The sequence below is a fragment of the Nyctereutes procyonoides genome, unplaced genomic scaffold, assembly GCF_905146905.1.
Source record: "Nyctereutes procyonoides isolate TBG_1078 unplaced genomic scaffold, NYPRO_anot_genome, whole genome shotgun sequence".
NCBI classification, from domain to species: Eukaryota; Metazoa; Chordata; class Mammalia; order Carnivora; family Canidae; genus Nyctereutes; species Nyctereutes procyonoides.
Window position 1 is genome coordinate 33,085,982 of NW_026575122.1, and position 144,179 is coordinate 33,230,160.

Consider the following 144,179-nt stretch of genomic DNA (forward strand, 5'->3'; position numbering starts at 1 on the left):
CTTTTGTTTCTTTTCTTGGAAGCTGGGAAAATTTCTTTTGTTTAAAAATATCTTTTCTGTTGATTGCTAACACAGTCCATGATACTTTCCCAGCCTTGACTCTCCTCCAGCATCCTGGGTCGGCTGGCTCAGATTTTGCTCTAAAAGCACTAGGGGTGGGGAGGAAGAAAGGCTTGTGAATGCAAAGGGAGTGCACAAACCAGCTGAGGCAAATCCTGAGCGAGGAGATGTCTATCATTTTACACTTCCAATGCCACCCAGGAGGTATTCGCTGGATATCCCAGGAGGAAGTGACATTGGCCTCCTCTGAACTCTAACGCATGCATTTGATAATGAAATATAACTGCCTGGTTTGGGAAATACTGGACTTCAAGTCTTATTTTTCCTTTCATATGACCCACAGTGCCTAGAATAGGGCCTAACTTAACAGACTTTGTGTCATGACTAAGTAAATATACTCTAAGCCATCCTTATTGAAGGATAGACAGGGAAGACTTCTGAGTTTACTCACCAAGGAAACATATCCCCAGCACCTCACCTCATCCCTCGTGGTAGGCACGCTACAGAATAACAGGTGATAACGCCATTAACACTGAAAATACTTTGATGCTTTTGTGCACCATCTGGCTCTGAGCACTTTATAGGTCTAACCCATTTGATTTTCACAAGAGGAAGTAGCTAGTGTTATTATTCCCATTTTACAGATGAGAAGATTAAGGCCCAAAAGGGTTTAACTTCTTTAGGATCTTACAACTTGTAAACAGGGACTTTGTGATGTGAACTTGTGTGATCTAACTCGAAGCCTGAGTTGCTTTCTTTTTTTAAGATTTTATTTACTGGGGTGCCTGGGTGGCTCAGTCGGTTAAGCATCTCCCTTTGGCTCAGGTCATGATCCCAGCCCCATGTTGGGCTCCCTGTTCAGGGGGGAGTCTGCTTCTCCCTCTGCCCTACTCATGCTCTCTCCCGCTCTCTCTCAAATACATAAACTTTTTTTTTTTTTAAAAGACTTTATTTATATATTTATTTGAGAGAAAAAGGAGAGTACAAGTGGGGAAGGCTAGAGGGAGAGGAAGAAGGAGGGAAAGAATCTCCAGCAGACTCCCGGCTGAGCTTAGGGCCCAACATGATGCTCCAGGTGGGGTTCCATCCCACAACTCTGAGACCATGACCTGAGGTGAAAAAAAGAGTCCAAAGTTCAACTGAATGAGCCACCCAAGCACCCCTCAAAGCCCAAGTTCTTAAGCATGACACATAACTTCTTCTGGATGGTAGTCCTCAGTGTTGACAAGGGGCACAAATACTGTAACTGCAGTATCTTTAAGACTTTGTGTATGATGCCATAGAGGCAGCAAACATTTTAATTATCTACTCTCCTTCATGGCATTCACATTGAACACATATTAGGGATTTGAAGAAGCCCAGGCAGTCACTTCCTTCTCTCTTCTCTTCATTAATTCATACGCATACTCCTACTCTACATTTGTTCACTCCCTTCCTCCTCCTCCAAACAAGGCAGAAGCAAAGACATATGAAATATTAATGCTGCAAGAGACATTAGCAAAGATCCACACAATTCTTTCCTGTGTGGAAGGTTCTATCATTACCTGATTCACCCAGCAACACAGTTCAACATTTACCCAAACATGGTCTCACTGGAGTGTTTCCTTACCCGTGGGTGGCCTGGGTCCCTCTCAGGGCTTTGTTTATAACTACATCGTAGTGATTATCATTTTAGAAGAGTGTCATTTATTTACATCTAGAGCTCCCCTTCGGGCAGTAAATTTCTTGAGAACAAAAACCAGGTCTTATTTATCTAATATCCCTGGTTCTGTGCGTTATACTGGGCACTTGAAGAGGATGTTCTGAATGAATTAATGAATCCAATGCAAAGCCTTCATTTTATAGCAGAGGAAGCTGCAGTGGAGGTGGAAATGTAAAGTGACTGCTCATGATCACACACCTAGGCTTTGGAAAAGCTGACCTCAAGTCGGCTGCACTTTCCATTACAGATGCCAAGTTGTCCTCCCTAGCCTAAATCAAACCTGACCTCCTTAATACCTTAATGCCTTTGCAACTTATAATGCTTATTATCTGTAACACCCACTTAACTCTTATGTTACTGCTCTGTATTTAACATAGGTGTGCTTGTATATATTTTATTTCTTCCTAGATTATACTTATTTTAAAGTTAGGAATGCACTTATTTTTGCTTTTGCTTTCACAGTGTCTTGACTGAATGTTTGAGCTTGGAACAGTGAGGACTTGGTCGTTGTATCCACTCTAACCACTTCCACTGTGAGCCATGATACTTGAAATATATTGACTTATACTTCCTCTTTTTTAAACAATTCTTAATTTTAGCTCTGTATAAACTTGAGTAAGTTTCTTGTCTTCTCTGTCTTCTGTTTCCTCATATGCAAAATAAAAAAAAGAATAATCTCTACCTTTGGAAACTGTTACAAGGATTAGTAAGATAATTATATAAAATATTTAACAAAATCTCTCATATTCCACAAGTTGCTCAATAAATGGAGATTATTGGTACCCCCCTCTAGGCTTTCATGGATGACCAGTTTCTCTTTTAATTAACATATGTCTTTAGATGTGTCAAGTTAAACCTCAGTCCTATTGATCATGGAATTCATTGTTCATATTTCTAGTCTGCTACATTATGTGTAGATTTAATCATTTAAATCTTGGAGGCTCTTGTTATTTATAGCCCAGATTTCACAAGGCTCATCTACTTGTTGTCAGCAAAAAAAGTCACATTAATAATAATAATTTACAATTCCTAGTTTCTGTCCACATCCACTAATGAAAGATCTCCAGCTCCCAAGAGAGCTCCTTCCCATACTCCTAACCACACATACTCCTGAGAGTCCCTAGGGTTAGTCTCACATGGGCTGAGTCAGTATTTCAGATGTAATGAAGGTTTTTCTTCTCTGTCTCCTCTTTTTATGTCTCCTTACTCATTGGCATGGCTTGCCCTCTCTCTGTCAGTAATAAATTCAGTCCCAGTGGCAAGACCAATGAGGACACTCCACCATGTCCTCCATTTCCCTCCCTCAAAAGCCCACGTGCTTATTGGACCTCGAGGAGGCAGAGAGTAGGGTCCGTGGCCTCACAACCCCTGCTTAGATTCAGCCAGAACATCCCACGGACTTATTTGTATTATTTTTAAGTTGTTGGGTCCCACAGCAATGTAGTTCCTATCTAGCTATGAATTCTCCTCAAAACATTCCTCATTCTGTGGTCCGTATTTCTGGTAATGACCCCAGGCTCAAAAATCTCCAAGTAGTCTCATGTTCTCTTTTTTGTTTCTTACAATCAATTCTATTTTACCTCCATGATCTCTCATTTCTATCTTCTTCTTTCTCAAATTTCACAACTGACAACCAAAATGAGTCCCGAATACTCTTACTTGGATTGCTGAAAAGTATTCTCAATTTATCTTTTTGCTTCTCCCCTTATCTTCCATCTACATAACTGTGTTCTGATCTACAAAGTTTGAACACTGGACTAAATCTTGCAGATCTTATTTTTTATGATTTTGTTTATTTATTCATGAGAGACACAGAGAGAGAAGCAGAGACATAGGCAGAGGGAGAAGCAGGCTCCCCACGGGGAGCCGAATGCAGGACTTGGTCCCAGGACCCTGGGATCATGACCTGAGTCAAAGGCAAGCAAGCACTCAACCACTGAGCCACCCAGGAGCTCCTAAATCTTGCAGATCTAAATGCAATTGAATCCATGAAAATCTAGTTGAACTGGCCAGACATTTGCCTACCAATTTACATCACTGTTCCCTTCCATTTTAGGTAAATCTGATGAACTAGGTCATTTTTTTTCTAGTTCAGGTTGAAAACAAGTTGTTGGAAGCCAAGCTATATACTCCTTTTTGAAAAACAGAAGTAAATGTCCTAGATTTCAGATGTAGAAGTTGCAGAGCTATACACCAAAGAGGCTGCTATAAGACTGCTTTTATCTTAAATAGAAAAAAGTTAAGTCTGAGAAATAGTTGGAATTATTGATAGCCAGTTATGGGTAGATGCCCTAGTATAGGAGCAAAAGTAATATCCATGTCATCTTCCCTAAAGTATAAGCTCCATGAGAGCAGGGTGGTATCTGCCTTGTGTCCTTGTGCTTAGACACAGGACTAAACACATAGTTGACACCAGATAATTATTTATTGAATAGATAAATGAATGGATGTCTTTCCAATCACAATTTCAATATTCTCTATTACTTATAAATGGAAAGCTTCTTGAAAGCAGATGCCCCTGCTTATTTTCCTGTGCCAAATAGGGCTTTATATAGTACTCTGTACAGGTAAGATACTCAAAAAGATTGAAGTCCTCAATTTTTTTTAAATTTATAAGTGTATTCATGTATATCACCAAAGGGAGTGATATTCTCAGCATGGCAATGTACAAGAGGATCTAGAAATGGAATAAGAAACCATAGAAGTAGCTGGAAAGCCTCTAAGGCAAGGACTTCTCAAAAAATTCCTTCACAACCTGCCTAGAAAATTGGAAAATATATGAGTCACTCAAGGGAGAAGGAAACAATCCTTCTACATAGGAATTCCCATTAAAAGGCGAGGGAGTGATAACTCCTTCCAAGTTTTGTCCACACCATCTTTAAACTCTTTACCATTCCATTATTAGACTTTGGAACAACGACAACAAAAAAAGTAGCTCTTTCTTCTCTCAAATAGAATACAAAGATTAGTGATGAAAAGATATTTGCTGCAAGAGTTAGAATCAGATGACAAGACACTCACTGAGTACTTTGGGAAAGCTCATATATACTTCAAAACTCAAATGTCACATCTACCAAATGGGTGATGATACTAGCCCTGTCTTTCAAACACCATTGTTCAGGGAATAAAATAAGATAATGTATGTTAAAGTGTTTTTTAAAACATGAAGTGAGATACATGCTAGGTATTATTACTGTTGCTATTGCTTTTGTTATTGTTTTATGCCTTGAGAACCCTGGTTTGAATGATGAAGTTATCTGAATATTCAATAATCACCTAAACGTACATCGTTAAGGTATAGCTTCTCAATATGGTTACAGTCGATGCTATAAAAATAGAATTCCCTAAATAAATGTTCAGTGTGGGACGCACTACATCCACATAATTCCAGATACAAATTCAAAAGCATCTCAAGGGAGCAAAGGTAGTTAAAACTATTTTGATGAAGAAAGGAAAAAATATCAAAGACAATTGGTTTTCACAGACGGAAAAAAAAATAGAAAGAAATGAGTTGCACATCAAGGATACTGGATAACCCCAACTATATTTAATAGAAAAAATGATAATCTTATACTCCCTTGATTATCCTAAAAAAATTAAAAATAAATATAATGTGCTACTCTGAAAAAAATCTCAAATCTTCTACACCAAGACTAATCTCTTAGTCCATCCACTTTCTTTTATCAGCCATTCTTGCTTCATCTTCTTTAGTGTTTTTTCCTCTGTCCTTTTATGTTTGGTGGTTTCACAGTTTCACAAAGAGTTCGAAGTTTTATTGCCTTCTATTTCTTGCTTTAAAAAAATTTTCTTTTTTCATGCTGGTTATCTTTGTATCAACTTTTTTTTCCATTTTCTCTTACTACCAATCATTTTTAATTAGCACTGCTTTTGATCTTGCTTTTACTTTTCTCCATCTTATTTGCATGAGTGTTCTGGTGTGTCTGCCTTATATTGATGTTTCCCCTGCTGTTTTCCCTCCTCTCTTTCCCAATCCTACACAGCTGTCTTCCTTTCTCCTCTTATTATTTTTTAATCATGGGTGGGTGGCCTTAAAAATGTTACAGGAACAATTTGTCACTAGGATATCTGGGGGTGGGCGCGGGGAAGCCACAGCAAACATTTATTCTGATGAACGCTCCTGGGAGTATGTGGGGGCAGATGGTTGTCTCAGATCACTAGGTGGCAGTAATCCAGATCTGATTCTAATCAGATGGCCGTGCCCCTCCCCCTCCCCCTTAATGTTTATGTCCTATAAATTTTTTTTTTTACTAAAAAATTCATTCGGTGGTGCTTGTCTTCCCTCTGTGTCAACAATCTAGCCCTTTAAAAGGAGAAAGGATGAAAGTAGTTTCCTCATGATGCAGAAGATTTCTAGCCCCTCCCCCATCCCCTATCCAAAAGCTCTTGTACACAATCTCAGCAGAAAACATAGTGATCCTAAGGACCAATAAAAATAATATAAAGGAAAAGAATTCCTTCGGTCTTCCGCAGCATCTACTTCTGAAATCTAGGACATGTCACATCAGTCTCAAAAAATAACATAACTTAACACTAAAGGATTTATGCCTGCTGATTTTGAGCTTGAACTGGAGAGGAAATGGTTTGGTGTATCTGCTTTTCCTGCATGAAAAAAAATAAATTTAAAGGAATACATATATTTATATGTGTGTGTGTGTGTGTGTATTAAATGCATAAAATTCCAAATACCAGTCCAAATATCCAGTTTGTGAAATAGAATGTATTAATGAGCTTTTCATATAAACATGCCTTTCAGGATCTCCAAATATTAGTAGATAATTTGAATAATCCATAGTGCATTTGTATGTAGTGACACCTGCTACTTTTGCCTACCCTATGCCCTCTCCTTTGGAGTCCTGACCGTAATCCACCATTTATTAGCTTGGAGACTTTGCAAACATTATGAAGCCTCACTGTACCTAAGTTTTCCCCATTTGTAAAATGTGAATATTAATGGTGAATAACTCATGGAGTTATTGTAACATTTAAATGAGCTAATATGTGTAAAATATTTAGAGCAACATCTGGCATATACTGATTTCTCAATGATATTTATTATTTGTTCAAGATTTCCTTAGACCACCTACTATGTTTAAGCATTAGCTTAGGGAATGAAGATTAAATGGGAACAGTTCCCTCGTTATTTATAAATATAGATGCAGATAAGTAATTAGATAATTACAGTGCAGTATGGTAAATGTGATAGGGAAGGAAGGGCACAGAATTTTATAAGATGAAATAGGATCGATTGATGTGCTATTAGAGTATGGGAAGGAGAGAAGGAGATCTTTACAGGGAAAGTTATATCTCAGTTGAAACCCAAGGATGAAAATGTTAGACTGAATGAACGGGGAGGAGAGAAGGTTGGAAAGTGTTTCTAGAAAAGGAATAAGCATACGCTCTTTCTGCAGGTATGACTAAGGAGGTAACACTAGCTTTATTCAAGAATCAGGCCATTATTTCTTAATGCCCACAGGTATCCGTGAATAATTCATTCCGATTCTCTATAAAGCCGAAGCAAAGGAATCATTTTAAAGGCCAAGAAGAAGCTATTATAGACTGACCTACTGAAGTGTGGCTGTGAAATAATGAAACAGATTTTTAAACAAAATGGGCATGAATCTTTTCTCAGATAATATGCTTATCTCCTGCCTATAAAATGCTACTAAATTTGAATAAGGAATGTGTTTATGAATTATATCTTCCAGGAGTGGTGATGGGTTTATACTGAGTCATCAGTGATTCTCTCTTTCTGGCCAATTGTGTAAATTTGCAAATCAGCTTGATGTGGGCTGGGAGAAGGGCACAATCTGGAACAGTCACAATATAAAACCACTGAACACCAGAGCAGTAAAAGCCTGGACTGAGCATTTTGATTGTTTGTTTGTTTGTTTGTTTGTTTGTTTTTAATAATCAACCGACCTCGGGCTTTATTCACTGGAGTGAGATCCCCAAGGGTGGGAGTTGGAGGGAATGGTTTCCCCTTAACTTCTAGCCCTATAAAGATGCAGTCTTGATTTTCCAAATGGAAAATCTTAGAGTATGCAAAACCTGAGCTAGCCTTGCCCTTTTTTCTTAAGGAAACAGCAGAAATATGAAACAATGGGTTTATCTGATGAGAAAATAAGTCAGAAAATCATCTACAAATCCTTGCAGGAAATATCTGTTTCAGCAAGGCAGAGAACTGTGGACACTTTATGTGATGAAATATGTAAGTGAAGCCCTGTGGGTCTGTGTATGGATGCAAAGTGATTAAATTGAGTACTTACTGTAATTGGTTTCTACCATTTAGTCAAGTAGTGATTAAAATGGCAGCCATGTGGGCCGCAAAAGGGTCAAGTGTATTTGTAGCTCTTGGTACGTCCTTCCAGTCTTCAACTCCTCTTTTTATGCTCCTCTTCATATATATCTCCCTTTCTTTAAGCTATCAGACTTAAAAGTACCAGAATTCCCGTCGCTCTCTCTCTCTCTCTCTCTCTCTCTCTCTCTCTCTCTCAGCATCAGGACCCAGTTTTAGGAATTCAGTATAGTCAGGACAGGAACCCTATATAACTCTTCCCTGACCTAGAGCAATGAAAAACTTCAGGTAAGTAAGAGTGGGTTCAGATGAAATTGAGATCAATATTGCCCCAAGCCCTGCCTGCCAGCCAGTATATAGTTCCCACAAAGCACTTCATATCTTGAAGGTTAGCTATCAGCAGCCACTTAAGAATTTTCCCTATAAAAAGTCACCAATGAACTGTTCTCCTCCTTAAGGAGAGCCTCCTTTCTCAGTGATCTTTATTCAGTAATTACTCCCACACTTCCCCTTATTCCTCCTGTTTGGATTATGAAAAACCCTTTCACCTCTTCTGAACAATTTGTGCCACCTGGTTTTTCAGGAATTTTCTAGAATAGAGAGCAAGTAATTAATGATGCTACCTTTTTGTTTTTAAAGATTTCTCATCATACGTTAAGAAATCACAAGCCTCTAGATAGGTAGCACAGATGCTGTCTTTCATTTCATGAACATGATCATAATATCTCTACTTCAAAAAGAAACTTGTCAACAACAATCATTATTCCCTTTTTCTTTTTAACTTCCAATTGCTTACAATACCACACACTTTTAGTGTAACATCCCATAAAGCTCATATGGCATTAAATATTCAATAATGCCCACCTAGAACATATTTATACATATAACATATGATCCTATTCATTTTTCCACCCTTATCCATTCTATCATTATTATTTAATTATATCTTACTATTTAAAATAAATCCATTCAACTATTTCTGGTCTTCTTCCCACTTGGGTTACTGACTTCAAGGTACATGAGCGTGGCTCCTTTTCCAACAGGGTTCCACTCAGCTTTTTTTTTTTTTTTTTTCTTTTTTTTCCTTTTCCTCCAGACCTGTACTTGATCCCCTGCCCTCTTTTTTCCTATCTTCCTTGGCTAACTGGATAGTCCCATCAATGATTTCCCTTCTTCTTTTGCATCTGCTCAGTCCAGTCCCTTACTTAGTAGCTAACATCACTTTAGCATTTTCCTATCCACTGCAGCACCACACAAAAAGCCTTTGAAAAGTTTGTCCACTTTGGAAAGGAATCAAAGGAAGCTCCAAACCAGTAGAGGACATTATAGGAAAACTAAATATATATCAAGGAAGGACATCATCTTATGATGTAATCAAAACATTTCTAAAACATCAGATCCTGGAGTTGAGACATGCTAATTCAAAGATAAATGGCTAAGGATAATGTGCATTTGCTGTGTATCTGTGTGTGTATGTGTGTGTGTGTGTGTGTTGCTATATATTAGGCACTAAAGGCTACACCTAATACGTTGGAAGAATGTCTCAATAGTAGACAATCCACTGTCTACAACTGACTTCTCTCCCTGGGAAAATCAAAATCCAACCCCAAGCAATCTGCTGCCCTGCAGAAGTTCTCCTCCAAAGGAGCCTTGAACTTAGATTCTTGACCTTTTTGTCTTCCTCTAGGTTTTCAGAAACAGTGCATTTTGTGATCATGATTTTTACCTTGATCCCCGTTCATCATGCCATTTAAGAAATGAGGCTTTTAGTATGACTAGTTGAATAGTAAATATAGCATTGTAGTGAATTGCAGTTTGTCCTAATGAGAACATAAACCTGCCCTATAACATCAACCTGAGACAGGACCAAGACAATGAAAATGGCCACCAAGTCACCCCAGTCTCTGAAGGAAAGGTGTCATTGTAGTTATTGAAAATTATACCACACTCCCTTAATATTTTCAGTATTATCAGACAAATTATTTTAAAACAGTGCAGTTTCTTTCCCGGATTCTAAATGAATGGAAATAAAAATTATCTTAAGTTCCAAACCACCAAAGTCCATTTCAAGTAGAAACTTTAAGACAGATATAATTCTTCAACTGGTCTCCATATTTCCTGGTAGAAAATGGTACATAAGAAGAGTACCCAAGCATCAGAGAGGGCTTCCAGGAAGTCAACAGTGTTTCAGAGAGACCTAAACTGGGCAGTTATTCTGGGATTGAATTTTAAGAGCCATTCCGGTCAACTTTCTTTTTGCCTGGCCTCTTCCTTGTCCTCTCAATCAGTCCCAAGGATTCTAAAACCTGACCAAGCAGTTCCAGTCAGAGCTAGCTCACCCTTTGGCTATGAGAGGAGAAGCTAGCTTTGCCCTATGGCATTTGCCTGGCAGCAGGGTTTCCAAGAATAGCTATTTTCTGTGGTTTTCTCAATCCCCACTCCCTAGGGAAACCAGGGAGTGTAAACTTTTTTTGGTCCTAAGGTTCGAGCATCAGCAAAATGTTTGCCTTGAGTTTTAGCCAGCATCTCATTTCACCCAAATGAATTCCCAAATCTCAACTTACACAAACTAAAATGCCCACCAGAAAGATCAGTAAATTTCTATTCTGTAACACAAATGGAAACAGAAATAATTAAAGAAGGCTGAGTGACCTTCAAAAAGAGTATTCTAATTGAATGGCAGGTAGGGCAAGTTAAAACTTAATCCCAGTGCCTCAGTCTCAGATTAAAGTACTATTCTGAGTCAAAATTGATGTTAATTGCTAGCGAAGGGAGCTTTTTCAATACACTTCTTTGACTGACCTACAGAGAAATTGAAGAAGGAAAGCAGAGTATCTCTAAAAATTCATTTGTAATGGAAAATGAAAAGCAGGGCAGAGAACCAAGCAAAAAATTCATAGTGTCATTCAACCCCCAACACATAAATAATCTTTTTGAGGGAATTGTTTTTGCCACTTAAGTCAAAATTAGAATTACAAATGGGACACTTATGGATGTCTCCATAAACTTGGAGTGCAAATAAGCCATGTATCTTTAGTTCTTAATTTACCAATCTAAACTTTCACCTGTCACGTTGGCAAGAAGCTCACTGGAGAGCCATCAGAGTGTAATAGGAAAAAGCACAGATTCTGAAGCAGATTTTCCTGGTCTGGGAAAGCATAGAAAGATTATGATATTTCTCCAATATCATACAATTACAGTTGAGATAGGATGATAGGTTGTTACCATACTCAAGTAGTCAGGACGCGGGGTCTGATTGATTTCCTTCTGTTCACCCTTCTTTGCCACATAGTTCAGGTAGGACAAGTAGCCCCATACACTGGACAGGTGAGGCTACTGGCAAATAATCCTATCAGTCTGACAGATAAGACGAACTCCTCCGGACACAGGTCCCTAAACAGGCCACCATGGATGCCCTGGGAAAATGACTCCTCTCCCTCCCAGGCTACCCCTTTGATAGATGTGGTATATTTCATTTCCTGTGGTTCCTGTAACAAATTACTACAAACTTGGTGGCCTAAAACAACTGAACCTTATTCTCTCAGTTCCGGGGCCAGAAATCTAAAGCCAAGGTGTCTGTTGGCAAGACCATGCTCCCTCCATAGTTCTAAGGGAGAATCCATTCTTTGCTTTTTCCAGCTGTGGCTCCAGCACTTTTGCTTATGGCAACTTCACTCCAATATCTGCCTTTGTGGTCACATCACCTGTTGCCCACACACACGTCTGTGTGTGTGTGAGAGAGAGAGAGAGAGAGAAATCTCTGTCTGCCTTAGAAGAATACATGTGATAGTATTTATGGCCAACATAGGTAATGCAGGGGGGAATCTCTCTATCTCAAGATGCCCTCAATATTTAGAAGTCAAAATATCACTATTTATTTACTTTCCCAACAGGAGACCTACCTGCCTGTTTTTCTAATTGTAAACACGATACTTACATCCTAGGGAAAATCTAGGGCATCCTGTACTTCTGTCTTAGGAAAATGGGAAGATCTTCTAGTGCCTCAAAAATTATTAACCCATCTGAAGACATCCAAGGTGGCTTTCCAGCCATTTTCTCACTAAACCAAAGTAAGTTCAAACCAACCCAAACTAAACCAAACAAACAAACAAACAAAAAACCAGTTTTGTCCTTGCAATGCCAAAACAAATAAATTCCATCTGTACCGGCAAGCATTGTGAAAACCAGACAATGAACTAAGGAGATTGTTCCTCCTTTCACTCTAAGATGTTTTAAGGTAATTATCCTTTTGCTCTCCACTGTAATCTACAGAAGTTTGGTCCCCTATCTTCATGGCCAGTATTCTTCCTTTGAGGCTTGTCCATTCGGTTTGTCATATGGTTGGTATCCACAGTTGTTGAAGATGCAGACTCAGGGACCAGAAGGCTGGAGTTCAAAGGCCCAGTCAACCTTTTCTTAGCTGTGTAGTCATGCACAAGTTAGTTACTAAATTTTCCCCCAATACCTGTTTCTGATCCCTAAAATAAAAAATCTGCTCATTGTCTCTTATGAAGACTAAATAAATTAAGTGCTTAGAAGCTTGCCTGCCACATATTGAGCACACAATAGATATTCACTATGACTGTCTTCTTGCTCTTCCATGATCTTTCTATGTAGATAATTCTCATTCATTCATCCCCCTGAGTCACTGAAGGCTTTGACACGTGGTTCCCAGGCTGCCTTTCTACTTCAAGGATGGAATCATGACAGAAACTTTGGCACCCTCATTGGTGACTCATTTCCAAGCTCTTAAAATCTCCAGAATTGAACTTACCTTGAAACTAATAAGGCTGAAGCTTCAGGGTCCCCCCTTTATTTGCATATGCCCTGTCCAAGGCCCTGGGAGTTACTTTGTCATTTGTATTATTTTTTAAAGATCTTCCCCTAGTGGTGTAAGCTCCAGGCCCTACAAGACCATCTCTGCTCTTTTCCAGTGATTGTCTGCACCTCAACCATATTCTCCAGTGGTCGCTCTGGAAATTGGAAGCAGCTTAGCCTACCCCTGCATTGACATCACCTTACCCTGACCACAATGCCCCACTTCTTCTAGTTTTCTCTCCACGCTTCCAAAAAAATATCCATTTTTGATTCCATAATCATTTTGATCTCTGTAAGTTAACTTTTCTTGGAAATTACAGAAATTATGTGATTCTGTATTTTTTAACCCACTTAAGTAATTTAATTTAAATACTCAATTATTTAAAACTCGATTATTATCATATGTGCAGTAAGATATTTTGGTCATGAAAAAAGAGTCCTTATGCTTAAAACATTGGGAAATCTTGCACTGGACTTACTAGTTAAGTCAACATTCAAACCAAACAGTTGTTTTGAATTATGGATTATCAATTTCCAATGTTCTTATTTATACAGCAGGAATTTTCCTTGCCACATTGATGTAGTCACAGTGTAATGATGTTCAAAGGCCTCTCCATCCACAAAAACATACCCAGTGCCACACATCACAAGGAGCTTTGCTTCAGGAATTTAAAGAGGTAACATGTTTTTATCCATATTCTTGTCTTAGGCCCAAACCTAATATTTCAGTATCCTAACCCTCAAATCTTGAAATTCAAATGCTAATAAAGGAAATCAAAGTTGACCAATATTTAATGAGCATGAAAGGTTTGCCTGGGTTTCTTTGATTGTTCTAATATAATGTAATAATAAGGGGGCAGTACACTATTTAATACACCAGCATTCACGGTGTGAGATTTTAATTCCTGACCTGCCAGTCACTAGCTGTGGAACCACAGTCAAATTAACAAACCATTTCTTACTTCAGCGTCCTCATTTGTAAAGTAAGGCTATTATAATGTCTATGTAATGAGAATGATTGGGGGATTAAATAAATTAAAATGTGGAATAGTGACTAATAGGCAACAGTACGTGCATATTAGCTATTATACGTCACCCTCATTTCATATAAGGAAGCCATTTATTGGAGTATAGAAATATTTCTAATCATAATGAAATTTTGTGTAGGTTTGTTTTATGATCATATTTTTTATCGTCGATTTTACCTTCAATCTAGACTAAGACTTTCTCTTGAAATAAAAAGAAAATTATATGAGGGAGGGGAAACTTATGATCTTGATGTCTAAACTTTAGTAATATAACTGAAGGAATAGAATTCCTGATGAATTGTCAGGGATATAAGCCAGAAACTCCAAAGACCAAGGATACATCCAACATTGTATCTTGCCTTGGAAGAGTATTTTTTTAGATATTGAGGATAGCACAGTGATAATAATTAGCATAAAAATATTAATAGAATTTATACCCTCCTGAGTTTATAATCTAGTAAGAGATAGAGGTAACTAAACATCTTTATAGCACCGTGAAAAGTGAGATGATTGAATGTATAGGGTTTTGGAGCATTTAAGCTTAAAACTTCTTTTAATTACAAATAAGCCAAGTTACCCAAATTGAACAGTCTGGCCACTTGCTCTCATGATTATCTTGTTTTAGACTCTTTGTTTACTAATGAATTTACCTTTCTGCTGTCACTACCTGAGGCCACACAAATGTGCTCTGTTCTATTCCCTTGATGAAGTTTTAGTGTCAAAAAAGGTTAATAAACTGGTTAATTTGCTCCTTTAAGGAAATTAAATACAGAATAATTCAAAATTACTCAAAATAGGTTCATAGCTCAGAGTCCCCATAGCCAGGCCATCATTAAACCCACTTGTCCTCCTTACCAAATCAGTGTCCAGGAAAAGAAGAAATCCTAGCAGAGGGTTAGTGTAAATTTAGATCAGATATACAGCAACTTCTGCCCCCAAGATAGGGCTTTCCTTTCAGTCAAAGCTCAGTGCCTTGCATTTTGCAACCAAAAAGAGAACGCCGGAGAACCACAGTTAGGCGTTTGAAAGCTGCTGAGAAAGTGGTAGTGTCTCATGTGAGTCATTCCACTGTGGTGTGCCGAGCAATTTGCAGACATTTCTCAAGGTGCTAAAGGATATGGAAATCATTCTCCCACCCACTAGGTGTGGATGCAATACCTGCATAGCTGATGCATCACTGGGTGCGGCTAGGTTATAGTACAGCATAAGCAAAGTCCCAGCAGTGCAATTGCTTGGGATGAACCAAATTCAACCCCACTTAGGCATCCCAGTATGCAATAGGGGCTCTCTCTACTTCCCAAGGGCAGAAATCAAAGAGACCAGTAGAATGCAAGGTTGTGGGTGGGGATGTGGAGGATGGAACTTCCTCCCCTTTATATTCAAGGGGGGGGGGGGTCTAGAGGAGAAATGTATGTGAAATGAATTATACATCTCAACCTCCTTCACTCTTATCTGGAGTGAATAGACTGCTTTGTCATACAGCTGCCTAAGGCTAATCCTCCACACTCCCACAGGCTTCTCAGTCTACTGCCTGAGTACCTTTGAAGCCAGGATTTAAAACCCTAAAAATAGAAGCAGGATTACTGGTTGCAGCCTGCTGAAGAAGTGGGAACAATGTACAGAGGCATGAGGAAGGATGAGTGAGGAGAGGAGAAGGCCTACTTTAAAGAGAAATGGTAAACTCCAATCTAGCACATCTTTCAAGAAATCTGATGTATCTTTTCCTGGTGGTCAGGGTTTTTGTGGATTTTCACAATTAGAAATTACATCCAACTTGAGTCCTTATAAAATATCCTATTCTCTTCTACCAATTGAAATTCATCTTTTCTATAATCTCTGCAGCACTGTTAAGGCTGGTTTAAGATACCATCCACCAATTCTGCTGGCTCATCTTGCCTGGGTTTTCTGGTTGATAGCCCTAGTCTGTCTACACTTCTGTGATTGCCCCATAGATAGGGGTAATCACTGCCCTAGAGACAGAGCCTGGCAAGATGCCACCTGGTGGTTGAATAGGCCAGCGTTATATATACTTCTTATAAATCCAGGCCTTCTTGGTTAACATAGAGTAAAGGCTAATAAATATATTTTAATAATTATTTATGATACTAAATTTGCAACCAACAGTGAATGAGACTCTTGTGGGTGACTGAAGTCTCAGGGCTATTCACAAATGTTTCTTTCTACACTTCTATCAGTTACTATCAGAAGAGCACCACCTCATCCTGATGAACTCAAGTGTGGCCATGTGATTTTCCTTCAGCCAATGAAAGGATGTTATGAATGTCATTTCCAAGCAGAGGCTTGAAGAGACATTGTGCACGTCAACACATGCTCTTTTGCTGCTCCCACAGTAAATGGCAATGTTCCAGAGGAGAGGCTGAATCACTAAGAAAGGACAACAACAATGTGGGAACAGTGACCACAGTGAACCCTCAGCGGATAGAAGTAAACCTTTGTTTTAAGGGAGTGATATTTGAGGGTTGTTTGTTACTGTGGTGCAACCTATCCTGTCCCAACTAATACAAAGCATACAATGCTCCTGGGTGCACTAAGGTGAATATCATGGTCTTCCACTCCTAAATAAGTCTTTTAAAAAGCCTTATTTTCATTGAAAGTCTTCAAAGTAATTTTATACATCTTAAAAGCAGTCAAGGGAAATGAAAGTTAAGTCTAAACCTAATGAAATCCTGGCAAAGTAAAAAGAGAACTCAAATCCCCAGCTGTCCTCTAACTTCTGTTGTACGAATATTTTCATAAGAGAAAGGTTTTGCAGACAAAATTAAGGACATGCCTCCCTCCAGTTCCTCACCAGGGCAAAAGTAAATTCATTACCATCAAGTGTTGGAAAATAGTTTATTTTTAGTTCACCAATAGTAGCCTAAAGAATATTATTTGCTTTTGAAAATAGGAAAGGTAAATACAAGAGCTCTTCAGCTCTGCCTTAATGAGACTATGCAACACACAGCCCAGTGCTCCAAAGCATTCTAATATAGCAATATTTTATTAATATATAACAACTTTTCTTTTAATCCCAGTGGGACTATTACTATCATCATTTCCCTTGTCATCAATTGAAATATTTTTACCTCTTTGCAGTTTTTTTTCTTGGGCCTATTTTATTTTAAAATGAATCATATTGCAATTTCCTTCTCAAAGTTTGAATAAAGTAAAACAAAATGTCATCTGTTCATTTGCCACAGATGCATTAGAACTTGAGATTGATAAGCAGCAAATGTGTCTCTCCAGAAACAAAAAATTAATTTCAAAAGCCTTTTAAAAGTCATATGACTTAATTCCAAAGCATTTGGACTTCATTTACTTTAGTAAGTTAAGAATAATAACAACTCTAACTAATCAAGGTCCTCTAGCAATAGGGCCAAGAATGATCTTCTATATTACCTTCAGCATAGCATTACTTTCTACCTGTTGCTTAGGGTAGAGATTCTCTTAAAGATACACAGAGAAAGTTAAAGACTGGAGATTCCTTAATGACATGGACTAGAGCCAACTATTTTGTAATAGTAACAACAAAATTGTAGTCTGTGTTACTCTATATGTCTCCTACACACCAGTTACCTAGGATCTGTGGAACATATTAACCAAATATTTTCACAAGATGAAGATTTTCCTATTTCTGGACCCAAAGGCAACTTACAAGATTTTCTACTTATTTTTCTCCAGTTAAGATTGCCACCAAAAACCAAAACAAAAAGAAAGCAACCACAATTCTTCGCAACTTTGTCCCACAATTTTCAAATATTTATCATCTCTTATGTGATAGACATTGTACTAATCCTCAAGCTTGGATGAGGAGTGCCTGGGTGGCCCAGTAGGTTGAGCATCTGACTCTTGTTTTTGGCTCAGATCATTACTTTGAGGTCATGGGATCAAGCCCTACATCAGGCTCTGCACTCAGTGAGGAGTCTGCTTAGGACTCTCTGTCCCTCTCTTCCTCCCCCTGCCTTCTCTTTCTCTATCTCTCAAATAAATAAATAAATCTTAAAAAAAGAAAAGAAAAGAAAAATCTAATGGTGGGTAAAATCCATATTGGCCTGTCTTGGGAGAATATACACTATAGTGAAAAGGACAGATAATAATCAAATCAACAACAATAAAAAGGATGGCAATAGAGGATATTCCAGAGTGACAAGAACACGCAGCGTTAGTACCTTCTCTAGTCCAAGCATGTGAGCAGAGGGAAATGTGAGAGGACTTCTAACGTATCACCACTAGAAAGGAAATTAGTCATGTATACATATGCAAGCATATTTCAGGGTGTTGGAAGCAAGAGAAAGTACCTCTGAGCACAAGATTCTGACCAGAATCTTAAGAAAACGAAGTTGGGCTTACACTGTGCATAAATGGAAAATCTAGTAACATTTTTGGCTCCATGGCTCTAAAAGCACAGGAAACGAAGCCAAGGATTGGAGAGAAGGAAGCAGATGACCATTAGGTCAGAAAGGAAAGAATCAGAAGGAATTGTGGAAGTAACACAACAGTACCCTAAGCTAGGAGTCAGGTGAACCACACACTGGGTATCATAACTGTAAACTATAGTACTAGCCATATGCCAGCCCCTGTGATTAGCCCTCTGGGTGCATTATATGATTCAACTATTATTGGAAAGCTATAGGGTAGCTATCATATTACCTCATCTTAAAGATAAGTAAAATGAAGCTTACATATGATCAGTAAATTAGCTCTTTCTGCCTTCCAATCCTGAGCTCTGAACGACTAGGCTACTGCCCATTAGAATTAGATTTATGTACAAAGATTTTTTTTTTAATTTCAATGTCCAGGCCAAGTAAATAAAAGTCTCCAAGGTAGAGGCACATGGGTGGCTCAGTCGGTTAAGTGTTCATCTCTTGAAATCCGCTCAGATCATGATCTCAGGGTCATGAGATTGAGTCCTGCGTCAGACTCCATGCTAAGCATGAAGTCTCTCTCACCCTTTCCCTCTGCCTCTCTCTGCTGCTCACATGCATGCTCACTCTCTTTCTCACTATATTAACTAACTTATTAATTAATTAATTTGAACTAATTCTCCAAGGCAGGGCACAAGCATGAGCTTTTTAAAGCTTCCCAGGTGACTCTAATGTGTAGCCAAAATTGAGACTCACTGTGGTTCTGCTACTAAGCCACTGGATGACTTTAAAATATATATATATATCCACACAGGATCTTATCAATAAAGCAAAGAACTAAGAGTAGGTTATTTTTTGAGGCCCCTTCCAAGTCAAATATATTTCAGTTCTATACAAGAAATTTCTATTAAAATGAACGCTTCCAAAAGATTTGAAAATGGACAAGAGAATTTATGGGCTAAGTAGGTCATTAATTACACAGATCTCATCTTGTCAATTGTTAGGTTCTTGATGTATATTTATGAATCATCCAAGTCCAAAATCTTCTAATATTATAACAAGTTCACTATTGGAATCCAGTAAGTGAACGAGTTAATCACTCCAGCACTACCTCATGTGATGAATTAGAGGAGACAGGAAGAACTGAAAGTCAATTACAGTTAGTGATCTTAGATAACACAGAAGCCATTGCAGTAAAAATTATGTAAAATTATAATGCTTGTTATTTTTAGAATTAGTATGTAGCCTATATGCTTTTTCTTTCCAGAAGATCCTTCTAACATAGAGTGCCACAGAGCTGCTAAATTGATGCAGCTATGAAATGGAGTTGGGTGTTTAAGGAGAGAGAAATAGAAGCTGGGACTCAGTAATAAGAAAGGGTGTGCTAAGATGAACATCTTTCATATTTGGTGGAGCAGTCCAAAGAAAATAGAAAAATAGCCCTTTAAGCCCCTTGAGGTTGGCCAATACATATATGGACATTCAGATATTCAACTGACAAACTATTTTTTGAGTAAATACCATGTACCAGGCACTCTTCTAGGGGTTAGCATGCAAAAATCAATGTTATAAGTGCTGGGCTAGCAGTAAAAATTAAATACTTTGGGAACACAGAGACGAGTGACGACTTCTTTGATGAGGTCATAGAAGACCTAAAAACAGAGCAGATAAACTGAAGACAAGTGAGACAAAAATGCATGTGGATTTATAATTTGAAAACAATAAATTAATGCCTTTAGGTAAACTAACTGAGAGCCCAAGGGAGTGTGAAAGGAAAAAATACCAATTCTGGTTTTAAGCACTGAAGAAGCCAGACAAGCCAAGAGAAGCAGAGCACTTAAGCATTTTTTTTTTCCAGATTCACTTCAAGTTTGAGAGCCATGCCATGGCACTATATTCAATTTCATAATGATTGGGGAAAACTGTTCACTTAAAAATTCAGGCTCCTTTAGTCCCAATAAAGCAATAATTGGGCATTCGGGCATAATCAAGTACAATCTCACTAGTTAAAAAATAGCCACGACTGTCCATGGTGCCTATTCATACAAAATGGGTTTGAAGGCGACCTGGAGTTTGGTATGCTTGTACCTTTGTCATGAACATTAATGTCGAATCACTAATAAACAGCATCTGGTGTTTTGAATGCTCCCCGTGAATGTTGCCTTCTCAGCCAAGAATTAAAAATTGAGGGCATTAAGGACTCAACCATCATCTTCCTCACTTCAGCCCAAGGTTGTAAACAAGATGCCCCTTGCCTCCTAAACAACACTATGCATACACAGAATGGGTGTGTCTGGCATAAAACTTGCCTTACCTCACTTCATAGCAACTTTATAACTTGCTACACTGAGATTTGTCTATGGGCATTTTCAGCAACCCCTCAGGATAACAAGCAAATAGAAGAGCTGATGGGGAAAATATGTACATATGTCATTAAAATGAGAGGATCGAAGAAAGCAAAGGAAGATAAAGAGAGGAGACATGGAAGAAAGGGGAACTAGAAAAGGCATTGAAATAAAAGGAAGGTTTTGAAAAGGCATGATAAGATCCCAGCAACCCTGAACTTGTTTGGTAAGAACCTAGTTCAGTGCAACAAATATTTGTTGAGTACCATCTATGTATCAGGCACTGTTTGAAGACCTAGAAATAATAATATGTAAGATCCAGCCCATTCTTTACGCCCCTTGGGGTCAGCAGATACGTATATGGACATTCAGATATTCAATTGACAAACTATTTTTTGAGTAAGTACCATATACCAGGTACCCTCCTAGGGCTTAGCATGCAAAAATCAATGTTATAAGTGCTGGGCTAGCAGTAAAAATTAAAGACTTTGGGAATACAGGACGAGTGATGACTTCTTTGATGAGGTCATAGAAGACTTCAGAAAGTGTCGATATCAGAGATCTGGGGGACCGGCTCTGTGTCTTACACTTAGCAGCTGTGTGACTTTGAAAATTTCAAAGTTTCAACATCATCATTACCCACTATAATATTGTTAGAAAAACGCAGATTTTTTTTTTTAAATTCTATGACAGTTCTACTGGTAGTGCCTGCACATCCAAATTCACAGATTAAGACCATTGGAAGAACAATCCTCACTCCACTACCCACAGGGTGACTCAGTCAGATTCTCCAAATTTAAGACAGTAGGCAATTAAGACAGTCCATGCTGACCACATTTCTAGATAACCAGGGTTGAAAACCAAATGAATGTGTTAAAAAAAGTTGAATATCTGCTTTTTACCCAGGAGATACAGTGATGACAGGCCAAGGGGCATATTATGTTGGACACAGTACGTCAATGAGCAGTCTCCTAGCTGTCCACTCCCACATTGCTTATAGCACATTAAAATGAGTTTAATGAATTTAAAATTCACCGTTTTGCACAGGCAGAGAGTGCAGAAACTGTTTATATGTTATCTAATCTTCTCCTGTCAACAAACAAGAAAACCAAGGGAAAGAAGTTGAATGATATTCCTAAATTATAGAACGGGGTAATGAAACATCTAACATAAATGGTTATTCAATTCAAGCAAGAGAATGATCAGATTTTGAGGATGAAAAAATGGTAAGGGTTTATAGGTCTATGTTTTTTCTATTCCAGGAAAAGTAATGTGGAGATGCTGAAATGGGAGTGAGGAGAGGGTTTCTGAGAAAAAAAGGAAGACATGATGGGAAAACTAATTACACACACACTGACCCACACACATACACACAATTAGTTTTTAACATGGATAACCCACCCGTTTCTTGCTATTTTAAAGGAAATAGTCCAAGAGAAATAGCTCTCATACCTTTGAATTGAACAGAGAATTTGCTTTCCTAAATAGGAAAGCAACTCCATTTCTTCTACATGCCTGACATGTTACCAGTTCATGACTAAGTAACTAACGAATAGCTGCAGACAGGTAAACCTCAAGGGGCCTCCAAGGTACAGCTTGGATGTTTGTGTTAATGAGTCTAGTCTCAAAGTAGAACTGGCAATCTCAAAAGGAAATTGTTCTGAGCAATTCACATCTCCACTCATTGCAGCAGGCGTCCCTCCACAAGTGTTTTGCTAATCCTAAACCACCACCTTATAATTCAAAATGGGATATGGGTATGCCAATCTGTATTTGTCGAATGTTTGAAAGAATGGCTAAAGATGGCGCAGAGCGTTGTATTTTACCTACAAGAGTTCAGTCTCATCATTGCCACTAATCAACTCAACTCTTTAACCAAACTAACAGAAAATTCTCCCTCCCTCCTGTTTTGCCACATATTGGCAACTCCTTGCCAAGAGATCTTAGCTTATTCTGTATGTGGTGGCAAAACAGAGAATCAAAGGGAAATTGAGGAATCTCTGATTCCCATTGGGATTCAACATAAAAGTTGCAGTAACTCACCTATAAGTTCATAAAGTTGTTCATTTCCATCAGCATGTCATGTTCAAATGTGGGGTATATGTGTATGTGTGTATGTGTGAATAAGTATGTGTGTGTGCCTGCCTCTCTGTTGAGAACTGAAGGTAGAGGGAAGAAAATAGACAGGTGGTAATAGTAGAACTCCAAAGTAGTATCTTGAAAGGTATATCTAAAGCCATAAAAGTGATAAAACTTGTCCACCTCTCATCCATTTATAAATAGGTCAAACAAAGTCCGGAACCCACAGTGGGTTTCCTTAGCACAAAATGGACAAATGGACTGGTAAGAGTTAATGCTTATTACCTCTGAGATTATCAACCTCCTTTACACCTAATGCTTTATCAATGTGCACTTAACCAGTTGCTTCGGAAATGTTCTTGATTTACTTTGTCAAATGTTTTATTATCCCAACTAAATAATAAACTCCTCCAAGTCGCAGTCTGTATCTGCTCTGCGCTTGCTACTCCTACACTTCTTATTAACACTGTGTCTCTTGCCCCTACCACCACCACCCCTCATAGAACACCACAGACATGGGCAAACCCAATAAACATTCATGACATGAACACAAATTGTAGCATCTTTTCCAGACTACCACTTATATAGTTTAATCTTCCTAAACTTTCATGACTACCACCACTCTTCCTATTTTTATATTCACATTTTTTGTGACTTCATGTCTTATAGTCTCAGAACTTTTTGTCCAAATTAAGCTTTCTCAACAAATAGCTGTTCTGATTGACTCCTAGCTTAATAGAATATGCTTTTCTAAAAGAAAATTTTTCTTTTTTTATTCCTAATTAAATTCTTTTAAAAATTCTAAATTTCTTCTTCTTTCCCACCTTTAGAAAATTTTTATTATTGAGAATGCAGTAAAAACAAAAAAGCATTAGATAGGGAGTGAAAACGTGTCGATTAAGTCCGACTTCTATCCTTGAAGCTGTAACAATCTCAGCAAGCATGTGCTATATTCATGGACTGATGGGTCAATCAGTAACTGAGTGAATGAATGTCACAATTTATCAATATACTTTTGCCAGATCACATAGTCTTCTGAAAAATTGGTTCTCATATCTGTAAGAGTGTTATAATCTATAATCTTTAAAATTAAGATAAATAATCCAGAAGAAACAAAACCACTATCTCAAAGAGAAATCTGTATTCCCAAATTCACTGCAGCATTATTCACAATAGCCAAGGTATGGAAACAAGCGAAGTGTCCATCAACACATGAATAGATAAAGAAAATGTGGTGCATATACACAATGGAATATTATTTGTCCTTAAAAAAGGATTTCCTACCATTTGCAGCAACATGGATGAATCTGGAGGGCATTATGCTAAGTGAAATAAGCCAGACAGAAAAACAAATACTGCAAAGTATCACTTATATGAAGGATCTTTTTAAAAAGAAAAAAAATCAAACTTCTAGAAAGTAGAAAAATGGTTGTGAGGGTCTGAAGGTGGGAGAAATAAGGAGAGGCTGTAAAGGGTACAGATTTTGACTTGTAAGATGAGTAAGGTCAAAGGATCTAATGTACAAGGTGATGGTGACTGACTATACACTGTACAATTGTTATTTGCTAAAACAGTGGAACTTCAATACTCTCTCCAAAAATTATATATATATAATATATAATGTGACTATTCTAATATATGAATAACATGAATATATTATATATGAATATTATATATATACATATATATATTATAAAGGGGTGGATGTGTTAAGAAGCTCCATGGGGGGAATCTTTCCACAAAGCACATGTATATCAAATCATCACACTGTACACTTTAAATATCTTGCAATTTTATTTACCTCAATTTAAGAAGAACACATACAAAAATAAATTAAGAGAAATATTGGGCACGTCTACTATCCCAGTGATTTTAAAACAGAGCTGCAAATATACAGATAATAATATAGATAAAATTTAGTCATTACAACAACTTCCATTAACCCCATTTTATGTAGAAAGAAAACTATAATTCACCAAAACTATGCAACTGGCCCAAGGTCACACAGTGAGAAAGTGGCAAAGCTGATTTTTAATCTCAGGTCTGTTTCCAACATCAATCCTCTGACCCCTCTGACACGCTATTTCTCTTTATCCTTCTAGTGTTTTTTTTTTTTTAATTTCTGTATAAACTCCATATTTCCAATCTGCACTTGATTTAGGTAAAGAATATCCTAAATCTTAGTATCTTCAAATGCTTTTCCGTGTTCTTAAATAAAGCATGCCATCAGAGGAGATACGGCTGTTTCGTACAATTAATAGACCAAAGGAATGATTGAATGATTCTGTTACAGGTGACACAGATAGGTATCTCGATTTAAAGAAAAAATTACAGCTGGTCTCATTGTTCATTTGTGGCAAATCCTTTTAGATTCCTTGCTGACTGGCATTTCAAACTCCACACAGAGTTATAGGCCATGCTTCAAGAGATACAAACAGAACCTTCCCTTTTTTCTCTCCCTCATTCACTGAAAGTTTAATTATTCTAATAATCTGACATATATCTGGATTTACAAGTAATCTCTTAAGAGTGCCCTGCATCTATTTTGCTTTTCCCTCAAACTACCCATTTCTATCTGCAAAAAAAAGAGCATAATTCAGCAGCTCTGTTTATTTTAATGCTTCTTTCAACCTACAAACCACAGGTTAATGACAAGAGGGTAACTCAGACTGCAGATTCCTTAATCTTTTCTGCCATCACCCAACAAAATGTGGCTTTAAAAAATGGTGACATTTTCTACTTTTAGGAAATTGCTGCATATGCCCCAGCTATAACACTAAGATGATTTCATAATCATTTTCTAGACTCTTTTCACCTAGTATATACACATTTTCTTTTTATCAAAATGAAGTTGGGAACAGAAGAGAGTTTATTTTACTTCCTTTTAAAGAGGTGATCTCACACATAACTAAGATAAATTCTTTAGGGTTTTCTATTAAAATCCCGCTTACATGATAACAGGGTACATTATTGAATGCTTTGTGACCAGTTATCAGAAAATTACCCTGAAATATAGTCCCAGTTAACTAAAACTGTTTCCTGCCATGTCATATCATCCAATTTGCCTCAATCCTACCCTTCAACAACTAGTTCTAGCCTCCTTCTGCATTTATGCTAGTATTTTTAGGTTACTGTAAATGATGATTTAGGTTTGTAATGATGATCCAAGACATTGTAAGATTAAAACCTTCAAGAAGATTCAAGTAGCATTCAATTACCATACCTCCAATGACAAGAACGCTAATATATTTCAGAGTGCCTATTCAGTAACAAAGATTAAAATACAATATACTCCTAGAACTCACTCTTAAATAACCAGAAATCCAACTAAATAGAACAACCCATTTACTAAGAAGTCCGGTTAATCATATATTCTAGTGCATTTTGAATTCACAAGGTCAGAAGTATCCTGCTGTCCCCAAAGTTAATTTTGGGCTGATTCATGTATAAACAGGTATTACAGGGAAACCAGGCCAAGTGTTTCTACAGAAAGCCAGTGGATTTTTATGGTTGTTCTTCCCCCATGGTGGGAGGCAGGAGGGGATAGAGGATAAAAAGAGGCATAAAGGCCTCTGAGGTCAAATGCCAAGTTCTATCGAGGTTCAGTTCACACTGCTCCACTTATTCAACCTGACTTCATCACAGCAGAGAGCACGATGCCATGAGCCAGATGTAAATATTCCCGTTTGGAGCTGTCAGACATTTTTGGTGGTTCACCAGCCTGACCTTCAAAATCATGTTCATGACATTTATCTCAAGCCTAAAAGTTCCATGCGAGAGAATTTAAACTGTGTGAGCATAGAAATAGCAGGCTTTTACATCAAAGTTCAAATCTCTATTTAAAAAAAAAAAGAAAAAAGAAAAAGAAAGAAAAGAAAAAAATCAACTTTGTCCTACCACTTAATTTTCAAATCCTGGGGGGAAAAAATTAAAAAACAAAAACAGAAACAGAAAATATAGCATTGTTTTGCTTTGTTATTTCATGACAACAAATTATAACAATTGAAATTAAAAATTGAAGCTAGGGCACCAAATATCTTTTTGTTTTAAAGATTTTATTTATTTATTTGAAAGAGAGAGAGAAAGTGAGAGATCATGAGCAGAGGGAAGGACAGAGGGAGAAGTAGACTCCCTACTGAGCAGGGAGCCTGATGCGAGACTTTGGGATCATGCCGGGAACCAAAGTAGACACTTAACTGACTGAGCCACCCAGGCACCATTTTTTATATATAAATAAATTTTCAAGAAAAAAATCATGTAAGATTTAGTTTTTCAACATTGACCATTCTACATGAAGCAGGGTTGTTTTTTTTTTTTCTGTATATGTTTTCTATTTATTGTGTTCTTAAAAGCATCTGAAAAACTCAGTCATAAAAGTAAAGTGTATAGTGGATTTTTTTTCTAAATACCTCAACTATTTTTATAGCCAAGGCTGTCTGCTGCCTTTCCTTTGTAGAACCATGAACTCTGTGTTACCCTCTAAATAAGACCAACAGCTCTCTTCAGCGGTACCATCCTGGGATAACAGGCTGCATTTGTAAAAGTAAGCAATATAATACATTTGCAAAAGAAAAAGACAAATCTAGCTATACCTCCAGTAATCAAAACTAATCCCTCCCAGGGACTTCTCCAACCACTTTGTCCCTCTCCAGCTCTGATTTGTCCTTTTCTAGCACTGATTACACTTCCAACAGGTCAACAGCAAATGTGTAAGCACATTCTAATGGTACAAATGCACCAGTCTCCCTAACTCCCTAAGCAGCCACCTCTTGAGGAAGAAATCTTGTCTTTTTCTCCCTTTGTATCTTTCACAGTGTTTGGCCAGTGAATATTTAAGAAGTACTTGCTGATTTATTGCTTCTTCAAAACCACAAAGATACACACACACACACACACACACACACACACACACACAAAATGTTCTACAAAGATAGAAGGGGGCTTTTTTTGTCACATGACATGGATGATCCATCTGAAAGAAGGAGTTTCAAGGGCTGAAAGTGAATCTAAGTTGTACTCCTCCAGGCTGAAAACAATGAGGTCCTCACTGACACTTGACTTAACACCTGCTGGCCCACCCCGCTAAGTGGGCCAACAGAGTAAAGCAATTATCCAGGTGACTCATGGAAATAAGCCATTTTTAGCTGAAATATCTAAGCAGTTCAAGCTAAAGTAGGTTGTTACCTGGGTCATTCAGGCAAAAGCAGGTTGTTATGTTTAAATTTTCTGGTAGTAGGGGTGGGGGAGGGTGAAAGCCAACTAAACAAAAAACTCAACCAGAAGTTCTCCCAAAACCCTGGAATCACTGCTTATGGACTTCCTGAGCTATTGAGAAAGGAAAGGAACTAGTATTTTGGTTATCTCATCATCTACTGCATGCATTCACAGATGTAGTCTTAATTTGAAATCAGGAGCTTTTGGTCTTAAGAAATTACCTTTTGCCATCATTGTTTGGTGGGAGGAGCACTTGATTCTAGAGATCTTGACTTGTTCAAACACTGAGAGACATTTCCCAAACATCAGTTTATTTAACAATAAATCCTGACACCAAAACTGTAGGAAAGTTCCTGTTCCTTATAGAAATAATACTTTAAAAAAAAGATTTTATTTATGTATTCATGAGAGACACACAGAGAGAGACAGAGACCCAGGCAGAGGGAGAAGCAGGCTCCATGCAGGGAGCCGGCCGTGGGAGTCGATCCCGGGTCTCCAGGATCAGGCCCTGGGCTGAAGGTGGCGCTAAACCACTGAACCACCGGGGCTGCCCTGGAAATAACACTTAAGACCTATGCTGCTCATGTTGAATACAATGCTGCTTCTTGGCAATGACCTCTGATGCATGCAAATCCTTTCTTTATACACTAACTGAAGGGTTGACTGATGGTTGCCATTGAGAGAGCTGGGTGCTGGCACAGAGCTTCCCCATCTATATCCGCCCAAGAGTTTTGTCGACAAGCTGCTTCCCTACACGTCCACGCTATTTCTTGCCAAAGCCAGGACTTATTTCTCTTTGTTGGATCTCTGCAGCAGCATTGCTTGGGCTTGTGTCTCAGTAGGATGTTCCATGTTTTATTTGCATACTCTTCTCGCGATAGCTCTAAAACCCCAGGCCGTGCCAAGAAAACTATTTTAAACCACTGTTTTTTGAAACCATAGAAAGCTCAGCTTCATGAAAGACGACATGAAAGAGAATGATGGAATAGAGTAGGGTTGAATGCATAAGACCCCCTCCCCCCCCCCCCCCACAGTATAGACACTCATGCAATCTCCAGGGACATTTCTTGGCCATAGATCAGCTCACCTGTTAATCCTCTTGATAGGTAGTTGTTCATAGTATAGACTCTGGAGTCAGACTACACAGGCATGGAATTCTGCTTCTTCACTTACAAAGGAATCACTTTGTTTTAATCTCTCTAAGTCTCAGTTTCTTCATTTCCAATGATAAGAATTAATATTAATACAGCCTTACACAGTTGTTGGGAAGATCAAATAAGGGGTCTGTAAAGCACTGAGCACAGAGGTGGTACAAAATAAGCTTTCTAAAATGGTACCTATTTGATCATTACCATCATCATTTCATTTTTAGTGTTTTAGGAATTGTCCAGCCCATTGCTCCTCATGAATGACATTTCTTCCCTGGACCATCACAAAATGAAACATAGATTTTTTTTTTCCCATTTCTTTGGCAATCCCAAATTAGGGTTCATGGCACGATTGACATTTTCTAAGACATTTAGCCAAGAGTAATAAGAAAACCAAGAATGAAATGCTATCTACCTATGAGCTGGTCTTCATCTTTTTGGTATTTGTGATCCCTTGAACACATTCATTGCCGTTCATGAATTTGTGTAGCTAAACTTAGAAGGATTAAGAGACTAAGACAGGAGTCATCTTCAAAGACAGGGAGGGAAAAAAGGTACAGATTGTATATACATTTAATTTGTGAACTGAGGTTAGAGGAACTTGAGTTCCGGTTTTCAGGATGAGATGGGAAAAAAAATTAAAAAAAAAAAAAGGAAAGAGGAAATTAAAACAAGAGTGAGTCACGTGGTTGTCTAAAATGCATCAGGAAACCCCGCATGCAAGAGATCATGTATAACAAAACTGTCATAGAATATGGGGGTATTCCCAGCTGGGACAACAGATCTCGAGGAGCCTTTCATATATATTAGAGTTTGGGCTGCCAATGTTTAATTGGGAAGGGTCCCACAGTAGGAAGCCCCTTACTTTGGGACCTCAACGTCATTGAGTCCTCATCTGTGCTGAACTAAGTAAAGTGTTCACGTAGCACCATCAGCCTTTGGAAATTTTACTTCTCCTTTAGACCTGAAAAATTTGCGATACATATTTGCAGAGAGGGGGATGGTGTAGGCATTTGCAGACAAGCTTTGATTTTCACCTCAGTTTCATCACAGCTACATACCACTTCTTTAATTACAGATTTCTCTGGTCCTATTTCTGGTATTTGATATTTGGTCACTGATGAGAGATCTATCACTTCTAAATCCCAAACATGACAGATAACTAAATCCAGTAGAAAATTTGCTATTTAGGGGATCCCTGGGTGGCGCAGTGGTTTAGCGCCTGCCTTTGGCCCAGGGCGCGATCCTGGAGACCCGGGATCGAATCCCACGTCGGGCTCCCGGTGCATGGAGCCTGCTTCTCCCTCTGCCTGTGTCTCTGCCTCTGTGTGTGTGTGTGTGTGTGTGTGTGTGTGTGTGTGTGACTATCATAAATAAATAAAAATTAAAAAAATTTTTTTTAAAAAAAGAAAATTTGCTATTTATAAATTCATAGCCATCACAGTGACTTCTAGTTAAGGAGAATGTGGTCTTTCATTTACATACAAATTATCTTTTTTACTATCTGCAAAACAAATTTGAATAAAAATTAAATTGAAAAAGTATGTTTTCAGTAGGGAAAAAAAAAACTGAAGGAAAATTACTGCCATAATCGATAAGAGTGTGCTTTATTAAAATTCCATTAAGCTATGACATTTATCACATTGCTCCCCTACTTAAAGCCTCTCAAAGATTCCCCTTCCCTTTCTGTCAAGTCCAGGATGCCCAGCAGGATTTAGCCCCTCCCTCTCTCTCCAAACTTACCATGTGCCGCTCTCCTCCCTGTTTTCCTTTCTCCAACTAGAGGCACCTTCATTTAAATCTTTCAAAGAGCTGAATGCCTTCCTGCCCCAGGCCTTTTATGTGTGCAGACGTCTTTACTTGGGTGCTTTAGCTTCCCCATGCTTCCCACCTACACTGCTTTATCCTATTGCACATTCCCCTACCTATCAGTACCTTTCCTTTAATGGTACATACTCACCATCGTAATTCATTCATTATTGGAGTGCTCTCTCTCTCTCTTTCTGCTGAACTCAGATCTCCATGAGAATAAATACTTTAGCCTTCTTATTTCTAATTCTATCATCTTCTCCGAACAAGAAAGCACACAGTAGGTACTCACTAAAAATTGAATAGCTGATGGAATAAAATACTACAGATTCTAATGAAACCTGGGAGTTGTATTATAGCTTCTTTCTGACTTAACTAACAATATTATAGCTCTTCTAAGAAGCTGGCACTCTTTTGTAGGTACTCAAAGAGCAATTAATGTCAATAGTTATATTTTTTTAAGTCCCAGGGGAAATGATTACTGCAACAGTTTCCAGTGGGCAGAACTGTCTTGACTCATATCTGCTTAAAATGAAAGCACTTAGTCTTTTCATTAAAATTCCTTGCCTCTCTGCCTGTCAGCTTCCACTAGAATTCTCTCCTCCCCACCTAACCAAGCCTGTGGAAGATAAAATGCTTTCTTTCCAAAGCTGAATGTTATATCTTTATCTTTAAATAGGAAAATCCTAGCAACTGAAAGCCTAGCTCCTTATCAAATGCTTACCCATTTTCCCTCTTCCATTCTTTTTAGGTAGCTGTGATGTCACACATGCAACTCTCGCGTCCCACCAAATGGTATAGACCAAGAACTGAAACTACTATGCAATTGTCCAAATTATAGTGAACATCAGATAAAAGGTTTGCTATCTCCTGTTCTCTATTTTCAGGAGCCATAAATAACCTAACACAAGCACAGCACCCACTGCAAGAAACACAATGCATTCTGGAGGTTTAAATAGGAGAACAGCCTTGCAGTTTCAGTAATAGAAGTGGAAGTCACATAAATTATCTTCTTAGCAATCCGAATTGACCAGAGCATCATAACCAGCCAAGCTTCCACTGGTGTTCTGCATTTTGCCTCAAAATGGCTACTGAACAATGCAGCTATTATTTGCTGTCTCGGTGGTTAGTACTAAAATAGAGAGGTGTTTCTGAGCTTATGTTTGTCAGACTTTTTAATAATTCAGACATTAATCAGGCAATTCTCAATCTGGCTGGTCCTGAGATTTAAGACACAAGAGCCTTTCAAATAAAGAAAATGGAAAAGCTATTTCTGCCTGCCCAAAGAGAGGTATGTTGATACTGGTTTCCCTCAAGCTGTGCTGTGATCAAATCAACTCCTTAGCACAAGTGTCCCTGGCCTTGGAGAGGGTCAGCTCAGGGAGCGGTACAGTTTACACAGCATTAGTTGCCAGAATGTGAGCTTGGGGCTTGGCTCCACTTCCCTTAGGAAAGTCAAGAATGGAAAATGTTGTCACACTGAAGATTCAGTTAAACTTGATTCAAATATTTAGGCTATGACTACTCAGGATAGAGTTGAAATACAATTAATTTGACTAATGTGTTCCTCTTGTCCCTGACCTTCAACCTCCCTACACACACACACCCTGCGAACTTGAATCTCTCCTTCCTTTGCAGTTCTCTTTGACCCCATCTCACGCTCCCAACTCTGGCTAGATCCTACCCTACCCCCCACCCTGTGTTCCCATAGTACCCCATGCTCACCTCTATCATAAGACTTACAGCTTATTTTTTAAATTACCTGTTTGCCATTTACCTTAATGCGATCCATGAATTGCTTAATGGCAGGAATCGTATTTTATTCCCCCATATGTCCTCAGCATCCAGTTCTGTTCCTGGTCAATAATTCCTTGATAAAAGAATGAACTAAGGGATTACATACAGCAAGATTCCATGTGGAGTCACAAAATGCCCGACAGGGTAACTTTCTTAGAACTGAACATAATATTGTTATCCTGAAATCACAGACTAAAAGTACCAGCTCCAAGATTTCCAGGACTGTTCTCCAAGATAGCACAATGGCTGAGGAGTGCTAGAGTGGGCTAGGAGCCATAGCAACTTAAACATTAAGGTGAAAATCTTTTATCCAAAATTCTTGGCTCCCCTTCAACTTAAGTTTTTTACATTTTCTATCACTTCTGATCCTTCCATGGAGGGTGATGCTCTCGTGTGTCCACTTGGTTTCATATACGAAGGAAGCTGAATGCATGCTCTCCTTTCCCACAGCTGTCACCACCATGCCTTGTTCTGCTACCTTTTTTCCTTCCTTGAGACCCTCCATCTATTGAGATTGCTCTCTTACCCATGCCATCTGCTATCTAGTATTATCCAGTATATCCTCCCTGTATTCTTTGAGGATACTGGAATTTGGTTTACAAAGTTTTTCTCTTCCTGTAGTCTCCAACCATCGTCTTAGGCAACTCTGCTAAAATCATCACACTGAAAAATCATTTAAGCCTCTAATTCCTTGACTTCCACTGATTCAGTGTTTTATATTCCAGCATCATACTCTTGATTCCCCAGTTTACTTGTTTTCCTCTCTATGGAGCAGCTGATTAGGAACTGGGGAGGATGGATGGAGGCAGGGGTTTGACTTAGGCTGGGAGCCCTGGGCAAAAGACATATGGACTGTGAGCCCCGTAACTAAAGGGAAATTAGTGACTCATCTTGAACAAGGAAGAGCAAGGAAGTAAGAATGTGTCCCAAACATTTAGTATAATGAAGCCGGGTAAAATTAGTCTGGCTAAAAAATTAGTCTGGCTAGTGTTGCAGTTCTCAGCACTCTTAGCTGCCTGTGGTTATCTGCTCAACTTTCCTTCACATTCCCTCTTCTCACCCTCATCTCCACCTTTGGAAACAAGTCTGACTCTGCCAGATATGTTCCTGGACTTGTGTGTACAGGATGAAAGGGAAGGTGTCATCAGCCAAGAGAAGGAAAGGAATTCATCGACTCCATCAAGAGCTGAAGGAAAATAATATGAGTATGAACAGAACAGCCCCCCTCAGGGCTGGACTGACAGACAGAGGGGTAGAAGTTGGAAATAGGAGGATCCAGAAGTATGTGAGAATTGCCAAGGAAAGAAAAAAAGAATTCAAATACTGAATCCCATTTAGATCTTCCAAGGAAATAAATGGATTCTTCATTTTGTATTTGTGTGTGTGTGTGTGTGTGTCTGTGTGTCTGTGTGTGTCTGTGTATCTGTACTTTACTCTGAGCCTGAATCACATAAGTCACAGCTTCAACTGAATTGCTTTGGAATCCAAGGTGGAGGGTTGGTGTCAGATAATGGATCAACTAAGTGAGGACATTTAGGGTGCAAAGAATTCTATGGACTGCTAGTGAGCAGCCCCTGAGTGAGCAGAGAGCTGTGAAGGCACAGAACCAAGTTGGGCAGCCTTGATCTCTCACTACTGCTAGTTTGGAGAGTGCCAATCCCTAACCTGGATCAACCCAACCATCTGTTTCTGTGGGCTTGCTCCCAAGCTACCAAATGCAGTTGGAGAAAATTGGCTCTAAAACAAATTTATAATTTTCAAACTCAGCTGGACTGTCAGTGCTGCTCAGCAATTCTTTTACTTATCCATGATTGGTTCCCTTCCCCACTCTCAATCACAGCTGTGCCAATATTTTATCTTTTTTTTTTTTTCAGAGCTCCAAACAACTTTCTCTCCATTTGTGGACGTGTTCAACAACTATTTATTGAGCACTTACTATAGTCCAGGCACTTTTTTTAGGAGTTTGTGAAAGATTAAAAAATAATCACAAATTCTTTGAAGCTCCTCTCAGCAGAAAGGTGAGGCCTATTTCTTTTCTCCCAAATCTGATATAATTTGCTATCTCATTTTCTTGGCCAATGGAATGCAGCAGAAACAATGTGGCACTACTTTCAAACAAGGCATCAAGAATCCCCGTCACTTCCTTTCACCCTCTTGGAACCCTGAAACTACCATGCTCTGAAAAGCCCCAATCTAGCAGTCTTTCAGCCCCAATCTAGTAGTCTTCCTGAGAATGAAAGACAAAGATAGAGATATCTAGTCAACTCAGCTTTCACAGTTAAGGCAACCACCAGCCAACCCACCAACTGACTGCAGCTGCCTGAGGTAGTTCCTCTGGTTTTTCTCTATTTCTTTCCATTTCTGCTTGAAAATCAGCCAATTCTTGCCTTATCTCATCTCCTTTGTGTAATACGTAGGAGAGCTAAGAGGAGCCAATGCACACTCTGACATTTTTCAGCAACTTCCTCTAGCAAGAAAGTCTGCTAGACTTTCCTTCGAAGTCTGGCTCCAACATGCTTTCCTGTCTCAATCCCTTCCATTATTCACCACATTCATCAGTTCTATCTATATGGTCTGGGACATTGGACTGCTCATCCTTTCCCTTACATGTTGTGTATGTTTACTGCATCCCTTTGCCTTTGCTCATCAATGATGATTAAAACTCCTGATATATCTTCATGTTCTTAAGTATATTTTAAATACATGTTTTGTAAAATTGTCCACCACTTTATCCCATAGAATAACTTTAGTCAAAATTAGTTTCTTCTTAAGAAAAATAAAATAAGGGATCCCTGGGTGGCGCAGTGGTTTGGCGCCTGCCTTTGGCCCAGGGCGCGATCCTGGAGACCGGGGATCGAATCCCACGTCGGGCTCCCCGTGCATGGAGCCTGCTTCTCCCTCTGCCTGTGTCTCTGCCTCTCTCTCTCTCACTGTGTGCCTATCATAAATAAATAAAAATTTAAAAAAAAAAGATTGAAATTAAAAAAAAGAAAAGAAAAATAAAATAAGGGGTATCTGGGTGGCTCAGTGGGTTAAGTGTGTGCCTTTGGCTCAGGTCAAGATCCCAGAGTCCTGGGATCCAGCCCCACATCTGGCTCCTTGCTCAGTGGGGAGCCTGTTTCTCCCTTTCCCTCTGCCTGCCTCTTCCCCTGTTTGTGCTCTCTCTCTCTCTCTCTCTCTCTCTCTCTCCCTGTCAAATAAATAAAAATCTTTTTAAAATAAATAAATAATTTAAATAAAATATTTTTAAGTTAAAAAAAATCATTTCTTCTTCCTCTATTGCCCCAGAGCAATTTACATTTAATCCTAGGAGAATATAACATTGCGTTATAGTTACAGTTTATATATTTCTTTTGTCCTCCAATCGCCTCTCCACCATTAGTTACTGAAGAATGGAGATTTAAGGTCACAGATCTTTGTGTTCCTGCTATGTAATATGGAACATAGTGGGAGCCCAGTTAATATTTATTAAAATTAAACACGTGCAAACAAAGCTAACAGTATGATAGTCAATTAAATAATTCCGTCCACCACATGTCACCAATCATTATGGTCAAGTCAAGTATGTAACAAGCTACCCTGATATTTAACACAGCCAAAATGACCAGGCCACCCATGGGACAATCAGATCATTTTACACTGAGAATACCATTCTAATTTTTCAGGGCATTAAAGGAGAGAAGTTGCTAACAATACACAGATGGCCTAAAAGAGCTATGCACTCTATCTCCGAAGAGCAGGCACTTTATTTCCCTCTTGCTACCAAGACAAGACTCATTATCTAATTTTGTGCATCTGTCTTAAAGTTATTTATAAATACAGACCATTACTTTAAAAGGACAATTTTTGGTTGCTGTTTAGAACTACCTCATTTAAATGCATTAAATCCTGAAAATGTAATGCATTTTCAATGCATGAAATCATTGAAAAATGCAGAGAAGCATGGGAAAACAGATATCCTCACAAGATTCTAGTTCATATTGTTCTCTATTTCTGCTCAAAGGACAAAGCTCTGGAAGATCTTATAATCTTATTTTGTAAGGGTTACAGATATGTATGTAAAATATTCCATTATGCATCGTTTATTTTCCACTCATATTTATTTTGATGGTATCTCAAAATTTAAGCATATCACAAATGCTTTGATTGTGTTTTTGTATTTTTTCTTAGGTCTGTAGTTTGTTAGAGCCAGAAGGAACCTAAAGATCATACAGACCAATCCTTTTATTTTTACTGAAATTCAGAAAGTTTCAGTGACTTGCTCAAGTTTTCAGAATAAGAAAATGGCAAGATTAACAACAGTTTCCTGACCGCACTAAAAATGGAAGTTGCGTAGGAAAACTAACATTTTTAAAGAGGTTTTAGGATCTCTGAGTTCCAATCTCAGCTCAGGTCAATTAAACATTTGTTTACTTGTAGAAATTGGGGAGATATTATAATCCAGATTTACTAAACTGACAAGCGTACTACCTAAAATGTGTATCTGCCATAATTCTACGAGATAATCTGTGACTTAAAAAATTCCTGCTCTTAGTCAAATTAAAGATTTATTTTATATTTCAACACAGTTTGCTTACACACTCACACACACACACACACACACATACACACACACACAAATATTCAGTAGGCCTAGGTTAACTGGGAGATGCCTCCCTAATGTGTATCCCTAACTTATAATAATGAAAATCTTGCTATGCCTGAATCCCTCAGATATATCACTTTTTTCTTGGTGATTTAATCACTTCCTTCCATTTAATTACTTTGAGGATTAACTGTGGGCAAATGTATTCCAATAATAGGCCAATCTACAAAGAACAGGAAGCTTTCTTCGCGGTCCCAGGGGAAATTTAGCACTTCCGACTATAACTCTGCATTACAGCTCTCCTGTTTCTGTTAGCCCTTAGGCCATGTGTGTCACCTTACTTGTTTGACTGTAAAAAAATGTCACAGGATGCACTGTTTACATGCTAGCATTTGTACACAATTTCTGGCAGGAGTAAAGATGGCTCTTCTTAATCCAGGCCATACAGGAAGCTATTTCTTTCTAAATCAAGTCATTAATGCTTAAACAAGCAAACAGTGCAGCCAAGACAAAAATCAATTTGCAAAAAGGGAAAGCTTTGTTCCAAACACTCCAGGAGTCACTGGGGAAAGATGCTTTTACAAATCTAATGCTTGAGAGTATTACAGTATTAGGTTAGGTTGATCCTATTTTTCTAGTTGGATTTATATTATTTGAAAGTCAAAGTGACTAAGAGTATTGCATACTATCAGCAATGTTTTTGATATCAGAAGAAGTAATCTCCCTTCTGAATAGAAAGCCCAGATAGAAATCTTCCCACTGACCCTCATTTGACCTGTTCATCACATGTGTCTGGGTATTTTCCAATGGCTAAATGCTCCATGACAATGGTTCCTAAACTATTGCACGGTAGAATCACCTAGAGAGCTTTTAAAAATCCCAAAGCCCAGGGATGCCTGGGTGGTTCAGTTGGTTAAGCTCCAACTCTTGACTCCAGCTCAGGTCTTGATCTCAGGGTCATGAGTTCAAGCCCTATGTTAAAAATAATAATAATAATAATAATAAATAAAACATCCCAATGCCCAGGTTACACCCATCCCAGTTAAATCAAAATATTTGGTGGGTGAAAGCCAACCATCAGTATTTTTAATAATTCCCCAGTTGATTGTAATGAAAAGTTCAGGAACCACCATTCTATGACATTTCTGACTCCTGTTGCTTTCTAGTAGGCAAATCTCAGAATGGAAATAAGAAACTTCCTTCTCTGTTCTGACTTCTACACTTATAAGACCAAGAAATCTTAAAGACATATGTATACATTTGGGAGATACATTTTTAAAGTAGTGGGAAACCAATATTTATATCATGAGTCATGAAAGAGTTTTATCTTTAGAAAAATCTGTTTTAATTTATAAGTCTATTTCCAAAAGATAATAGAATATGAAAAGATATGTGTACAAGATGTCCATGGCAGTGTTAATAATAATTTTAAAACAAATAAATTATGTTACCAAGATGTCATGACTTAATGGATTATGAAACAACTATATGAAGAACATTGTTTTTCATTACATAGGAAAATCCTCTCAATATGTTAAGTACAGGGACGCCTGGGTGGCTCAGCCGTAGAGCATCTGCCTTTGGCTCAGGGTGTGATCCTGGGGTCCTGAGATTGAGCCCCACATCGGGCTGGAGCCTGCTTCTCCCTCTGCCTATGTCTCTGCCTCTCTCTCTGTGTGTCTCTCATGAATAAATAAATAAAGTCTTTTTAAAAAATATGTTAAGTACAAAAATATAATGTAGACATATATACCCATATATTAAAATATTGTACATACTATATTTGAAAGTGTATCAGGTCTGGTTGGTTGCACTTGAAATTGAAAATGGTGTTTACTCTGGACAGCATTATAGAGTTGTGAAGTAAAAGGAGACTTTCTCATTTTATTTCAAGTACTTTTTTATTATTTGTATTTTTACAATGTTACTATAAATATTACTATTAAAAGTTCAAAATAAACAGAATTAAAACAAACCAGAAAAGTCAACACATATCTGGAGAAAAAGGTCATGCAATGTAAATGTGTAATGTAATGTAAAAATGTAAATATCTCTGATTTATTGGACCATATATGTATATTTTGTATTTCTTTCGTTATACTCTTTAGGGTCCCACACACACACATTTCTACCTTAGCATCCATTATAGTCAGAAAAATTTTATTAATATTTTTTAAGGATTTTATTTATTTCTTTACTTATTTGAGGGAGAGAGAAAGAGCATAAGCTGAGGAAAAGTGCAGAGGGAGAAGGAGAAGCAGGCTCCCCTCTGAGCAGGGAGCCTGAAACAGGATTGGATCCTAAGACCCTGAGATCATGACCTAAAGCAAAGGCAGATGCTTAACCTTCTGAGCCACCCAGTCACCTCAGAAAAATTTTAAGATGTTGATCCTAAGAAAAGATTATCAGATAAACAGATCTTTAAATTTGAAAGGCTTAATTCACATTGCAAAGTGGTTCTTGCTCACCAACAGGTCAAGAATGATACTTGTATTTTATTCAGTTTTTCCCACCAACAACCTAAGAAACACACTGAGGGGTGCCTGGGTGGCTCAGTGGGTTAATATTCGACTATTGATTTCAGCTCAAGGCATGATCTCAGGATTGTGAAATCGAGCCCAGCATGGGGCTCTGGGCTTTGGGTGGTGCCTACTTAAGATTCTCTTTCCCTTGCTCCTCTGCTCCTTCCCCCTTACCCCCCATCTCCTGCCAATATGCTCTAGTGCATGCCTGCTCAAAAAAAACAAAAAAAAAAAAAAAACTAAAATAAAAAATAAATGTAAAAATAAATAAAAGCATTTTAAAAAACTATTCAGATTTGCTAAATCCATTTTCATGTTGTCCTCAACCTATTCCACAATACCTTTAACCAAGTAGTTAACCTGTATACTTTGCAATTTAAAAAAGAGGAGGGAAGGTTCAAGCTGAAGAGGCATCAAAACAATTCAGACATTTGAAATACTCCCACAGTTGAAACTTAAACATTCTTTATAGGTGGAAAATCATAACCAAGATAACCACCCACCAAGAAAGTGAAATGTAAATTGCATGACTATCGTTTAACAATGAAACGAAATGGGAAGCAATCCTTCTGTGATTTAAGAGGGGAAAATGGATGAAAGCAGAAAAAAAAAAGTGGTGGCAATTGGAGAAGAGGGGCAAAAAAAAGGTGTGGAAACTTTAAGACAAATAGAGGAATTCAACAGGAGCTTGCTTAGTGGTGTAATTTCTATCAAGGATACTTGATTTTGGAAATTTTCAATAAAGCTTGGTTTAAGGAGGCAAGGGTACTTCAGTTTGTGACTTTACTTAAAATTAGAAAATGAGGAACTGATCAAATTAGCTAAGAAGTCAGACCCACCAGTCTGTAGCAGAGGTTTGGAGATCCATAGAAGTTATTAAGGATAAAGATTCGGTTTGGTGAAAAAAATGTAGACTAATAAGGCTGTTAGAAAAAATGTTATGTAAATAGGCCTGTGGATTTTTCAGGGACTAAAGTGGCTCCTCTATGGCATTTGTCATGCCATTTTACTCAACTATAAACCCAAGGAAGTTGATCACATAACCCTATGGATTCTTCCTGATGATCTGATTTTATCTTGCAAAATAACTGAATATAGTAGGCAGACTCTACTGATACAATGGCTGCTATAGCAATTGCCACCATAGACATTACTTCTTTATTCGTTAATAGTTAATTCAGGTATTAGAGGGGTGGCCTTCTAGGCAGTGATTCAGGACCTTAGGCTCCTACCATTTCATGGCTACACTAACTTTTGAGGCCTGAAAATCTTTTACTTCCAGTCCATAGATGGTGAAAAAGGAGGTGAAGAAGAGAAAAACATCACTTGTGCTCATATTCCATTAGCAAGAACTGGACACAAGGCTCCACCAAGATGTAATTCCCAGCTGGACAGGAACATCCTACCAATAATTCCATATTAAAGAAGGGAAGCACGAATCTTTGAAGACCAGCAAGCCATCTTGACCACAAATGTCATTTCAAATATCAGTTGCGAGTCTTATCAGAGGCTCACTTCTTTTTTTAAAAAAAAAAGTTTTAAATTTTTATTTATGATAGAGAGAGAGAGAGGCAGAGACACAGGCAGAGGGAGAAGCAGGCTCTATGCACCGGGAGCCCAATGTGGGATTCGATCCCGGGTCTCCAGGATTGCGCCCTGGGCCAAAGGCAGGTGCCAAACCGCTGTGCCACCCAGGGATCCCTAGAGGCTCACTTCTTAATGACCTAACCTAATATAATTCCAGTTGTACCCATTTGCACTGGCTTGTAGTTGGTCCATAGAAAGAAAATATACGCATGCTTTTAGTTCTCAATTGGGCTTTCAGAACAGAAACGATCTTTTATCAAATTTTTATAAAATCCTTTTCCTACCCAGAGTTCTATTAGAGCAAAAATGATGCCCAGCTAATGTTAACTCTGAATAAACTCTCCTAATTTCCACTCTTATCCTTGTCTGAAGGACAGGGAACAGCTCTTTTTCAACCTTCTTTACCCATTGACTCCGAATGAATGACTGGGGGCACTTTCACTTCGTAAAACAAATGGCTCTTGTGTAATAAATCAACCTAGTTTTAAGGTAGGCAAACATCAACTTTAATTTAGATTTTCTCCATTGTCATGTATGTCTTATCCCCTTCATTTCATATTTTTTTTTTTTTACTCAAATCTGGCACTTTTAGAACTTTGCTCCCTCTTCTCCTCAATGCTTGTGGAAAACTTATGCTTTGGTCTCTCTTTCATGGCAGACTCATAGATCATCTGGACTACTTGTTACACTTAACTAATATTTGACAACCAATAATATGCGGTTATTAGACAAGCCATTTATTTTCCAAAGTTCTACAAGGCACCTATATATTGCTTTACATGCTTGTCATAGTATTGTTCGCCAACAGTCCCTGTATTTTAATAAAGACAGCATCTTCATTGAAGAGTCTCCTTAAGGGTAACTGGGTGGCTCTGTCAGTTGAGCATCTGGCTCAGGTCATAATCCCAGGGTCCTGGGATTGGGTCCTGAGATGAAGCCCTGTGTTGGGCTCCAGTCCTGTGTTGAGCTCCATGCTCAGCAGGAAGTCTGCTACTTCCTCTCCCTCTGCCCCTCCCTACCCCACTCCTGCTAGCTCTCTCTCTCTCAAATAAATAAATAAAATATTTTTTAAAAAGATTTTCCTCAGTTATAACAATCTCCCCAGTCATTCCATACCTGCAAAAATAGACCAAGTACTGCTCATAATGCTGCCTGCCATAAATTCCCAGTGAACACAAACACCACCAAGGACTGCTGCTAGGCAAGAGAGTAGAAATGGATCCGGGCAGATCCATTACTGCTATTTGTAAAAGCACCTAACCTGAGGGTGAGTCACATATTAAGACCAATCTATTTTTATGTCTTTACTTTATGGCCCAGATGAATTTGGTATAACTTTATTATAATAATTTGAACCCTGTTGTCTAAGTCCATTATCATACACTACTGTTAAGATAGAAGTCCTTTGGTGATATGGAAAATATCTAAATATATTGTCTTTGAATGGTGACCAAAAATATATAAAATGGTTTTCTATTTCTGTAAGACAGCCAACTGCTCTTTCATGATACCCCATTTCATATCAGAGGCTAAGAAAATAAAGTACCTAGATGTTTCTTTGATCTACATTTGCCTTATGACTTTTTACCAGAGCTGCAAGCATTTTTCAATCGTATTTAAGAGTGAGAAAGAGAATCTGTGATCTGTGAACATACTCTTAAGTGGCACAACCAAAGCTCTGGTACTGGTTTATTTAAGTTCATCACAAAACTTAGTAACAGTTCTGCTATAACTGTTCCCCTGTCTGAGGTCATGTTATGGTCATCATTTCATCAAAGAGTCTTAAAGATTCATCCTCATCAACAAACATGTAAGAACCTCCTCTGATGTATAATACATTATGTTAGGTAATAGGGTGGCAATGGAGTGTGGACAGGATTCCCACAAAGAAAAGTACAGGTTCTGCTATTTACCAAGTGGAATTTTAGGGTTAACTGTGAATGTGTAATCTAAATGTTGCCCCAGCTATTAATATAACTGCAGCTGGAAGAAATCTTAATTCTCCAAATCCAACTCTATTTTACTACGTATTGCCTCCGTATCACAGGCCACCAACCTTGATCTCCTTGACTGATTGCATAGTTTCAGTGTTTGGGGTGAAATTATCTCAACTTGAACCACCTGGGAAAAGAAAAACCTTTCCTCTTACCAAACTTATCTTAAATCTCAAATATTTAATAAGTTCATCTACAGAATCTTTTTTAAGTTGCTTTAGGTGTTCCCTCTCTTCTGTGATTTTCCCACTTCAGTATATACCAGGGGGAGTTTTAGTCTGGTTAAATTGTTTTAGTGTATAAATATCATCATATTCTGGCATATTTATATAGACTGTAATGAGACTATAATAGAAGTCTCTATTTTTATCAGCAATAGAGTATTACCTGCTCATGATAATACTAATAAACACTTTTTTAAACTATCAAGTCATTTCTATTCTCACAGTTACAGCCATCACTTTATAGATTAATTTGCTGGGTACAACATTTCCAGGGACTGTTGTTTATTGCTGATAAATATAGCTTGCTTATTTAAGCTCTTTACCTAACCCTGCAGAGAGATCTTCTGAAGCAAGAAGCTTTAAAACGACATAGGCAGGTAATGTGCTGAAAGCACTGGATACCCTCTTATTGGAGGCACCATGATCAGATAATAAAGCAACCGCTGTGACTCAAGGTCAAATGATCCTTAATCTAAAAAACAATCTCTAAATGACATAAGAGGGGCTTTAACCTTAACATCCACTGCATTTGAGGCCCTATTTCATCCTTCTGCAAAGTCAATAATATGAGAATCACAAACCGAGCAGGATTGCAAATCCTCTTATCCTACCTGCTGCAAGTTAGTGGAGGAAAGCATTGTTTCAAAATTTCACTAATGCGAAGAAATGAGAAAATTATTCATGAGGTGATGGTTCAATATAAGCAGTGATCAAATAATGTTATTTGATGGGATTTTTTTTTCTCTGCTTGCTTCCTGAATTCTCCATTTAACATTCTAAAAAACCAGTCTGATGGAGAAAGTCAAAGATATGCAAAAATTAGGTGTGGCTTATTAATTGCACTGTGTAAGCAAAAAAATTGAATATTTTTATTAAAAAGAAAATTCCTGATTTTACTCTGTTTTAGTTACTCAATTTCCAAACAGAAATTAAATTCAACAACTCACATTTCTGTTTTGACTTTTATGCTTCATAATTCTTTATATGCATACCTATTCCTACAACTAAAGGGAAGAAGCAGTCATTTGGATAATTTAAGAAAAAATGGAATTTTAGTTATAATTTGCTAGAGACAAAAGATTTGTAGAGTAATGCTTCTCAAACTTTAATATGCACATAGATCATCTGGTGATATTGTTGAAATTCTGATTCTGATTCATCAGGTTTGTTGTGCGGCTTGAGATCCTGTATTTCTAACAAGCAACTAGGTGATGCACCTCTGCTGGCCCCAGGTTCACACTTTAAGTGGTAAGTTTATACACTCTTGTGTTATTCTTGCATGGTTTTTAAAAAGAAGGTAAAGGTAGGAAAATGTGAAAATGGATTTTCTGGATTTTCTCATTCTTTGCTCTCGTTTGCATGCATAGATATGTCTAACATTTTTTTTTAAAGCAACCAGGGAGTACATGGTTTATCCTTCTTAAAATGTAAAACACAATGCAAGAGCAAGATGAACACTGTTATGAATTACACTAAGCTTTGTATCAACATTTAATACACCTTTTATTAATTCATGGACTATTAATTTAATCTTTTCACTAGGATCAGTCAACAAGTAAAATGTTCTCAGACTGTTCAGGAAATTCAAATCTAAACGTACACAATCAAAATATTCACTTAGGCTCCATTGAATAGTCTATAAACAATAGAGTAAAAAGATAGTTTTAAATTGGAAATGCACTGAAAGCAACATTTTTCTTTGTTGAACTTAGAAATTAGCATATATATTTAAATGCTGACTAAGCCCTTGGACAGGCCTGTTGACTTCACTAAAGAGTTCAAATTATGTTGAAGCCTTTAATAAACTCTGGGGGAAATTCCACTGCCATACAATGAAATTCCATTACGTATGACTTATTTTTGGCTCTCCAGTTGATAATAAAACATATCAAATGGCATTTTCCTTTATTTTTTTCCTGAACCTTGGTTATTGTACTACCATTTATATATTCTTCAGGGAGAGAGTTTTTACTTAAAACTATTTTTAATTTTGTTCCTCAAGAAGTACTAAAATATGTAAATGTTGTTATAGTGATGTCATAGTATATTAAATTATGTATTAGCAATTATCCTGCTTAATGATTTCCATTTATATTTGGCCATGTATAGTGTTAAAACACCCAAGGAATAACTTTATGGCAGAAAAAAATTCATTTTTCCAAAGTCCTGCACATAGTTAGCATCTAATAAATACATATGTGTGAGCTATCGCCTGGTCCTTGAATGATTGATCAGGAAATGAGTCCTCACCAGACACTGAATCAGCTGGCACCTAGATCGTGGACTTCCTGGCCTCCAGAACTGGGAAAAATAACTTTGTTTTTTAATCCACCTTGTCTGTGGTATTTTTGTTATAGCAGCCCAAACTGACTAAGACCAGTCCAGGAATTTCAGATCAATTCAGGACAACCTGAAGTTTAACTTTGCCTTCTGCCTAGTTCTGATTTTACCCCCCTTGTTTTGATAGCTTATCCCAAAAGCCCACCCAACATGACACATTAGGCATTGTCATCCTTGTCTTACAGGAAGGAAGGAAGCAAAGGCTCAGAGATGGTGAGTGACTCACCCAAAGTATGGCAGTTTGGCCAAGTCATGGGCTGAGACCCGTTCTTTACAAATCTCAGTTTTTCTACCATGGGACTTTTATCTCTAAAGCCTGTGAGATCTTTGGGATGAATTGTATCTGAACTTGAGGGGATGCACTCAGCTAAGGAAGCTTGAAGTCCCCTTAATTATTTTCTAAATGTTTGGTGCCCATTATTCCTTTTCTCCATATTTGCCACAGGAAGTGCAAAGGAAACTGATACACACTGCACATTGACATCCTCAGGCATGCTGCTCCAAAATTCACATCAAATTCAGGAGGTCATTATCTCCAGGAAACTTGTCCACAAAGAGAAAGCAGATATTGAGATAAGAGAAGAGGCTGAAGCAAGGCTAACAGCAGGCATAAACTAAGGTAGGGCCAAGATTCACAGAAGTGGGCAGAGATGGAGTAAGAAGAGAAATGTCTGAGACTGGGGTAAAGGTAAGGGCAGGATAGAGGCAGTAATAAACAGTATAGAAAGAGGCAGAAGAAGGCAGAGATAGAGGCCCTCCCTAGGTTTCTACAAGCTTTTCTATTTGTTAGCCTTCAGATCTAGCAGACACTGGCCATCCTTCAAAAAAAAAAAAAAGATCTTCCCTTACTACTGATGAGCCAGTTTTCACTTCTCCAGTAATCCTGCTTCAGCCCTTAGGGATAGAAGAGTCCTTAAAACCTCCACATGGAGCGTGTTCTATAGATGTGGGTAGCTCTGAACGTGTTATGGTGTAGTGAATCAAACCAAACACTGGCCACAATTCAAACATGCTCTGAGTCTCCATTATAAGAATAGTTACAAAAGAAGGAATTTTGTAAACCCAATCTAGGGGCTCACTTGTTTTAAGTATTATTTTATAGTTCACAATCCCAAAAGTACAAGAAAAAAAATGAGAATCATTCCTTTAAATTTGTTGTAATCAAATTTGGTCAGTTTTTCTAAAGAGAAGAGTGTGTTCAGTGGGGTATTTGTCAGTCTGTCCTAGAGGATTTTAAATTTAAAAAAAAATAGAAGAAGAAAAACAGAGAGGCAAACACTCAGATAAAACTCTATGTATGAGATCACTGCTCAACATACCTAGTAATTCACAGGGGAAAATAATCCAGGAGACATTAGAAGATAGCACTTAAGTTCCTAGTTGCTGAATAACAATATATTAAGCGTATAATTTGATCTTCATGCAAGAAAACCAACACCCCTCATAGACATGATTGTGCCTTGGCAAAATAAGATTCCTAAGTGGCAACTCTTATGGAATGCACCACGTTGTGCAAAGGGGGCAACATTCTGTATCAAGAATGCAAAAACCCCAAATCAGGGGTGGCTGAATGATAAAGAACATCTGCATAGAGATAAAAGGAAAGGGCATCAAAATGATATCATTGTTAAAGCAGGGTGGCGGGGGGGGGGGGCGGAGGTAAAGTCTGGTAAAACAGCCATTCCAAAGAGAAGAGAATGGACAATCACATCCTGACATCGATCACACATTTGGCAAAGCAACAAAGGCAGGATGCAGAGGTGATGAAGGATTGTGCTTATCTGGACATCTCCAGGAAGTCAGTCAGCAAAAGTAAAGCACTGGATACATCTTACTGACAACGTCGTCTTTTAGAAGGCAGGAGAAGCAATGAAGGAAATTATTCCTTAGGACCGCAGTCTGACAAGCAAGGAAAGGACTGGTTGGCAAAGTGGAAATGATGGAATCCTTGAGGAAAAGGGGAGAACCAGTATGTTATCTTAGAGTTTGTGATAGCCAATGTTCTGAATCCTGAGCAAATCGAGATATATGGCCTAAACTAAAAGAAGACAGATTTCCAGAGGTTCAGAGAGAAGATGGGCATGATCTTATGGCCAGCTACTGGGGAAGCAAAGAAGAATGTCAGGCTTGTAAACACACAGTTCTTAGGAACTAATCATGAAAGTGATGGAGAGGCACCTCGGGAAACCATTCTGGCAGCCCAACCAGCTTCCAGAAAAAAGGAGATATTTCAAAGGTGTCATTTATGAAGAATGGGAGGACCAACATGTAACCATAAGGAAATGAAAACTAATACCAAGGGAATCAAGTAAAGCTTATGAAAACTACCAACCAAGGTGAAAGTAGGTTTGCTAAAGTTACACAAGGAGCAACAGAAAGATTTGGGAACAATACTATGGGGTCTTTAGAAAAGAGGCAGAAGGCAAAGCTTCTCGGGGTCTTCTCTCTGTTGTGGCAGGTGCTGTTTCTTTGTCTGCCCTGCAGTCCTCCCTCATCTCATGAGGCTGTAATGGGCCTGTCAGTCACAGTGCCCGCTGTGCTCCTGCCATCACTGTGAACATGTGACCAAACAGGGCCAGTCAGATGCTCTTCATGCGATTTGGTACATGAATACCAAGGAAGAAAGTGTTTCTCTTCCCTTGGGACTTAAACCAAACCCAGTAGCAATCTTCTCTACCATGGGGAAAGTTCATCCACAAAAGAAATCAGAACCCAGGTATTGCAAGATACCTCAGCTCCTGATGACATCCTCTGAATCCCTGAATCCAGCTATGATTGAAGCAAGCTTTATCCCTAAATGCCCTGGCTGTGGGAGCCAAGGAATTCCTTTCTATCCTAAGAGAGTTTAGATTAAATTTCTTGCATTTGTAATCAAGAGAGGCCTGACTAATACATTAGTGGAGAAGTTTAATTGTCAGATTAGAAAAGAGAAAGCAAATATTGGGAGGAGAAAATTAAAGTCCAAGCTAGAGAAGAAGATTGAAAAAAAAATGCATCTTTCAAAGGATTTTGGTTCCATTCCATAAAACCAAAAGAAGGCTCAGATGACATCAGAGAACTGTAAATAGTCATCTTTGAAGAATTATGGGAACAGAAGTCTTGCTGGCAGGTGGGAAAAGGGCAAATAAATGTTTCCATTTTCAAAAACTGAAAGAAGTTAAATTCTTTAAACTATAGCCAAAGAGATTTGATGGATCCCTAACAAAATGTTAGAATATAAAATGTGGGTAAATACTTAGGAAGCAAAGAGGTAATCATTAGGGACCAGTATAGGTTTATGAAGTTCAATATAGACTGGGATTATATCATTCCCTTTTTGAACTACATTTATCAGAGAGATCCAGGGAAATCTTCATTATGCCAGGTACTGTGTGACGTACTACCCTGATAGAGTGGAATATTATATGTGATGGTTATAGTCATAACTGGTTTGCTTTGTTAGTTATGATAATACCCAGAATGCGTTGACAATCTGCTGTGCCTCAGAATATACACACATATGTGTGTCCATGCACTACACAACACACATACACATATATACATACACATGCATGTGCACAATATGCACAAGCATGCATATACACACAAATGTGTTCACACATATGCACACATACAAATACTATGAACATTATACATACATGCACTATACACACCTCTACATATGATACAGGCATATACTCATGCATGTGTGTACTGAAACATGTCACATGTATACACATATGTATACATATATATACCCATACACACAAAGTACATTTATTCCTATAAGACAAATACACATAAATACACACACACATACACATATGTACACACACCAGAACAAAAATCTAATGTGGACAGTAAGTATCCCCATGATACAGAGAAACCTGGAGTGAGGCAATTTTTCCAAGGTCACAAAACTAGTAACAGCAAATCATGAATTTGAAGCTAGAATTTCCTGTCTCTATTCTCTGGCCAATTATGGGTATCTATGTGTATTGTTGTTCAATAAATGCTAACTAAAATAAAGGGACAGCAAGCTGAGGAAAGGCGTGAAGTATCTTGGGCCTCTTCAGCTTTCAAAAATTTAAAAGACCATAGAGACAGCAATATGGTCAAATCTGAAAATAACTCAGAAGTGTATGTTATATGTTAGTGAAAGAACTGGAATCTGAGCAGGAAATGATAGTAAAATATTGTGGCGAGTTCTCAGACATGGACTTCATAGTTCTGCAAGTTTAAGAATTTTACGTGACTCTGTGTTCAAGGAATTAACAGTGAGAAGTTGCTGCTAAGGGAATGAGTTCATTCCTGGGCTGCATTAACAGTAGTACGAGTTCAGAAGGAGGGAGGAAATTAACATTTTTAGACCCAAATTAACACTTTAACATTACACAGTGGATACTACGATAATGAAGAATCTAATCCGGTCGTAGAGTAGATTCGAGAAAGATGACCACTACATTTGCTGAGAGAAGACTTGTACTGTGGGCGTGTGAGGAGAACTCACTATGTAGTCCTTCTATCATCCAGGGAGCTTTAAAAGGCAACACAGGAATTAATGGAGGGAAGTTGCTATGAGTCAGATTTTAGCACAATGTAAATATGAGAGGTTCCTTTTAGGGCAGAGATTAAATGCAGTGCCATGCAAAGCAGTGATTGAACATCTTAGTAGTATGACAATTCACTGATATAAAGGTAGTCAGAATCACCGTGGAAGACATCATTTTGTTCCAAGAATCACTTGAGTGGTCTCTACGTGTAAATGTAGGTAGTCAATGCCCAATTGCCCTAACAGTTCCCCCCAATGAAACCCATTAAACAATTGCTATAGAAAGAAATGGTTCTACTAACACAAGAAGCCCAGGAATCTCAAGAAACTCAGATCCTGGCCTGCACAACCCAAGATTTAAATTTAGGGAAATTTGTAAGTGAGGACTAAGGGGATTTTGACCCCAAAAGGAAAATTCATCAGAAGGCCAGGAGAAAACCATTTATTGCTTGAAGCTGAGCACGTAAGATGTTTATTGGGGAAGAGCTAGTTTGGCGCCAAGTGTCCCTGAGACTGAAAGTCCCTTGGGTGGTAGTTTACTGGGGCCAGTGTTTAAAGAAGAATTAATGAAATATATGTGCAACCAACCATCGTGGCCTTCAAGCAAAGCATGCCAGTGTGACCTGTGTGGGGACATGTGTAGGCAAAGGTATAACCAAATGAAGGGAACATCAGCTCATGTGTGGACACATCTTCCACAGGACACCACAGGGCAGACAGTAGTAAAAGCAGGAGGGATCTGAGGCTCCTTTTTATTCTTTTATCATCTCAACCAACAGAAAACTAACTGACTGCCTCTCCTTCTTTGCATTGATCACCCTCCGGGATTTCTGAACAACTGGAGTGCACGCTGGCCAAAGGGGAGCTTTGTGCTTCTGTTATTAAGGACAGGTGGTGCTTGTCTGCCCAACATTAAAAGAGGCTTCCCCCTCCAGCCAACATGAACTTTGATTCATCTAGGTACAAGTAAATGAAAATTATAGGACTAAGGAAACAGAAATCAGTCAAATACTTTCATGCACATGTTACTTTCATATTAATGCAATCCCCGAACGTACTTAACATTATCTACACTGTTTTGAGACTTGAGTCTGAAATTGGAGAACTTTAAGTGTTCCAGAAGTCCTGAGGCCCAAGCCAGCATTTCCTATTCATTGTGATAGATGAATAAAAGAGGGGATCTTCATCTGTATTAGTTTTCCATTGCTGCTGGAACAAATCAACACAAATTTGGTTCTTTAAAACCACATAAATTTATTTTCTTATAATTCTGGAGGTCAAAAGTCTGAAAAGGGTCTCAGTAGGCTAAAATCAAAGTGTCAGGAGGGCTGCATTCCTTCTGGAGGCTCTAGGGGAGAATCTATTTCCTCACCTTTTCCAGCTTCTAGAGACCCACATTCCTTGTCTTGTGGCCACCTTCAGACAAACTGATCACTCTGACCTCTGTCTGCTTCCACTCTCATATCTTCTCTCACTCTTCTGGACTCCTTTTACCCTTAAAGGGACCCTTCTGATGACACTGGGCCCACCAGAATAGTTCAGCATAATCTCCCCATTTAATAAGATCATTAACTTCATTACATCTGCAAAATCATTTTGCTGTATCACATAGTCATAGTTTCCAGGGCTTGGGACATAGGTACTCATGAGGTCATGATTCTGCAGGCCACAGCAGCCTATAGGAACTCTGAGCTGTTATTACAGCAGTTGAAAGGAGCGTTCTGTTGTCTTCTTTTTTTAACCTCTATCAAAGCTAAGAGGACAGATGTTTTAGTTTATTGGTGAAATATCCACAAAGCTTAATCCACTAGACCTTGAAGAGAAGAAAGTTTCAGAAAAATCCTTTAACAAAGACACAGATCTCACAGACTGGATGAAACAGAGAGATACAGACAGCAAACAAGATTGTTTAAAAAAAAAAAAAATCCCCCCCCCCCCCGCACAGTGTGGTTGTGCAAACATAGAAAGATAACAAACTCTTTGGTTTACTTTGTTTTAGAAAGAGTTTAATAAGAAATGAAGATTATTATTTAGCAAGGCATCTGCAGAGTTCAGGCCTTTATGGGAACATTTCCCTCAAATCTCCCATTCCAATATTCCCAAATTAATCAGGGAAATAAAGAGGAAGTGACCTTATTTGAATCATAACTTGGTGAAGTGAGTCACAAAAGCTACATCAAGAAAAATATTTTATTTAGTACAGTTTTATAAAAACACTTGCCTCTTTGACATGTTTCTCATTTCTGTGTCTGCCAACTCCAGCAATAGCCATTCCCAGACTTTTTTTTTTTTTTTTGCTTTATTATAATGCCAAAAGACTAGCCATTAGTGCCTATTCCCTTCCATGGCCCAACTTGCTTATTAGAAATTGTAGTTACTATATTCCATGTTCAGATGAACTCAAGTCTGAAAGTTGAAGGACATTTTGACTGGCGGCCATGGAACTATAAAACAAAGCATGGAAGGTTTTTACATTGTGATCACTGATATATGAGGAAACAAACTGCATTTTCCCCAATCAGTGAAGGCCAGTTGTTAATCCTTGTCTAGAGGCAACCCAGGTAATTCAGTATCATTAGCCACAGAGAATGAAGGCCTACCAAATTCAAAATAGATACCTGGAAATACGTGTCTACAAATTAAAAAATGGTGTCCTTCTTATTACTATATTATATCTACAAATAAAATACACTGTTATTACTCTTATTCTGATGAAGCTAATATTTTTCTTCTTGTTTTATGAGCAAAAAAAAATTGAGATTGTTAACTTTCAATTTTAGCAATCATAAAATGAGGAAGTTACCCTATATTCAAGAGAAAGGAGTAAATATGTTAAGTAGAGACATATCAAATCACCACAGATGAAATGAATCATGCAGCAATGACTCCTAGGACCTGTTATAATGCTTTTACAAGTCTTTTTCATGGAAGGGTATATATGGTTACATGATGTCAGTGTAGTTTTTTTTTTTTCCTTCAGCAGATATAGAACTATTACTAAGTATATTTTATTTAAGAATAATTTATGGAAGTACAAAAAAAGGAATATAATGCTAAAGTTAAATTGAACCTGTGTGACCTCTATCTTCAATTTTGCTTCATTGATTCGCCCTACATAGCATTTCTGTGACCAAATGTGTGCTCCCTCCTGCATTACAGAACAGTAAGTAAAGCCTTGCTCATTGGCTCAGTGGAAGGAGGGCTGATCAGAATAGGCTACTCAGCAGCACGCTCCCCTCATCTTTAACTGCTGAGTTCCATGAGTGACTACTGAGATCCAGAAAGGGTCTCCTGTATCTATTATTTTAATTTAACAAGTGTGTAATCACTCTGGTAAGAATCTGAAAGACTCAGAAAATTTAAAGCTTGTGGAAATTTTTAAAAATTTATTGTTTATGTTAGATACAATAAATTCAGTCATTGTGGTGTACAATTCTGAGTTTTGACAAATGCACAGCCATGTATCTACTACCAAAATCATACGAAATAGTTCCGTCAACTCCAAAAATTTCCTAGTGCTTTCCCTTTGTAGTCAGCTCTTTTCCCCCATGCCCCCCTAATCCCACCAACCCTGGGCTCCTAGCAACCACTGATCTATTCTTCCATTTTTGTAGCTTTGACTTTTCCATAATGTCATATAAATGGAATCACTTAATCTATAACCTGATCTGGCTTCCTTCACTTAGCAGAATACATTTGTAATTTATCTATGTTGTCGCATGTATCAGTAGGTTTCTTTGTGTTTTCATTTTATGTATGGACGTACTACAGGGTTTTTTTGTTTGTTTATTTTTATGGTAAGAATATGTAACATGAGATCTACCCTTCTTAATAATATTTAAGTGCACAATATAGTATTGTTGACTTTAGGTTCAATGTTGTACAGCAGATTTCCAGAATTTATTCATTTGACTTAACAGAAACTTTATGCCAGCTGATTAGTAACTCCCCATATGTCCCTCCTTCCAGCCACTGGCAACTACCATATCTCTTTTTGATTCTCTGAATTTGATTCTTTTACATAAATGGCTTCATGAAGTATTTGTTTTTCTGTGACTGGATTATTTCACTTAGCATAATGTCCTCAATTATCAAATCATAATCATTTTTTTAAAGATTTTATGTATTTATTTGAGACAGAGAGAGCACAAACAGGGTGGAGGGGCAGAGGGAATGGGAGAAGCAGATTCCTCACTGATCAGGGAGCCTGATGCAGGACTCAATATCAGGACCCTGAGATCAGAGTGGAGCCAAGGCAGATGCTTAACTGACTGAACTACTCAGGTGACTGAACTACTCAGGTAAAAAAATCATAATAATTTTTAGCATAAAATAGCATCATAAAAGTCACAATGATGTTTAGCACTTTGAAGATAAAAATTTACTTTGCTGTCATAGTACATTCTCTTTATTCCCATTTTCCTGATTTATTATTAAAAATGTACCATTGTACCTCCATTTTTGAAATAAAAAAGAGGGGGATCCCTGGGTGGCTCAGCGGTTTAGCGCCCGCCTGCGGCCCAGGGCCTGATCTTGGAGTCCCGGGATCGAGTCCCTCATCAGGTTCCCTGCATAGAGCCTGCTTCTCCCTCTGCCTGTGTCTCTGACTCTCTCTCTCTCTCTCTCTCTCTCTCTCTCTCTCTCTCATCCTCTCTGTGTCTCTTATGAATAGATAAAATCTTTAAAAAAATAAAATAAAATAAAGAAATATGCAAACATATACATATTACACTATCTGATATATCTGTTACAACTATGTAATCTTAGGCAAATAATAAGCTTCATTAAGTCTCAGTTTTCCTAATCTATAAAATAGAGAAGTAATACTTCTTAGGGTAAATTTAGATGTCTCCAGACACTGTCAAATGTTTTCTGAAAAACAAAATCACCCCAGGATGAGAACCACGGATTTAGGCAAATTGTAGGTTGTGACTACAAAACAAACAAATAAAAAAACCAAAAAATGTTCCCAAAAGTTTCTTTAGTGTTCTTTTTCTTTTTTCCCTATGCCACTTACTAATTTATAAGACCTTTTGCCATCTTGCTTAAATAGATAGACTCCAGGAGTTTTATTATCTGGCTTTTTTTGGTTGACACCTCAGGAAAGAAAGTCCATAATAACTGTTTCCTTAGCTTTTTCTTTTCAGTTTGTAAGGACAAAGGTAAATTACTACAGTGATTTTTGTCTTTTCACAAAAAATTCACAAATAACACAAATACACACACACAAGATCCAAGCTAAAAAATTTTGAATTTAGAGTTATTTAAATCCTATAATGAATATAATTTCACCTTTTTGGGGAGAGCAGCTTTAGCACTTCCATCTCCACTCCCAGCCTCATGGCACCAAGTGGGACACTTTCAGTAGTTGTCAGCTACATGAGTTATTTTGCAATGTCTCAATCTACAAGTAAAATTGTTATTTCTAAGAGACTACTTACCATAAGCAATCAAAGAATCTGTTTGTCCATCTGGTGTACTAATTTAGGAAAATATTAAGTTCTTCATCATTTGTAAGGAAAAAATCCAAGCTTATAATCCACTATCCAAAAGATTAGTTAGGTCTACCTTTATTGATATGAAATAATGTCCAAGAGATATTGTTAATGAAAAATGCAAGTCACCAAAGTGTTACATGTATGTGTATTATTTTGTTTAGGAAAAAAGAAATATATGTGCATGTGTGTGGAAGAATGAGCATAAGTAAAGGATACAAATCAAACTGAACTTATGAAAGGAGTTAGAGGCATGGGAGAGAACACAATAATCTGGTGAAAATGCAAATTTGTTCAAAATGAGTATTCAAAGTCCTTCCATATATTTGTTATTTTTGCATACTTCATTTAAAACTAATTATTCAAAAAATAAGAAATAAAAAAATAAAACTAATTATTCCTTCTCTTTCATACTTATGGTAAGGAAATATGCCACAATCCAATTGGTCAAGAACTGTTGGGTTGGTTTAATATAGTTGGCTATAATAGCATTCAAAATATGGTTCCTATGTATAAATTAATAACATATGCATCTAAAAAGGATTAGAAAAATATTCTGAAAAACATTCATAATGGATATCTCTAGCTGAATCATGAGTGTAGTTTATGTGACTTTGCCTGTCTATATTTTGTTAACGAATGTACATTGCTTTTATGAGGGGCTAAAATAAAGCACAAAGATTTGAAGAGTTGGGGATGGAAGCAGTTGACTTTCCAGAACACTGAAAAGTGTGTCAGAAAATGCTGTGTGAATAAGTGTTCTTAAAATGTGTAAGATCAATTTTGAAATTTGTCTCAGAGGCACTTGTCAAGAGATGCTGGAGGAACTGAGTCATACTTTCACAGGAATCTCTTGGTAAAGGAGGAGAATAAATTCCAGGAGATAAAAACAGGTTGGTGGAAAATGGCTCCTGGGGATTTGTTCTCTTCTGGGTATGAGTTTTATTTCAGTTCAAGATTTTTATATTATATATGGACATGGAAGTATACCCCTCATCTGATGAAAAGATAATTTGCACGGGATTAAATCCAAGAATTTACTTTCCATTTGAATGAGTTTCTTGAGAACTCATGCCACTCTGTTCTTTACCAGGCATGGGCCTTATTTGGAAAACATTTGGTGTCCCGGAAAAGTAAACATAGCCCTTGAAATTGTGTCTTAGGGTTGGAGGTGATGCTCTCCTGGCTTGTTTATTCTCTTGGTGCACAGACTGTAGCAGCCATTCCTTGCCTTGTCTTCAGCTCCCTCTCCTCCTGTTATTTCTATCTCCTCCAGCTGGCAAGCTGCACAAAAAGCCACAATTTTTAAGATTGTGTATGATATGTGAGCCCTCAAGCTCCTCAATGTGGTTTCTAAATGTAGTTAATGAATATATAACACATGCTTAAGCTGTGTTATTATTTCTAATATCTTATAATTTCTTCCCAACACCCTAATTACAAGGCTAAGATATAAAGCAATTTGGTCAAAGAAGGAGAGAAAGTCATAAAAATTCTATAAAATTTAATTTGATCTTGGGCTGCATTTAAAAGAAGCTCAGATAGGAAGTTTTGGCTGAGGTAACCCCATAGGTACAAAGTTAGATTCCCAAGTGGCCTATTGGACCACTGAGCAAAAGTGTCTAATTTAGTGACCTAGAACTGATTCAAAGGTTCTAAAGTCCATAAGAAAGATATAAAAAGGTATAGTAATAGTAAATAAGAGTAGATTTGTGAAGAGATATTTTGGGGAGAGCAGCTTTGGCACTTTGAATCTCCACTCCCAGCCTCACGGCACCAAGTGGGACACTTCTCCCTAACCTGAAGCACAGAAACCAGAGCTTCAGTAGGACCTGCAGAGAGTTTCATGTGTATCTCTTGAGTGTTGGGAAGCATGCTGTGCTGGTGCCAGAGGAGCCTAGGGATCTACAGAGGAGAAGTCTGAGGGTAGAGTCAGGAGAGAGATGCCCTGCACTGAAATTTGTCTGAACTTCTGGAGTTTCACCAAAGTAAAAAATAAGTGTGTGTTTTCTGGAAAGCAGATGTGGCCATTTGAGTTGGGAATTTGCCCAAGAGGGCTTCACTCAGAGAATAGGAGACCTCAAACAATGATCTGTGTGGAATGAGCCATGGGAGAACCAGAGCCTGAGGTTAAGATCTGAAGCAGCAGCTGAAAAAAAAATTTTTTTGCTTGAATTATGAGTATTCTGATGGGCCAACAGGGAAACCTCTTAAGAATCCACCAAAGTGCCCAGGAGAGAAAAGTAAAGCTTCATCATCTTCCAGACCTAGAGAGCATCCAGCCATTTTATAAGAGTAAGTAACAAGTGAGAAATATCCTATCCTCTTATTTCTTTATCTACCCCCATCCTACCGTCCACCATTAGTGGACCCTGAAAAGACCAGAAACAGCAGCAATTGGATTGATGGAGACAGAGGCAAGCTGAAACAAACAGCCAACCACACCACTTTCCAAAAGGCAGTCCACTTGCCTATAGTCATGCCCTAACTCAGAGAAAGAAATCTTAATTCGGAATGAAAACCTAAAGGTTGCTATTTTAATTGCCAAATTAAGATAGTATTTGTTGAATTACGTTGGCCAGATAACTCTATATTACCTTAGATAGAATAGAAAACTTGGGAACCTGACAGATTTCTTTTATTTAGAAGGAAGAGAAGAACTTCCACTATTGAAATATTTTAAAGGGACACCAGAAAATTGAAAAAACAAAACAAAAAAAAAAACTTGCATTTTGATGATCTCACAAAGTTTGTTCAAAATAACAAGGACAATAAGTTTCAGAATAAACAACATGATCATGTCCTTAGCAGTGCTCAGACCAGGATTATGTTCTATTCTGTATGATGTTCCGAAAGAAGGATGTGGGCAGAGCTACCAAGATGGAAAAAGTATACAAAAATCAAATCACAAAAGAGACTACTTACAGGACTCAACTGTTCAGGCTGGATAAATTGTAAGCAAGACACAACAGTTTATTTAACCTCTACTAGTAGGCTTGCATATGGAAAGCAGACCAGAAAAAATTCTGTGTTGCTCCTGAGGGTCAGATAAGGACCAGTGGACAAATTTTAGTACAATATAAAGAAACATATATAATGCAAGTATTTAAAAACAAATGCTTTTAATAGTTTTGAATTGTCTTGTATTATAGTGCATTTCTCATTATTGGTTGTTTAAGCTGAGGCTGGATGACATTTGTCATGGTTCTCACACAGAGGATCCATTAATCATTTCATTCTAGGTCAAATTGATAAAGACCAATTTGTGGGTTTTTTTTTTGAATGGTTTCTTTTTCTTTTTTTTTTATAAATTTATTTTTTATTGGTGTTCAATTTGCCAACATATAGAATAACACCCAGTGCTCATCCCATCAAGTGCTCCCCTCAGTGCCCGTCACCCAGTCACCCCCACCCCCCACCCACCTCCCCTTTCACCACCCCTAGTTCTTTTCCCAGAGTTAGGAGTCTCCCATGTTCTGTCTCCCTTTCTGGTATTTCCCACTCATTTTTTTCTCCTTTCCCCTTTATTCCCTTTCACTAGTTTTTTATATTCCCCAAATGAATGAGACCATATCATGTTTGTCCTTCTCCGATTGACTTATTTCACTCAGCATAATACCCTCCAGTTCCATCCACGTCGAAGCAAATGGTGGGTATTTGTCATTTCTAATGGCTGAGGAATATTCCATTGTATACATAGACCACAGCTTCTTTATCCATTCATCTGTCAATGGACACTGAGGCTCCTTCCACAGTTTGGCTATTGTGGACATTGCTGCTATAAACATCGGGGTGCAGGTGTCCCGGCATTTCACTGCATCTTTATCTTTTGGGTAAATCCCCAGCAGTGCAATTGCTGGGTCATAGGGCAGGTCTATTTTTAACTCTTTGAGGAACCTCCACACAGTTTTCCAGAGTGACTGCACCAGTTCACATTCCCACCAACAGTGCAGGAGGGTGCCCCTTTCTCCGCAACCTCTCCAACATTTGTGGTTTCCTGCCTTGCTAATTTTCCCCATTCTCACTGGTGTGAGGTGGTATCTCATTGTGGTTTTGATTTGTATCTCCCTGATGGCAAGTGATGCGGAGCATTTTCTCATGTGCTTGTTGGCCATGTCTATGTCTTCCTCTGTGAGATTTCTGTTCATGTCTTTTGCCCATTTCATGATTGGATTGTTTGTTTCTTTGCTGTTGAGTTTAATAAGTTCTTTACAGATCTTTGATACTAGCCCTTTATCTGATACGTCATTTGCAAATATCCTCTCCCATTCTGTAGGTTGTCTTTGAGTTTTGTTGAGTGTTTCTTTTGCTGTGCAGAAGCTTCTTATCTTGATGAAGTCCCAATAGTTCATTTTTGCTTTTGTTTCTCTTGCCTTCGTGGATGTATCTTGCAAGAAGTTACTGTGGCCAAGTTCAAAAAGGGTGTTGCCTGTATTCTCCTCTAAGATTTTGATGGATTCTTGTCTCACATTTAGATCTTTCATCCATTTTGAGTTTATCTTTGTGTATGGTGCAAGAGAGTGGTCAAGTTTCATTCTTCTGCATGTGGATGTCCAATTTTCCCAGCACCATTTATTGAAGAGACTGTTTTTTCCAGTGGATGGTCTTTCCTCCTTTGTCGAATATTAGTTGACCATAAAGTTGAGGGTCCACTTCTGGATTCTGGATTCTGTTCCATTGATCTATGTAAGACCAATTTGTTTTAAGTCAGTTTGCCAATCGACCAATCCATCGAATGGCCATTTCACTGAAAACCAATTCACCCAACCCCAATTTGCCACATCTACCTGTTTCCATTAACAATTTCATTTTAGTTGAAGAGACTTCATTTTGTCATCATAACAGAGCACTTCAAGGAATATTTAATTGATCACTGCTCTAGTTCTCTGGGGTCTGAGAGAGGAGGAGAAACTGAGGGGCAGAGAGAGGATGCATTCTTGAATAGATTCTTAAATATAATTCTAAATATAATGTATTACAATTATAATCTTCTTTAAAAATACTATCATTCCTCTTGCAGACCCTCATTCTCTTCTGTGTCTCCCCTTTTCTGCTTCATCTTCAGCTGTAGCACCTAGGCATTAGGTGGAAACACATAGAACATGTTTTAGGCATTGATTCTAACACCCCTCTTTTCCTTCCACTTTAGAACTAATTGAAAGATAGATAAAGGTAGAGTATCTTGAGTGGAGATCAAAGTAACACCTATTCTTAGTAAGCTATGTTGGAGGATAATGGCCCAAATCTGGCCAAATGGGCCCAAACTGCAAGCACGGGTCTTCTCACCAGAAGCAAGATTTCACAGTACTATCCCCACATCCACAAAATTATAACATGCCAATCCCCAGACTCTATAGTATGATCACAGGCAAAAGCATTATCCTAGAACCCAGAGTCCAGGAAATTCAGTGCTACGTGATAGAAAGGGCATAAACAGAGAAAAAATGTTTTGGTTTATCCTTATAGAATACCATCAGTTTAGGCCCAGTGATTTGGAGCTCAACACTTGTCATTTTAAAGTCTGTTGGGGAAATCTCCCAATAAGTTAAGTGGTTAATTTTGACTTTACATGTAATCTTACACTGGCTGCCCATTTCACTCAGGGTAAAAGCCAAAGTCCTCATAAAGGCCTACTGAGTTTTCTTGTGCTAACCTATCTCTGACCTTACCTCCTCCATCTCTCCCCCTTCCTAGAAAATGCTGCTCCAGCCACACCAACTTCCTCACAGCCCTCAAATATAACTCACCCTTACCTATCTGAAGGCCTTTGCCCCAGTACCACTGAAGCACCTCAGTTAGTATTTCCATGACCCTTTGTGTACGTGTGTGTATGTATATATAATATCTACATACAATTCATGTGCATATACATATTATACAGTATTACATGTGTCATGTTACTGCATTAAGTACACTAAATGTACTATATAATACATATAATGTTGCTAATTTGTAAACTCTTAAAGGGTAGGAACCACATTTTTAGACCATCAAGTGCCTTAGTCATGTCTGATGCAAAGTTAGATAAATGAGTTAATGAATAAGTAAATGACTGAATGCATAAATAGAATGTTTCTATACCATCATTTGCAAACACCATAGCAAAGTCTCCAGTGGAAGTTGTAATTCTCATCTGGACAATATAAAGTTCTGCTGTCCAGAAACCTCTGGGTTCACACCTAAAATCAACTGGTCAAAATCATTCATGGTTTTGAGTCCATTTTAACATGGGCACCAGTCAACCACATCACCGTTGGCCTACCATATCATCACTTGGAACCACCGTTCTTCCAGAATCACTAATCCATCTCAAATTCTTTTAATCTTGCACTTGTGAAGCTTAAAATACAGTCATATTGTACAGTTTATAGAATGTATTCTACATGTTTGGGGCACTCATCACATTGCTATTGCTGTGACTAGCAGTCGCCAGATCCAGTGATCACCTAGTTTGATAGCTCTCCTCTTTTGCTCCAGAACAAATAGTAATACATTGCAAGCTCTTCTTAGCACTAACCTATCGATCTCCAATTCACAGTTCTCTTCTAGATAGACCATCTTCACCTGAGTCACTAGATCTCCACCACCACCACTTGCTCCCCTTAAGACTTGGTCCTTGTAGAGTAAGACAGCACACTTTCTCAATAAGTCTATGACAATGGAAAGCAAATTAGCATAATTAGCACGACCATATCTTAGCGCCCAACCCCATGCTCAATCTCTGATGACATCTGTAGATTAGATTGAAGAAGCCATTTATCTTCTACTATGGGTAATTCAACTTTGGGAGACAGCATACAAAGGAGTCTTTGATTCCCTCTCCTTATTTTCCATGGTCACAGCATATGTACACGTTAAAGAGATTAATTTATATACTTATGGATATGCACATATATTATGCATGTTTGTATGTATATGTATGCATACCTACACACATATACACACGTAGATATATATTCATGTATATATATATATATATATCCCAAAATAAAAAATAACTTCCTAGTTGATATTTTCAATTTTCTTACTTCTTTCACCAAATTTGTAAGACCTACATCTTTTCTTCTTTTATAATTCTTTTGTAATATTCCATAGATTATCTAGATCACACAAGTGCTTTTCTCCAAGTCTGAATTTTGTTTTTAATGACTCTTTCATTCCTCCATTCACCCATTTGAAATTAGTTTTTTTCTCTTTATTCGTTCTCTCTACCTTTCCCTGAAATGAATCACCCCAAACTGTGTCAGAGATACTTTTTAAAAACAATCAAATCAAATCAAAGCAGAAGCCAGTAGTTCTGACTTCTGCAACTTCTCATAGATCTGTTTAGCAGGAAATCACAGTGGATACTGATAGGTATCATCCACATTTGTAAGTTGCCTATGTTTTTGGGGGATCATGAAAATTAGCATTGGCATCTTGGAGAGGCTAAACCTACCCTTCATTTGACATAGAAGCATATGAGGCCCAGAGTTTTATGAGTTCTCCAGGGTCACACAGCAGATAGATAAAGTCAAAACTAGAATCCAGATATCCTAAAGACTCAATGTTCTTTCTAGTCTAAAAGGTTGCCTTCGTTAGTAAAGACAAAAAATATAACTTCTAAGGTTGAAATTTTACCAAAACAGCCCTGTCTCAGAGTTACATTACAGGAAGAGCATATTATTGGGGTTTTCTTATGGTACAGGTGGGGCTTTAGGACATAAGTGACAAAACAGTAATCTTTGGGGCAAAATTTAAAAGTCTCAAGCTATTGTTGCTACATTATACTTAAAATGAAAAATGATTTGGTTGAGCTAAATACTATAAAATATAATTATAGTCCTTGGGAACAACTCAGCAGAACTGGAGCTATATTTTTCTGTCTTAGCTCACCAAAGCCCTGGAATATATTCAATAGGGATTGTATAACAAGTGGTACACATTATTTCCTTTAGATTCTAGCTCTCAGTGATCAAAAAATGTGACTGTTTTGGATTCATTAATAATCAGTGTTGTTTGCCAAAATTTAATTGATCATGTGTTAATGAGTATTGAATGAGACTGGGCACTAGTTATTTCTCTCTGTACATGTCAGTAAATACTTATGGTTCTCTAACTGTAGCCTATATATTTCTGTCTTGGGGAGATAAAACTACTGTTCCAAACGACCAGCTTTTCCAATTTAATCTGAATCTGACTTTTTGTCATCTTTATTTTTAGTTTATAAACTTCTGGAGAAGGGCCTTTTTTCTCTCTCTCTCTCCTGATTCCTGGCTGGAGTTGAAACTGAGTTTACGGAAATACCTCAAGAGTGGTTATTTCTATCCACACTGAAATGAGAAATTTAGAGATGTTTAGTTGAACATTCAAATGTTTCAGCTTTTACCCTTCACTATTAATAATGCCATCATCTGTCTTTCACACAAAAATCTTTCTTTAACTTCACACTTGAAAATCTTGTTCCTTTCCATTTTGTTTTCTTGTAGTCTTCCTGGAGTGAGTCAGAACATATTGAGGTCATGTCAGTTGCATTCTGTTACACGGGAGGATGTTTCATCTCAAAATGTCCCAAAATGCACCACCAGATCCATTGACATGTGTATCATCTTGAAATGGGGCCATTTGTGCTACAGATCCTGACTGAGAGGTAACTGGGTTCAGAGTCTTCTGCAAACTGTTATTCCCATTCAGGACAAAGCCATACGAAAGGAGATAGGGAAATTCCTTATAACCTTAGGCTTTAGTCTACTCCATAAGAATTCACTTAATTTGATAATGGTAAGTGGCAGTCAGAGAAAAGCTGTCTAAGTCTCAGCTAAGAATTAGACTAAAAGCTAAGAATTAGCTTTTAAAAACCATCAGCTTTTAATCCCAAAGGACTTTTCACTCATTTTAACCAGTTTAAACTAGGATCTGAACAGCTGAAAAAAAATGAGTTACAAGTTACATAGCCAGCATGAGGTTACTAGCATTCACCAAATTATTCACTATCTACTCATAAAGTAAGGCTGTGTCATTTCTTGTGTGGGTGTAGCTGAGTTAGGGAGGGGTTCCACAGTTTCAATTTCATCCTCTAGTTGATACCCCTCCTCCATCATGGACATGCCGTATCCCAGTCCTCATAAATCTCACTGTGGATCCCTGAACATACTGATTGTCTTACCACAGGGAATAATCAGACTTGCCAAGATTTCTTTATGTTCAAGTAGAATTCTGATTAAAATAGAAATTTGCTAGAACTTAACAATGTATTTTTTTAAGATTTATTTATTTATTAATGAGAGACACAGAGAGAGAGAGAGAGAGAGGCAGAGACACAGGCAGAAGGAGAAGCAGGCTCTCCACGGGAAGCCTGATGTGGGACTCAAATCCCCAGGACCCTGGGATTATGACCTGAGCCAAAGACAGATGCTCAATCACTGAGCCACCCAGGTGCCCCTTAACAATGTATTTTATTCTATGTAGACATTTCAGTTGGAATAAATGCATTCATTTGAGAGTCTCCACTCTGTGGGAATTTTTACAGCTTACTTTGAACCTTCAATTCCCTTCTATCCTGAAGTAGCCACAGACTCACACAATTTTCAGGCTGGAAAAAACTTAGAGATTGGTCACATAGTTCAATTCTTGACTTTATAGAAAAAGAAAGCTAAAGCCCACGGGGTTTAAGAGATATCACCAACATGACCCAACTAGCTAATGGTAGACCCAAAATAGAAGCCAAGATTCTGGACTTCCATTTTTTCCCCCACTCACTTCTCCATTTACCCATCACTGGTTTTACTGTGCTCACTCTCTTGCCAACATTCTCAATTCTCTTGACCTTTGACTTGTCCTTTCATGGTACCTACCTAGCAAAGCACCAGTTATGGTTCGTCCAGTGCTCAATCTGCTGAGTGTTATTGGAGAAAACCACCCAACTGGGAAAATTGCTACCAATCTAATTTCAGTGCACCTAGCATATTGATGATGCCCGTAGTTCCACAGTTTCTGCAAGTGCTGACCTTCCATAGTCAGGACTCATGTTTAGCACAACAGTGTTTCCATATTTTCTCCACTTCTCTCAAACCTTTAATATGTTGAGCAACCTTGCATCTTACCTACCATGGAAAATACAAGGAATTGAACTTCTTGCCATCAAACCTCCAAACTGACTCATCTGCCATCTATTCTCTCTTTGCATTTCTTTAAAATAAATGTTTTCAATTTAAGTCTAATCTCTGTGTTCCTACTTTGGATAACATCCTCTCCAGGGCTCCCAAGGAATTTGTTCTACTGTATTGCCTCTTTCACAAATTTTCACCACTCCTACTCCCACTGTCTTCTTCTCATAAGTATTTAAACATGTTCAACCATCTCCATTTATCTAACACTCCTCATTAGTCTCATTCTTGGATCCTCTCCCTTTGTCAAGCCCTTAAATCTTGACATTCCTGGGACTCTGTCCTGAATAATTTATTAATAATTAATAATTTATTTGACCCATATTCTTGAACAATCCCAACAAATGATTTTTACTGATGACTCCCAAGTCTACATTGCTGTCTCTGCTTATTCTCTCTCATATTATCTTCACTCTCTCTCTACCCGCCCCCACTCGCTGTCTCGCCCCAAGACATATGGGCTCTAATCAACGTAACTAAAACTAAATGCACAATGTAATCTTCCCTTCTATTCCTTCTTCTTTGCTCCTTGTAACCATCAAATGACACCACCATCCAGTGCATATTATCTTTAACTCCAGTTATCAATTGTGTATTATATAATATTTAGTTCAGAAATTTAGAGAACTGTGTTGATCCTGGCTCTGCAATTTAGTCCCTTGAGCAAATTGCTTAAGATTTCTAAGCTTCAGTGTCACCTTTGAAATAATAGAAATATAAATAGTGATTATTCAGAAGTAAATAAAATAATGCAAATATGACATCCAACACATAATAAGCATTCAATAATTTTTGCCTATGGCTGTAAATACTCTAATTATTAGTAGTATTATTATTATCAGTGCATATCTCAAATCAACGTCCACCTTTATGTGCCTACTGGTGCAAGTCTAGCCCAGGTCTCTCTCCTCTCTTCTCTACATCACTCAGAATTTTCCCAACCAATCTCCCTGGCTTCAGTCTTGCCCCCTTCCCCTCCAATCCACTCTCTACATGGTATCCACAAGTGATATGCCAAAAGTTTCAGATTCTTTCTTTTTCTAAGTACATTCAGTGACTTCCCATTGCTACTAGGTTAAAGTCCAAATTTCTTAGAACAGCTTAAAAGTTCCTTTATCATCTGGCTGCCATTTACCTCTCCAGCCTTATCTCTTGGCTTTCCTGATCTTCACTGATTATAACTGAGCCAAAATGATCTTGTTAAAAAATGACCTAAATGCCTCAGGCCTCTATCATACCACACAAGCAATTTCTACCTGGAATACTCTGTGTACTCATATGGCCTTGCTAATTCTAACTCCTACTCATATTTCAAACCCCAGTTTATATTTCTTTTTCTAAGAAAGCATTAGCTAGTCTTTACCTCACTTACTCTAGGTTAGCAACTTTCCTATCCACTCTTATAGAGCAACTTAATCTTCAAAACCCTAGCACTTTGACCATACAGCATTCTACCTATTTATTTATTTCATGGTATTAGTTTCCTAGGACTGTTGTAAAAAAGTACCATAAAACTAGTAACTTAAAAAAAAAATAGAAATTTATTTACAGTTCTGGAAGTCAGGACCAAAATCAAGGTTTTAGCAGAGTCACACTACCTCTGAAATGTATGAGGGGGAACCCCTCTTTGTCTCTTCCAGCTTCTGGTGGTTCTTGTGATTCCCAGCGGTCCTTGGCTTCCAATCTCTGTGTTGGTCATCACACGGCCTTCTTTTCTGTGTCTCCCTGTCTTCTCCTCTTCTTATAAAGACACCCTACATTCAGGATGATTTCATCTTAAGATCCTTAACGAAATATATCAGCATAAGGTAGCATTTTGACTTTCCTGAGGACATGAATTTTGAGTTCTATTCAACCCATTACACTTGTCAGCTTTATCCACTGGACTATGAACTCCGTGAGACTCAGCTTGGTCCATAGTATATACTAAGAAGTAATTGCAGAATCCTTCCATTTTTACCCAGCTTCTCTACCACATTATCATCCCATTGAACAACCTGAGTCCTCATTTCCATTTAGTCCTTTAAAATTGATTCATGCTCCAGCCTGAAAACTAAATAAAGAATATTGAGTTACTCACCTGGAAGCATTATGTTCTCACATTAGTATTCACCAAGTTCTTTACCTGGGTTTTTTTGTAAGCAATTTGTAACTTTCTAGCCTGTATTATACTTGAGTATTATTTTTAATATTTTTAAGAGAAAAAATTATGTCTTTTTACCTTTATATCCCCCCAGATGAATACCATAAAACTCAACATAGATTTTCACTAAATATTCTCCTAATATGTTAATTTGGTTGCTGATATATAAGCTCAGCTCTATTAGAAAGAGCTAAGTTTATTCAGACACAATAGTCTACTGACTCTCTGACTGCAGAAAAACAAAAAGAAAGTTCCCTCACTCAAAGTGCTAGCTGGTTTTTCTGTCCTTTGATTTTAAATTTTCTAAAACCTGTAAGTGCCAAAGTCTTCAAGTCTAAATGTCCTACAAGTACTTTTGTACATTCACTTGCTTCCTTTCTTCCATTGAGCTTATCTTCACATTCAAGTAAATTCAGTGACGGCATCCTCATAGATATACTCTAAGTCTGCTATCACTGATTTTTTTTTAAAACCTTTATCAATTTTTCCAAGTTGACATGAGTTTTGCCAAGGTAATCATACTGACGTTCACGTATTTAAGTCATAATATATTATCAGAGTTTCATCAGGAAAATAGAAAACATTCTAGGTTGTTTAGGCAAGAAGTAATTTAACAAAGACAGTGCAATGCTTATAAGGCTGTTGGAAGGACAAAGGCCTAAGAAGGTTAGCACAGCACCGGCTTACTGCTGGATTCAGACAATCAGAAAATTGTAACCATAACCCTAGTCAGGAATGTGACTTAACTGCCCCCAAGCTCACAGATGTCTGCAGCACTGACACAGGGGATGATAAGTAGAAGAACATCCAGAGATTACTGCAAAACCTCACTTCTGTTAATGCCCAGTTATCTGCCTGCCAATACTAGTAAATTAATAATATAGTTTCTACCCAGTGGTGTGCTAGAAATATCTAGCACTGGGCAAAAGTAAAGTGCTGATTTGTGGTATTTGCCAATTTTGTGGAGTAAATACTCCCACTTCTGCTAATTTAAAGCCACTGAATGCAGAGCTAGGAAGAGATGCTCACAATTGCTTTCTTCGAGCTCGTAAGAGCCAGGTCAACACATCACTATTTCTGCCTCTCTTCTGCTTTCCAAATGTTATACATATGTATTTCACTGATGGAACTTAATACAAATTCAGAACCCTGCTAGCAAAGGAGACAGAGAAATGTAAAGCTCTCAGACTTCCAGTCCCTGCAATACAGGATACAGCCAAGGAGATAGCAAGTGTGCCAAGGGCCAATACAGAAATATCTAGCTCACGTGATGGACAGAATAATGTTAGCTGTCATTTTCCCTTTTCATGCAAATAACAAAAACAAATCCTTGGTGATTTCATCTGCATCATGGCTCAGTTCCCAAATGATGTTCAAGTGCTATATGGCTCATTTGAAAATTAGTGTTTCAGCAGGCACAACAACACTAATTCTAGCTAACATTTATGGAGCTATTATAATGTGCTTGGTATTGTTTGAGCCTTTACATGCATTACTCCATTTAGTCTTCACAACAATTTCATGTGTTAGGTTTACTATTATCCTAATTTTACAGATGAGGAAACTGAAATTTTGTATGGTTAAGTAAATGGCCTAGATCACAGCTGTTGAATAGCAACATGTTTCAAACTCAAGTTGTCTGACTCCAAAGCTGCTGCATTTATTGGTCTAAAATGTTCTCTATCTTAAAAACTTGCAATGTTTTATTAAGTGTTTCTACCTCTGGGTACCATGCTTGGTATCAGATACCTGATGGCATGTCATAGAATCAATATACTGAATTACTTCTAGGATTACACTGTATTTTAGCAAACATCTGATCCTACCTGGAAATAAAATAATAAACATTTGTATAAAAGGGGGGGAATGTAATTTACAATTCACAACAATTTGACCATGAAGTGTCTCCTTTTCTTCTGTTTCCATCATTACTGCCCCAGGTTTGATCCCTTTTACCTTCTAGTTTAGATGAAAACCCCCTCTCCTTGTTAATGATGTCACTGAGCTTAAAGTATACCAAAGAATAAATAAACAATCTGTATAATTTTCAAAAGGGAAAAAAATATGGTAGAGAAACAGGATCAAATCTTCTTTTTAGTAAACATAAATTTGCTAGATTAAAGATGTTTATGTTTCCAGGTACAGAGGCCGGCTTTAATGTATAAATTGTATATTTCAACATTGCTTGGAATCACCTCTCTAATTTCTCAAGTGCTTTGTCTTACTTAATCCAGAAAAATATCACTCTGTGCTTTCATGTCATGCTCACATACCTTGCATTCCGTTTTCTGGGTTCTGTTTTGAAAGCAGGCAAACATCTCTCTTTATTACAAACCATTAAATGATAATTTAGTCAGTGTGCTTTTTACCTTTGTAATTTCAAGTTAATTGCATGGCTGTATGTATGTCCAAACCAGAGTAATTGTGTTTTCTATTTTCTTTAGTCAATCTTTAATTTAAAAATGAACAAATAAAAGGACATATTTGTGGGGGAGGGACTGTCTTTTGAAGAGTGGTGGGCCAGATTTCAGGGGCAGGTGCTGTCTGGGTGGGACACCATATCAAGCCTGGCCATGCTTTTGCTAAAGCTTGGTGTATTTGTGCCAGTTCATTGCTTCAGTTACTTGTAATCCTTGTCAAATACAAGAATGTAGGGTGTTTCTCAGTTATGTGATATCTGGTTGAGGCCAGTTCAGAGTATTGAATGCGTGAAAACATAGCAAGAAATTGAGAACCCTGATTTGTATTTCTTTCACTAACTTCAGCTTGATGATCAACCCAATTGTCCAGTGAGAAAAAACATCATTGGGTTACCTAACTGATCTACTTGCCAAGAGACACTCAGAATTTTTTTAAGGGAAGGGGTGCAGAAGGAGAGGGAGAGACAGAATCTTGAGGGGGTTCCACTCCCAGCACAGAGCCCGAAGCAGAGGTGGATCTCACAACCGTGAGACCATGACCTGAGCCAAAATCAAGAGTCGGATGTTTAACTGACTAAGCCACCCAGGCACCCCATGACTCTCAGAATGTTTAAAATTGGAGAACTTTTCTTCTTGAGCACTAAAACAAACAAGCTGTTCTCTTCTTCTAAAGATATTATCTTTAAGATGTGCTGGATTTCTCTGGTATTTACTATATCAAACTACAAGAAGTTTCTGATATCTGATCATGGCCAGTTGGTGTTAAACCAGATTGGTTCAACCCTATTTGGCATTCATATTATAATTCATTGCTGAAAGTTGAAGGGGTACCTGAGTGGCCCAGTCCATTAAGCATTCGACTCTTGATTTCAGTTCTGGTCATGATCTCAGGATTGTGGATTTGAGCCCCGAGTTGGACTCTGTGCTCAGCGGGGAATCTGCTTATCCCTCTACCTCTACTCCTCCCCATGCTCTCTCTCTCTCTTTTTTGTTCTGTCTCTCAAATAAATAAATAAAAATCTGAAAAAATAATAATAATTCATTGCTGAAGTTTGAAGACAGTGAATATGGACCACTGGGCCAAAAAGTCACTAAAAACAAGCTTGTTCCCAAAGCTAGCAAAAGTTGACCAACTCTAGTACGGATGGCACGAACATTAACCCAGGCTGATACTAATAGACACAAAAAATGCAATAGGTTTAATGACTATAAATGCTGACACCCATTTCAGCACTAACCTCTGTGTCTGGGAATAAATGAGTATTTATCATTTCCTGAATTCTGCTCTGGCCAGTGGCCAACAGAGAATGTACATCCAAATTAGAAGAGATGGGAGGTGGGACTTGGTTCCAAATTGATTCGAATAACGATAGCAAACTTAAAAGCTGCCTCCCTGCTTTTAAGATTCATTGTTGTCTGTTTTCAAGAATAAAAGAAAACATAAAAAAAAAAAAAAACAGGAAGCAAGTCTATAGCTCAGCGAGAATCTTACTTGATTTGATTCCTTTACAGCATTGCATTATTAGCTACATGAAAGCAGAGCTCACCCCTCCCAAACCCTGAAATGCATAAAATGGAAATGAGGGAAAATGCCCTTGTCACTCATCTGTTTCTGTCTTAGAAATGTCTCCAGTGCATCTGCTTGCTATCTCACCCAGAGGCTTTCTGTGACCACATGAGATAGGGCAGATGCCATAGAGGGACAAACCTGGATGTGTGGTGGCCTGACCCATCTCTTAGCAAATCCAGATGCACTTCATCTTAATGAAACACCCACACAGAGAGAATCTCTGGTCTTTCAAGCCCAGAAGTCATGTGCCCCCTAATCATATTGAGCCTTGTTTGGAATCTGAGACAGCTTCCTGAAAAATACCATCAAGGTTATTGTTGACAGAGTCAGGACAATACATAGGTTAAGAAAATCTCTCCTGGGTCATTGTCCCAGGAGCAATAAAGCTCATTACATTTTTATCCAAATGGGGATATATCCCAATAACTACCTTGAAAAAAGAGATAAAATCTGAGTGATATAGGAGAAGAATATTTTAATAACTTCAGTTAAAAAATTAAGTTAGATGATAAAAATTTGAAGTAAGTGATAATACCTCTCATGTAAAAACCGCACATACATGCACATCTACATACATGCACACAATTAGATACATGGATGTGTACTAATGTCGTAGGGCTGCAGTAACATATCACAAACTAGGTTGCTTGAAAGAAGTTTTATTGTCTCACAGATACAGAAGCTAGAAGTTCAAAATCAAAGTATGTTAGTCATGATCCAGAAGGCTCTGGAAATAATGCTCTGGAAGACGTTGGAAATAATGAAGGCTCTGGAAATAATGCTTTCTTGAATCTCTCTACTTTCTGGTAGTTGACTGCAATCTTTGGCATTTCTTGGCTTGTAGACACAACTCCACAATCTCTGCCTCCATCTTCACATGGTGATCTTCCTTCTCTGTGTCTCTGTGTCTATCTGTCCCTTCCTCTTCTTATAAGAATGATAGTCACATTGGATTTAGGCCCCACCTTTATCCAGTATGAATTTATTTTAACTTGATTACATGGGCAAAGACCCTATTTTCAAATCAGATCACAGGTTGCAAGTAGATGTGAATTTTTGAGGGACCCTATTCAATCCACTACAGTCTTTCTCTGTCACCATAAAGAAATTCACATTTTTCTCATGTTCAAAATACATTCAGCTCATCTCAACATCCCAAACAGGCTTAGGCCATTGTCACATTCATTCTAAATCCAAAATTCTCATTGAAATGCCACCAATTCAAAAAAAAAAAGTTTCACATCTCCTCATCTAAGTAATCATGTAAATATGGATGAGACTCTAAGTATCGTCCAGCCTCTGTCCTCAGACCCATGAAACTAGAAAACAAGTTATCTGTTTCCAAAATACAACGATGGGACAGGTCCAGGATAGGCATTCTCATTATGAAAGGGAAAGGAAAAAAGGAATAAAGGGATTTCTGGTCTAAAAAGTTTGCAACACAGGAAGGCAAATCCTCTTAGGTTTCCGAGGCCTGAGAATGACCCTCTGTGGCTCGGTGTTCTGTCCTTTAGTCCCTCCAGATTGGCTGTCCTGCTCTCTGTGGCCTCTGCATCCATGATTCTGCCTTCAGTCATTCTTCCTTCACTTTGTTTCATCTTTGTCCCTTTCCACCTAGGCCAACAGTCTTTCAGCTGGTATAAAATTCTCAAAAATCTTCTCAGCCTTCATGGATGTCATGGGATCTTCAATACTAGGGTTTTTTATGGAAGTTTTCTGGGTAACTCTATCTCTCATTCTGCCTTCTTCTGAGATGATTGATTAGCTCCATGGGTTACACACCTGATCCCTTCAGGGAAGGTTTGTCCAGCAACATCCTTGGCTCTGCTTCCAGAACACATGATCTGAATGAATTTCAAATGTTTGCAATCCTCAAGTTCTGGTTTCTTTTTGTCTTAACAGCTTCGTCCTCAGTTTATCTCTTTCCTCTTGAATGTCACTGTAGGCAGTGAAGAGAAACCCGGCTATGCCCATTACACTTTGTATGGCGGTCTCCTCGGCTAACCATCCAGGTCCATCATTGAAAAATTGTGTTTTCCACTCAAAAGCAGAACACAATTTCAACATGTTTGTACTGCTTCTTGACAAGGATTGTCTTTCTTCCAGTTTCCAAAAATATGTTCATCATGTCTTTCTAATGTCACATCAGAACCACGTGACTTCATCTTAACTTGATTATATTCACAAAGACCTATTTCCAAGTAAGGTCATATTCACAGATATCAGGGGTTAGGATTTTGACAATTTTTGAGTGTGTAGCGGGGGACAATAATTCAGCTCCTGACAGATGCACACAAGAGACAGAATGAGAGCAGTAACATAAAAGGCAGCCAAGGAAAGATTGCAGAATTGCAAAAATATATGTCAAAATTCCCTAATACTCTTACAGACAGGCGATAAATTTAATTATCTGCATTAACACAGAAATCTGATCATTTACACAATCCACAGTGTCACTGAGATTAATACAAAACAAAGTGCTGTGAAAAAGCACGACTATTGCTGATATCAGGACCAGGAACAAATAAATCTCTAGTTTAGGAATAAGTATGAGATTATCTCTTTGCAGGCAAAAATCTGACTACACAAAAAATAAGACATCATTTTGCTAATTGCATATAATTCCTTCACTTTAAATGAGCCTTAGTATAGAATTATTTTTATATTTTAAAACAAATATATGTTTTTATATGCACTTATACTCTTTAAAAACAGAATAACAGTTGGAAATATGTTATATATAAGTCACTTAAGTCCAAAGGTCATATTTAAATATTATTTGTAGAGGATCATCAACGAAGCTGCCACTACACAATTCAGTGGTTCCTGAGTCAGGGAGGCATTCCCACAGTTCAGGAACAACTTTAGAGGGGTGAAGTAAGCAATATTTATGCTATCAGTATCTAAACAGATACAATGCTATGGGAACGGGCTCAGCTGGAAGTCTCTTGGAAAAAAGTTTCAGTTCAGATGACAGAGAAGATTTTTCTGCAGACGCATACTTTCAATTATATAGTAGAAATCAGTAGCAAAATAGGATTTGATTTCTAGGGATTCACTTTAGAGCTAAATGTGTCAGAATATCTGGGAAAGTAAGTGATACTGCATTTTTCAAAGATATCTCTTTCTTCCAAGTCTCCTTTTCACTTTCCCACCTGTTTTGTTTCAAGGGCTCATCTTTGGAGTTTTCTTCTCCTTAATTTTGACAACTAGATCCCCTATTCCCAACATATTCTTTCCTCGGCCCACTTTAAGGCAAAGGCTAACGTGTTTCTGAAATGTTGCTTTGTTCAGCTTTCGTTTTTATAAAAATTTCTTATTATAAGACGTCTTAGTCCATTCAGGCTGCTGTAACAAAATACCCCAGACTGTGTGACTGCAACAAACAGAATTTTCTTTCTCACAGTTCCGGAGGATGGAAGTCTGAGATCAGAGTGTCAGCAGGGTCGAGTAGAGGGCCCACTTCCAGCTGGCAGACTTATCATCATATCTGCACCTGGAGGAAGGGGTGGGGTGCAGGGCCTCTTTTATGAGAACACTAATCCCATTCATGAGGGCTCCATTCTCACAACCCAAGCACTTCCCTAAGGCCCCACCTCCTCATACAATTACAGAAGGCGTTAGAATTTCAACATAGCACAAGCTTTACACAGGTGTGGTGGGCAAAAAAAAAGAAATTGCCCCCCAAATATACATTCACTCCCTAAGCCTCAGAAACTGTGGATATTACCTAATAGACCAATACATATGATTAAATTCAGGATCATAAGAGGAGTTTATGCTGGATTGTCTGGGTTAGCTCTAAATGCAATCACATGCATCTGTAGAAGAGAAAGAAAGGGAGATTAGGCTCATACCCAGAAGAAGGTGGTGTGAGGACAGAGGGGAGATCCAACCACAAGCCAAGGAATGCCAACAGCCACCAGAATACGAGAAGAGGTAAGGAGTAGATTCACCCACTAGAGCCTCTGGGGGCAGCCTGTCACCGTAATTTTAGACTTCTGACCTCCAGAATTGTGAGACAATAAATTTGATTTTTTAAGCCGCCACACTTGCAGCAGCCCCATAATTAATTTGTTACAGCAGCCCCATAAACCTATATAATCGGTGGAGACACAGAAAACAGAAAGAGAGGTGATAGAAAAACAACACCCCCCCCCAAAAAAAAGAATTGTATCTCTTTCTAGTGTTCCATACCACTTGCAGAGCACCTACCAGAGAGGCACCCAGAGGAGTCACTTGCTTTCTGTGCATGCCCCTGACGCTTACAGAAACCTAGCAGTGCGAGTAGGATTGTCCCCATTTTGCAACTGAAGAAATCGACTTGCCCAAGTCACACCAAGTAAACAGAAGTCCCAAGATTTAAATCTAGATGCACATATTCAATTCCACTTTCCACTTTCCTACAACGCTTTGCTGCACCTGTTACTTCTCACCCTAGCCACTCCCCACAGCACACTTGCAACCGGGTTTCTTTTACTCTTAACCAGCCCCCAACAGCCCTGTCCTCTCCATATGCCCGGAGGGCAGCCAGTTGTGTCCCTGACTTTTGTAGGAAACAAAGTAAAAATAACTCGGAGGTAATATGCCTCAAATATCTTGGTTTGTAGTCTTTTTTTAATTTTTTATTTATTTTTTTATCTCCTAAATTCCTAGATCCTGGACCTAAGGATCTAAACAAATTGGTTCTCCTCCCAACTACCAGACTAACCCTGATTTACCTCAGATTGGACAAATTGTTAGCAATTCCCCATTTTCCAAACCTACAACCATGTCCAGGTCAAAAGTGAACCTGAGACTACTGACCCCTGTCTTCTCTATCCTGTGCAGGAAGATCTCTCCCTCATATGTAGGCTCTGCACCCGCTGCCCCACATCTTTACCACTGGTCTGTCCAGGCTTGATCCACTGTGTTTTAGGCCTCAGTGTGTTTCTGAGGCCAGAGAATTGCTTTAATTTTTTTTTAATTTATTTACGATAGTCATACAGAGAGAGAGAGAGAGGCAGAGACACAGGCAGAGGGAGAAGCAGGCTCCATGCACCGGGAGCCCGACGTGGGATTCGATCCCGGGTCTCCAGGATCGTGCCCTGGGCCAAAGGCAGGCGCCAAACCGCTGCGCCACCCAGGGATCCCCAGAGAATTGCTTTAAAAAAAAAATCTCATTCTTTTTGAGGTTTATATGTGTACGCTCTCATGCCTGCACGCATGCATGCGCACATACACACACCTTAGCAGGTATCTATCTCTTGAGACACAAAAGCACAGGTATGCAGAAATAGAAACTTCTTTATTTCTTATAGTTAAAAGTAACCTAGGCCTTAAACCTCCATTTCTGCTACTGGTGGGATAAGAGATTCTTCTTTTTTCAAACTCAGTCTCTTGACAATTTGTGCCCTGCTCCCCAGGGCTCACCACATCTGCAGTTCTTCTCCTTTCTCTCAGGAGAGAGGTAAGTTGTCAGGACTTACAGAGCATCCTGGTTTGAGGGCAGAGACTTCTGGTCCAAGAGGCCTCATCTGGTCTAGGCCACATACCTCACCTTCCTGTTTGAGGTGAGTTAGCCTCTTTGTGCTGCATGCACGATTGGCGTTCCCAAGATGGTGATGCGGCCCAGGCTCCAGGTCAAACATTGTCAAGCTCTGCTTGGGGAGCTTTGATCTCATGTTATGAGGTCAGTCCTCGCTCCAGTTGCTCATTCTCTCTGAGCCTCTCTCACCTGAGTCTCTGCCATGGGGCCACCCTCTCAGCACTCTGATGATCTGTGGCAGAACGCTGGCAGTTTGCAACTACTTTTCATGTTCTCTCAGGCACAGTGTTTCAGATCTCCTAGATGAGTCTAAGGAGGGGATCTGAGGGTGAGGCAGCAGACATGGAACTCAGACCTTCCCTCTGCCAAGTATCACCCTACCATCTCCATCTCCATTGGCAGGCCCACCCAGATGGAGAGCCCGAAAGCTCTCTCCTTCCAGAATGCCAGCCTGGAAGCAGGATACCAGCCCCTCCTCCTTTCAGAACTGTGAGCCCATTAGAGTCCTATTCTTTGATTGAAGAGCTTTGATTGCAGGGGCCAAGGAGCATGACCGGCTCCAGCATCCACACTCCTGCCCTCCCTTGAAAATCTTCCATGATCTGCTCCCTTCATTGAACCTAACAGGGTTCAAAGGTCCTCGAATGCCACGTGGGAAGGAAAGCTGCCCTGAAGGTATCACAGTTCCTCCATCGTGTGGCTTAGTCTATAAGTGCAACACCTCCATTTTCTAGGCCTTGCTCCTGGTTTACCAAGTCAAATTTTTGAACTTCAGTGAAAACTGTTTTCTGCCAAGAGGCTTCTGATGATATTGTGGCCTTCAGAGGACTCTGATTGCTGTGGACTTCCAAAAAAGAGATGAAATTTGGAGCCAAGTAAGGACAACTTCATCCCAGTAGTTGTGTCTGTCTTCCTTCTGAAGCAGCAAATGCCAGTTTCCATGGGTGGGAGGCCTTGGCATATAATTAGGGATTACTGGAGTCGAAAGATGCATCAGTGTTTTAAAGACACTAATTTTACAACATTATGTAAATGCTTTAATCTAGGCTTATCATACTGTTCATAATTTTATATAATACCATTATTTTACTCGTGCTATTTGGCCATTTCTTTGAAAAGACAGTACTTAAGTTTCTTTATTTTGCTTAGTTTTGAAATCAAAGCAATACATTTATCTGTTCATTTTGATTTCAACGTCAAAGTAGTTTACGCATTTAGTCTGACATAATGGGGCATATCAAAACCAATAATTCTATTTAAAAAAGTCATGTGTGTTTTGAAGATTAGCTTCTTATTGTTACATTTAGTCACATTTCTTATTGAAATGTTGTAATAGCAATATTTGGGGAAAAAAATTTTAAAGGCACACTTAGCACCATTATCCTGTGTGACTAAGGGGATGTGCAATAAGTTACTCAACTAATGCCACCCTACTGGATACAAATTTTATTTTTCCTAATTATACATGCTTATGAATGATGACATAGCCAAGCCCTTTGCATCTACATATGTTGTCTCTATTAGATTACTTCTCTGTGACAAATACCAAGATTTTAATTATTGAGTCAAAGGGTAGATTTATCTCCAGTGTGTCAGTCTACACAAGGCACAGAGGCTACCCCAGTGCCTTCCGTTGCTGAACCCAGTGCCCTGCAATACTACCTGTGAGGTCGTATTTATGAAGGTTTTTAATAAGGTTAAGATAACCTCAATAAAGAAGTTTTTATGAAGGAAGGTTTTACTTTTTTTTTACAAGACAGTGACCTTTTTTTTTACTTTTTCTATGTATACAATATGTCATAAAACAACCTCAGAAGTTCAATTCGTCTAAACCCATTAACCTAGAATGCTATCTACAATTATTTTTTTCCAACAGTCTCAGGGTTCAAGTGAACTGATTGACACATAATATGAGTCAAAGTCCAATACGAGACAAGCTTTATTTTCATGTGGCCTCATGTGTAGGTGAAACATTGAGACATATTGCCTCAAAATTGGCAGTAAATTTATAAAATGAGATTACTTCTATAATTTATTCTGTTTAACTTTTATCATTGTAGTTAATATTACACCTGAATAACCAGAGAAAGTACTGATAAGCTCTGTGTGTGTCTCCAAATAGAAATACTTCTTAGAAATTAAAGCATTATGCTTTTACATCAAAACTGGGATTTTCTAGAACTTTTCAGAATGTATTTAATCTTAACTGAATTATGCAAAACTATTTTCTGTGTGTATTTAAACCCATTAATGGGAAGTAAAAACCATGGGACGCCTGGGTGGCTCAGTGGTTGAGTGCGCCTGCCTTCAGCTCAGGGCATGATCCTGGAGTCCCAGGATTGAGTCCCACATCCGGCTCCCAGCATGGAGACTGCTTCTCCCTCTGCCTGTGTCTCTGTGTCTCGAACGAATGAATGAATAAAAATAAATAAATAAATAAATAAATAAATAAATAAATAAATAAATAAATAAAATCTTAAAAAAAAAAAGGGAAGTAAAGACCAATGTCACTGACACTGTTGTTCCAGAAATGTTCCCAGTGGTTTTATGAAGAACAAAATAAGTCAAAATAAATTAAGCTAAACCCTATGAAGGGGGTGTCTTATTTTATGCATGGTGGAATGAGTTCTAGGAACCTGAGCTCTACCAAATTGAGTTAACATCTGAATTCTGCTACCAAAGATTAAACTTTTGCCTCTCTCAGGGCTAAGCTTTAGTTTGGACATCTATGATATAAGGAAAAGGGGCATATAAGATGATCTCTAGGACCTTTTCAAGACTTGTAATGCTATCCTTCTAAGGGAAGGGCATCAACAGCAGCAAAACTCCAGCATGAAAGGATTCAATGACAATATCTAATGTAATAAGCTGTGACTAATAACAAGCCAAATAAGTGATGCACACAGACATCCCTTCGTCTCTCTCTCTCAAAGTGTGGTCAGTGTCCGCTGAATATTCAGTTCTATGTCACAGAGTTAAGTTCTGTATCACATTCTTATACTTAGTGACCTGCAAAATTTTGGATGCTATTACTCCATAGATAAAATCATTCATTTATGGGCCTCTGGGATATTTTTTTTTAATGAAACCATTCTCAGGAATGAAGATTTGCAAACAAGAAAATTAAAAATCAGTTGCAAAATCAGAAGATCACATTGGCTTTGCTCACCTTTTTTGTTCCATTTATGATCCTGCCTCATTTTTGAAGCCTTTTCTGATGTTTCTGACTCAGAAGTGATCTCTCTCTCTCTCTCTCTCTCTCTCTCTCTCACACACACACACACACACACACACAGAAACCTTCTTTCTCTCTATTTTTTCTATATCTCTCTTCTATAGTTCTACCTGCTTTGTGGACCTTATCACAACTTCAAAGCACATAGCTCTCCTCTTTTGATTAGTGTTTGTAGTTCTTGTCCTAATATCTCTTACTAGATTTTACATTCTTTTCGAGGTTAGGATTTTCTTTTAGGACCTGGATATTGCTTAATATCTTGCCTATAAGTATTATGTTATTTGTTATCTTGAATTAATAACAATTTAGTTAATTTGTCCAATACTGTGTTATTTTCTGAAGAGTATTTATGAGCAATTGGTGATAGCAAACTACTCCAATAGGTCTAAGTGATGTGCTTACGCAGGAGCCTAAAATAAAAACTGCAGTCCTGATACATCTGGGTGACATAAGCTGTGGTCAGGAAATCAGGAAAAGTATGAAAACACATGTGCCAATGCACAGAGATGATCCCGTGATGGCGCTCTCCAAGAGTTAAAATTCTGAGTACTTCTCTCTGATTGTACCCTTGCAGAATCACAAGATCTTTATTATAACTCCACAAGGTTAGAAAAAAAGCATGTGCCTGCATCTGCTGCTCTCACAGAAACAATTCTGTGCACCCTAAACCATGAGGTCTACCCTTTACAGGACTACACTTTGATATCTGGGTGAGCCAGGACTTTGGAGACAATTTTTCTCACATAGAACAGCGCCCCCCCCCACCCCGCCACCAAAAAAAAGAACAGCCCAGAAAAGGCCTCAAAGACCACAAATAGCCCAAAGATAAAATCAGGGTTACTATTCCCTGATCTCAACACCTCTTCAGGGAATTTATTATTCTTATACAAGTCAGCATAAATCAGTCAAAAAGCATTTTAAGTCACTAAAATTAAAGCTACCCTTTAGCTATAATGTTAGGCAAGTCTGGATTAAGATGTTTTGCATAAATAACTCCAAAAAGTCATTCATTTAAATGCCTAATTTGTGTTTTGCAGATAGAAATAATTAACCAACAAGAACAAAATAAAGTTTAATATCAAAAATAAAAGGATCATAGATCTTTACAAAAATCTGTCTTTACATGAATTAAAACATAATCTGCAGAACATTGTAGCTGGGCCAGTCTATGGCTTTATAAAGTTTCATTTTCAACAAGTCAGATGAAAGCAAAATTGACAAACTTATCTGTCAAACACTGCCTCCAAGTGAACCCTGTAAAAGGTCTTTGGATTGTCCAAAACCTATTTGGCCTACTATATAGAACGTTTTAATTTATGAGTAGAGAAATGTTAGGAAGTTTAGAGCCATATGGTCCACATAACCATGGAGTTAAAACAGAGATAAAACCAAAGACCTTTTCTTTGTATTCGTTATCTAGTAGCTTAATGGATGTATGTTCTGTTGCTCAGTTTGATCAGATAGGGGAGCATCCCTCTTGTTTCTTTTGAATTTCTCTTTCAAGCTAAATGTAATTATCTCTAATTTTTAGATAATGCTGGTTAAATGAGAGAATGTAATACAGCTCAGATAATAGAAAGAGAATCTAATTAATTCTAAGTCATGAAACCTGTGAATCATGAGAACTATCTCTGACACCCATCTACACCTATATAAATCTTCTTAGCCATCAAAATTCAGCTTACATTTTCTCCATCTCTCTCCTGATCTCTCTCCAACCTCCTTACAACACTGATGCTCTCCAAACTACACAATTTAGGAAACAGTAGATGGGTATGATATCATTTCTTCTTGCTTCACCTGTTGTCTTGGTGCCTCACTCTTTTGTGTATCCTCCAAAGTGATGAGCACAGCACTCAGCATAGAATGGATATCCTGTTAAATGCATAAAAATATAAAGATGATGCATAATTCAAGCTTCCTGGAAAAAAAAAAGAAATCTTGTTTTGGTAAAATGCATTCCTAAATTATTAGCCTTTTTCCATATTGAAAATTCACGCGCCCATGAGATACCTATGCATTTGCATTAAATCCTAGTAGAATATTCATGTGATTTTAATGACTACCTAAGGTCTATGCTACCTAAGATGCATCATGACACAAATACAAGGGGTGGGGAGGGAGATGTAATTACAAGCTTCAGGTGTTTTGTATGCCTTTTCTTATATGCAGCTGCTATTATCTCTACTTATCGTTGACGTGTCATTTTAGATTCTGGCAGCAATGATTATTTCTAATTATATACAGGAAAATAAATTGTAATATGTGTTTAATACAAACAGTCTATCATTTGGATAGTCATGTCAAATGGTTAATCATGTTTAAAACTAACAGGAATAGGTTAGGGGACAGAGTATGTTGTGAAAAGACAACTTCTTTTCTTAATCTCAATTTAAAATTTAATTTGAAGGTCAGTAAAAATGGCTTCAAGAAATATGCTAGCACTTTTACTAAAGAATAGTTTCCTCTTGGGACACCTGGGTTGCTCAGCGGTTGAGCGTCTGCCTTCGGCTCAGGTCGTGATCCCAGGGTCTGGGATCAAGTCCCCCATCGGGCTTCCTATAGGGAGCCTGCTTCTCCCTCTGCCTGTGTCTCTGTGTCTCTCATGAATAAATAAATAAAATCTTTTTTAAAAAAAGAATAATTTCCTCTTACACATGAAGAGCTATTTTGGCTTAGATAACATATCCCTCTTGCTTGGGTATCCCTGCAGATATCAGTGTCTTCCCTATGATTTTCATCTCTCATATTTGGCCACTTAACCTCTGCCCCATTGTGGGACAAGACCAAGGAATCGAGCGTTTGAGCTTAGCTCAACCAGCTTGCAGCTGACCAGATCTTTGGAAGATTCATTTCCAAAAGTAAGTTCCGTTTAGTATTTTGTTCCCAGTCTCTCCCGTAAGAGTTATTAGTCTCACTTTTTTCAGGCTTAATTCCACCTTGCCATTAAGAACTATGCCTTCATGAAGTCCAATGCACATAAATACATTTAAAAAAAAAACCTGTATCCTATAATCAACCTGTTAGAAAGAATTATTTACCCTGAGTGAGTGGGCATATAACTATGTATAAAACAGGTTTGGCTAGTATTGGTTCTTAGCCAAATTCCATCCCTGTTAATAACTTTAGAAAAAAATCAAAGAGAACACAAAAGTAACAGTCATGTGTATGGGCCCTCAAAATATTCCCAGATTTGTGCAAATCTATTTGTGATCACATGGCAACTATTTATTTATAAAAGGCTATTTCTTTTGTGAAGAAATACTAGGTTCCCATCAATGACTATAACATTTCTCTAAAAAATAAGATTTTAAGCTGGCAAATTCCAGGAAACACTGCTATTTTTCAGAACCTCTCAGTGACTCCTGCATCAGTTGCAGAGGTCATTCATATCTCTCCAATACTTTGAAAAACATGAAAGTCAGGTATTTAAAATTATAATATCCTGCAGTTAAAAAAATAGTGGGGAATCTCTTCTTACTAGAAGCTCCAACATGTAGTAACTTCTATCTGTGATGGATTGGTGACTCCTCCACATTGGATTTGGAGAATGCCAAAGAAATGCACATGACTGAGTGACATTTTTGCTATTTCAGGAGAATGGGTATGCAGATAGAGGCTGTTTATGGAAGAAGGGATGAAGAAAAACCTTTGTTTTATGTTAGTGTATATTTGGAAGAAAGAAGGAAAAAAAACTATTCACGAGTTAGATTGAAGAGAGGAGAATGATAAAAGCCGTCCTCTGTTTTGTTATAAGGCAGGATATTTCTAAGGAATAGAAGACATTTTACATCCCAAGAACAACAGAGCAAAAAGAAGAAGAGGATATTCTAGTGACATGAAGTCAGGATCTTGAGGCTTTAGGGTCCTGTTATTCCTCATGACCACTCACCTATTAATAATAAGCCAAAAATAGAGAAACAGAGACCACATTCTTTATCTCCTATAAGTTGACACCGCTATTCATCTTTAGTGAGATGGAGGTCATAGAAAAACCTGGTTTTATGAGCAAGAGGAGTCTAGAAATAAATACTCCCAGTTTGCCATTAGCCATTATGAATAAGACAGCAAAATTAATTTATTTTAATGTTATACCCAAGAGGCACATGTTTTCCTTTCTATGTGATTATGAAAATACTGAATGTCCCCTGAGGAAAGAAGCCCTTTTTTTAGACTTCGAGAACAGACAACCCAATTTTCTCGGAGTTTGTTTTTTTCTCCTTTGAGAGCACACTTAATTTGTTAATGCAGGAGTGCATTTGTCACCAATAAAATTCATCTCCACTCTGTAAACAGACTGCCTGAAATTAGTCCTGATAGAAGGAAAGCTAGGGGGAGTATACGTGGTTGCATGTTATGAAAACATAATTCAATGGTTTAATTTGCAATAAGATTATTTATAGCCAACTATTGCATGGGCCACCTGAAAAGGATACTGAAAGATCATGCGTTTATTTACTTCTTCCAAGCTTTGGCTTTTATGATTACTGATCAAGGAAGCAAACTATTCTTTAATTGGGGCTTTATTGCTGTTAAATGGGGCTGAAGGCTATCAGGGTATATTGTTTTCAACATTGTTATATATCAACAAGTAGTGAAATTGCGATTTGTAAGACACTATGTTAAATGTTTTGAAAGAAATAAAAAATGGATGGAACATGGCTGCCCTTAGGTTATGGGCAATCTACTAGGGAAACCCAGGTGGACATAAATATTGCCTTACAAGGCAGAGTGGATGAAGTGTTTGGTTAGAATTTTTTTTGGCTGCAAATAACAGATACCTAAGTTCAACTAGCTTTACAGTAGGGAAATGTACTGTAATGCAAAAGAGGAATTACAGAGTGAGGGCAAACTGTAGGGGCTCCACCCTGTAGTCAGGAATATACTTCCTCCCATCTCTGCAAGCTGCCAGTCACAGCGCTGGTTCATCCCAAAGGCTGGAGGTATTGTCAAGAGCAATCAGAGCCACATGCTTCTTTGTTCACATCCAGCAGGAGAGAAGGACTGAGTTCTTTCACCAAAATCCCTTTCCTTGTGTTGCATTGGCCTGTGTCTGAGCTGATGGCTGATAGAAGGGATGAGATTACCTTTGTTGACTTGAACCATCCCCAGAGTAGAAGAGAGGCTGGGGAGCTGAGTACAATGTCCATCCAGGGATGGAAAAGGAACTAGATCTGAAGTAGATCCCATCATTCACAAAACTGGGTAGCTTCCTCAGGGTTTGGTGGGTTATCCTGAGATTCAGAATTGCAGCAATGGAAAGCAATAGGCAGCACTTAGTATGGGAAAAATGTTCCTAAAGCCTCTAAGAGATGATTCATTATGCCTCCATGACATTTCTAAATTTGGGTAAGAGGAATACCTCAGTATTCTCCCTTTCTCCCAAAGTCAGATAATCATTCTAAAGTGGTTGCCAAGCATTTCTTAAACCGATATTTCTAGCTCCTTCCAAAACAGTCTGTCACTAAACTCACCCACTCTACATAGGAGGGGGAGAAGGAGCAGTTGCAGTGATATTACTTTTTATAGAGATGTTAATTCTTCAGTTTTGTCAGATTTTGAAGGGTAATAAGATGCCTTCAATCTTATAATGCCTCTTGTTTGTGGGCACCCTGCCCTATTCAAAGTTTACATCTGGTCCTTTGCACTTAATTGTAAGAATGTGGGGTTTTTTTTTCATTTTTTTTAATTTTTAGTATGTATAATATGCCATGTGCTGGTATAAGCTCATTACAGGTGTTGTAAGCTCATTACATGTAAAAATTCATTTAGTTTTCATAGCAATTCCTGAAATATGAATTATTATTATTATCCATGCTTTACAAGTGAGAAAACTGGGCCCCAGAGAGATTGAGTAACCAATATAAGATAACTCAGCAATCAGTGGGAGAGTTGGGATTTGAACCCAGGCAATCAAGGTCCAGAGTCTGTATCCGCACCCACAATAACAGAATTACCGATAAACTATCAAATTTCTGCACCAAAAGAAAAGTAAAACTTTAATGATTGGTCTAGACATACCTCGATACTAATAAAAAGTCTTCGTTTTTAACTACCTTCAAGATATTTAGTCTTTCATTTATCTTTTCATTCATCATATCCATTAATCACTCACCATTTGCTAGTCACAATGGTGGGTACCTGAAGCTCATTGTCTAGTGGAAGATACAGAAAAAGAACTATCTGAGAGAAAGTAACAGGTGCCACTGGCACAGATGTCAAACTTGAAGCTTAGAATGTGACATGGCCAGTTACAGCTGAGGTACATGTTGAAGAACGAGTTAGCTAGGTGTCATGGAGAAGATGGGACCAAAAAGGGTGACCATGGCCAGTGAGGGAGGGGAATCACAGGGCACAAGAGATGTAAGAAGGGCTGTATTAAGGAGTTTGAATTTATCCTAAGAGTAGTGAGTATAGCCAGAAGGGTAATCAGAAAACAGAAACCAATATTCAAATAAATCAATAGTGTGGAAGAGCGTATTGTTTCTGAGAAAAGTTGGAGAGAGAAGGAATTAACATTTGTTGAACACCTATTACACAAAGGATTAGTATTCAGTGCTTTGGGCACGCTGTGTCACTTAGTAAGAACTTTCTAAGACTTCATTTCCCCCATTATAGAACTCAGAGAAGTTAGATAACCTGCCTGCGGCCTCGAGACCTAGAATTTGAACCTGTATCTGATTCCAAAACCAATACTTTTTTTCCACTGTCCACTATGGAGATTCCCACGCTCTTCCAAGTCAAAAACCACAAAGAACTCCTTTCTACAAACCCTCATTCGTTCTGTGACATTATATCCCCTTTAAATAATAATACTAGCTATACATAAAAGAATGAAATATCACTCTGGGAAATTTCTCTTCTCTTGGGTCTTTTAGTTACAGGCAGCAGAGAATAAAGACCTGAATACCTGAGGGAAAGATATTGAGAAAATACACACAAAAACAAAAACAAACAAAAAGAAAGCACCTGATATTCAACCAGGATAGAAACATGATCACCACTGAGAGTATCTTCTCTGCTTTCCCTAGAAAAGAAAAAAAGAACCACCACCACCACTGCCACCACCACCACCACCACCCCACCCCCCACCCCCCCGCCCTGCCACCATGTCCCCAGGGAGAGCATAAAGTTCCCAGATCTTCCTTGAATTTGCTCGGTGCATCATTTTTTTGTATTTGCAAAGTACTCTAACCCTAAAGAATGTGAGGTCCATTCCTACTTCTGACAGGATGACTCCACATGCCTCAGCTTACTAGCTCAAGAGCAAGCTCCGGGAGAAGAATGCTCATTATTTGCTAAGGCTAAGTCTTCATTTGTTATGTTCCCATGAATAACTTATAGCTGTGTGTCCTCATGAACAACAGCCTTGACACAGCTGACGTGACAGCATCATACGCCGATTCCTGATCCACCCTCCCAGGAGAAAATGGAATATTTGCTCGTTTCACATTTCACCAAGACAGGCTCTTCAACTATTTATAAGTTGAATAGAAATTTCCACTATTTCAACTGGCTGTACCCCACAACTGTTAAGGGATCCAACCAGAGCCTTTGGAGACCAGCTTTAGCAAAAGCCAGTAGGGGCAGGGGAAGGGGACAGGGTCTGCACCAAGGGACTTTCTCCTCCAGCAGACACTCCTCTCCTCATGTATTCTTCTGCACCACCACCATAACGAAGACCCCACATTTACAGCATTTCTAGAACAGATTTTGCTAATAAATTTTCACAAACATGCACGTAGATAGGTGTCTGTGCCTTACCAATACTTATTAAGGACTCACTGAAATTGACACCAGTCAATGTCACAGTGTCCTTCTTCTTGTAGAATAAGAGCTGTCACCTCGAATTCACTCCAATTCAAAACAGATTCATTAAGGACCTTCAATGTGTTGGTTCTGGGAATTTAAAGATTAATAAAATTGAGTCGTTGCCCCTCAAAGGTTTAAAACCTAGTAGGCGAGCAGACAAACAGGAAATGTGGACTGAGATAACCGCTGTGCCACAAGAAAGCCCCAATGGACAGAATAGCTTACATAACAAAAGCTAGGGGATTATTTTATTGATAACACATGCAGACTCAGTGCTGCATACATTCTTCATCTTATTTAACCCTCACAACAACCCCCCCTGAGGCCACTCCTATGATGAACCTAATTTTTCAGGTCAAAACTCAGGCTCAGAGAGGTTAAGTGATTTCCTCAGTCTGACAAAGCAAGTGGCAGATATAAAATTCAAACAGCCCCATCTAACCACAAAGACCATGCACCTACTTATAAAATTGTATTGCTTCTCCACAGCAGTTTGCAGAGTTTAATGTTCATGATAATATCCATTTATTATTCAAGAAATGTCTGCTAAATGTCTACTATGTTCAAGGCCCATGAAAGGGATGCAAACGGTACTAGGGAGTGGTTCTGAACTTCTGGACTTGCTTTTGACAATCATAATAGGCAAACACTTTGGATGAGATCAGTCAGTCAGTGTTTCTGAAAACATTTGTATAATGCACTTATGTACCAGATACCGTGCTTGGTTCTGAGGATATGGAATGATAAAAAAAGAAAAAAGAAAGAAGAAAAGAAGAAAGAAAGAAAGAAAGAAAGAAAGAAAGAAAGAAAGAAAGAAGAAAGATGAAAGAAAGGAAGAAAAGAGAAGAAAAGACAAAGAAAAAAGGAAAGAAAAGAAAAGAAGAAAAAAGAAAAGAAAAGAAAAGTCTCTTTCCTCCCAGAATTTATATTCTGGAAAATATGCAGATAAACACTCATTATATTGAAAATGGCAAAGGCTATGAAGAAAAATCAAATTGAGCAAGAGTGAGAAACTGAGGATACAAACTGGCATTTTGAATCAGCTGATCAGTAAAGTTTCTCTGAGAACTAGAGAAGAAATCTGAACAAGAAGAAACAAGTTATGTGATCATCTGTGTGAAGAGTACGTATGGCTCAGCAGAAGCGATGGCAAGTGCCAGGGCTGCAAGGTGATAACATATTGAGAGTGTACCGAGAGTGTCAATAGGTCAGATCATGGCAAAAGAGATCAAGAGCAATAGGAGGCAGATGGAAAGTCAAAGGATAGATCCTCCAGGACCTGCCATCAATCTACAGGGTTCCCATTTGCTTGGCAAGGCAAAGGGAAACCACTAGAAAACATTGGATAGGGGGTTAACATGCTCTGATTAACTGTCTAACCTCAGTCTGGCCACCGTGTGCAGAGCTGATTATGGGAACACATGAGTAGAAACAGGAAGACCAATTAGAAAACTATTACACAAGCCTAAATTTGAGATGGTGGTGGGTTAAACTAAAGCAGAAAAGGCAGAGGTTGTCAGATTAGGGGTATATTTTTCATGGTAGTGCTGACAGACTAGATCGGATGTGGGCTCTGAGCAGAGGAGAGTGAATGCACTCAAATTCTTGGAACAGTGCCTGGCACAGAGTTTGTACTCAACATGTGGAAATTCAGTCCCCTTCTCTTAGAACCCAACACAATTTACTTTGGGGAAATAAGTCATGTTCATAACTAATTACACACAGAATCTGTAAGAGGGGCCCTAACGTAAGACTAATGTCATTGCCACAACCCAACTGTGAGCAAGTAGGTTATATCTTACCTCAATTGCTTTGATCAAACTAGTAGGTAGCCTCATTTGTGTTCAAATAAACCAAGTGGAAGATTTACTTAAAGACTTCTGGTTTTATCAAGTATGGGGAGCGCCTATTCTTGGTGAAAGTATTTGTCACTACTATAAGTAGAACAGAGTTCTATTTATTGTAAAAATCAAATATTGCTTCGCAAGAGAAGTCTTCCATGGATGCCCCCCCCCCCCCCCCGCCAAGCCAGGTCAGGTCTGCTTGCTACAGCCTCTCAACCCTCATGTACCTTTCTATCACAGCTCTTGTTAGTTTGTATCCAACTAATATTTGCGCAAACCCACCGCCACCCCATCCTTCTTAACTTCGAAACATTTGCCCAGAAAAAAATAGACTAGGCGTTCAAAAATATTGTTGAAAATAATGAACCAACACTCCCATATGCATTGCAACAGTATCCACAGTAACCAAGATGTGGAAACAACTAATTTAATATCCATTGACAGATGAATGGATAAAGAAACTGCGGTATATACATGCAATAGAACACTATTCGGCCTTTAAAAAGAAGAAAAAAAAAGAAATTCTGTAATATGAAATGTGTTTAAAAATACATTTTTTTATTCTTAAAGCAGAGAGCGGATGACTTATGAAGAAAATGTAATGACAATGTTATGGGTACATAATTCAATTTTTAAAATTCTGTTTATAATCACTAATTATTCTACTAGCAATGCCCAGGATTTTGCTTCAACAGAACCAGAACTGCTATGGAGAAATTGCTTCTTTCAAGCCATCTAGGATGTTAGGCCATGGTAAAAGTTTATGGTTTCATAGCAGGGCTTGTAAAATGCATTTGAGATTGACCGAATATTGATTGAGAATAACTGGCCTGTATAGCTGGATATAAATGAAATGTGTCTCACCTGGATTATAGCAGTAACCTTGTAACTATTCTCCTTGCTTCAAAGTTACCCTCTTACAGACAATTTTCAACAAGACAGACTGATTCTTTTGAAATAAAATTCACTCTTTATCTCTCCACATCTCTCAGAATAAATACCAATATCCTTATAATGATCTACAACATTTTTATTAGTCAAGGGTCTAGGAGGAAGATAGGTAGTAAAATTGAACCAGTAATTGAGAGGAGTTCAACAAAGGTATGATTTACAGAGATGAGGGTGAAGGTTAAAAAAAAAAAATCAATTATAGGTGGTGCATTACCCTGAGGTTAGCAACAGTGGGGAGCTATTACCATTCCTAGTCCTAACAGAGTAAGAAGAGAAAATAGTTACTAATTACATGAGCCCAGGGGAGTAGCTTCATGGAGAGGGCTGCTTGACTGGAGTTTTGGCCTTTGGTAAAAATGGTAAAGTCAACAAATAGCCCCCCAGCTGGGAGAAAGCCAGCGAACAAATTTCCTGAATTTACTACTCTCCAGCCCTCGATTGCCTGTCTGTAGCTCACATTGGCTAAACCCCACTGGTAGCTGGTGGGCAGAAGAATTTATTTGTATAGTCCATACGTGCTGGCCCTCCAAGCCACTGAACAGGGTGGCAAAGAGAACAGAATAGATTCAAAGAAGCAAATGGAAAATGCTCACCTAATGCCCGATGTGACCTGCTGCTTGTTTTCTTTCTTCTATGTTCTTTCTGCTACAATCTCCCTGACCCCTTTGATATATCTTAGGGACAGTGTACAACTTTTGTGTTATTGTAGTTAGTTTCTGTTTCCTCTGCTTGTAACTTTCTCTGTAAATATTGATACAGCTCACTCCCTCACTTACTTCAAGCTCAGATGTCACCTTCTCTATGCACCCCACCTGCAAAGCCTATTTAAAATTACAAACCACTTCCCCCAACATCCTAATCCCCTTAACCCCGTTCTACTTTTTTTTTCTTTTTCCTCACTGTAGTTATTATATAGCATATTACATAGGACACAGGATAGCATGCTGCATTATTTAATTTTTTATTATGTCTATTGTTAGTTGATGTATTCTAGTTCCTAGAAATAGTGCAAAATTCATAAACAGAGGGAAAAAATCATCTTAAATATAGTAAACAAATGCTCTCATAAATAACATGTTGAATTTTGCTTAGAAAGTTAGACAGAATAGGTATATTAATGCCAAATAGTCCTGCTCCCTTCACCACTCTCAAGAGACGGATTAAGGCTGAGATTTAGTGTGACCAAATGTTGAATGAATGTTCCTCAATAATCCCTGCACATAACACTCTACCTGAGTAGGAGATCATTCTTCTACATCTCATTAAATTAATTCAGTAAATGACACTGAGCCAAAGACTCTGTTTTCTTGAGTCTGATCTCTTTCACCAAAGTTGTATAGAATCATATGGAATTCTGATGATACCCTTTAAAACTACTAAGAATTCTTAGAAAAGAACACAGTGAAATCACTGTTGAGGAGGAACTGAGTTGTGCTGGGAGGCAGAAAATAAAATTGCATATAATATTACAAAACTTTAAAAATCAAAAGACCAAAGGTCCTTGGCTTGATTCTATTTGTGTATATCTTCAGTCTACACTTAACCAGTATGAAAAGATCTAGGACTAAAATAAAATGTTTATCCCCATAAGTGAATTTAAAAAAAGGTACAATGCACCAAATATATAAGATTAAATAATGATTATTTAAAACGATGTTTCCAAGAACAATTACGTGTCTAATAAACTTATGAGGGTAATAAAATTGAATATAGCAGAACTATAGTAAGGAAAAGTACTTTCTAATCAGGCTTCTCACAAATTTCAACCAGGTTAGAAGGTAGGGAATGATCTTATCTTCCCCATCAGTTCTTCCCCCATAAGGCAGTGAACTCAAGAGCTATGCAGATGTACAAAACCTCTAGAGTTCTTAAAATGAAGGCATATTTTTACAGTGGCATTAATAGCCATAAAATCTTTGCCAATAGAATTTATGTGCATCATAATAGCATTTTTTAAATGTTAGTTCAGCCTCTAATAAGAAATTATAAGTACACCGTATCTAAAAGCAGAGAATTGCTCTTCTTGAAATATCGAATTTATCTGCAAGCCAAAAGAAAAAGCTTATCTTCAGAAATAATATCACAATATCCCATTTAAAGTCACCCAAAATGACAAAGGGAAGATCTAACTAGGGAGTTGTTGACCTCATAATAGGAAGGAACTTCCTTTAAACTCCCCATTAAAGGAATATTTTTAAAGTAGGTTAAGTATATCATTGAAACAAGAAAGTCTCCTCGGATGTCTCAGTTTTGTACCCTTCAGGCTGTTGTGCCACTCAGCCACTTTATCCAATTCACAGGGGTCATGGCTTCTGAGAGGTGATATGGTTAAATAAAGGGCTGCTGTGTCGGTCTTCACCTTCATACATTTCCACCTCAGGCCATTTTTTTACAAACTCACTCCTTGAATAAAAATCTAGGGAATCAACCCAGAAAATAGAAGGTGCCTTGAAATTGGATGTTTTCTTTTCTTTTTTTCTAACATCATAAACCAGACAATGATTTCATACTTGTGTGAACATCAAGAACTATAGGTCTGACCCATCAAGGTCAGACAATTTAATCTTAATAAGTTTCTGGGTAGGCAAAGAAGTTATGAGAAGAGAAACAGGTGTCTTTGATGTATATGCATGGAATTACACAAGTCAAAATTTCATTTGATTTGGTGTCAATAGAAAGAGAAAACGTAAAGTCAAATATTGATCATAGAAACCCCTAGAAATTAGATTTTTTTCTTCTGTTTTAGAATTAGCCCAATAGCCTCCTTCCAACACAGGGGGAGAATACATAGATCTCAATATTTAATTGCACTTTGACCAATTATCAATAAATGTGTTTATGTGGAGATATTTTTCATCTTTCTGTCACTTTCTATTATGATGCATAGGACTTTAAAATGTGAGCCATAGGAACCTTGAATTTGGAATGCCTTAAGCTTTCATAGAAAACTTGAACCACTCTTCCAAAAAGGGTTTTATTGGATGCATGCAATATTTTGATGGACATTTATGGAAATAAGAACTACTAAAAGTAAAGATTAGTACTTCTGAGCTAAAGAGAAATGTTACTCAATGAGAAAAGTAAGTGCAATTTACTAGCTAAGCTATGACAATTAAAATATAAATTCCACTCAGAGTTAGTCTTGGCCTTGTTCATCATTGTATTTCTTTCTTTTAAAGATTTTATTTATTTATTTATTTATTTATTTATTTATTTATTTATTTATGAGAAAGAAAGAGTGAGAACTTGAGCTGAGGGTAAGAGGGAGAGGAAGAAGCAGACTCCCCACTGAGCAGGGAACCTGACATGGGGCTCAACCCCAGGACCCCAAGATCATCACCTGTGCTGAAGGCAGATGCTTAACCAACTGAGCCACCCGGGCCCCTCTTCATTGTATTCCTAATGTCTAACACAATGTTTGGCCTTTTGTAGAGGAGTAATATGCAACGTTTATCAAATAAGCAAACAGTACAATAGATAAATGAATAAGTAGTGTTCCAAATCCAAATGAAATTATCTCCAGAAAACAGAAGACCAACTCATTAGAAGACACTTAAAACTAGATGAAACTCTCCTTTACCCAGTGCACCTGGGTGGCTTAGTGAGTTGAGTATAGACCTCTTAGTTTCAGCTCAGGTCTTGATTTCAAGATTTCACAATCCTAATATTGAACCCCACATCAGGCTCCACACTCAGCACAATGTCTGCTTAGGAATCTCCCTCACTTTCCCCATTCCTTCCCTTTCCTCTCTCTTTCTCTCTCTCTCATTTTCTCTCTCATAAATGAATACAAAATGGATAGATGATAGATAGATAGATAGATAGATAGATAGATAGATAGATAGATAGATCTTTATAAAAAGAAAGAACAACTATTTCCCTTTGCTCTTTATATGCTTTCATCAAGGATCCACACTAGTTCTCCTTAACTGTCACATTCACAAGGTTAGTAATTTATAACTGATTAAAAAGTAATAAATTGGCTTTCTGGCACAAATTAGTCCTTTGTTCCATGAGATGTGGGTTGTATGAACTAGTTTTCCTAGAGTTTCTTCCAAGATCTGATCATGTAGGTTCTTACATTCAAGGAAATTTTATAATTTCAGACAAAAACCCATGAGGCTTGTGGTAAATAGCCTCCCACTGTACAGTGCATGTACGCCATGTAAAGAAATGTACTTTGTACCTTGTGGACACCACTTTGATCAAGAAAGGAATGTCCATCATGATTTTAGTGCTCTGATATATTTAGGGAACTTTGGTCACCTTTTGTTACTCTAAATTCTACTGCATCAGGTCTTATATAAAATCATCAGTAAACCTGGATTTTATGTCATCACTACAATCTTTTCCTTAATTCGACATTGTCCTAGGGAAGAAAAGAAGGATGAAAGTTTTTTCATCATAAATCCCTGTTGAAATCTACCCTTATTACATGCATGCATGTATGCATGCAAACACTTGTTATTTCACTCAAGCAATGTATTTTATGTTCTTATAGATAGTTAGCTTCTCTTGTGTCATCAAGCACACTGAGGTGAGGAGGGTATTGCTTAGTGACAGTATACTTGATAAATTTCAGCTAACTATATTAGTCTGCAAGCCTCCCATAACCAAATACCACAGACATGATGGCTTAGACAACAGACATTTATTTTCCCACAGCTCTGGAGGCTGGAAATCCAAGATCAAGGAGCCAGCAGGGTTGGTCTCCTCCAAGGTTTCTTTATTTTGCTTGCAAATGGACATCATCTTTATAGTGACCTTCACATGGTCATCCCTCTGTACATGTACATGTGCATCCCTGGTGTTTCCTTTATGTGTTCAAATTTCCCCTTCTTACAAGTTCACCAGTCAAAAGGATTAGGGCCCACCCAATTAGCCTCGTTTCAACTTGATACCCCCTTTAAAGGCCCTATCTCCAAGTACAGTCAAGTACTGGGGGCTAGAACTTCAACATTTGAGTTTGGGGAGGCACAATTCAGCTCCTACCACTCACTTAATGCTGTATTAATACAGGACCCATATGCAGTATTTATTGGAGATGTAGGCTTGGAGAAATAGAGATACAAAGCAGGGTTGCATCTGTATGGGTTAGGTAGATGAGAGGGTAGAAATTAATGGTAGACATAGTGGAATGAAAGGTTGGAATTAGAAGAAAGTAAGTAATAAAGGCAAAGGTAGCTCTGCCTTAAATACCATAGTGATCTCTGAAAGAACACTAGATCATCAACTGTGGATGTTTCTACCTCAGTCTTGTATAAACTAGACCTTTCCTTGAGTAGAAATGGATTTACCACAGAATTAATTTGAAATTCAACCTCAGCATCCCTCAAAGCTCTTTCTGGAGCCATTGCTCTAATTTTATAAATATAATTTTGTAGTCTCTTTCCTTTAGAGGGGCTTGGACTCCAAATAACCTGCATCTGTCCCTGATTGCAAGTGTTTTCAGCCATTTTCATAGACATTTGGGGCACTTCTTAGGCTAAACTCTTAGAAATGGGTATTTAGTTGGGACAAATTATAACTGTTATATGTTATTAAAATGTAGCTTTTGAATAATAATCTTTCATTACAATAGCAGTTAGTACAACCTACATTTTTGTGAATTTGAATCTTTGACTTTCTAACGACAGGTGCTCAGAAACATCCTGGCCATGTACTAGTCTCTTTATGTGTCACTTTCTCTATCTCTGTCTTACACACACGTACAACACATACTCCATACACACATTTATTTTTGTGCCAGCAATCAGAACTGGGCAACTAAACTGTACAATTAACTTAAAAAGTAAATTGTGTATGAGGTAGTTGAAAATACATGTTTGAAGTCTTCCTATTTTCTTTTCATGGGGAACCATCCTTCTCTCATTTCTTCTCACAGTGCCCTGGGTGTGCATGTATCCAAGCCCAGAGTGTGTGACATTTTCTAATTTTGACATTAGCCACAAAATGATTTCTTACTTCCTCTGAAAAAAAAAAGAGTATAAACATCTTAAGTGATGCAAAATGATATTGCAGAATAGACCTTTCCAGAGGCATTACACGTGGTGAGAATCAGTTTCATCCTGTTCCCTTTAGAAGATATCTACATTTCATTTTTTTGTTTTTACATAGCTCTTCCTAGGGACAACCCTGCAATTTAAGACAGAAAGGTGGCTCTTAGTTGAAAAGCAAAAATAGGAAGTGAGATGAGATCGGTGAAGCAAGACAGTTCAATTTGCCTAACAAAGCAAAATTCCAGAATTGAGTTACTCTTAAAGCACTGTAATCAGCCATGTTTCTTAAAATGCCTGGGTTATATCTAGCCCCACTCACACTATGGTAATTATCAGCTGCCACCACGCAGAAGTACTGCATTCCCTGCTACTTTTTTTTTTTTTTCAAAATGTCAGCTTGTAATCTGAAGGAAAATTACAAACCCGACTTTTTTTAGGAATGTTTAAAATAAACCCACAAAAGCACCAAGCCTGTTACAATTACTGTCCTGCTTTAAGGAAGAAATATCCCAGGTGGTGTTTTATCCCTGCAGCATCTATTTCTAAAGTTTAGCCACAATGAAAGGAGCAATAGTGCCTTATATAAGTGCAGACCAATGCCAGTTTTTGGAAGAAGCCAAAACTTCTTTAAGAAGCTTTCAGACTTTATTCTAGATAAATATGTGCTCCCCGAAGAATCATCACGCTTGTGCTACTTTAATAAAATATCACTGCAAAAGAATTGCAATAGCGACCCTCATTTGTATATGCTGATAATAATGTGCAGAGGTTAACTCCCTCTTATTTAATAGGAACATGAAACTCATATCAAGTAAAGTGTTTTATGCTAACGGCAGTATTTCCAATTAAATTGCCAATATAAATCGCTTTGACATGCCATCACTCTTTATTCCAGCAATTACTTTTACACCATACACCTTAGAGCCCTTATATAGTTCAGTTTGTAAAAGAAAAATGAAATATCAGTCACAACATAATAGGCAGAACTCTACTGAGAAAACTTTTTGCGTGACAAAACCCACATGAGTTCAAGGCACCAGGGATTTACAAGGAAATTCTGCCCAGAATGCTAAGAAGCCTTTAAATGATGGAGGCAAATCACTGAGAAATCCATAAATTCACCTTTTCTCATTCATGTTAAGCTAGACTGAGGACTTGGAGACAGGAGATCTTGTTGTGGTCCCAGCTTAGCCATGGCTCAGCTACTCATGGCTGAGTAGCCTGGATGATGCTGAGCAAATCTCTAGCTTTGGTTTCCAAAAATGAGGTTCCAAATCCTACTTTCTGCAACAACAAGTTCCATAAAAGATGAAGAAAAACTAGGTCGCTCCATGAATTCAATGCAATCCGGGACACAATTTCCAATAATAGCTTCCTCCTATCCCTTGTAAAATATACCTCATCCCTGTGTGTGTCCCCTGTTTATATATCCAAAAGGCAGAAAGAGTAGGAAAGGTAGAGCTAGGTTTGTATCCCAATTACGATTTCCCACTAATGGTGTGACCTTGGACAATGTGCTTCACTTCTGAAGTTCCAGTTTCTTCATTTATAAAAATGGGATAATATTCTTTATGTTGTAAAGTATGGATGATGATTGTAGATGATATTTCTTTTGTTTGTTTTATTTATTTATTCATGAGAGACACACAGAGAAGTAGAGACACAGGCAGAGGGAGAAGCAGGCTCCCTGTGGGGAGCCCGATGCAGGGCTCGATTCCGGGACTCCGGGATCATGTCCTGAGCCAAAGGCAGAGGTTTAACCGCTGAGCCACCCAGGCATCCCTGTAGATGATATTTCTAATTCATCTTTTATCATACCTTTAATCTAGTAGCATTCAACAGCTAGTAGTTATTATATATGTGTATGTAGATAGATAGATGCAGAGACATTTACTTGTATGTAATATACACGCTACCAGCTTTGGAGAACATTGCTTCCAACTCCATCCAACTAGAAATGGGAGCCACTAATTCTTATGTTATTAAATGAAAATTCACATACACGTCGCTATGGGTCCATTCGTAGTCATATGAGCAGACTGACCCTCTGGCATGTCAATGTCTTTATTATCCTGTTCACTACCACTGCTAGGAGACCAGCATGAGTGTTATTTGTCTGGCCAAGGTGTACCATCTCCAGCAGATAGAATAGACCACCCCCAGGGGTCTAGTTTGCCATTCCTCATCCAGTTCAGTTTTGGTAATTTAGAAACGGAATTGCATCATTTTTCTACAACAAATCAGAATAGCACTGGGTTCAGTGCAGCCTGGAATGCATCTGCTCCAATTTTATCTTATCAACTCACCATTTCAGACTATTTAATCCAGTCAAACCATAGACCAAAGCATGCAAAACACCTACATACCTCAAATGTAGATCTCAGCTTAGGTCTCCTACATTCCAAGAAAATTTTCTTCACCTGTGCTGCTCCCTTGGCCTAATAATTTAATGACCTTGCTCTTTAATTTTTCCAACCAACTTCTCTTCAAAGCAGTCCATGCTCACTGCCTTCAGTTCCTGAGTGTTATAATCTGGCCACCCACATCCAACTTTTCTAAATTGTGCTTGTTGTGACGGTCATCAGTGATCTCCTACAGCCAATTTCAACAGCCTGTCTCAGCTGCCATTCACCTCAAGCTTTCCCAGGAACTTGAAACTGCTGTCCTCCATGGCTGCATAGACCCTGTACATTCATGGTTCTTCTGCCTTTCTGGCCTCCCTTGTCTTTCTCAGATCTTTTTTTTTCTTCCCAATCCTGAATTAGGGGGTTCTTACATTTTCTTTGTCCTTCCTCTCTGCTCCTTAAAAGGTAATTTCATATACCCCAGCAGTCTTAGTTATAACACAAGTGACTGCCAAATATAAATCTCCAGTCCTACCTACTCTCTGAAATTCTCTGCCTAGGAGTTTCAGCATTCCAATCTCATTAGTTCAAATGTAATTCATTATGTCCCTCATGAACCCACTTCTAAAGCTGTGTTCCCCAAGCTTTCAGTATCACCCCCTCCATCATGGTCAACCATGCTCCAAATCTCTGCATCTACTAGCTCACTTTCAAGGTAGTTATTCTGTGTGAATTCTTTCTCCATACATTTCTCTTTTTTTAAGATTTTATTTATTCATGAGAGACACAGAGAGAAGCAGAGACACAGGCAGAGGGAAAATCAGACTCCCTGCAGGGAGCCTGATGCGGGACTCGATTCCAGACCCCAGGATCACACCCTGTGCGAAAGGCAGATGCTCAGCTGCTGAGCCATCCAGGTGTCCCTCTTTTTTTTTTTTTTTATGATAGTCACACAGAGAGAGAGAGAGAGAGAGAGAGAGAGAGGCAGAGACATAGGCAGAGGGAGAAGCAGGCTCCATGCACCGGGAGCCCGATGTGGGACTCGATCCCGGGTCTCCAGGATCGCGCCCTGGGCCAAAGGCGGGCGCCAAACCGCTGCGCCACCCAGGGATCCCTCTCCATATATTTCTAACGTGTGTTTCTACCTCTCTCTTCCCACGACAGATGCCCTAATTTATGACATGTGTAATATGGGTTTGAGAGGGGATAGATTCCCCAGTTCTAGTTACTTCCTGCTCCAAGTTCTCTGACAACCCTAGATTAAACATCAAAAAACGTGTCATTTTCATTTCCTTGCTTAAACACCTTTTATAACATTTCTTTTGTACTAAAAACCAATCATAAGAATAGCTGATATTTATTAATCATTTGCTCAGTAGGTCCTAGGTAGTATTGTCAAACACTATGCAATGATTATCTCAGTAACTATTATTATAGATGTTATTTTATAGTTATTTGTGTGATTATGTTGCTTAATATATAGGATTTGAAATATAGGCACTGCACTCAAATATTACCTGCTAACTAATTAGTTAATGAAGCCCTCTTTGATCATCACAGCCAAAAGTATTCTTTCTTCACTTTGAAATCACATACTAATTCTTTATGTCCCTTACCATAGTGTATATTATATAATTACTATGCCTTTGTTGAATTTGGTGAATGGCAACAAATCAGTTCTAGCTAGATGACTTCCATTTCTATTAAGGAGCTATACTAGAATATTTTAGGTTCAGCCAAATCATGAACAAACCTGGCAAAATTAGGGGATCCCTGGATGGCTCAGCGATTGAGCATCTGCCTTTGGCCCAGAGTATGATCATGGAGTCTTGGGATCAAGTCCCACATCGGGCTCCTTACATGGAGCCTGCTTCTCCCTCTGCCTGTGTCTCTGCCTCTTTCTCTCTCTCTCTCTGGGTCTTTCATGAATAAATAAATAAAATCTTAAAAAAAAAAAGACCTGGCAAAATTAGACACTGGGAATATAGATACTATGAACTGGCACAGAAAGTAGCAATATAAACATTGTGCCCTTGTAGCCCTCATATGTAAAACTAACATTTTGTGGAAATCTTTCTCCCTCAAGAAATTTAAGCAACTCTAATGTGATAAGTTTAGCATTCAGCCCAAGCATTTGACCTACAGTGGTTACAACAGTAGCCAACCCCATTCATTGTCTATAATAATTTATCTGATCTTCCTGACTGGGCAAGATTTCCCAACCTCTGCCCCTTCTCTTGTGTATCTCTTAAATTCCAGTCCCTTTTCTTTGATCAAAATGAAATTAATAAGTATGCTTCCCTCCCAGAATTTTAAAGGGAGTTTGTTCAACCAACACTTATTTTTTTCTTGCTCAATACTTAGTCAATAGAACAAAATAGGTCTCAACATGAGTCAAACATGGATCTTGGCTTCAAAGGCCTTAGGGATTAAAGAAGATAAAGCTTGCACTAAAATAACCAAGAAATGAGAAAGATACAGGTGGCCAAGGGCATGGACAGCTGAACTGTAATGGGAACTCAAGGTAGGAATATGTTGATTTTTCAGTTGAGAGGATCCTAAAAGACTTCATGGAGAATTTTTATATAATATGGTTTATGAAAGATGAGTAGGATTCAGATGTTGAGGGATGAAAAAAGGATGTATTTCAAGAGGAAGAGCTTTGTAAAAGATGTGGAAGTCTGAAAAATCTTGGATGTATATCAGGAACATTATATTATTACTGTTACATTTCTTTTGAAATATGCAAGTATAATGATGGTTCTATTCTCACATAAAAAAAGAAGAAAATAATTATTTATATAGAGTCCATTGGGATACTGAGTTATTGCATTGGTTAAGTGATATTTTTACTATGATAATACCACTTTCCAAACATTGGTCGCTGATCACTGCTTTTGTGTTCAGCAAGTTCGCCTTCTTTGTCACACAATAAGGCCTAGGGTTTTGGAAATGTCAAGTTGTATTGAGCAACAAGAGGACAGATTTTGCATAAATATTTAAATCTTAGACACAAATTCATAACTCTGGGCACTGTAGACAACTGAGGTAATTGGAATCACTCTAGGTCAATTTTTAGTCCAAATTTTGTTTTTAAAATAGTCTGAGGAAACTTAACTTTGAGGCTAAACATCTCTGGATTGATATTTTGTTTTGTTTTCCCTATTGGGTGAGCTGTTATTTTAGTTGATTTTGGTTTAAGTTTTTCCCCCTTAGATATGTGCTATAAATCAGGCTTGTGGCATTTTGCATTCCAATGATGCCTTATCTTGGCTGTACAACTGTTATCTCATCTAAATCCCACAGCTGTGTCACTTCCTAACGACCACCATCCCTGCAAGACAGCTGTTGCTCTTAATTGGCAGGAATAAAACAGATGAGCATTAAGAAACTAGCCCGGATGATGTGCTACACAAAGAATCTACTTACATTTTTTTCCCAAACTATTTGAAGCAAGAAAAGGCAGGATAGAAAGCTTCCTTCAGACATTCATGGAGTCCCTTGGTCTCCCACTCAGAATTTTACAACTGAAATTGCCTAGAGTCAAGCTGCCTCTTGCCTCTCAAGTCCAAATGAGAGCCCCATCCACAAAAACACTGAAAAGCAATATGAAATCTCTAGCAAATTGTCCTCATGAGCTGCCAAAGGAGAATTCTATCATCAATCAATGAAGCTTCTCAAACTCCACTTTCTCCATTTTACCTTCCATGGCACAAACACCACAGCAGTTACCCCAATGTCTAGTGACTTGCCTGGTCTCACTCCAGACCTATGAATCAGAATCTGTGTCTTAACAAAATCACCATTTGGTTTATATGCACATAACATTTTGAAAAATTCTGCTTTTGTCTATGAGTTCTTACACCTGAGTGTGTATAAGAATCACCTGAAGACACTAACAGTGCAGATGCTCGGGCCCTACTCCAAGAGTTTTTAAATCAGTAAATCAGATATATGGATACCACCACGATTCAATAACCAGAACCTCTGATAACCTACAGACCACACTTTGGTCTTAGTCCATGAAAACTAAAATCTCTTTATATCACCTCGCATTGTTTGTTTCCCAATCTCTTTCCTTCTTTATTACCTTTTCCCCTGCACTTTTTAATTAAGCCTATCTAGCTTGTCACAATATGTGTATTACTGTCTTATAATTGTCCCTTAATTAATCTCCCTGTAGCTGTTTTTCTCTCCCTCCATGTTGTCCATCTTGTGAACTTCTTACATAATGAAAAATACCATAAAGCTCAAGCTAGAAGAGACAGTCAGCCCGGGAAATATTTTAGGTAACTCTACTGCTTAAAACTTATCAAAAATATGCAAGCCAAAGGAAAAAAAATAGATTCTACTTTTAGAGAAGAGCAGAACAACTTATTAGTCCTGCCCATGGCTACTGAATCAGGGTAAATCTGAGCGGTCAATTCAAGATTAAGCAGATAGAAGAGTTGTAAGCAAAGAAAAACAGAAATACAGGAAGTAGTAATGAAGACACTCATCATAATGAAATCTATAGATATACTAGTATATTAGAGATAATGTAGCTTCACAGAAAGAACACTGAACTTGGGATCATAGGATGTAAATTCTTTGTCAAATCCTCACAAGCACTGTGGCTTGAATAGACAATAAATTACCTCCGGTGACTTCAGATTCTTGTCTGTACAATGCAAGTAACACCTACACTACCTGCTTCACAAGGTTTTGGCAAGGTCCAGTGATCCTTGATAGAACCAAATCTTAAGTAAGATATGAAATGCATAAACATTTGCTGAATGCATTAGATTGATGCTATAGATACAAAGGAATGAATAGGGCATAGTTCCACTTTTAAGGAGAGCACTGTTTAATCTTGGATACAGGTATATAGACAATAATGGATGGAATGAATGTTGTGCTAAAAGTATTAGTAAACAAGTGAGGGAATCCTAAAGAACAAACATTTTCTAAAAAGGGGTGAGGATGCCCACCATGGATTTGCAAGTTCTTTCTTGCATTACTCTACAATCCTTTATATCATTCTAATATTAAGATTAATGTTGCTGGAATAATGATAAATATCAATGATAATAACAATATTTATAAGCAGCCCAACAAAATGTTTGTATTATTGGTATGTTGGGGGGGAAAAGTGCTGGTAAACAGGAAGTGTTACAGTTTAATGAGGAATGTCCAAAACAAATTCAGAGTGGTTAAGAGGTTTTTCCCATTCAACAGAACCTACAATCAGAGATTTCAGAGCTATTGACTATTTCGCATTCACTCAAGCTTCATTTTAATATGAGAAAATACTAAGCCTCCCATTAGAATATAAACTCTCATTATAACCAAAGGGATTGCCTGTTTTGTTCACTCCTCTATCCCCAGTAACTAGAATATTACCTGGCATATCAGTAGCAATAAATGCTTATTGAGCTGATGAACGATAGAACAAGTAAGTTCCATGTAAAGCTAATGACTGGCCAGTTACGCATGCATACGTGCTCCGTTCTATATGGGAACAGTCTACTTGACATCAATAAATGGCATTCCCAGTTTCAAACATGGAGTGGCTTCTACAAATTGTGTACATTTTCAAATTACAATTTGTACTTAAATCAGTGAATCATCTAGCTCTTACTCAAAGATAAAGGGAACCAGAATCTTAAGGTTCCCTTGCAGAAGATATTTATTTAATTATGAATTTTTAATTGCCTTCATATATATCTCTTCCCACTTTTATCCAGAGAACTGGTAATATATGAAGTTAAATAACATTTCAAAGATGGATTTCTGTGACTTTTCATCTTAACACATTTCTCTAAGTAATAGTTTTTCCTGACTTTTCATATATGGCAATATGTAGCTTCCACGGATAAATCTCATCTACAGAATGAAGGTGTTGGGCAAGATGATGATAGGGGCCTCTCCCTCTCAGCTCTTATACTCTATGCATCCTGCAGCTTCCTCAACTTTTGAAGAAATCACTTTTTAAAAAGCTTTGGAGAACAAATAGATTAAATAAGCCCTTGAGTAATTGTGCAATTGTTTTCTTTTATCTTTCATTTTAATTTTAGGTAGCTTTTATTTTGTTTAAAAGGAAGAAGAAGCCTTAAAAACAGCTTTTTCTTTGAAAGCAAAGGGTATCATAACTAACCCAAGGAGAAAAAGAGATAGTTGTATATAAGGCAAAGATGAAATATTAGTGAATATAATACCATATCCACAACTAGTATTTATAGATGCTTCTCTTTATCTACTTTTAAGGAGAACCTTCTCTTTGGAGCCCAGTAAAGGATGCTTTAGTTCATGTGACTTTTTAGAATTCGACTACACTTCAAGAGCCCAAAGATGCACAAGTATGGAAACAGTCATTTAATCAAGGCAGTTGTTATCTCCTCTTTCAAAAACAAGCCTAACATGAAAATCTTATCATAGATTTTCAGAGAAAAGTCAAATAATCACAATCTCTGTCTTTGTGTGTGTGTGTGTGTGTGTGTGTGTGCCTCACATACACATACACACAGGTAAGGCAAAATAGTATATCTAAAACCTTCCACAAGAACTCAGTATGTAACAGGGAAGTCATTTAGGACAAGAGTAGGTTCTAGTCCTTGGCAGAGCTCAGAGATCTGAAGTGTCAAACCTAAAATGTGGTAAATTGTATACAAAGATGGCCACCAACAATTCCTTCCATTCCTTTTCAAATGATTTCCCTCTCCCCTTGAATCTGGGCTGGACTTGTGACTTGTCTGACCAATAGAAGACAAATAAAACTGAGAGTTTTCTGGCCATATGAAGCCTGGCAACTTCCACTTTCATCTTCTTGAATCCGGAGCCACCATGTAAGAAGTTAATTAGCCCACTAAAGAGAATGGCCACAAGGAAAGAGTTTTCAGAGAATGCAAGGGAAAGAGGAGCCTCCCCCCCAGACCTCACCCTTGTCTTCTTTCCAGTTGAGACAACCTGGGATCTTCCAGACCCAGCAGAGCCATCTTAATCAAATCACCTGAAGCAGAAAGAGCTGCCCACCAAGCCCTGCTGAAATAGTAGTGACTTGAGGAAATAACTGAACCAATAACTAAAACAAGGAATAAAAAGCTAAAACAGTAGGTAACCAAATCAGTGAATATTCCAACTGTCTATTCAGTGAAGTGTATTAAGCAACTATCCTTGGCCTGTTATTGGCTGGGAACAGAGGACTGAATAGAATGCTTGCCTTTGAAGAGTTCACCGTCCAATGGGAGGAACACTCCCATAAGAAACCATGGGCAGGGGTGTGACAGGAGCTGCATTAGAGGCACACTCATGGTGCTTTGGAGGGGGGAACCTACCAAGCAACTATTCTTCTGGAAGTTCATCTGTGGCCTGGTCCAGGGAAGAACCAAAGAGGAAGTGATATTTCAGCTGTGTTTTGAAAGCTGAGTAGGTATTTCCCAAGCCAGGATCTGTGACTAAGAGGGTGGTATATTCCAGGGAATCTGGTTCATTTGTCCAGGAAATCTATGCTCCTTTCTTTGTCTTAATTTTTTTATTTAAATTCAATTAGCCAACGTAGAGTACATCATTAGTTTTAGATGTAGTGTTCAATAATTTATCAGTTTGTGCTCCTTCTTCTTAAAGCCCAGAATACATGTTCTGGGTACATGAGTATCACCTGTTGAGAGATTTTTTTCTCCCCAGAGTTAGGCAAGTAGGAGAAAGTATTTCATCTTTGTGGTAAGAATTTGTGTTTTGTTTGCCTAAACTCTCACTCTGCCTCCAACTTTGTGGCTGAGAAAAAGAAATTCATATGACAAATGGACAGACTGTTAAAAAAACAAAAAAAATATGCATGTTCTCTCTTTCTCTCTTATCTTGATATAGACAAATGCTAAATAAAGAAGGTTGTTTTATTTATCTTTGTTCAAAAACAGTTCCCAGTGTTCTTAATTGGAGATATAGCAGCATTTTGCTCTTTATTATGAAAGAAAAAAGAAATTTCTTTACTGACATTAGTGATTTTAAAGGTCAAACATACAAAGCATCTTTTATTAAAGTAGATAAGCTCGTTCATAGCTCATATGCAGTAAGCTGGCAGATGAAGAAAACTTACAACTGGGTAAAACTAGGGAGCCTCATAGGTTGATAAAATGTTATACACCTTTGTTTCCACTTTATATTAATTCTTTATCGTTTGCAGCCACAACGTTTCAGTTTTTTAAGGCATCTGCAAATTCAGAAGCTACTGAAAAACTGAGGCACCAGAACTGCTCTCCAGGAATTCTCTCTTCACCCTATATCAAACCCCATATTTCCTTATTTCTTGGATTTGACATTCATGGATATTTGGAGACTGCCTCGTCCTAGCCATATACCACTCAGATTAGAAGCAGGGTCTGGAAGGGAGCGTGCTGTTTGAAGTCTGGTCCTGAGTGCTCTACAGGCATTACCTCACTGCATCTCAAAGCTGTTCTGGATCAGGTATTAAAATTACCCTTTTTACAGATGAAGAAATTTAGACTCAGAAAAATGATTGTGTTTCTCAGGAATGCATGCTGATAATCATGTCTGTCTGATTCCAAATTCTATGCTCTTTCACTCTGCTGCAGTTTTTCCCCAAGGATTGTTAAGATTCATTTTACTTCTAGAATACTGGTTAAACCTCTGTTCTCAAAAAAGAGAAACATTTTTAACAAAGTCAGAAACACTGGCATAAAAGAATGTACAGCATTTGACCTGTGCTGTGAGATGACTAAAGTATGAGATGAAAATAATCAAAAAGCATGTAATATAGAGGAGGCAGGGAATCAGGTTAGAAATAGCGCAACTTTAAGACCTTGTGGAGCTCTGTTGGAATCCCAGTTTGGGCTCTTGCTAGCTTATGACCTTGCACAATTTATTTAGGTTCTCTGAGCCACATTTTCCTGGATTATAAAATGGAAATATTAAAACTTGCTACATCCCTCAGGTTATTAGTAGTACCAAATTGTGCAATTTATATAAAAGCACCTAGCACAATGATGCCTCCTTTTTGGTACTCAGAAATGTCAGCTTTTTTTTCCTTCAGTGCAGAAACTGGAGAAAGAATACAATTATAAAATTTCATCACCTGCAAGTAAAGATCTCTGGTTTGAAAGGTGAGAGGAAATGAAAGATCGAGAACTCTTTTCTGTCATCATACAAATATTTCCCAGCAATGGTTGAAGAACTCTTGCTCCCAGTTATGCTAAGACCACGTTTAGAACATTATGTTGACAGCAATAAGGGAGTTTGTTAAAGAATAGGGCGGTAGATAGATGAGGTGGGTTCATCAGGGAAGACTGCGGGGAACATGCAGGCCAGCTCAAAGCTCTGGATAGTGATAAAGAAAATGTACAAATGAAAACGACACATCCTTCCCCTCAGCCGGAGTGGGACCAGGTATGTCATCATCACCACTACCCAGCAGGCCAGAGCAGCTGACCAGTTACCCAGATTATAGCACTAATGAATATTCATTACATGCCGATTATGTGTCAAGGTCTGTGCTGGGCAATGAGGAATCAGGGGAAAAAAAAACAGGTCAGATAGTTCTGTTCACGGAGTAGGTGAAGGTGAGTCATGAGAAACTGGTGAACCTATGACATCGATCCCTGAGGTATGACATTTCTTGCAGATTCTTAGAAGCTAGGAAGGAGAAAAAGACTCCCTTTTAGAGATGACACATTTTCAGCATTTATTATGTGCCAGGCATCATACTTAGGGTTCGTGAACATTTCCTCATTTAATTCCCACGTGTCTATTAGGTAGAAGCTATTATTCTCATTTTATAGATCTCTAAACCAAGGCTTAGAGATGTTCAGTGACTTGCCAAAGTCACAAGATCTTACATCGTAGAACTAGATGCTGATCTCAGGGTAGCTAACTCCAAAGTCTGAATTCATGGTGAAGGACCTAAAAGCGGTTTTAACACTGATGAGATGTTTCTGTTTTAAAATTTGTTCCCAATGAAAGGAGTCTTTATATTTTTATTCAGAAATCAAGAATTAACTAATAACCCTTGCTTAAAGTATTGGTTAATGACAGGATGGTATAACAGAATCTGTGCTCTTTCTCATAAGTTAACTTATAAAGGTCTTTTGGCAAGGTCAGTATGCTTCTTTAATGCACACGCTGCTCCTTTGGTACTCTGCATAAAGGCATTTGTAAATTATTCTAGTTATCTTTAGAATACTTAAAATTGTTCTCTGGCATTTATATAATCAGCAAGAGATAATCAGATGATCTTTTTTTTTAACAATAAGCCACTTCCTGTTCATTATACTTACTATGTTTATTTATGGCATAAAACCCATTTTCTCTGTTGAAGGTCACCTGTGGGTTGGTGTGGAGGATTTCTTCCCTTCTATTTAAACCACTTTACCAGTTTCCAACATTTATATGACTGTTGATTAATTATGGCCCTGTCTCAATCATTCGTGGAAGAAATAATAGCCTATGGTTCCTTTTACCAGCCATTGGATTATTCATAGCTCAAAAAATGGCATAAAATATTAAGTTCTTACATATTCAGAGGTGGGTAACAGAGAAACCATACCTATGCTGTAAACACCCACCTATCTGAGAGGAAGGGAAAATGTTTAAAGTCAGAAGCTACCTGACATAAGAGGCCCAAGAAGAGTTTGAAGTCTTAAGTCATAGGTCAGATTTGTAGTTGTGCATGTTTAGGAACTAGAGCTTTTCTGAATAAATACAAGTCCAAAGGCCCCACACCACCTCCCCACCTTTAGATTCTAAACATGTTGGCTTTCCAATAAGAGAAAAAGCCATTTTCTTTATTAATCCATTGTAAAAGGTCACACCTTTCATTCTACTTGCATCTACTATAAGAAGCTGAGGGGACTGCAGACACCTTCCCATCCCAATATGAAAGGGGTCATTGCCTATTAACAGAAGATTCTGCTGGGCTTTGGTAGCCTGCATCCATTTTCTCTCTGTTTAATAATAGTATCCCGAATTTGATCAAGTATCAGATCTGTCCTTTGCTTCAGAGATAGGCTTTGAATGACTCCGGCCAATTAAAAGACCCATTCCCATGTCCATATGGATCATGGGACTCTGACCCCATGCAGACCAATAACAGGTAGGGAGATTTTTGATGGAGGCCTCTAAAAAAGATCTTATTCTTTTGTTGACATACACTTCTTGAAAGATATGAACAAGGACATATATGGCTTCCAAAAGAGAAGCCAGCTATAGTTGAGCTTCCATGTCTAGCCTTATCTACTTATTTTTTTTTTGCCGTTATAGTCCTGCAAGCCAAGAAATGTTTGTTACCTCAGCCATTGAGTCATATTCTCTGTTATTTGCAACCAATGATACCCAATATATACATCCATCACCTTGACCACAATTACACAGTAACCATGTCACCATGGTTTATTATAGGATTTCACTATGCACTTTCCTCATCCACCAAATTCTTCTATATTCAAAAACTTTTGTTTGTTCTTCCTTGAGCTCCAAAGGCAAATAAAATGAATTATGCCAAGAAGATTATTAAGGAACTTTAGAATTTTCTGTATCCTAAATCACTATTTTGCTTTTATTTCCTCATGTGGTTATAGGCTAATTATATTCATACTTCAGTCCCTTCCATGAACAATAACCTCCCAGCCTTCAGGAGAGATCTTACCAGCTCCTGGACAGAAGTGGGGAGAGAAGCTGCCCGTTTTGGCATCTATCGCTTTCCAGATTTTTGTTTTCCCTCCCCTTTTCTCCATCCCTCTTCCCCCGCTCTCAGAAACATTAGTTTTGACACAGTTCTGCCAAGGAGACCATCCTAATCTGGAATTATAGGTCCTATCTTGTTGGGGTCTTCTTTTTTCTTTTTATTCTTATTTTCTAGGCCAGGACCCAAAGATGACTTAAAAGAACCAGCCATAATGTCTACTCCACACTCATCTCCCAAATCACTTTGAGACAGCACTGTAGCTTTTTTGGTTGTATCCAACTCAAAAGTTTCACGGCTTTGGTCCTAGGCAATAATTTATACATTGCCAACTACTTTCTGTCTTTGTCCTTATTAAAAAAAATCTTTTGTCCCCCAGTTGAATAAACTCATCTTTTTCATTTTTACTGCCTTTATCAGTGTCGTGTATCACTTCTCACTGTTTAGCATTGGACACATCCATCCATCACTATGGCTCTAAGCCCCTTATCATAATTATTATCAAGAATCTCAAGCTTAGGTTATATCTTTGTGCCTTTTCATGCTGACTTTTTTGTGGGACTCCTAGGCCTGGAATTCTAGGATGGTTGGAAAAGCCAATAAGGATTTTGCAGAATGAGTTTGGTGCTATGAACATAAATACGCACGAGCTACCATTCTCATATAACTGAACTGTGTGTTTTGATAGAAGTGGACTATACAATCACAATTAGCTAGACTCTGGGAGTTTCTTTAAAAGAAAACAGAAATAATCAACAATTATGTTTGCTTTTGCAACACTCTCAAGTTCCTAGCCATTTGTAATTTAACGAATAATTATAGAAATTTCCTGCTGAAATGCAGAGACAGAGTCCCTGCAGGTGGTGGGGGCAGTGCAGGGAAACCAGCATGCAAGTAATAAATTCAGTAAAAGATAGGTCAATGGCATGCAAACAAGAATTACTAACTTAAGAAAGAAAAGCTTTTGAGCATCAGCAAATGGCTCATGTATTTGGCATACATATATTACTATTCTCAAATACCATATTCCCATATTATAGAAATATAGGTGTTCCTGGATAGTTGGATGCCTTGTAAGAAGAGAATTCTCTCCCAGTTAGCATGCTCCATGGAAATCAAATTAAAATCAGCCCATTCATACTTTATGACTTGAGAAGGCTTCCTGTGATGACCAACATCTCCCAGAATAATTCAAGATCCACTGTCATGGTTCCATAATACTCTACTTTTATTGTCAGGTCATTCTTTAGATCAATTGTTCAGTGTCTGTCTTTCTCACAAGTATGTGAGCCCCATGACTACAACCACCACATCTGTTGTGTCTAATAGTGCATTCACAATAGTGCCTGACATATAGAAGATGATCAACCAACATTTGAAAGGAGAAGTGGCCAAGAAAGAGGGGAGGAGTGAGGAATTGGTTCTTTGCTTGGTGTATTAGTTATTTTGTGCTATATACCAAATTACCCCAAAATTTAGCAGCTTAAAGCAACACACACTTATAATCACTCAGGTTCTGTGAGTTTCAAATCTGGATTTGGCTTAACTAAATCTTTCAGCTCGAGGTCGTTCACAAGACAGCAATCAAAGTATCAATCAAGGCTATAGTCATTTCAAGGTTCAAATGGGGAAGGATACATTTCCAAGCTCACTCAGTGGTTATTGGCAGGATTCAGTCCCTTGTAGGTTGTTTGACAAAGGGTCCTAACGATTTGTTGGCTGTTGGCCTCACCTCCTTGCCACATGGACCTCTCTCCATGAGGTAGCTCACAACATGGCAGCTGGCTTGCTCAGAAAGCTTGCTCAGAGAGTGCCAGCTAGAAAAAAGTCACAGTCCTCTTTAGCCTAATCACAGAGGTGATATCCCATCACTTTTGTCATATTCTATCTCTTAGAAGTCAGTCATTAAGCCCAGCCCATACTCAGGAGGAGGGAATTATACAAGTCATGAATGCCAGGACTTGGGAATAATTAGGGATGATTTTAGAAGGCTAGTTAGCACACTTAGGCATGGAATCCAAATAAGAAGAGTTGGTTAAAAGGGTCTCCTGATGAATAGACCTGGGCTAAGTTAGACTATTACGTTCCTCTCCACAATAGGGAAGATTACTCTCAATATGGCAATAATAATAAATCCATTTGGCTAATGCATTTTAAAGCAATTATTGTATGTTCAAATGCCCCCTAATTTGTAGGTATCTTTGGAAGTGGTTTTAACAAACCTGGCTTGTATTCTCAGGCATGTATTTCTACTACATCTGAGAAATTGAAATTCCCAGACTTTGGTAACTAAAGGAAAACCAGACAAAAGACACACATTCCATTAGGAGGCAAGTATGCTACATTCTCCATTTTGCTCCTGACCCGCAGGACATGTTGTGTGATCTGTAAGAGAAAAGCATGTAAATGTAGGCACAAGTCCTGTGCAAACCAAGAAAAGTATTTGTGCGTGGCTTTAAATGGGTGAGTCTCTTTCCCTTAGGGGATGGCTGTGTGACAATCTTGACCAGCAACTACAAGCTGATGGATCCCTCTATAGCTTTGTAGTCTAATTTCTGCATTCCAAATAAGCAACCAGGATATTATTATATACACTCTAGTCTTAAACTCATTTTAGATCATGGCCCTTTTTCTCTCTGGTATTTGGATAGGGAGGGGGAAAAAAAGGGCAGTTACATGGAAGTCTTTAAAAACTCTGATGGCATACCACTTTAATTATTAAGCTTCTTCAGAGGCTATAAGCCAGAGAGAAAAGAATTAGGGCTGGTTACTTTGTGTCCCTATGGCCCTGAAAATCCTCTGGCTGCCATAGAGGTGCTTGGAGTTATCCTGAAAGCTTTATCATAATCCAGCCATCCTCCCAAATTCTGAGTTGCTTTTATTCAGGCACATTCAGAGGTCAGTCTATAATCCAATGTCACTGCAAAGAGAAAATGCATGATCTGCTTTTTAAACCCTAAACTAAAGCCCCAACCTGGTAATTCATGCAAAGCATAAGGACCATGAGATGCCATAAAGCAAAATCCAACATCCCAATAATCTCTCCAGATTTCCACTAACACATTTTCTGTTTACAAAGGCTAAATTGTATTTGAATAGTTTATGCTACACTATCTATGAGACTACATCATGGCATGTACTACGGTGGAATAAGCGTTATTATTTTTCCAACAACCTTGCTTTCTAAAAGATCTGTCTTATCCATGATTATTGCTGCTATACAAACAGCATATGAGCTGAGCTGACCCCCCCCTTTTATACACTTTACACTCAGAGGAACAATTTCACTGATAAATCACAAGGTAACAGCCAAGCCATTAACTTAATGAGCCAGAGTGAAGCTCCTACTGTGTGGAAGCATCTGTAAACAGCTGGACAACAACAGTACAACCAATCTCTTAGATGAAAAAAGTCCCATTTTTCAAGTACTGAGTCAAGTAGGGTAGAGTTCTTTCCATGGAAAACTATCTTTCAGGTACCAGCTTTGTTCTATACTCAAACCTAGATTCCAGAAATCTATTTCCAGTGAAGCATGCATATATTGTCTCATTCTATTTCTTTCTAGTACAGAAGACCTAAGACGTATTAAAAATAAATAAACAACAAAAAAAATAAAAGACTACTGGATTTACATTCAGTAACGTACCTTTAAATTTTGACACACACACACACACACACACACACACACACACACCCCAAGAAATACTTTAGAAGAAGTCCTGTCAAGTTTCAACTTCATATTTCCTCCTATTTCCAAAACTCTCTTATCCACTCTGGGCTCAAAGGACCCAAGATATCCATATGTATGCGCACAAATCAAGTTAGAAAACGTCAGCAGTACACCATGGCTGAAATAAGCTATAGCTATAGCCATCGCCAAGTAAAACATGCATAGAAAGTTCTTTAGGATTTACTCACGATTTCCCAGCCTCAGTATATTCATCCATAATGGGAATAGTAACACTAACCTTTTCAAGCTATTGAGAGACATTAAGGAGATCAAGTGTGTTTAGCACATGGCATTCAACACATCTCCCTGTCTCTGTATCCAAACCACAAAGCAGAGTGACGTGTTAAGGAACTCCCAGGCACTGTTGTCAGCCAGGGCTGATTAGGATCCCAGTTCTGCCTCTTACTAGTTCTATAATTTTGAACAATTTACTTAACCACTCCAGGCCTCCGTATTATTGTCAGGGGTAATCATTCCACCCAGCTGGGTTTCAGGGAGAATGAGGACTAACGAAAGGAAGGAGCTTACCTTCCGCTTGCTGTGTAGGGGGTCAACTCTCTATTGCCGGTAAAATGATTCCTTTTGCCACACGAGTCGGTTAGAAATTCTGAAGTCCTAGAGGCAGCACTTCAGCTGTCCCTGGGTAATTTCTTTCTGTTCTGTCCATGTGGCACAGAGCAGTTCAGGGAAACTGACAGGGTGATGGTGCCCAAATGTACACCCCTGTCTGGGTCCAGGAAGCATGAGACCTCTGAATCTGAGAGCACTTGTTGCTCGGGTGATTAATCAAAGATGATAAACATTTTCCAGACAGCAGTGATAACTACTTATCACCATTAAATATGCAGAGAAAAGGTTATCAGTGCTTCTACCTGTTTCAGCATTCCACAGATAATTACTGAGTGCTTATGATGTGCTCGCCATTAAGCTAGGGCTTCAAGAACAGCATCCTGGAGCTTGCTTGCTTCCTCAGAAAAGATGACAAAGGCATCTGTGTCCATTTCCAAAGCACCTCCCTTCCCACTTACAGCTCTAGCGAGATAAGGATAAAATAATAACAGCACCTTCTAGTTGGGGTTATTTTGAAACGATTACTTTTGGCTACAAAGGCCAAATCATAAGATCCATGCCATAACCTTCAGGGACCTCGACATGCAATAGATATGATCTTCTGAGGATGTCTAAATGAAGAAAAGCTTAGGAAACACCTGGAGTCAGCCTGCATTGCCAAGGGAGTGAGACAAGCCCAAGTAATCAGTTTTGAGCATTCAATTTACTTAGCAAGAGTGGGAAAAGAATAGAGAAACTTAGTCTGGTATAATATAATTCAGGTCCCTAGGTTATTATTCAACATCCTTAAATGTTACAAATGAATGTCAAAATGGTGCTCTCCAGAATTCCCAAGTGTTCGTGCAAAGTGCTCTGAAGCCTGCTTAAAGCTTGCAAACGTGTGTGAGCTTATCTGAAAGTTTGGTTTCCTCATGTGAGGGATGGGAATAATGAGCTTGTTCTGACTGTCAAAGTGCATGCTCTTTATAATTAAGAAGGCCCGATAAAACCACACATTTGTCCTGTTGTTATTGTCACCACTTTTGGACACAGATTAAAAAGTGACTGGAGCCACTGGCATAAGTCATATCAGTACGAAGCATTGAATGCCAGCCTCAGAGGGTTAGATCGTGTCCAATACACACACTAGCTCGCCTTTGTCTTGTGTTGCTTGCTCTTCGCAGAGGACTGTGTTCTCTTGACCGAGTTTTTAGCGAGATCAGCAGCAGTAAGCAGAAAGATAAGAATGGTGGGGAGATGGGATCCCTGGATGGCTCAGAGGTTTAGCGCCTGCCTTCAGCCTAATGTGGTCCTGGAGGCCTGGGATCAAATCCCATATCAGGCTCCCTGCATGGAGCCTGCTTCTCCCTCTGCCTGTGTCTCTGCCTCTCTCCCTCTCTCTGTCTCTCATGAATAAATAAATAAAATCTTTAAAAAAAAAAAAAAAAAGAATGGTGGGGAGAGAAAAGGGGTATGCAGGCTGAGAGCTCAAAAAAAGAAGCCTTCAGAAGAGTCTTTTTTTCCTTTTTTTTCTATGTCTCCAGAGAGGCCAACTCATACTGCAGCCTGCAACTGCGATGCCAGGATATCGTGCAAAAACTCACATGCAACTTGCTGAGCCACTTCATTAGCATCCCTCCATGCCATACTTCTCATTAATCAGGGAACTAATTTGAGCCAGGTGTCAAGGGGTGGCCAAATGGCCAACAGAAGGGGCCGAGTGACAAAGGTGACGGGTAGGCAGCTACCCAGAGGTACAGCACAGTAACTGCTGAGAAGCAACAGCCGTGCCGCCCAACCTGGTTTGCAGCAAGCAGGGAAGGCACGGCGTCTTTGGAGCAAGAACAATCTGCAGACTGCAAGGTGAACGGGCCGCATCCACGCAGGAGGTAGGAGGAGAGACAGCAGAGGGTCACCCGAGGGCTGGGCACCCAGCAGGGAGGACACGGAGCTTGGGGCAAGCTTCAGGATTCTCAGTAACACTTATCCACATGGATGGACACACCATCTGGGGCAGCATTTTTATTGTGGCTGTATTGCTTTTCAGCTCTTTCGCCTTTTTTAATACAATAAAGATTTCTATAGGGCCTAGGTATAGACATGTAAAGACACACACACCGCAAGTCGTGCTATTGCAAAACGCAGGTGTCAGGCCTCCCCCAGACTCTGCAAAAAAACTTTCTGAAACGTGTAGCTGATTCCCTCAGCAAAGGGTCCTTTGCTTTCAAAACTTGGTGGGATAGTCTCAGGTCACAAGGTATCCTTTCTTTTTCAGGGGGGACCACCTCATCACATACATCAGTAAGGTGGCATATTTACGCAGTCTGGGCTCGACAGAGCTGAGGGTGTTTTTTAATAAAGAGAAAATGACAAAGTGGGGCACCATTAAAATAGCGGATTCCTGTCCTGGTTGGTTTGTGGTGTTTCTTCACCTCACCTGGAGAATGGTCTTTTGTAAAGGGAAAGCTTCTGGGGGGAAACTTAGCAACTACGAGGGCTGTAAACAACCAAGTAAATATGTGCTTTTTGTTGAAATGCAAAAATCAAAGTGACACTTCTTACCCTGTCATAAAAAGCTCATTTATGCCGAAATACTGCACCAGCCTTCTGCCAGCCTTTGGCCGATAGACATGTGACATTTCCTTTGTCGCATAGACAGTAACAACTCTGCCACCTTTTCGGAGGCCCTCAGTAGTATCCTAACACCCAGCATGCATTTCCCTGGCCTTTATTATGCAATAGCCACTTTTAACACCCATTAAATATATATGTCACTGCATATGTGTTCTAGGCCTATGGATATCTTTTATAAATAGAAAAATGCCAGAAATAGTTTTTCAAAGCTCTGTGTCCTGAAAGAAATGCCTCTCTGTAGAAATAAAATGATTCAAAAAAAATAATAAAAAGGAAAAATCTTGCCAGAATAATCGAATCATACTACTCCGATTGTCATCTATGTCACACCCAGGTAATCCTAGGAATATGGCTGATGCCTTTAGGTTTGACCAAGCTTAATGACTGATTTATCTTGATGATTTTATCAAGGTTTCCAGTTTTGCCTCACAGGACATACTCACCAAGTTTTACTGAGAAACTGCTTTAGCCAGAGTACCAAAACCTCATTTTCTGCCCCTCATCTTGTGCCTTAATGAGATGGGAGTCAAGACTCTAAAATCCAATCACATAAGGCATCTGGGTGGTTGAGCGTCTGCCTTTGGCCCAGGTGGTGATCCCTGGGTCCTGGGATCGAGTCATGCAGCAGGGAGCCTGCTTCTTCCTCTGCCTATGTCTCTGCCTCTCTCTGTGTGTCTCTCATGAATAAACAAATAAAATATTTTTTAAAAAATAAAATAAAATTCATCACACTCATTTTCAAAGATATTTTACAGAGATCCCACTCCAGTCTCGGAGATGACTCTGTTATCACCATCGATAATATCGCTAACGTTGGTGATAATTGTGTACTAGCTACTACTCCGAAGTAGCAAACATGTTTGCTAATAGTGTTTCTCTTGGGCCACCCATTCATTAATTTTCTTAACAAGTATTTACTGAACGACTGTTATGTCCCAGGTGTTGTCCTAAGTGCTAGGGACACAGATATTAATAAATTACAATCCCTTCCCTCATAGTCTGTTGATAGTTTAGGAAGAAAAATGTCATGGAAATTTATGAAATAAATCAATGCTATAAAACATAATAGCCAAAGGGCTCCATTTAAAAGGAAAGGACAAGTTAAGTGGTTAGTTATGCTCACTGGGGAGCAAGAGCAGGTGACAGTTTCATATTCAAGGTAAAACTGGAAGGATAAGTGAAGAGGAGAATATTCATTCTTTCATTCAATAAATATTTATTTGAATGCCTACTCCAAGGCAGGTGCTGTTTGAATCACTGGGGATACATTAGTGATCAAACAAAAAAATTATTGTTCTCATGAGGCTTTTATTATGGTGAGAGTGATTAAAAAAAAAAAAAAAAAAACTAGGTGAGCCTGGGTGGCCCAGTTAAGCATCTGACTCTTGGTTTCAGCTCAGGTCATATTCTCAGGGTTGTGAGATCAAGGCCCAGCTTCAGCTTCAGGGTCTATGCTCAGCAAGGAGTCTGCTTGAGATTCCCACTCACCTCCCACGCTCGCTCACATTCTCTCTCAAATAATAAATAAATAAATAAATAAATAAATAAATAAATAAATAAATAAATTTTTTCAAAAACTTAAATAGATAAAATATGTTTTTTCAGGTAATCGTAGGACTTATGCTTATGGAAAAAATAAAGGGCTCAAGAGTGTCAGGAGTGGGAGAGGCTGCCATTTTCAATAGGTGGCCAAGGGAGCCTTCTCTGAGATAATGACCTCTGAGCAGAAGGATGAGGGAAGTTAGGGAACAAGCCATGCAGATATCTAGGGAAAAACATTTCCTAGAGAAAGCAAAGAGAACAGAATGTTCAGAATCCCAGAGGCTGGACGTGGTGCCCATTTTTGAGAACTAGCAATGAAGCAAGCATGGTTGGAGCTCAGGGGAAGTGAGATCTGAGAATTGAGCAGCCCCTTAGAGGTTACTCCAAGAACACAGGCTTTTATTCTGAATTCTTTAGGAAGCCAGTGGAGGATTGGAGCAGAGTGATACTATCTACCCTCCACTCCAAAAGTACTGAAAATAGACTATAGAGGGGCAGGGGTCGAAGTAGGGAGACCCCTCAGGAAGCTAGTGCCATAGTGTGGCCTGGGAATGGGTCATGTTCCAGGAAGGCAGCCATGAAGGCAGTGAGAATTGATCCATTTCAGGATTGCATTTTGAAGGTAGAACCAACAGAAGTTATTGAGAGCAAGGGAGTCAAGTATGTCTCCAAGGAGGATTTGAGCCAGAACTATAAGAATGGAGATGACACCCCAGAGCTCACCTCAGTTAAGTGGGTGAGACATTTTTGAGCATCTCTATGTGTTAGGGTCTGCATGGGGGAAGCAAGGTAATTAAACACCACTGTTCAGCATGACCTAATTGTATCACAGAGAGGCACTTCTCCACAGTTTATTAAGAACAAAACTCCATCTTCAGAAGAGAAAAGACAGATTGAAAGCTCTATGCTCAGAGATTCAGAGACAAGCAGGGGAAAATCCCCCAATAGTGCCTTAGATTGGACACAGTCATCCTTCCTCAAATTTCCAGGTGGTTCCAAAACTAACAGTAAGGATTAGAGTAGTCATAGATCAAATCAGCAGGGAACAGAATTACCGTATGCAAAGAAAAATAACAAATCAGGTAAAGTTAACTACAATAGGAATTCATACAATGGCAAAGTTGGAGAAAATGTTCTCAAATGCGGATATGATAGGAATATGTAACTACAAAAGATCATTGTGCATAGAAAGGAAAGCATTTTGAAGTCTAGGAGTTGAAAGGTCTGATTCCCTTCCTAACACCTTCAGGCAAATTAACTGATAGCTTTCAAACAAACAAATACAAATACACACCCTCAGTGTATGTGTGTGCTGATGTGCTAAAGAGCAAAGTTAAATATTACACTTAAAATGGCATTTAAATTTAAATCTCAAATTTGCTAAGGATAAGAGATTTCTCCTTTAAAAAAATCAAATAAATATGACTACATAATTGAGTAAAAAAAATAGGATTTTTCCATTGATCTGGCCTTTATTTATTGAGCACCTACTCTGTGTCAACCACTCTTGTAGGCAGATACCAAGGCAAAGATGGCCACAGACCCTGATTTCACAGGGCTTGTTATCAGGAAGACAAACCCTGGACAAGTAATTAGGGAATGAGGCACGAGTTTCTAATAAATTTGCATTCTTGTGGCAGGAGCCAGCCCACCAGCGATGGAAGGCACACATCTATTTTAATACTAGGAGTGTTTAAGGAGGACGTTTAATGAAAACTAACTTAAGTTATGAATCTCGATAGCTTGGAATGGAAAAAACATTTAGAACTGTGTTACTTGGGTCCTCTAAAAAACAAATCACTAAAAATAGATTAAATGTACAAGTATTTTATTAGTGAAAATGCCTATGAGGAAAAAACTGGGAAGGAGTGGGAGGAGGTTGGTGCATCCCAATCAGGATGCACATGTGACCTCAAGGAAAGAGAAACGGCCCTAATGGAAGGTGGGGTGGAAACACTCTAGTTTGCCATGCAGTCTAAGGAATTTTTGTACTTAAACTCAGCCAGTGTTATCACTCCTGCGGCCTTCAGTTACTGGGAGTAGTCAGTGGGTGTGTGTGTAAAAGTGGGGAGAGTTGTCAGAGCACAACAGCTGAGTCTTCAGCCAATGAAGCTGGGCTCCTTGGTCAGTTACACTCCCTATAATGGCTGCTGAAAGATGTTGTTTTCTTAAGAAGTCTAGTCTTTGGAGTCAGAAATCTTGGCTGACTCCAGTCTCAGCCACTTAATAATGTTCTGACACTGGGCAAATGACTTGAGTCAACTCTAAAGGTTAAATGGAATAATACCTGTAATGTGCACCGTACAGTGCCTAAAACCTAAAAGGTGATCAATAAAAGTTAGACCTGCCTTTTTTTCCATTTAGCTATAAATGGCATTTATTCATTCAACATGCATTTCTGAGGCTCTACTCTATGCAGGGTATGACAGGATGAGTATGCAAAGGGCCTAAAACATAGTCTCGGCTCTCAAATTGATTTATTAAAAGATGGAAAAGCATAAAACACTACAAAGTGGTAAAATACAAGAAGGAAGTGGGACTCTCAGCAGGGGAAAGGAGCATTTATATCTTACCATGTGTATTGTTGCTGAAGCTGATGGCTTGAAAATTCTGAGAGGCAGTTCCACCGTCCCAAGTGTTGTGAGTTTATGACACTTGGATGACTGTGTCAGCGGGGTACAATGCAGGGTTTATGGACTCTGTGGAAGGATGGCCTGGGAAGACCCTCGGTAGAGTGTTGATGGTGCATCTTCATATTATCCAGTTCCTTGCCATCCAAGTGTCTGGCTTTTCCAGATCCTTAGTTTGTACCTACCAGCCCTCCCATCTGAATTGTCTCCATGTTAAACTGGAAAGAGTGCCATGGATCAGTCTGCCCCTCAGCACGCTTCCCAAAAGCCCTTTCAAAGTCCTCCTCTTGGCAGGGCAGAGCACTTGTATTATTGCTCCGGGCATGTGAACTTGTACTCAGCACATCCAGATGGTACCCAAATGAAATTAATTTAAATGTGGCTTGATTATATCTCAGTGATGCAAGAACTTTCTTTCCAAGAATATAGAGAACTCAGTAGGTATCCCAGGGACATAATTATAATAATAATTAATTAAATGAAGCTCAAATGGAGCTGAAAGAAAGAGCTTCAATTCTCAGCATGATTTACAGGCTTTGCTCTATGACATTAGGAAAGTTACTTGCCCCCCTCTGGGTCTCATGTCCTCATCTGTGATATCTGTGTGCAGGACAGTGTGTGTGTAGTGGTGGGGGGTGAAGGGTTAGGCAAAGAAAGAGGACTGTCGGTTACTAGGCACTTAAATGTGCCAAGTACTAAGTTAGGAGCTTTGTGGTCATCACAGCAATTAATCATCAAACAAGCTTTTGAGGGACAATCACTTATTCCTGAATGCATTCGTTCAACAAATTCGTATTAAGAGTCTCTTTTGTACTAGCCACGGAATTAGGCGGAGGGTATAGGATAGTAAACGAACAAAGCTGTTCCCCTTATCATACCATGATCACCATTTCAGAGATGACAACACTTGAAGCTCAGGGAGATGAGTTACAGTAGTTGTTAGTGTGCAGAGACTCAGAAAAGGTCCTTCTGGCTCCTCAAGGGCCACCTGTGTTTCTCAACTTTTTTTTTTTTTTTTTTTGCATAATAATGAAAGTCTTCCTTCCCCCACGGAGCCTTTCTAGACTTTTTTTTCCTAATTGTTTCCCCCATCCCCAGGAAATAAATACTAGATTTGTCTCACTGGTTTGAGCCTTGAAGAACTTAGATTGTAATGTCTGAGATATGTTCACCCCATTGAGTGTGATATTCCCCTATTGAGAATGAATGCGCTGTGTAGAATTCCTTACATTCTTTGTATCTTTATAGGCACTAGTTCTTTTCCAGGCCCTATGACTGTTGGAATTTAAAAAAAAAAAAAAAAGTGTGAGATGAGACAAGGTCCCTTCTCTCAAAGGAATTATGATCCAGCTCACATCTTCAGGTTTTTGAGACTCCTGGCCACAAAATCCCATGATCACAATTCTTGACATGATTCTAGGATTCCTAGACAGAAATTACAGAGAGAAGATAAACTACTCTGATCTAGCAAATAAGAAAAGGTTTCCTTGTTATAAGTTACTGAATAAACGTGTGGTGACCACCGCATGCCAAGTCTCATGAAGCAGGGAAGCAGGGTAGATTCTTTCGGGAATCTAAGGGAATGGATCTGTTAGCAACCACTCCAAATGGGTTTCCATGACCTTCTCTCAATATCTTTTATATCCTCGCTATCAGTTAGACCTTGTTGAAATCCACTGGGCTCACAAATGGGCTCATCATAAATAATGTAGACCCCTCTCGTATCACTCACCTCCTCCACATTAATGACACTGAATGGGCACCATTAGGGGCTCTTCTTTTATTCAGAAGAAAGGATTTTGATGAATCCATTGCTTACAGACAGAAGGGGAAAAAAAGCAATTCAAAACCACAATTTGAAATTAAACCTTCTGTGGTCTGAACAAGCATGATTGTCAGTTCTTTTATGCGTTTCCAACGTTGCCACAATTAATATTTTAAGAGGAGCTTCACCAGTGAAATATTTAGCAACAGAAATCTTAATATTCTTTTCCTGGTAGCTGCATTCCATTGCTAAGCAAAGTGGAGGGAGCCCCTTCGGAGTGGCAATGGCCCTGCCAGAGGGATGTGGGTGTATGACTTCAGGGGCTTATGCTTGAGCCTCTGCAAAGCCCCTCTGCCTTCACCTCTCAAGGTGATGCCCACGATGCTGAGGAAATAGCTCTCCTCTCCACCCCTCCACCAGGCTTATGCCTGGCACCCTGGAGGATAACCACAGTTATTCATAGATAATCCCCTCTTGGAAAGGTCAGATTTTATGATGTGTTTATGACCCTCTCTGACCAAATAAGTTCACTTGCATCAAATTCTCTGGGGGGTAGTTTTAAACAGATTCAGTTCATTTCTGAAGCTCTGTGCCTGGTGAAGGCAGGAAGGGCTGGGTTCTGTGACCAGCACCAAAGCTGAAAAGAAGCTGATGTTTTAGGGTCTACGTTTGCTCCTCCTAGCTCCTCTTTCCCTGGTTAGAGAGTTTTACCTATCTCCAGCAATGGCTCTTCATTCATGCACTAAGATCCTGAAACAGGATTCTTTATATGCTGCTCACTTACCATGTCTTTACTGGCGGTTGAAAAAGTTCAGCGGCACAGATCAGCTTAGGAACATATATTGGGGATGGGTGTGGGGTCCTGGCTGGCCAGTCCCAGGCTGAGTCAAAAGGCAGCCTTTGGCACTGACTGACCCCAGGCTTTGTTCAGAGATGTCCCGCCCATGACTTCACCCCTCACTTCCACATCTCTCTCCTGTCGTATGTCTCACGCAAGCTCCAGGGCCATGTTTTCAACTCATGGCTCAACATTTTGGGAACATCAAACTCTTTTTTTTTTTTCATCAAACTCTTTATATCGGAAATTAAACCCTCCAGGCACCTGCATGGTACAGTCGGTTAAGTGTCTGCCTTCGGCTCAGGTCATGATCTCAGGATCCTGGGATGGAGCCTTGCATTGGGCTCCGAACTCAGCAGGGAGTCTGCTTCTCTCTCTCCCTCTGCCTGCTGCTCGCTCTCTCCCTTTCTCTCTCTCTCTCTGTCAAATGAATAAATAAAATATTTTTAAAAATAAAAATGTAAAGTAAATCCTCAAACTCATTCCCCACAAAACAGATCTGTACATTTCTATTTTGAAAAATGGCTGCATCATCCCTCCAGTCATCTCAGCTCAAAAACTTGTAGTGATCTTTGGTTCCCTTCTCCAGCCCTCCTTGTCTCCTGCTCAGCTAACACTTTTGCTTCCCTCCCTTTCACTTTACACCCACTGGCCATAGTGTCTCCTCTGCATCGTTACCAGGAAAGCAACTGTGCCTTTGATGCAGCCCCTGTCCCATCTCCTTCAGGGCTGAGGCCATCCACTACTTTCATCTGTTTAGACTCTCCCTCTCCTACCAACTGTTAATAGGGCTTGGTGAGTCTCTACTGCATCCTGGCTTTGTCATTTAGTGCCAGAGCTCTTTCATCTTCCCTAAAATTAAAAATAATGTCTTCCTTGCAGGGGTGTGATGAGGATAGTTCAAAATAACCAATCCAAAGTGTCTGGCTCATTGTAGGCATTTAAATTCACGCATCCAACAAAACCCTTATGAGTTTCCAAACACTGGGCTAGGCACTTGGAATAATATCAGTAACATTTATTTGTCCTCACTACTAGCCAGCCACCGTTCTGGGTGCTTTTTACCCATTAACTCATTTAATAATTACAACAAATAGTTACAATCATTATTGATTTATACAAGCAGTTACAATTATTATTTCCAGATGAGGATACCAAAATATGGAGAGAGTAAGGTCAAATAAAACTCAAACCCAGACAGGTCTTATCCACTGCACATACTTTCTCTAAGAATGTCTCAATCTCTAGCCTCTCATGCTCTGTAAACAAGAAAATAATTACAGCACAGTATAATAAGTGCTTAGGGACACCAGGGTGGCTCAGCCTGTTGAGCATCTGACTCTTGATTTTGGCTCAGGTCATGACCTCAGGGTTGTGGGATCTAGCTCCTCATTGGGCTCCAGTGAGGAGTCTGCTTCTTTCCTTCTCTCTCTCCCTTTGCTCCCACCCCCACTCATGCTCTCTCTCTCTCTCTCTCATATAAATAAATAAATCTTACCCAAAAAAAAGTGCTTAGACTCAAGGAGTCCTGGGGTATTATGATAGGAACATAAAGGAAGGACAAATATTTATGGAGAGGGTCAGCAAAGCTAAGCTTTGAAAGACGAACGTTAGATTCCTTTTCTTTCTTGGTCTCTTGCCTCCTCAATGATTCTAATCTCATTGCCAGAGTAATCAAAGTACAGCTCTGATATTATCATTCCCCTGCTTAAAATGCTTAGATTTTCTTTGCCTACCCAATAAAGTCCAAGCCCCTGAGTTGGCGTTCCTGTCTTTTCTCCACCTGGTGTCCAGATCCCTGTATACTCTCACATCTTCTTTCTCTAGGAGGCCCTTCATCCTATCTATCCCTGTGTCTAATGCCTCTCTATTCTTCAAAACTGTTGCTGTTAATTTAAACTTTCACTAATCTTTCCTCTAAATATCATCCCTTTCTCCCCTGAAATGCCAAGACTTCATTACATTCAATCTTGTATTAATGGTTTTAATAGCCATATAAAATATACCTATATAAATATACATTGATAGGAAATACACATAATACACATAATACACTGAACATGAAATTCCTTGGAGACAAAATTTCTTTTGTATCTTCATGCAAGACACAATGCTAAAACCATGCTAAATGGAGATCCAGAAACTAGGAATCTTCACAGACTCCTCTATCACTGACACCTCTGCTCTTCCCTCCATACCAATCACCCCAAATCCTATCCTCACTTCCTAGTAAATAACCCTCGCCTCATCCACTTTTCTCCATTCCCACCACCCCAGCTTTAGGTCAAGCCATCATCTTCTGTTACCTTAATTCTTGCACTACTTAAATTGACAACTTTCACTATAAAGGGCCAGATAGTAGATTTTTCTGGCTTTGTGAGTCATATAGTCTGTATTGCTACTACTCAACCCTGCCAAGGTAGCATGAGAACCACAGACAGCACTGGAACAAATGGGTGTGGCTGTGTTCCAATAAAACTTTCTTTATAAAAACGGACAGTGGCTAGACCAGATTTAACTCCTAGTTTAAATAGATACCTAATGGTTCCTAGCACTTACACTCAAATCCATCATGTAGGTAGAGTTAAAATGATGTTTCTGACTATGAATCTGGTCATGTTCCCCAAAAACTCATAATGAACTGACCTTTGCCTTTATTACAAATCTCATTTCCTTCTGTGTCCTTCCCTATTATTCATCTGAAAATCCCTACTCATCTTCCAAAACCTAGCTCTGAGCTCAATTCTTCTAAAATGTCTTCCATTTCCGCCACCACTAAATATAGTTGTAAACTCTTCTCCTCTATCTCCATAGCATGAACTTCTTTGGATTTGAAAGTATCACAAACTGAAATTACCAGATTTGTTTGGTAATATGGTAGTCTCACCTACTAGACAGGGAGCACTTTGCAAAGAGAAGGATTGTCTCACCTACATCTGTATCCTCCCTTTTCTGATACATATAGACACTCAACAAATACTCTTTGCTTATACAATCACTGTTTCCAACTGAGAAATACCACTTCCCAAGACCCAAAAATATGTCTCAGTGTTAAATAACATCAGGCCAAGAAGTCAGAGTGGCAGAGGATAAAAGGCAGCTACCAATGATTCTGCTCAGGAACCAGAAAGCAGTTCTTTATGGAATATTCAGAACAAAGTGAGGCAATAATTGCCTTTTCATTGGTTTTCAAAAAGATCGGAAAATCTCATGTCTTGCCAAGTGGCCTTGTAGATATTTCCTCATTCAGATTAACTACTCAGCAAAACCAAGTTGTGGGTAGGCACTTAAAAAGATTAACTTGAATGAGGTGGCAAGCCGATCACATTTGTTGGTGCTGAGTTTACAAGAAAAGAGAAGAGGGAAGTCAAGGAAAGGGCAATGAGTAGTCTGAGATCAAATAGAATGGAGCAGAGTATTTTGCTCCCATGTAAAAACCGTGGCTTTCATCATGCACATCCATAAAGGGGCAAGTTAAAGGCAATGAGAATGCTGTACTTTGTCAAATGCTTTTTCTGTGTCAATTGAGAGGATCCTATGGTTCTTGTCCTTTATTTTATTAATGTAGTGTATCATATTGATTGATTTGAGGATGTTGAACCACCATTGCAGTGCAGGAATAAATCCCACTTGATCATGGTGAATAATCCTTTAAATGTATTGTTGGATTCTGTTGGCTAGTATTTTGATGAGAATTTTTGCTTCCATGTTCATCAGGGATATTGGTCTGTTATTCACCTTTTTGATGGGGTCTATAGAACACTTATGAAAGAAATTGTGGAAAACACAAAGAAATGGAAAAACATCCCATGCTCAAGGATTGGAAGAACAAATATTGTTAAAAATGTCCATGCTACCTAGAGCAATCTATACATTCAATGCAATCCCTATAAAAATACCATCAACTTATTTCAAAGCGCTGGAACAAAAATCCTAAAAAGCATATGGAGCCAGAAAAGACCCCAAATAGCCAAAGGAATGTTGGAGGGGGAAATCTGGTGGCATCACAATTCCAGACTTCAAGTTCTATTACAAAGCTGTGACTATCAAGACAGTATTGTACTGTCACAAAAAAAGACACATAGATTAATGGAATAGAGTAGAGAACCCAGAAGTGGACCCTCAACTCTTTAGTCAACTAATCTTTGACAAAGCAGGATAGATTGTCCGATGGAGAAAAGACAGTCTCTTCAACAAATGATGTTGGGAAAATTGGACAGCCACATGCAGAAGAATGAAACTGGACCATTTCCCCACACCATACACAAAAAATAGACTCAAAATATATGAAAGACCTAAATGTGAGACATGAATCCATCAAAATCCTAGAGGAGAACACAGGCAGCAACATTTGTGACCTTGGATGTGTCAACTTACTAAACACATCTCTGAAGGCAAGGGAAATAAAGGCAAAAATGAACTATTGGGACTTCTCCAAGATAAGAATCTTTTGCACAGCAAACAGTCGATGAAACGGAAAGACAACTAACAGAATGGGACAAGATATTTGCAAATATCTTATCAGATAAAGGGCTAGTATCCAAAATCTATAAAGAACTTATCAAACTCAAAACTGAAAGAACAAAGAATCCAGTCAAAAAATGGGGAAAAGATATGAACAGACATTTTTCTAAAGAAGACATACAAATGGCCAATAGACACATGAAAAAATGCTCAATCTCACTTGGCATCAGGGAAATACAAATCAAAACCACAGTGAGAATACCACCTCACACTAGTCAGAATGGCTAAAATTAACAAGTCAGGAAACAACAGATGTTGGCAAGGATGTGGAGAAAGGGGAACCTCTTACACTGTTTGTGGAAATGCAAGCTGGTACAGCTACACTGGAAAACAGTATGGAGTTTCCTCAAAAAGTTGAAAACAGAACTACCCTACCACTCAGCAATTGCACTATGGGTATTTACCCCAAAGATACAAAGGTAGTGATACAAAGGGGCACCTGCACCCCAATATTTATAGCAGCAATGCCCACAATAGCCAAACTAGGGAAAGAGCCCATTCCATACAGTGGAATACTACTCAGTTACCCCAAAAAATGAAACCATGCAATGCCTAGGTGGCTCAGTGGTTGAGCATCTGCTTTAAGCTCGGGGTGTGATCCCAGAGTGCTGGGATGGAGTCCCACATCAGGCTCCCTGCGACGAACCTGCTTCTCCCTCTGCCTACGTCTCTGCCTCTCTCTGTGTGTCTCTCATGAATAAATAAATAAAATATTTTTTAAAAATGAAATCCTGCCATTTGCAACGACATGGGTGGAACTAAAGAGTATATGCTAAGCAAAATAAGTCAATCAGAGAAAGATAATTATATCATATGATTTCACTCATAGGTGGAATTTAAGAAACAAAACAGAGGATCATAGAGGAAGAGAGGAAAAAATAAAACAAGATGAAATCAGAGAAGGAGATAAACCATAAGAGACTCTTACTCATAGGAAACTAAGAGTCACTGGAGGGGAGGGGCCTGAGGGGATGGGATAACTGGGTGATAGACATTAAGGAGGGCACATGGTGTAATGAGCACTGAGTATATAAGACTATGAATCACTGACCTCTACCTCTGAAATCAATAATACATGTTAATTAATTGAATTTAAATGTTAAAAAAATAAAGCAATGAGAATTAGAAGAGGCCTTAGCAGTTCCTCTCTTTTATTCATGGTTATACACAATAATAGTATTCAGTCTCTCTCTGTCTTTCTTTGTCTGTCTGTCTCTTTTTTTCTTATGTGTATGTGTATGATGGACCAGGTGGATAGGTGGATAAGAGCATCATAGCGTGACCTTGGGAGAGAGATCAAATCTCTTTCTGTATAAGATGGATCCATCACAAACTAGTCACAGATATATTCCTTTTCCCTTTGAGCAGTGCCTAGGAAGAAAAAATATATATACAAGGCAGGGACAGAGCACCCACAGTGAAAACCATCAGAAACAACTTGTAAACCACAAGTACCTCCACTGAGATAGGGTCATTAGAAGGCTCCTATCCATAGAAGTTATATCCTCCACTCTTTTCTTTTTTTTTTTTTTTGTTTGTTTGTTTTTTATAAATTAATTTTTATTGGTGTTCAATTTACCAACATACAGAATAACACCCAGTGCTCATCCCGTCAAGTGTCCCCCTCCGTACCCGTCACCCATTCACCCCCACCCCCTCCACTCTTTTCTAAGTTATGAATTCTATGTACCTCCAGGCATCTAAATGTCAAGACTTTTAAAATCTAACTCCAACACTGCTCTTAGATTATAGAAGAAAAAAAGTCAGGGAAATAAAAAGTCATGTCTATCTTTGGGTATGATTTTTTTTTTTCTCTACAAGTTGCTTGCTTTGTGGAGTAGGAGATGTCCATGTTCTGCAGCACCTTCTCTCCATGCAGTGAAGGGCAAGCTCAGCAGCTTTCTCATCAATTAACTAGGACAGAGAACTATATGGAGAATTCAAGCACACAAACAAAACCAAAAAACCTTACTCAACAGGCCTGAAATATCCAGGCTAACTTTCTATAGTGGTGAAATTACTTGGATGACTCTTTAATCTCTCATCTAAATGCTATGAAAATAGAACCATGTTACCATTTTATCCAACTATAATGGGGAGCTCACTCAATTTAAATATGCAACATTTATTTCTTTAATCTTCATTACATGTCTGGGAAAATGGTCCAAATGCCAGGTAACTAACATGGTTAGAACCATTGCTCATGCACTATCTTTACCATAAGATTCAGCCAGCAGAAATGTAAATCTAGAATGCACCCTTAGAGGATCATTGCAGACTTAAAGAAACAAGCTTTACATGAATAAAAGTGAAAACAAGAGAAGATACCAGTACACAGATCATATAATCATCCACTAATGCTACTGCAACTAAGAGAAGACCAGGAATTAGAGCTGATTGTTTTCTTCTGGCCTCATTAATCTATTTCTCAGGAACCTCAGATTAATTTACATTAACCTCACTATGTCTCTGCTTGCTCGTCTATAAAGTGGAACCCTTAATTTCTCCACCTAATTCACAGATTTGTGGAGATAATCAAATCATAAATACGTGTGGAAGTGCTTTGAAACCTGTAAGATATCATAAAGGTGATAGAAATATGTGAATCGCTGTTGCAACCAATAGGATGATAACTGACAAATTTTTTACTGATACATTATGAAGAAATGATCAACATAAACGAGAAAATTCAGGTGTCATATAGGCCTTTAACCTCAGTGATATCAGGAATAAGCCTCCTGTACACTTGAATGGGCAAGTGTCAGTACAAGGATGCAAGTCATTTATCCATTACATAAGATAGAGAATAGGTGACTTCTGAGGTCTTTTTCCAACTTTGAGATTGCAATAAGACTCCAATATCAATGTCTCCTGAAATATCTCATTCCTATAGGGTAGCTGCTCTTGTAAGAGTGTTTTTTATGAATACGAGTGAGAAGTTACCTTTTAATTACACCACCATCACCCCCTAGATTACAACAGGAATAGGAGTCAGGGAACCAACATTATTGAAGCATAATTAACCATTACCTTCTCTGAAATATTTTGCATTCTTAACCACCACCTTTAGGTTGAAATTCTGAGCTCTGTTGACTTCCCTCTCACCACTCTTTATTGGTTGTCTTCCTAATTTGGGGGGCACACCTTTTCAGTCTCTTTTTCTGTCCCTTTTTCCAAAAATACCCCTTAGATATTGACACTTACCAAAACCCTGGTTGGTCTTCTTCCTTCATACCCTAAAGTTATCATTGAGTGATTTTGACTACCTGTATGTGATGAATACAACCAATAGGATGATAACTGACAAATTTTTAGCCCCCAGGTAAACCATCTCAGCCTTGTTCTTCCACCTGCCTATGAAACATTTCCATACTATATAAGTCTCCTCACATCTTGCATTCCCTAAATTTGTACTTTTTAAAGATATTTATTTTTAAGCAATCTCTACACCCAGCGTGGAGCTCAAACCCACAACTCCGAGATCAAGAGTTATATGCTCCACCCACTGAGCCAGCCAGGTTCCCCTGGCAGTCAGATTTAAAGCTAAATTTGAAAGCTTCATCTCCCACTATGGCCTCCATGTACCCTAAAATTCAGATTGACATCACATTTTAGTGAAAAGGGCCTGAGTGCTAGCTCCAGACTAACCCAGATTGAAGTCCTAGCTTCACTGTTTACTGGCTCTGTAAAAACAGTCAAATCACCCAGCCTATATGAGCCTCTGCTTCCTAACCTATGAAATAGTTGTTGTGAGAATCAAATAAGGCCATATATATCAACCTTGCTCAGCTCCTAACACAACATAGTTGCTTAACAAATACCAATTCTTTTCTTTTTTTTTAAATTTTTATTTATTTATGATAGTCATACACAGAGAGAGAGAGGCAGAGACACAGGCAGAGGGAGAAGCAGGCTCCATGCACCGGGAGCCCGACGTGGGATTCGATCCCGGGTCTCCAGGATTGCGCCCTGGGCCAAAGGCAGGCGCTAAACCGCTGCGCCACCCAGGGATCCCAATACCAATTCTTTTCTTTTCCTCTTCAGAAATGTCTTATTACTTAAGTTTCCTTAAGGATGCCAAGATTTATTTTCCACATAACTGTGTTGTTGCACATATTTGTTCCTTTTGCCTAGCATGCCCTTTCTTTACCACCCAGTCTTCGCGCCTGCCAGGCAAACTATTACACAACTCTTAAGAATGTTGTTTTCTGGACATATTTCCTCGATAACACCACATTATAGTCAGAGCCCAGTACTTCTACTTCTAGGCCCTAGGAGCATTTCATTTCTATGCCTATTAGTTTATATCATAAGTGGTTATTTATATCTGTCTCCCCCGTTAAGATGTGAGCTCCCTAAGAGTTCCATGTACTCAAAACCAAGCAATTGGTTATCATAATTCCAAAGAGTAGTTTGCATAACTGTAAACCTCTGCGATAATACAGGCTATATAAATAAATATTGCATTAGTCAAACCACATTTGGTAGACACACCATTTAGATGGTACCGTTCATTTGTTCAGTTTTCATATTAGATACTGAAAACACAAAAATAACCTAAATATTGTCCCCCCTCTAGTGTTGAGAGTAAAATCTTATATGTAAAGATTTACATTTTTAAATTAAAATCGACATCTTCCTTTTTTATTTGTTTTTTGCAAAAAGTCATGTATATGTTGCACAAATTTTAAGTTTCTCTTAAGAATGACTATGTTCATCACCAGGAAGAAAGACCTGTACTATCCCTATATGTCAGAACATTTTTAAAAACAAGTGCCTGAAAGCCAGTAAGAAGCCTTACTGGCTCAAGTGAATGGATGTCCAGTAAAAAGCAGACATTACACTAGGTTAATCAAACAAGCCATCACATCATCAAGGAACTAGATTCTTTTTTTCTCCCCAGCTTCCTGATGGCAAGATAATTACCAATGATAAACAAAGCTACATGCTCTCTGTTTTTTTTTCCTTGAATGTAGGTTTCATTTTATTTTATTATTTTTTTTAATTTCTTTTTATTGGAGTTCAATTTGCCAACATATAGCATAACACCCAGGGCTCATCGCGCCAAGTGTCCCCCTCAGTGCCCATCACCCAGTCACCCCCACCCTCCTGCCACTCTGTGTGTCTTCCCCTTCCACTCCCCTTGTTCGTTTCCCAGAGTTAGGAGTCTCTCATGTTCTGTCTCCCTCTCTGATATTTCCCACTCATTCTCTCTCCTTTCCCTTTATTCCCTTTCACTAGTTTTTATATTCCCCAAATGAATGAGACCATATCATGTTTGTCCTTCTCCGATTGACTTATTTCACTCAGCATAATACCCTCCAGTTCCATCCACGTCGAAGCAAATGGTGGGTATTTGTCGTTTCTAATGGCTGAGGAATATTCCATTGTATACATAGACCACATCTTCTTTATCCATTCATCTTTCGATGGACACTGAGGCTCCTTCCACAGTTTGGCTATTGTGGACATCGCTGCTATAAACATCAGGGTGCAGGTGTCCCGGAGTTTCACTGCATCTGTATCTTTTGGGTAAATCCCCAGCAGTGCCATTGCTGGGTGGCAGGGAAGTTCTATTTTTAACTCTTTGTGGAACCTCCACACAGTTTTCCAGAGTGGCTGCACCAGTTCACATTCCCACCAACAGTGTAAGAGGGTTCCCTTTTCTCCACATCCTCTCCAACATTTGTGGTTTCCTGCCTTGCTAATTTTCCCCATTCTCACTGGTGAGAGGTGGTATCTCATTGTGGTTTTGATTTGTATTTCCCTGATGGCAAGTGATGCGGAGCATTTTCTCATGTGCTTGTTGGCCAATTCTATGTCTTCCTCTGTGAGATTTCTGTTCATGTCTTTTGCCCATTTCATGATTGGATTGTTTGTTTCTTTGGTGTTGAGTTTAATAAGGTCTTTATAGATCTTGGAAACTAGCCCTTTATCTAATACGTCACTTGCAGATATCTTCTCCCATTCTGTAGGTTGTCTTTGAGTTTTGTTGAGTGTTTCTTTTGCTGTGCAGAAGCTTCTTATCTTGATGAAGTCCCAATAGTTCATTTTTTGCTTTTGTTTCTCTTGCCTTCATGGATGTATCTTGCAAGAAGTTGCTGTGGCCAAGTTCAAAAAGGGTGTTGCCTGTGTTCTCCTCTAGGATTTTGATGGATTCTTGTCTCACATTTAGATCTTTCACCCATTTTGAGTGTATCTTTGTGTATGGTGCAAGAGAGTGGTCTAGTTTCATTCTTCTGCATGTGGATGTCCGATTTTCCCAGCACCATTGAAGAGACTGTCTTTTTTCCAGTGGATAGTCTTTCCTGCTTTGTTGAATATTAGTTGAACATGCTCTCTGTTTTTCACATGAAGAAGAAAATAAAGGGTCAGTCCTGGAACAAAAGTCCTTCCTCAATCTGATTGTTCAAAGGAACTCACAAGTTCAACACTGAACTAATAACTGGCTCCAGAGGAAAGTCACAAAATGATTGGCTTAGCTCTGGGTTCTTAAAGCAGTCATATGCAAGGGATTCCATGCTTGCACAGAGCAAGTCAGAGTCCATCTTGGAGCTGAATTTTAATGCATTAATGCTACCTAATGGGAGAGGGTAAGAAATTGGAAAACAAAGGCAAGATCCATGTACTACACTATATAATTAAGTCAGGAGAGAAGGGAAGAGATAGTAATGGTGAATCTTTAGCATACACAGAGGCCCAGGAAAGACCACTTTGTTTAATAGTTACAGAGGAAATGGAAATACATTTATCAGTTCACTTGATTATTTGCTCAGTGTTTATTTCTTACAACAAAATGCATTCTTAGAGTATGTGGTGTTTTTCCTTTTTCTTGTTTTAACTAAAATCTATTTTGAATGCCCAACATCATTTTGGTTCCAGAGTTATCATTTCATTAGTTATGTCAAATATATGGATTAGTAATCTTTTTTTAAAAAATGTGTTTTTTAATTTATTTTTTATTGGTGTTCAATTTGCCAACATATAGTGCTCTTAAAATGTGTTTTTTAAAAGATTTTACTTATTTATTCATGAGAGACACACAGAGAGAAGCAGACACACAGGCAGAGGGAGAAGAAGCAGGTACCTCACAGGGAGCCTGATCTGTGACTCCATCCCAGGACTCTGGAATCACAACGTGAGCCAAAGGCAGATACTCAACCACTGAGCCACTCGGGCATCCCTCTGGATTAGTAATCTCAATTTTAAAAGTAAATGTCACAATGTCCCACCCAGCTGTGATTTCTTATTCATTGGAAGTACTTTTTCAAAAACTTTAAAAAGAGCTTTTCTGCTTAGTGAAAGAACTGTTATCTTTCTTCTCCATCCTTCTCCAATATCAATAAATTTGAACATTTTAAAAATGTGATCAATTGGTTGCTTTGATTTCTCAGCAACACTGCTAGTGAGAAGGAAAACTGTGCCCTTGGAGAAAAATTAATTAAAGAATCAAGAAAATGAACATTTACCCCTGATGTACAGAACTAGCCTTTCCCCTACCAAAACCCAAACCCAACCACCACCAATAAAGCACACACATGCACACACACACACACACACACACACACACATTCAAATCCAGGTAGCCTCTAGCAATGAGGATAAAACAAGGTATTGATTCTCCAAACTCAAAGCATGGCATTTTGCTGGGTGTATGAGAATGCAATTGGCAGAAGAAGAGGTGTAAACCATCAAGGCCAGTTTGAGCCAACCAATTCAAGGTGTGCATTCCATTGCTGAGGTCCTAAGGTTACAGGGTTAGAAGAAGAAAGAGATCAAATATCTCAAATAGTTCCTCTTTTCTATTAGGTGCCTTTGGAAAATCACTGCTTTTAAATACAGGCAGTGACCCCAATGAAGCCCTCATATAAATGGCTTATTTTATTTTTTAACTTTCATTCTCCTTATGACTGCTTAATTGTGATCAATGATCAGTTCTCACTGTTCCTCTGGTACAATCCTTCTGTTTCTAAAAAAGAACATTTACCAATAACAAGATCAAAGGGTGCCAGGTTTTGGGTTTCCAGCTGGGTGTTATCACTCACTCATTCCATCTTCTGCTATTTATGTTCTAGCCTTGACCCAGGCTAGTATATCAAGGCGGGGAGTCATCTCAGCTTTCTCACATCTCGATTGTGAAAGAGGCAGACTAGACTTAGCCCTGAGATTCATTCTGTAGGAATCTAGACAGGCTGCTACTGCTATTGAATGAACACAGAGCTGTGGTTTTCAGAAGAGGATTCCAGTCTGTAAATAGTAATAATCTTTCTTCCCCCCCTTGGAGGGAAGGAACATTTTCTCCCACTGCAACTATCAGCCCAGCTCAGGGAGACTCTGCTGCTCAAGGCAAGGTCCCTCATCTCCAGTGTGCAGACTCATTAATCATAGAATTGAACGTCCTCACAGAGGCAATCTCAGGCTAAAAAAGTCTACCAGTGTGTGTTCAGAAGACATTACCTTAGTGCACAGCCTGGCATCTCACAGAAGCAGTATGGGATATATCCTGCCGGGGTCTTTTGTGAAGTATTGAATGAACTAATCTAGGTGAAGCCCTAGAACATTGTCCAGCATACAGTGAGTGTTTAATTATTATCATTATGACATGAGGCAGCCTGATGTTGCATAAAGAATAGTGTCCTGGACAGCAAAAGATCTAGGTTTGTATCTTGACTCTAATACATTCTACCCATGTAGTATTGGAGAAGTAACTCAAGCCCTCTGAACCTCAAACTCCTGATCCAGAAAACAGGAATAATTTAACCTCCCACGCAGGTTTTTACAGGATGATAGGATCAAAGAAATCGAGGTTTTAAGAACTTTTAATGAGCCATGAAGTATCAATCTTAATGATTGTAGAGTGTAAGCATATGAGGGCAGAGACCTTATTTGGAATCCACTTAAGGGCCTCCATTCCCTCCCCCACAGAAGAGTCAATTCCACAATATCTGCTACACAGTTCATAGTTTCCTTAGTAGCATCACCATCATAGCCACCATTATTCCCTCTCACTGGAATTTGCTCTTCCTTCTCTAATTTTGTTTTCATTCATTGAATCAAAGCTGGCACTTGGCTGGTAATGTCAGTAAGGGTTATGCCCACTGGTATGTAATAACTACTCATGTTTTTACTTACTCGAATACTTGCTTTATATTTACTACTGGAATATAAGATGAATAATGCCGTGTGGCACATCGTTAACTTTTCAAAACAACGTCCCATATATTATCTTATTTAGTCCTCACTACAACTCTGTGAAAGTATTTTTATTATTGCTCTTACTTTAGAGGTGAGGAATTGACATGATAAAACTAAGAGCAAAATGGGTCCTGTTTGCCTGCAAGAAAAAAAGAAAAAAAAGTGGAAATCAATTCAGAGTGTAGAATCATGCTTAAAACCACACACTGTCAAACCAGACTACCTAAAATTCAAATTCTAGCTCTGCCATGCACCACAGGCAACTTATATTCCACCTCTCTGGTGGCTCAGTTCCCTCCCTAAAAATGGACAGAATCAAAGGTGGTTGAAGGAATTCAGTCAAAATGTAAAATGCGTAGAAGAGCTATGCTTTTCTAAATGAATTATTGATTGATTGATTGAAACTAGTTTTTTTTAATTGTATTTATTTATTCATGAGAGACACAGAGAAAGAGGCAGAGACACAGGTAGAGGAAGGAGCAGGGTCCTTGTGGGGAACCTGATGCAGGACTCAATCTCAGGACCCCGGGATCATGTCCTGAGCCAAAGGCAGTTGCTCAACTGCTGAGCCACCCAGGTGGCTCTCTAGATGAATAATTTAATGTGACATTCAGTGTCCTGGGCAGCATAAATCCAGTCTACTTTTCCAGAACGCTATCCTCTCTGCCTTTGCACACATCTGCTTCAGCATCCATCTTCATCCACAGTAGATCTAACATGATGCATAACATGTGATGGATGCTTGACAAATACTTGTTGAAAAATAAATGAAGGAAAGAAGGTAGGCTGAAGAAAGAAAGGAAGAAAGGAGGAAGGGCAGGAAGTAGGAAACAGTAAGAGGGGAGGGAGAAAGAAGACTTAAGCCATCCATCTTTCTCCATTGAAATGCCTCACCCCCTTCATCAAAGCCATTGCAGAATTTTCATTTTCCTCGAGGAATACCAAGTAAAATAAACTTTTCTAGAGTCACAAAACCTCACAGCCTTTTCTGTACCTGGTGTGACTTCCTTTTCCAAATTACTTCTGTTTATCTCTATATTGCCACAATAAAGACCTTTTTCCCTCCCATCACAAACTCCCTTTGAGTACTTTATGAGATATTTTGATATGGATTGCAACATGGTGAGATGCCACTGAATTAGCTTAATTTCCATTCTTGGCATATGTGCATTAAGAGAATTGGTATCACTCAAAGCATTTTCAAAAGTTTCCAAGCCTTGAAAAGAATCGCATTCTCTTTCCCTGCATGAGATTAGGGTCATTGTGCTGTCCAGTGCTGAAAAACAAGGAAGAAAGGATAAAAATCTCAAACACTGATTTGTATCTCTTGAAAAACTAATTTTGATTAGATTCTTTAAGAAAACATGTCTAAATTTTTAATCATTACTTAGCCTTCCTTAGCATAATCCTTGTTCTTTATATACATTTGATGCATAGAATAAATATGTCTATGAATTATAAGCAAAAACGGCTATTAGACCTTTTTAAATGAGTGAATATTCAATATTTTTGTAGTTCTTTTAACAGCATGCTTATATTTTAATTTATGTGGTTTCTGAATAGACTACCTAAAAGAAAAAATTAATAACTATTTGAATTTTTAAATATTTGGATTGGGAAATAGCAATGAAAATTCATGTTACCATACCATGTTCATAGGATCCCAGACCCAAACCCTGATTTGGTGTGTGTCTCTTTTTAAGTTGGATGTTACATGTTCTTAGGAAGAAAATGTCTCAGTGAGGGGGTCAGGAGGAGGGAGGCATTCCAATGTTTTACTCATTTATCTCTACTTTCCTACCTGAAGTAGGCACAAATTAAGGGAATTTCTACACAATACTCAAAAGGGCATCACAGAAATTAGCTGAAAGAAATTAGTATCATGCTTTTAAAAAAAATCTTCTTTGCCCAGTAGGTCTTTTATTGTAGCTCAGAAAAGTAAACATTCTTTGCCTAAGATTTCTATTTAAGGCTCAAATTATAGTCAATATACTTCTATTATTCCTACTTCTAATATATCTTATTTTATCATCACTACTTTTCATATCTCTAATAAACCAAAACATAGAACTAAAGTCTAACTACCACATTACAAACATGAGATTTTTCCCTCTGTTAAAATTTATTATTAGAGAGAGAAAGAGAAAGCTTTTCTTTTTCTCTATTGTCCTTGATTTTCTTCATTCCTAAACTAACATTTCAGTGATAGAACCACACTACATTTTGTGCCTAGCTATTTTCTAAAAGGTGAGATATATAATCTTATAAAGAGCTGTTCTATTTATTCAAAGTGCTTCTTTTAAATGTCCTCTAGTTTGCGGTGGCCTTTTTCTCAGGCATCCTATGGAGAAATAAAATAAAATGTAACAATGTTCCTATGGCAGAGGAGAAATTTTTCATTGTTGCTAGAGTTAAAACTGTAAGTATAAAATAATGACTGTATGTTGACTGGACATTCCATTGCTCTCAGTAAAGATGTGGAATAACTCTTTTTCATAGTTACTTGGTTTATTGGCTAGTAACATAGTCATAAACTCTGTTGGCAAGGAACTGATTTTCTTCTTTTAAAATTTAGTCAAGAATCTATGGTTTAAAGGGGGGGGAATAAAAAGAAAGAAAGTCACTTCCTGGAGGCCTGCCTGGTTAAACAAGTTAGGCAGTATATTTTTTGCAAGGTTAACCAGAGTGTGAAGGTAATGAGGTATCATGGCTCACATGACATGGTGAGTAGAGGAAAGCTCTTCTTGCTCAGACTTCCTCCTCTAAGCTTTATGAATTATCTGCAGGGCACAGTTATCTCAGCTGAACCAGTTCAGATACCAAGGGTTGGTCAGAGCTGTATATGAGGTAAGAGGTTTAAATGAGACTTATCTAAAAAGTCAAATAGATTAAAATTCAACATAGTTTTGTTTTAAAGATTTTTTTTCTCTTTCCTAGAAATATATCAAGCCCCTAAATAAATACAGGGAAAGGTTTACTGTAAGAGGCTCAAAGAGATCATGCCACACATGAAAAACAAAGATCGGTGAGTTTCAGTTAATTACCAACTTTACAGACCTAGTAAATGGCTTCTGGAAGACTATAGAACTAAAATTTCAATTCTTCCTTTTCATGACTAGATTCCAGTCTCCTATATACTACTAATGTAGATAGTCTGGGTAAAGGCTCATCTGTCCTATTCTTGTGAATTTTACGTTTGTAACAGAAGTAACCATGCCCCTTCCTCCATGACTCTCTCAAGATCCATGATGGTGCTCCTCTTGTGCCCCCAGTTTACAAGTAAACAAGCACCAGCTATAGCCCAGTGGGTGTCTAGTTGTCATGAAATGCTCTCTCTGGGGTGTTGCTAGAGTTTGTCTTCATAAAGTGGCAAAATGATTCACAAGGAGCTTCTTGAAACAGGTCAGCCAAGGTGCCTGCTGTTATGTTGGGGCAACCAGATTCACTAGTAGGTCTCCAAGATAGGGTAATGGCATGTTTTTTTAAAATCTCATTGCTCTAAGGCACTCATAAGAGGATCCTCAATGCAATCCTATTCCTCAATCAGTGACCCTGACACTTCTGGAACCACCATCAATCTCAGAATTAACTTAGGGATGGGTCTCAAGTATAAGAATCATCCCAGTTCCTGAGCTCTGCTCATCTCTATTCCTTTCTCTCCCCAACTCTCCCACCCTCAAAAAAACAAAAACCCATTTTCATTTCCCCTCAGCATCTGGCTCTTTCATTCTTTTCTTTCTTTCTTTCTTTCTTTCTTTCTTTCTTTCTCTAATACAAAAGACATTGCGTTGTTTCTTTTTCCCAATATTAGAACTTAAAGGTCCTCCAGGATGCACCCAGGCACTAGAAAATCAGACACATACATTCTTCAGAAAAACAAGGAGGCAAAGAAAGAAGAAGAAGAAGAAGAAGAAGAAGAAGAAGAAGAAGAAGAAGAAGAAGAAGAAGAAAGAAGAAGAAGAAGAAAGAAGAAGAAGAAAGAAAAGAAAAGAAAAAAAAGAAAAGAAAGAAAAGAAAAGAAAGAAAAGAAAAGAAAGAAAGAAAGAAAGAAAAGAAAAGAAAAGAAAAGAAAAGAAAAGAAAAGAAAAGAAAAGAAAAGAAAAGAAAAGAAAAACAAGGAGGCATATCTGCCATTCCTTCCTGGCTAATAACTCCCTTTTCATCTACCTCCCATGCTGCCAGATATTCAGGAAGACTTTCTACATCAACAAAAACAAAACTCTATGTTCTCAGCAATTCAGTCTTTGATAAGAAGCACATGAGAATGAATGAGTGCTGCACCTGAAGAGAATCAAAATCCCTTATTTCTTCAAAGGGGATGGGCAGGGGAAAAAATTAAAGAGAGAAGAGGAAAAATGGGAGTACCAAAGAAAAGGAAGGCCAAAGAGACAAAAAGAGAGAGGGAAGAGTAGAAAAATAAGATGAGAGAAAAGGAAAAGAGTAGGGAAAGAGGAAAATATGGATAGAGAAGGACTCTCCCGGAAGAGAAGAAAAAAGAAAGGGAGTAAGAAAAATAAGATTTTAAGTATGGGATAGAATACCTTAAAAGGCAATGCTTCAAGTTTCTAGACATCTTTAGAGAGGTGATAGGCTAGACGAACCCTGTCATAAAACAGTAAAATAACACCATAAGTTCAAAATAATAAAAGAGTGCCCTTGGTGAAGCTTATGACAAGCCCCATGCACTATGAGCTGTAAATGGATACGTTGAACTTGGCGACCCTGCTGATGCAGTACGTGGTTGTACACCCAAGACTGTTCTAGTGGTGATGTTTTGCTGAAACCCTGCCAGTTGACTTTTGAACTCAGAGCCTCTCTAACCCAGTTCCTTATTCATTAAATCATCTGTTTTCTTGCAGGTAGTCTGTGTGTACCCGGTACCTTGATTGGGCCCACATGATATTGCCTCTGCTTCTTGGGCTTTTGCTAAGTCTTTGATGACCACTTCAGATCCTACCAGATAAGAAAGCAAAATGAACTCACTGAACTTAAAATTTGAATAAAGCAGCAAATCAAGCTCACTTAACTAAAATCTTGCCCACAGGAAGTTAAACCATCACTTTTAGAGTGATGATCATAAATGTTGATTTTCCTAGTAGGCTTAATGAAGGATTCACTAGTTCCCTAGTTAGGAAATCATTAATGGTCCAAA